Genomic DNA, 144,179 nt, shown 5'->3' on the forward strand with positions numbered 1-144,179 from the left:
CTTTGGCACCCTTGGGCATTTTTAAAATCAATTAATATTCAAATTAGCTTCCGCCACTACGTAAAAAAAATTACTTGTCTTTACGTGTATATCTCAGCAGAATCTTTTGCAAACTTATCAATCGAGGTGTTAAGACCCATTTGTTGAACACCTATTTCATTGAAGCCAGTTATACAATGATAATGTAAATATTTCATACGTAATATGCCAATTATCATCCGCCATTATCGGATATAATACTGCCATCTATATCTTGTATTTGTCCAATCCTATACCAAACAAGGTCGAATACAACTTCGCTTTGATTAACAATGAGAATTTAATGTGTGAAAACGTATGCCTACCTTAGCAAAAGAGGTGCGCAGTGGAATGACCAAGCCCTCCTCAGAATCTCAGTTGTCCCAAAAAGCGATTCCAAAAAACATCCGGTCCGCATGAGCTGTAGTCCGTCCTCGAGTTAAGACTAGCTAAAGTCCAAGCACGCCTAAGTACAAACGAGCTCAAGTCCGAATGTCAAGTGCGCAGTGGGATGACCAAGGCCTCCTCAGAATCCCAGTTGTCCCAAAAGGCGAACTCAAAATGCCATCAGATCCGGACGAGTAGTAGTCCGAATGCCCTCGAGTTTACACTAGCGAAAGTCCAAGCGCGCTCAAGTACAAACGAACTCAAGTCCGAATGGGTTGGATCCAAAAACAAAGGGAGTCCAAAACGTGAGCTTGACGTAACATAACGGCGACACGGCGTCCACTGCTTCAGCACTACAGGTGTGTTCCCTTTTATCACTTTTGGACAGTGCGCGCTCATCGCTGTATAACCTGTCTATGACGTGATCTCCAAGAACAGTATGTTACCTTAAACACCTAATGAAATTACCATTTGGTTGAAAAGTGTAGTTTGTGGGAAAGCCTCAATAAATTTGCTTCCATTCATTATTTTTTAATCTACATGAGCAGCGATCCCGTAGGACTGGGATGACATGATATTGCCACTTAAATTTCTATGTGTTTCCTCTTCGTTCACTTTTTCATACGGGACGCAACTGGCACTATCCCGCACATGCATATAAATTTATGACCATGCCTTACCATCTCGTCCCCAGGGTCTATATCCTTCATTTCAACGTGCCTTGAACGAGACGGTGATAGCTACTGGATGCGCTTGCGAAGTTTGCGTTTCCTTAAAAATTGAAGGTAAAAACAAAATTAAATAGAAGTAAAAGCTGTCATGGTAACAAGAAAGCTCGTATGGCTTTAAAGGCACCTGAATAGGTTTGTATATGTACGAAAAATTCAATATTCCATATAAAAAGAGCCAGCTATATAGTATAATGGTGTCCAGCCCCTGCCTTCCTCCCCAGCAGCGGATTAACACACAGGCCTGGGCTATATAGGCGTACACCTTCCCCCCCCCCCCCCATCTCCCTATACCCTATACCCCAGTGGCACCCACGCCAACCTCGTCCCCAGTGCTTACTTTATTTCCAACCGCGTTTCCAATAGTAAACCCTGGATAGGAAACTTTCTTCCTGTATCCTGATTGGATACCGCAATTGGCTAGTAATGGATTTTTATCGTGTACTTGGTGCTATATATTCACAACGTGCAGTACGTGTTTTCGCGATCATTCGTCCACGCCTTCTCGAAAATACTAATTTCCTTTCCAATTTGCTCATATTAATATGAAATATGATACTGCATGTTGTCTCGATAAGATCGTAACAGTTTGATTTCAAAAATCGTGTTTTCGTAACTCACGCTGTGCTCGCGCTGCTACGAATTGACTCTGTTTTTACCCCAGACACCGCATACAAAAACAAACGCTAATGTGTATAACGCATATCCAGGCACCAGACTGTTCCTCATTTGCATACGTGTGCACAAATCTTGCACATGCAAATTATCCAATACCAGGGTGAGAGAGCAGGTAGTGGTGGGCGCGTACTGCTGGACACCCTGGGGACGAGGTTGCACCCACGCCTCCTCTGTCAGTCACATCGTGCTATACTATGGCCTAGGCTTGCCTCGGGCAAAGACCTCCCACATTGTTGGGGCCTTAACAAAAAAAATCAAAAGAAACATTTTGTACTTCGGTGTAAGGAAACATTTGCTACAGGAATTGAAGCTCCTGTATCTTCAAGTATACGCTTGTACGTCGGGGAGAATTAGAATGTTTTACTTCATTTTTTTCACAAAATAATATGGTGTTCTATATACGACAGATTGCGTCGCCGTCGCTGTCGCCATCGCCATCACCCTCGCCTCTTTAGAAGGTGACGCGATCTAGCTGTCGTATATAGAACACCATAAGATATAGTGTTATTGAAGTACCACGATAAGTTCCATTATTCAACCGCATGATTTTGAGGCTGACCTCTCACATTTATTTGAATCATTGGGTCAGGGGGCTCCCTACATAGAAGGTCCCGCAGGAAGGTGACTATACAAAATGTGACTCTACTAAAACGGAGCTCATTGCACTCATTGGTTCTAACTTCTAGATGGACCCGTCTGTCGAATATGTCTATGTTAGTGGATTACTTCTAGTCTGTGGATTAATCTGCCAAGAAGGTTACGTTTTCATCAGATTTGGTTTGTTTATTTGTTGGTTGGTTTGTCTTTTGACAACATAACTCGAAAAGTTATGGACGGATTTGCATGAAAAAAACGTAGGGGTGGTCCTTGGTACAAGTACAAATCGATTAGATTTTGGAAGTGATCCGGATCTTCGGCTGGATGCAGGATTTTTTTTAAAGGATTCTTCACCATTTATGCCAGTATTTCTTTTGGGTGTACTGACATTATGGCTGGGATTATTGTTTAGCATTGGTGGAGGTTTGCACTCTGTGATTGCTTTGTAGTTTCAAGTGATTTAACACACCTCCAAACTAGCCTCTGATTTGATGCATACAAGTGTTTAAATTGATATAGACGATGTCGTTTCGTAATGTACCATGATCTTGGCGACTCGATGTTTAATCAAGGCAACACCCAGGAAAACAGAGGATATCAAGAAACGAAAAAGTTATGTGGTGTTGACCAGCATTCAGGAGTCGGAGTTAGGAAATCAACGAGCCCATTACCGACTTCCAATCTATAGAAATCTTCCACGAGGTCTCGGGTTTCTCGGCCCACCACACGTCCTTCCCGTCCATCCATATCACCCAAGGGCCATTTACCCTAAGCCTTCGCTGCCGAGATCGGCCAAACGAGCCCCGTACCTTTACGAAGATGCTAACCTCGACTTGCGGAAGGTCCATGTGCTAATGCAAAGTTCGTGTTGGTATATAGACAGTTAACCCCTGAAACTTACTGCTGCCCACGTGCGTTGAAAATAATAAGGAAACCACTGGGATTTAAGTGCACATCGTTGAGCAGTCCCATTCTCCATCTTTTGCCAAAATTCCTGAAACAACTTTTTTTTTCAAATATCGGCACATGGATTCGGACCTTAAATTTTCTTGACACACCAAATCGTACTTAAATTAGGGGGTTCGTCAATATCGAGGTTCGAGCGACACTACGTGTGAAAAGTACTGGTAAAAGTCCATACGTTGCATTGGGCCTCTCATTGGGGCCAGGGCCTGCAAGTAATCTGGTCTTATCTCCCCCGCGCTTTTTAATTTCGCCCCAAACGCTGTCTACGGAGGCTGAAAGTGACCATCCGAGTTTCCGCGTTTCCTTGATCTCGGAAAGATGAAGTACTTAGAAATTTAGGAAAAATTTCCTTAACACTCGTATCTCGGGTATAGTCGTCACCTTATACCGTACGAGTTTCAGGGAATGACGTCTTTTCATGATAAGGGATCTAAGAAAGACTTCATAAAATATTTTTAAAAACAATTTGCGGATGGTCAGTTTAAGCTTCCGTAGTCTACCGACTAAATCGTTGCCGATAACATAAAATACTCGAAAATGGACAATATTCCAATTAATGCAGGTGCAATATATCTCACTGTATTCGTAGTCTTCTGACGTGTGTCGTGTAATATTATCTGCGGCGTGATCTGCAGGAACATCATATTACCCGATAACAATTATAACGTCTGTTTGAAATGTATAATTTGTGGAGTTCGTAAACCCCTCAATGTAGGCCTAATGACTTTCATTCAATGTGTCTGTTGATTGTTTTCACATGGGCAGATTTCCTTACCAAGGGAAGTTGTAACCCCCACTCACAGTAGTTTTTACACCCTCCGCGTGCGTATCAGTTTTATAACCAGAAATTTTTATGGTGTGTGAAATTGGTGCAAGTTTATGAAAACAATTTCACGAACATAGAAGTTGTGAGTATTTTTAATGAGTTTTGGTAGTACGCGTAATTACCATTGGGGTCTGTGGGAGTCGATTTGCAGGTCCGCACCCATATAAAAAAAAACACCTTACGGGACACTTGTACGGGACACTTGTGTGGATAGAGGAAATTAGGCTCGTTCGGTTGGCATAACATATTTTTCTGAAGGGGTAATATGCTGCGTTACTATAGACTGAGCGCATTGTTCCTATATTTGAGTGGTCCCAAACGAAACAGTTGAGTTTTAAATTAACCAGCTTTTTATTGCTCATATATGAAGCCCGGGAAGGGACAGGGTGGATTTTTTTTTGGAGTTTGCTAATTCGTTCGCACGAATTACTAATTCGTTCGCACGAATTACTATTTCGTTCGCACGAGTTACTAATTCGTTCGCACGAATTAGTAATTCGTTCGCACGAATTAGTAATTCGTGGGAACGAATTACTAATTCGTGGGAACGAATTAGTAATTCGTTCGCACGAATTACTAGGCCTAATTCGTTCCCACGAATTACTAATTCGTGCGCACGAATTACTAATTCGTTCCCACGAATTGCTAATTCGTTCGCACGAATTAGTAATTCGAGCGAACGAATTAGGAATTCGTGCGAACGAAATAGCAATTCGTGCGAACGAATTAGCAATTCGTGCGAACGAATTAGTAATTCGTGCGAACGAATTAGCAAATGCCAAAAAAAAATTCCACCCTGTCCCTTCCCGGGCTTCATACTCTTAATAAAAAATAGTCATGATTTTTTTTCCGCGGACCATCAAACACTGTCCTGGTTCTCACCGCTAATCGACCATACCAGTACGGTCCGCTGTGACACGGGCGAAATACAGTTCCAATCCGGCTTTGCACAACGCGGCAACACGGAACATGACTTGTGTACGCGTTACCGCGGCGCTCATAATGTTAATATATCGGGGTTTGTCTCTGTGAAAAGCGCGATAAAACTGTTCGTGTGTTTTTTCATATCAATTAATGCGACTTTCTTAATTAATTTCTTGGATAATAGGAGTCAATATTCCTCTTTATGTCTGGACACTTGTTTTATTTTTGGAGCCATGTTGATACTTATTTTCACTGTTTGAAATTGACTGATTTAACGTGGTTGCAAATACATGGTTCAAACAGTTGGACTCCCTACCGTATTCCTAGCACTCTGGCTTGCCTCTTGCGGCATTGTCAGAGCAAAAACAAAAACATACTCTCCACCACGGGATTCGTTGCTTAATCTACGGATATGACAACAAATTTGCCACCAGACCCTCCGTGCTGGGACTGGGAGTAGTCAGGAACGACAGACGATTTTGTCACACACAAAAAAAGACGGGGAAGGGTGAAACCCCACATCCCTCTTCTAGCGATGCCCGTGTGTTGAGCGCTGGTTCTGTGTTATGATTTAGTGGTTCGTTAGCCTGCTTAGACTCTTACTGCCGCGACTGAGAGAAGGGGTATCGCTACCCCGTGCCGGACGCGAAGTCGCACCAGAGAAAAGCACAAGCCTCGCACGATGGTGTCCAAGCCTACTATACCGCGTCCCAACTTGTTTTATTTCAAGACAACTCGGGTGACAGAAACAAATTCGGACGTCCTTGCACGAAGGTCTGTCGGCAAATTTGCTGCCAACTACCACCTTTGAATCGGTTTTGCTTCGTCCCTGTGTATATATTGCCATGGGTTGTAAGCTCTCGCAAAACCCAAAACCTTGAAAACTTAATGTGAACGGACACCTGGATTCGAACCAGGGACCTTTCGATCTGCGGTCGAACGCTCTACCGCCGAGCTATGTCCCCCATGCTACACCCAGTTTACATAACAAACATTAATACTCAACAGAACTGATGCCTCACTAAGTCCTGAATTTGGCGATAGTTGACAGCATTGGTACTACATTGTATTTAGAAGGATTAGGCAGGACGCTATTTGGTATGAGTATAATAAATTATGCATTATATAATAAATAATGCATTATATAATAAATAATTAAAGTGTGCAAAAATTATATATAAATAATAAGTTACCAAATAAATTATATAATAAATAATTAAAGCGTGCCAAAAATTATATATAAATAATGAGGTACCAAATAAATTATATATAAATAAATAAAGTGGGCAAAAAATTATATATAAATAATGAGGTACCAAATAAATTATATATAAATAAATAAAGTGGGCAAAAATTATATATAAATAATGAGGTACCAAATAAATTATATATAAATAAAAAAAAGTGTGCCAAAATTATATATAAATAAAAAGTTTGCAAATAAATTATATATAAATAAAAAAAGTGTGCAAAAATTATTTATAAATAATAAGTTTGCAAATAAATTATATATAAATAAAAAAGTTTGCAAAAATTATATATATATAATAAGTTTGCAAATAAATTATTTATAAATAATAAGTTTGCAAATAAATTATATATAAATAAAAAAAGTGTGCAAAAATTATATATATATAATAAGTTTGCAAATAAATTATATATAAATAATTCTAGTTTGCCCAAAATTATATGTAAATAATTAGGTTGCAAAAAAAAATATATATAAATAATGCAGTGGCAAATAAATGTATTTACATATAATGCAAACTGCCAAACAATTATTTACATATAATTGTCCGGGAAACTGAATTATATAATAAATAATGAATTATATATAAATAATTTTGTTAAATAATTTATTTACACATGGCACCTCATAATTTGGTGGGGGAATTCTTTTGTATTTTTCAAAACTTGAATTATTGAGTGGTTTTTTTTTTGTTTCGGGGCGGGTAGGGTCTAGCCTAGAGGATATGGGAATACACGGGTGTTTATTGAAGGCGTGTCGAGGGCACGCCCTGCTTGGGGGTCCGACGGCTGCCCTGGGAAATTGTAAAATCTACGATGATTCCTCTTGCACTCTAAGGCAATTTGAGAATAAGCTTGGAACTTTTGCATCCCGATTATTATTAATTGGCCCCATTTAAATAGAATCACAACATTAATAGTCGGGGAGGGGATGCAAGTAAATGGGGACATAGCTCAGTGGCGCAGCAAAGATGAACGAAAGAAAGATGCTTATTTGTAGGGACATGAACAAAATAATTTCAAGGATTCTTAATGGTGAATTGAACTGATTTCAGCAAGGGACAAAAGTTGCAACGGAATCAAAATCGCTTGGAAAAAGTGGGTTCCGGTCCGGACCTAGTTCCCCCCGCGCTTATTAATGTCGCGCGAAACACCGTAGGTCTAGCAGTCTACGGAAGCCTACAGTGACCATCGGATTTTCCGCATTTCCTTGATTGCGGAAAGCTGAAATACTGGACATTTAAGAGTTCTTTCCCTTATACTCGTATCTCGGGTAGACGATTGTACCTGACACTGTACGAGTATCGAGGAAAGACGTCTTTCCATTGTGATATATCCAATAGGAAAGACTTTATAAAATATCCATTTTTGCGGATGGTCACTCTAAGCTCCCGTAGTCTACCGACTAAATCTCTTATCATATATAACAAAATTCAAGAGAATATATTCGACATGGAGAATATTCCAATTAATGCAGGTGCGATATATCTCACTTCATTCGTAGTCTTCCGACGTGTGTCGAGTAACATTATCTGCGGCGTGATCTGCATGAACATCATAATGATCCAAACAATTATTATTATAACGTCCGTTTTAAAAGGTGTAATTTGTGGGGTTTGTAAAAAAAAACCTCAATGTAATGACTTTCATTGGATTTGTCTATTGATTGTTTTTACGTGAGCGGATTTCCTTGGCGAGGGAAGTGGTGAATCCCACAATCTGTGACTTTCCACTCACAGTAGGTTTTACCCCCTCCGCATGAAAGTACATAGCATATTGTGTAGGATATTGTTGCAAGTTTATAAAAACAACTTTATGAACAGTTATGTCTATATTCAATAAAAAGATCACACAATTCAGTTGTCCACCGCTGATCATTTACCGTTGTACGAACTGATGGATACCCATTAAATACAATGACACATGGACGTTTTCCCACCTCCATCAGCGACACCACGAAGTAACACTCATGTACGCCTTCACTAAAAACTAGCAATCGGAAAAAACGGCATCTAAAGTTGAACGCCTTCTAAAACAACACTTTGCGTCGAAACTGCAAAGTATTTTCAGTTGGCCTTGTGGACACTTGGTGTATTGAATTTATTAAATCTGCTGTTTTTTCACCCGTTAGTATATAAAATCTTCAAGAAATAAGAGAAATAAGGTGAGTGTTAGTTCGTGAAACCGAAAAAGCTGCGAAACTATCAATTTTTGTTTTTCACGAAGTATATGTAGTACGCTTCAATGTAGGTGAGTGCTACTTCAGGTCAGCGCGCGCGCGCTCAAACAAGGAGAGTGTTACTTCGTAAAAACGTTTTTGTTCGCATTTGAGCAGAGTGCGCGCGATGCATTGGTAAAATAATGGAACTTGAGTGTTACTTCGTAAAAACGAAAATTGTCACTTTTGCACAAACGTTGCCATGGATAATTAGCGTAATTATTAAAGTAAAGCACTTGAAGCTTTGACTAACTTCGTGCAATGGAAGGCCTTGATAAATAATGTTTACAAATGTAAAAAATTGAAAATCGAAGAAAAAAAATGGTTTAACACGTGGAGTGTTACTTCGTGGGGTCGGTATTTATACCGGAGTCTTATTTAGATTTGAAAACCGTCCTGTGTGTATATCTGTAATTCTTACTCAGTTCAATACTTCATAATAGGTGCAGATCTGTAATAGGCCAAGAATTGCTTACAGGGCCAAATCACAATTTGTAGGCCTTCAAATTCTCAGGTATTAGAACATTTTGAGTGCCGTGAACTTGAGGTTTTGTAAACAGAAGGGTGGAAGCCGTGCAGAGGACTGTCAGCTCGTATTTCTGGGAAATTTGGATGAAATTAGGCCCAAAATGGCCAACTCTATTTTGCAATGGAGCGTAGGCGTCCATTTTCAAAGTGGCGATGGTCTTCAGGACTGCTTTTAGGGGTGATCATCTTTGGATGGAATTTTCTCCCAGATGTTATCAGTTTAAAACCCCCCCCCCCCCAAAAAAAAAATGAACAGAATATGAAAACGGATGAAATAAGCTTTAATTTGATGTGTGTCTCAAACACCTTGGAGAGTTGTGAGTGTTTTTAATATTTTTTAGAAGTATACGCCTAATTACCGTCGGGGTCTTATGGGAGTCGATTTGCAGGTCTGCACCCATATAAAAAAATAACACTTTTGCTTCGGGTCACGAGGATAGAGAAAAGTAGGCTAGGTCGGTCGACATAACATACTTTTGCTTAACTGTAGGGTTATGAACAAAATATTTCAAAAAATTCTTCGTGGTGTGTTAAACTGATTTCAGCAGGGGAAAAAAGTTGCAACGGAAACAAAATCGCTCGGAAAAAGTGGGGTCCGAACCTAGTCCTGTTTCTCCCGCGCTTTTTAATTTCGAGCGAAACACAGTAGGCCTAGCTGTCTACGGAAACCTATTAAAATGACCATCCGATTTTCCGCATTTCCTTGATTTCGGAAAGATAACATACTGGACATTTAAGACGTCTTTCCCTTGCCACCCCCCCCCCCCCCCATTCACCCTTGCGTACGGTATGAACTCCAGGATTCCTCAAGATTCCTGCCAGCTTGCCTTGCGCGGCATTGTCAAAACAAAAATCCAAAGTTATTTCACCATGGGATTCGTTGCTTAATGACACCAAATTTACCGCCAGACTCTCAGTGCTGAATGTGGTCAGGAGCTTTTTTTTCAGGTAATACAAATTTGCCGACAGACGATTTTGTCACACAAAAAGACATCCTCTTTCGGGGCGGGGTCGGGGTGGGGTGGGGTTGAGGGGTGAAGCGTCACACCCCTGTTCTACATACTGGACATTTAAGTACGAGTGTTGACGTGACTTCTGTGTTTTGATTTAGCCGTTCGTTGATAGCCGGCTGATACTCTTAATGCCGGGAACGACGAACGATTTTGTGATTTTTGTCACCAAAAAAAGATTTGGGGAAGGGGGCGGTGGAGGTGTGAAACCCCACATCAGTCTTCTAGCGATTCTCGCGTCTTGAGCCCTTGTTCTGTGTTTTGATTTAGTGGTTTGCTAGCCGGCTGAGACTCTTACTGCCGCGAATGAGTGACCGATAAAAAAAATCTGACTTCCTTCCGGATCCGCGACGGTCTGTCGATAAATTTGCTCCCCAACTCCCACTCTTAAATCAGTCTTGCTACGTCCATGTGTATATTGCCATGGGTTGTAAACTCTCGCACCACCTGGAACAAAACAAAATGTGAACGGACACCTGGATTCGAACCAGGGACCTTTCGATCTGCGGTCGAACGGTCAACCACCGAGCTATGTCCCCCATGCTACACCTGATTTAAACTAAGAAACATAAATACGCAACTGATGCCTCGCTATAAGTCCTGAATTTGGTGATAGTTGACTACAGGATTATGCAGGACGCTATTTGGTGGGGGATTCCTTTGTATTTTTTTCAAAACTTAAATTATTGAGTATTTTGATTTATGCTTCAGGTGCGGTTACGGGTCCAGCCTAGAGGAAACGGGGAATACACAGGGGATGGAGGTTAAGTGAAGGAGTGTCGAGGGCACGCCCTGCTTGTTGGAGGTCCGACGGCAGCCCAGGGAAAATTGTGAAATCTACGATGATTCCTCCTGCACTCTTAATTAGGCAATTTGCAAATAAATTTTGGAACTTTACCATCCCATTATTTAATTATTATTAAATTAATAACAGGTGACTTCACACCTCATTTTTCCTTCTTTTTTTTTTAAATGTATTTTGGCTTTGTTAAAGTGTGGGGGCACCCAACTTCTGTAGCATCCGTGCTGAAAGGTAGACATGGTTTTTCTTTTCACTGGTATCATGATGAAATTGTCGGTGACTTAAGGACGATATGCCCCTTTAATAATGGCCAATATTTTCAAAGGATGTAGGCTCATCCGAAAGTCCATTGAAGCCTGATTTTGGTATTCCTATGCCATTTTATGAAATGGAGCGAGCCCCATATTTTTAACTATTTTCTCTAATTTGGTCACTTTCGTTCAGACTCACCCTGTATTACATAAATGTCAAGAGAATATACTCGACATGGAGAATAGTCCAATGAATGCAGGTGCGATATATCTCACTTCATTCGTAGTCTTCTGACGTGCGTCGTGTAACATTATCTGCGGCGTGATCTGCAGGAACATTATATTACCCAATAACAATTGTAACATCTGTTTGAAAGGTGTAATTTGTGGGTTTAATAAAAGCCTCAATGTAATGACTTTCATTCAATTTGTCTATTGATCGTTATCACGTGGGCGGATTTCCTTGCCGAGGGAAGTTGTGACTCCCCCGATCCGTGACTCCCCACTCACATGTAGTTTTCACCCCTCCGCGTGCGTATCAATTTTATAATAACCAGAAAGTATGGTGTGTAGAAAATTGTTGCAAATTTGAAAGAAAACAATTTTATGAACATAGTTGTGTCTGTTTTAAATATAAAAAAATCCACACAATTCAGTTGTCCACCGCTGATCATTTACCGTTCTACGAACTGATGAATACCCATTCAATACAATGACACACGGACGGAGTTTTCCCACCTCCATGAATCAACAAAAACTTGCAAAGAAAATATGGCATCAATATTTCAGGAAAAAGAAGAGTTGACTTGTAGTTTGTTCGTCATATTCAAAACACAAAATCTGACAGTAAAAGTAATTTTCAGTCCTGACTCAATGTAATCAGAATGTATTTAGATTTGAATGCCTGTGTGTAGGCCCAATCTGTAATTGTTACTCGTTGCAACAGGTCATAAAAAAATAACTTAGCTTTGGGTCACATGGATAGAGGCAATCATTAGGGTCAGTCGGTCGGCGGCATAACATTTTTCTGAAGGGGAGAATATGCTGTCTTGCTAGATGGAGCGCCTTGTTCCTGTGTTTGAGTGGTCCCAAACGAAGTAGTTGACTTTTTAATTTATCAGCTTTTCATCGCTCATATTAATATCATAATGAAAAAGGTCGATTTTTCCGCGGACCATCGCACTGTGTTTTGGCCACACCGCTAATCGACCAGACAATGCCACACGGTCCGCCGTGACACACGGGCAAAATAGAGTTCCAATCCCGCTTCGCACAACGCGGCAACACGGAACATGCGTATACGTAATATCGATGTTACCGCGGCGTCAATACGTTGACATATACCGGGGTTTTTCTGTGGAAAGCGCGAGTTAAACAAGGGCGGATCCAGAACACACTTTTTTGGGGGGGGGGCGAAAAAAAAAATTGTGTCGCCCAAAAAGTGGGTAAAAAAATTACGGCGTGGGGTTCGGGGCCTGCTTAAGGGCCCCGAAATTTTTTTGGATTCTCGATGCTCTGTGGTGCGATCTGAGGCAATTTCTGACCACTTTAGCCAATTTTTTTTAGGAAAAGATGGTGGTGTACACATTGCCCGCCTTTATTGCGACGTCACATAAAAAACAACAACAAATGGTTTCGGTTTTTGGGGGGGGGGGGGGGCCATGGCCCCCTTTGGCCCCCTCCCGATCCGCCCTTGGAGTTAAATGATTTTTCTCCCCATCCCTATGAATGCGAGATTCTTCATTAATATCTTAGATTAAAGGAGTCAATATTTCTTTTAATGTCTAATAGGACACTTGTTTTATTTTAAGAGCCATGCTGATACAAATCACTGTTTGAAATTGACTAATTTTACATGCTTGCAGATCCAAACAGTCAGTGGTCTCCCTACCGTATGATCTTCGGGATTCCCAGCCGTCGTCTTGCCTCTCGCGGCAGTGTCAATTTGCCCTTCGTGCTGGAAGTAGTCAAGAACGACGGACGATTTTGTAATTTTTGTCACCAAAAATAGACTTGGGGAAGGAGCGGTGGAGAGGTGAAAACCCACGTCGCTCTTCTAGCGATGCCCTTGTGCTGAACTCTTGTTCTGTATTTCTATTTGGTGGTTCGCTGCTTAACCTGCTGAGACTCTTAGTGCCGCGACAGAGTGAAAGGGTATCGCTACCCCGTGCCGGACGCGAAGTCGCACCAGAGACAAGCACAAGCCTCGCAACCTGCCTTGAACGATGGTGTTTCACGTCTGCTACCCCATCCCACCTTTTAGGGGGTTTTTTTTCACGACAACTCGGGTGACCGCAAAAAAAAATCTGATTGGCCTCCCATAAGGTCTGTCGGCAAATGTTCTCCCCAACTCCCACCTTTGAATCGGTCATGCTACGTCCCTGTGTATTGCAGGGTTGAAAACTGTGACATAACCCGGAACAAAAACTAAATGTGAACAGACACCTGGATTCGAACCAGGGACCTTTCGATCTGCGGTCGAACGCTCTACCACCGAGCTATGTCCCCCATGCTACAGCCAGTTGAAACTAAGAAACATAAATACTCAACTGATGGCCTAACTAAAAAAAATGTGAATTTGACGATAACGTTTTTAGGCTACATGTATTTCAAATTATAATAATAATAATAATAATAATCTACACACAATAACAATAAATACATAAAATTTGATATTAAAACAAAAGGATATACAAACAATAAGAAACCAAGGAAACACGACACACGAAAGACAGAACGTGGACAGTGTAGGGCTGCCACAATAGGAGTAAGCTATTTTGTGGCGGAATGTTTTGTATTTTCCACAAATTTCCCCCCTAGAAGTGTCATTATTGAGATTGTTTTACTTCTTGGACGGGTCTAGCCTTCGGAGAATGGGGGCTATAACGGGGTGGAGGAAGTAGGGGGAACTCCCTGCTATGGAGTCCGAGGGCTGCCCCCGGAAAATTGGGAAATCTACGATGATTCCTCCTGCACTCTATGGCAATTTGAGAATAAATCTTCGAACTTTAGCATCCAAGTTATTATTTATTGGCTCTATTTAAAATCACAGCATTAGTAGTCAGCGGCTGAACATGCAGGAAGGAGGGGATGCACGTAAATAGGGACATAGCTCAGTGGCGCAGCAAAGATGAAAGAAAGAAAGATGCGTATTGTAGGGACATGAACAAAATAATTTCAAGGATTCTTCATGGTGAGTTGAACTGATTCAGCAAGGGGGAAAAGTTGCAACGGAAACAAAATCGTTCGGAAAAAGGGGGTCCGGACCAAGTGTTTCTCCCGCACTGTTCTGGCCCACATGGCTATGTCAGACGATGCCACACGGCCGGCCGTAACGGACGGGCAAAATACAGTTCCAATCCCGCTCCGCACAGCGCGGCAACACGGAACATGCGTATACGCGTATCGATGATACCGTTGCGCCCATACGTTAACATATTGGGGGGGGGGGTCTGTGGAAAGCGCGAGTAAAATGAATCTTTATTCTTTCCATCCATAATTATGAATGCGAGTTACTTCATTAATTTCTCGGATAATGGGAGTCAAATTCCTTTTTTATGTCTAACAGGACACTTGTTTTATTTTTAAAGTCATGCTGATACTAAATATCACTGTTTGAAATTGACTAATTTAACGAGGTTGCAGATCCAAACAGTCAGTGGTCTCCCTACCGTATGATCTTCGGGATTCCCAGCCGCCGTCTTGCCTCTTGCGGCAGTGTCAATTTGCCCTTCGTGCTGGAAGTAGTCAGGAACGACGGACGGTTTTGTGATTTTTCTCACCAAAAAAAAAGACTTGGGGAAGGAGCGGTGGAAAGGTGAAAACCCACATCACTCTTCTGGCGATGCCCGTGTGCTGAGCTCTTGTTCTGTATTTTTATTTGGTGGTTCGCTACTAAACCAGCTGAGACTCTTAGTGCCGCGACAGAGTGAAAGGGTATCGCTATATACCCCGTGCCGGACGCGAAGTCCCACCAGAGACAAGCACAAGCCTCGCAACGTATCTTGGACGATGGTGTCCAAGCCTACTACCCCATCCTACTTTTTTTTTTATTTCACGACAACCCGGGTGACCGCAAAAAAAAAATCAGATTTCCTCCCAAAAAGGTCTGTCGGCAAAATGTTCTCCCCAACTCCTACCTTTGAGTCGGTCCTGCTACGTCCCTGTGTATTGCAGGTTGAAAACTCTGACACAACCCGAAATAAAAACCTAAATGTGAACGGACACCTGATTCGAACCAGGGACCTTTCGATCTGCGGTCGAACGCTCTACCACCGAGCTATGTCCCCCAGTTTAAACTAAGAAACATAAAACTCAACTGATGCCTCACTATAAGTCATGAATTTGGCGACAGTCGACAGCATTAGACTACATTGTATTTATAGGAGGAGTATGCAGGGCGCCATATATTGTGGGGTATTCTTTTGTATTTTCCAAAAGGTAAATTATTGATTTGTTTCCTTCAGGTGCGGTTACAGGTCTAGCCTATAGAGGAATTGGGGAATATACGGGGGTGGAGGTTAAGTAAAGTCGTTAAGTAAAGGCACGCCCTGCTTGTTGGGGGGTCCGACGGCAGCCAATGGGAAAATTGTGAAATATACGATGATTTCTCCTGCACTCTTAGGCAAGTTGAGAAAACATCCTCGAACTTAAGGGGAATGTACATCATTGGCTTTTGCTGTAATTTTCAGAAATGAACTATTTGAGGGGTTAGTATAATAGATCAAATATTGTTACACTGACATTTTTGAAGTTTGGTGTTCGAAAAGGTTGGAAAAACCAAGAAAAACAAAAATGTTCAAGTAGTTTGGTTCCTTGACTCCACCAAAGATAAAATTGATCAATTTATAGATAATGGAAAATTGTAAGGCAAGGGAACAAGTCTAGCTGGCCTGCACCCGTTCATGAACATGTAACCAATAGCAAACAAAATTTGGACTAAAAAAAAATGGTAAATTTGGAGCAGTAGTTGAAAAATAGTTAGGTTTATCCAACGCTGGTCGGCCGACCACCGTTGGAAATGTTTACAAAAATACCATTTTCTTTAAAATGACTTCACACCAGGTGCCATCATTTTACAAGATGCTTGAGACTGTCATTTACCAACATCTTAGCAAGGTATTTCGTAAAAACTTTGTAGTTTTATTTTTCGATGTTTGCAAATGTTGTATATTCCCTCTAAGCATCCTCATTATTTTTTTATTGGCCCTATTTAAAAATCACAGCATTAGCAGTCAGCGGCTGAACATGCAGGAAGGAGGGGATGCAAGTAAATGGGGACATAGCTCAGTGGCGCAGCAAAGATGAACAAAAGAAAGATGCTGATTGTAGGGACATGAACAAAATAATTTCAAGGATTCTTCATGTTGAGTTGAACTGATTCAGCAAGGGACAAAAGTTGCAACGGAAACAAAATCGCTCGGAATAAAGGGGGTCCGGACCTAGTTCTGTTTCTGCGCTTTTTAATTTCGCGCGAAACATTGTACGCATATCTCTCTATACGGAAGCCTAGCGACCATCCGATTTCCCGCATTTCCTTGATTTCGGGACGATGAAATACTGGACATTTAAGACATCTTTCCCTTATACTCGTATCTCGGGTAGACGATTGTACCTATTACTATACGAGTATCAGGGAAAGGCGTCTTTCCAAAGTGAGGTCCCATCTAATAGGAATTGCTTTATTAAATATCTATCTTTTGCGGATGGTCACTTTAAGCTTCCGTTGTCTACCGACTAAATTGCTGCCGCTGTTGCTTATCATATAGGCCTACACAAAATTCAAGAGACTATACTCAACATGGAGAATAGTCCAATTAATACAGGTGCAATATATCTCACTTCATTCGCGCTCATCTGACGTGTGTCGGGTAACAATATCTGCGGCGTGATCTGCATGAACATCAGATTACGCAAACAATTATTATTATAACGTCTGTTTGAAAAAATGAACAGAAAATGAAAGAAGATGAAATAAGCTTTAATTTGATGTGTGTGTCAAACACCTTTGAGAGTCGTGAGTATTTTTGATAATTTTGGAAGTACGCGTAATTGCCATTGGGGTCCATGCGAGTCGATTTGCAAGGTCTGCCTGCACCCATATTAAAAAACACACCTTTGGTTCCATCCAAATGAATGCGAGTCACTTCATTAATTTCTTGAATAATAAAGAAGTCAATATTCCTCTTTAGGTCTGACAGGACACTTGTTTTATTTTGCAGAGCCATGCTGATGTAGGCTACTAAATATCACTGTTTGAAATTGACTAATTTAACTTGGTTGCAGATAGCCTACATGGTCCAAACAGTCAGTGGACTCCTATGATCTCCGGGATTCCTAGCACTCTGGCTTGCCTCTCGCGGCAGTGTCAAAGCAAAAAACAGCAACTTCACCATGGCATTCGTTGCTTAATCTACGGACATGACAACAAATTTGCTGCCACACCTCCGTGATAAAAGTAGTCAAGAACTAGACGGTTTTGTCACACACAAAATGTTTCGGGGGGAGGGGTGAAACGCCACACCTGCTCTAGTGATGCCCGTGTGTTGAGCGCTGGTTCTGTGTTTTGATTTAGTGGTTCGTTAAAGGGAAGATACAACATTTGTAAACATCAAAGAACGGAATGATCAAATTATCACCTAATACCTTACTGAATTGTTAGGGAATTAGTCTAAAGCATCCTTTAAAACCGTGGCTCCTGGTGTGCTGTCATTTTCAAGAAAAACTGTATTTTTCCAACGCTGGTCGGCCGACCAGCGTTGGAGAAAACTGGCTTTGTCAAAAACTTTTCCTACTTAGTTATTCTGACTTTTCTTTGCAATTGATTACACACCTGTGAAGGGGTTCAAGCTTGCTAGACTTATTCTCTGACCTTCCCCAAATTGTATTAATTGCTCCGTTTCATCTTAAGTGGGGTCAGGGAACCAGACTACAAGAATATGATAGGTTTTCTTGGTTTTTCCAGCATCTACAAGCCCAAAACGTGAATTAAGTCAGTTTAACAATATTTTCTATAACATACTAATCCTCCAAATCCATTTATTTCTGAAAATTGCAGCAAAAGCAAATGTTGTACGTTCCCTTTAACGGGCTGAGATGCTTCATGCCGCGACTGAGTGAAGGGGTATCGCTACCCCGTGCCGGACGCGAAGTCGCACCAGAGACAAGCACAAGCCTCGCAACCTGCCTTGAACGATGGTGTTTCACGTCTACTACCCCATCCCACCTTTCTGTTTATTTCACGACAACCCAGGTGACCCAAAAAAATATCTGATTTCCTCCAACGAAGGTCTGTCAGCAAATGTTCTCCCCAAGTCCCACCTTTGAATTGATCTTGCTATATACGTCCCTATGTGTATATTGTCATGGGTTGCCTGGCACAACTCGGAACAAAACTAAAATGTGAACGGACACCTGGATTCGAACCAGGGACCTTTCGATCTGCGGTCGAACGCTCTACCGCCGAGCTATGTCTCCCATGCTACACCCAGTTTACATAACAAACATAAATACTCAACTGATGCCTCACTAAGTCCTGAATTTGGCGATGGTTGATAGCGTTAGACTACATTGTATTTAGTAGGATCATGCAGGACGCTATTTGGTGGGAGATTCCTTTGTATTTTTCAAAACTTAAATTGTTGAGTATTTTGTTTGCTTCAGGTGCGGGTACGGGTCTGGCTTAAAGAAAATGGGGAATACACGGAGGTGGAGGGTTAAGTGAACTTGGCGTGTCGAGGGCACGTCCTGCTTGTTTGGGGGTCCGACGGATGCCCAGGGAACATTTTGAAATCTACGATGATTCCTCCTGCACTCTAAGGCAATTTGAGAATAAAGCTTGGAACTTTACCATCCCAATTATTATTTTTGGTCCCATTTAACTATAGAATCACAGCGTTAGTAGTCAGCGGCTGAACGGGGAGGAGGGGATGCAAGTAAATGGGGACATAGCTCAGTGGCGCAGCAAAGATGAACGAAAGAAAGATGCTTAATAATTGTAGGGACATGAACAAAATAATTTCAAGGATTCTTCATGGTGAGTTGAACTGATTTCAGCAAGGGAAACAAGTTGCAACGGAAACAAAGTCACTCGGGAAAAAGGGGAACCAGACCTAGTCCTGTTTCTCCCGCGGCTTTAGAATATACTCGACATGGGGAATATTCCATTTAATGCAGGTGCGATATTTCTCACTTAATTCGTAGTCTTCTGACGTGTGTCGTGTAACATTATCTGCGCGTGATGGAACATCAAATTACACAAACAATTAATATAACGTCTGTTTGAAAGGATGTAATTTGTGGAGTTCGTAAAAACCTCAACGGAGGCCTGATAACTTTCATTCAATGTATCTATTGTTTTCACGTGAAAACGCATATGGCGGATTGCCAAGAGAAGTGGTAAAACCTACTCCCAAGTTTTTACCCCTCTGCGTGCGTATCAGGTCAATTTTATTAACAGAAAGTATGGTGTGTACAAAATGTTGCAACTTTACAAAATCTTTATGAACGTATTACAGTTAGGCCTATGTCTATTTCGAATAGATCACAAAATTCAGTTGTCCACCGCTGATCATTTACCGTTCTACGAGCTGATGAATACGTTTTCCCACCTCCATGAATGAACGAAAACTTGGGGGGGGGGAAATGGCATCAATATTTCAGAAAAAAAAGAAGAGTTGACTTTTGTTCGTCATTATTCAAACACAAAATCTGAAGTAATTTTTCAGACAGGACTCAATTAGAATCTCATTCAGATTTGAATGCCTGTGTAATCTTTTATTCTTACTCTTTTCAATACTTCATGGGTGCAGATCTGTATCACTATAATAGGCCAAGAATTGCTTACGATGGCCAAATCACAATGTGCATGCCCTCAAATTCTAAGGTATTTTTGAGTGCCGTGAACTAGTGAGGATTTGTATTGAAAAACAAAAGAGCCATTCGGGCTCTATTTTGCAATGTATACAACATGCATTGTTGGAGAGGGAAAGTCTGTGTCAGACACAGACATTGTCTGCTTTTCCTTTCCCTAGGCCTAGTTCCTTATACTTACAGCTAGCGCGCAAAATTTCTCGAATGCCATTTTGGAAAATGATTGCAAATAGGCATATGCCTATTTGCGATATTCCGTGTATCCTGCAAAACTCAGTACGAGTCGAACAGGGTACGAGTTGACACGTATTCCGCCGCTCACGAATGAACACAATGACAATACGGCATGGAATTTGGGTGCACATTCCATACACACGTGGGAAAACATGTGCACTACTACATGTATATCTATAGGCCTATTCGTTCCATGCAGACAGTTTGGAAACTCGGAAATACCTGTTTGACATTGCTGTCATGCCAACACCTACGGTTCAAAGTGCTGACAAGTGAAGCAATGGCAGTTTTACTCTACGTGTCGGTGCACTGGCATGCCAGACTGTGAAGGTAGTATGTCGCCCGTGTAATCTTCATAACACCAACGTGTGACAGAACCACGGTTGGGTAAAAAATTACGAGGCGGTTCTACCGTGGTCAGACAATCAATGCACCGCCATAATGGCACGCGTTGGCTGGTCAGGCCAACCCAACAAACGAAACACAGACAACGCAATGATCACAGCAGGTTTTTTTCTTCGGTCGCACGAACAAGCCTACAGAAACTAGCTGAAAACTGTAGAGTTTGTGGGCTTTTGAAAAGCGACGGATAGGTTAGGGTTAGAGCGAGCTACCGCGCTCGCGTGTGGCTTGGTTGGTTGCACTGTGTCGTCTGATTCGCTTTAAAAAAAAATTCAGAATGCTGTACGTGACGTGTACGCGCATGCTTGGCCAGCTTGACGTGCTTAAAAAAATCATTTGGAACGTGTAGATGGAATGTGGAGTTCTCTGCGCTGAGTTCTCGTTTACACAAGTATACATGTACGTGTATAGAACTGAACCCGTTTTGTTGCTTTTTGAAAATGAACAAGTCTTTACACTGATTATTTAGGAATAAGTGTGTTCAGTGGCGTAGCCACCGGGGGGGGGGGGGGGGGGGGGCGTGGGGGTGACTGCCCCTCCCCCCCCCCATGAAACCTTGTCGCCCCCCCAGTCGCCCCCCACTGAGATTTTGAGTTTCTAAAAAATTATCATTGATCTACATGACGCCATGGGCCCTATTATGTACTACAATGTATCTTTTGCTTAGAAAATATTGGTAAAAGTGGTCAGAAATTGCCTCAGATAGCACCACGTACAGAGCATTTAGAATCCAAAAATTTTCGGGGCCCTTAAGCGGGCCCCGAACCCCACGCCAATAGCTCAGAATACCGATAGCTGATTCAATGTCTCCAACCTCGAAAACGATGTTCAAATAATTATCTTTTGCCAAGAAAATATTAGTTAAAGCATGGAGGAAAGTCGTAAGAAATTGCTTCAAATCACACCACAGAACATCTAGAATCCATTTTTTTTCGGGGCCCTTAAGCGGGCCCCCAACCCCACGCCGCTTCGGGCTTCGCGCTTCGGGCTTCGCGCTTCGGGCTTCGCGCTTCGGGCTTCGGGCTTCGGGCTTCGGGCTTCGCGCTTCGGGCTTCGCGCTTCGGGCTTCGGGCTTCGCGCTTCGGGCTTCGCGCTTCGGGCTTCGCGCTTCGGGCTTCGGGCTTCGCGCTTCGCGCTTCGGGCTTCGCGCTTCGGGCTTCGCGCTTCGGGCTTCGCGCTTCGGGCTTCGCGCTTCGGGCTTCGGGCTTCGGGCTTCGCACTTCACGCTTCGGGCTTCGCGCTTCGGGCTTCGCGCTTCGGGCTTCGCGCTTCGGGCTTTGCGCTTCGGGCTTCGGGCTTCGCGCTTAGGGCTTCGGGCTTCGGGCTTCGCGCTTCGCGCTTTGCGCTTCGCGCTTTGCGCTTCGGGCTTCGCGCTTCGGGCTTCGCGCTTCGGGCTTTGCGCTTCGGGCTTCGGGCTTCGCGCTTAGGGCTTCGGGCTTCGGGCTTCGCGCTTCGCGCTTTGCGCTTCGGGCTTCGGGCTTCGGGCTTCGGGCTTCGGGCTTCGGGCTTCGGGCTTCGCACTTCACGCTTCGGGCTTCGCGCTTCGGGCTTCGCGCTTCGGGCTTCGCGCTTCGGGCTTTGCGCTTCGGGCTTCGGGCTTCGCGCTTAGGGCTTCGGGCTTCGGGCTTCGCGCTTCGCGCTTTGCGCTTCGGGCTTCGGGCTTCGGGCTTCGGGCTTCGGGCTTCGGGCTTCGGGCTTCGGGCTTCGGGCTTCGGGCTTCGGGCTTCGGGCTTCGGGCTTCGGGCTTCGGGCTTCGGGCTTCGGGCTTCGGGCTTCGCGCTTCGCGCTTGCATCAGTTATGATCAAGGTATGTCCCCCCCCCCCACTTTGGAGAAGCGATTGACGCCCCTGCTTGACCCCCCCCCCCCCCCCCCCCACTGAAAAATTCCTGGCTACGCCACTGAGTGTGTTAAATACAAACCTGTACAAACGTAATGTTGCCGCCAGGATGACGTCACATTTTGCTCATGATTATGTATAATTAACTATCATATTCATAAGATGGAATTTGCGTCGCGGGGTAACGTAAACGCAATATTGGATAAGAAAGTATTGTGCTGTTCTCTACCGTGCCGTTTTCCCCAAACATAATTTAAAATATATTTTACATCAATCGGCCATAATGACGTCATACATTAATGTGCTTACAACCCCTGGGATGCGAATGTTGTAGTCAAGTTTTTGAACGAGGTTTCTTGCTTACCATATTGCAGTGAGCCCATTTATATATTAATAATATAAAAGGTTGGGTAATCATGCAAGAAATTCGAATTGCGCCCTCTGTGGACGACAATACCAGAATGCCAGCGCTCAAAACTAAAAAAAAATACCAGTCTCGGATCAACACTATATAGCAGATGCCCCCAACGCTAGGCCACCCATTCGAAATCTTGAATCGAAAAAAAAGATAACTGCACTGTCAAAACGAAACTTTCATTTGCCTTCAGTGTCCTCTTGCAGTGCACCCCAGGCGCCCTCGACCCCCCCCCCCCCCCAGTACAAAATGCTGCTTTACACTAGTTTGTAAGCGCTGCTTTATGATTAATAATATTATAATGCCCTTGTCTAGTGTACTTTCATGGACCGTCCGAAATTAGCGCGCATTGTAAGTTTGTAACAGTAAGTTGAGACGAGGCAGAGCAAATTGAAAACACAGGACCTCTAATATACGTTTTAAAAAAACATGTCCTACTTTTGATCCTAAATAACTCTCTTGTTTTTCAATGGAACTAAACCAAAATTTCACATCATGTAAACAAGGCTTGACAAATTTTATGGAGCAAGCCTCATCAGCTTTGTGCAATAGGGTCAGATTTAAGTGACATACGAAACAAAATCATGACTCACAGTTTCAGAATGTCGATACAGCGCTGGAGACGATGGTGGAAGGCGCATGCTGCAGCCCAAGGGCGGATCCAGGGGGGGGGGCCAAAGGGGGCCATGATCCCCCCCCAAAAAAAAAACGAAACCATTTTTTTTTTTTATGTGACATCGCAATAAAGGCAGGCAATGAGTACACCACCATCTTTTCCTCAAAAAAACATTGGTTAAAGTGGTCAGAAATTGCCTCAGATCGCACCACAGAGCATCTAGAATCCAAACAATTTTCGGGGCCCTTAAGCGGGCCGCGAACCCCACGCCGTAATTTTTTTGACCCACTTTTTTGGCAAAATTTTTTTTGACAAAATTATTTTTGGCCCCCCAAAAAATTGTGTTCTGGATCCGACCTTGCTGCAGCCAAAAGCTTCTGAAGGAATGCAGGATCACCCCTGGTGTCATTGCACACCTCCTCAATCGTGTGTTGTGCCAAATGATTGAGGTGTACAAAACAACAGGGGTGATCTGCATTCCTTCGGGAGTTTTCGGCCGCATCACGCGTCTTCTGCAACCGTCTTCAGCGCGCGCTACATCGTCCTTGGAGGACGCGAAGTCGAAAGTGGCAGATTCTGAAAGTGACTTTTTTTCCGTGTGACGTTTAAATTTCACCCTCTTGCACGAAGCTGATGAAACTCGCCCCATAAAATTTGTTTGTTTACATGATCTCAAATTTTGGTTTAATTCCATTGGTGAACAACAGAGTTATTAAAACACTTAGTACATACCTGTATTAAACAACAAAATGTCATCAAACGCACTTTTCAAATTCTTGTCGTGATTTTTATTAGAATGTACAAAGCATCATCATCTTCTCGGAACAATAGAAATTTTGTCATAAAGAAATTATAATTAAAAGTAAATTAGTTTACAATAAATGTCCGACCTGTACTTAAAAGGTTCGGAAATTCTCCCAAATTAAAAATTTTATAATCTACAACGAAAACGAACCAGCCGCTCCAAACAAAAATGAAATAGAACAAATTTCGAATTAAAACAAAAATCGAATGTAAGAAACAGGCTCCGCTGTCAAAATAGGCAAAAAGACAAACTTTTAAGATTTAATATCTTCCTTTCTTAGCGTTAGTTGTATATCTTTTGAAAATCGCGAGAGAAATAAATACACATTTCACTTAGGAAAACATGATTTGTGAAAAATGATGTAACTTGATTTGTTAAAGTTGGTAAATAGATACGTGCTTTTTCAAAATTTCAATTTTCAATTCCGAACGAAATTTAAACGAATATAATGTCCTGTTACAAATAAATTTGTGTGTGTTTTGCAGGATTAATACAAGCCTTATTCAAAAGTTGAACTTAATAAATTGATTAATTGTCGTAAGCCGCTTTTTTTTCGTGCGATGTCTCATTGGAAAGCTCTTTACTAATGTAATGCTAGAAATTTATTTGAAAACCTATTTGTCAAGGTGCCACACCCAAAAAGCACGCATACACCAAATGTAACCACTGTATTCTGAAGGCACTTACGGGCTTTCAACTTATACCGTACCAGTGTGCATAAAATATCTGTTTCCTAATCGTAAAAAAACATGCATAGTTTTGCCTTACCGCCTGCAGAAAACAAAACAAACTAAAAAATCTAACTCTCTGTACACATCTCTTGCACGGACTCTCACGATCTTTTTCTCTTTTTTTTATTAAAAAAAGAAGCTACTTTTCTCTGTTATCAAGCTACTAAACTCTGCATGCAGGCTATAGTTAACCACTACTGGTGGCGACACGAACATTTACAACATATAAGGCTAAGAATGTCCCAGGCAATGATACAGGCTATACGAATCTGTCACTACTGCTACTATTTTGTACACGCACATCAAAATATGAACACAGAAATATTTAAGGCACTTATTGGTCGTGTGTCCTATGTTTTTTTTTCTTCTATCGTGGACCAACCAACAATATTTACAATGAAAGCTGCACAAAAACATTGTCAAAGACAGGAAACGTCACAAAGACCTTTCTCGTATCCCTGCAATTAATACGGTTTGTCTCCAATTTTCACGAATGAATTATTGTGAACGGGGGAAGATAGAGCAAACGAAGTTTTATTGATCGAACAGTGGATCGTTCCTCCCCAAAAGTTATTTTCTTGTTTAAAAAAAGAGTATGGGGTGTTAATCCCACATCGGTTGAATGTGCTTTCATTTTTCACTGCTTCGTGCAACGAACCCCATTATTCACTCGTTGCAGCATAATATAATCATATTTCTCATTTTAAAGTTGAACAAAGAAATGGACTAGAGGGGGTTTGAACCTGCGACCTCTGGATTACTATAATGCACCTAGTCAGTACCCCTTAGGGGTTTACCGGGAAATCGTTTCAGTCAGAAAAGCAAACATCGCTTTCCTCTATTTTTGAATCTGACATGTGAACTTGCCATTTCGAAAACAAATCTCTGTCTGTACTCGTGTGATTTTTGTTTATACAAATCGAAACGCATTTTCTTTTTGAGTTGTGATAAAACTTTCCAGTGTGTGAACTCCCAAAGTAAAGTTTGGAACACAATCATACCGGATATTGTATGGAAATGCTCTTTAGAATATTGGCAAGAGTTTTTTAAGAAACCTGAATCTAGAATATTGCTTTGAAACTTTATGTCTCTTTTCTCTTTAAATTTTGTTTTTTAATTGCCCACTCTTAGCCACTCAAATTAAAACACTATCTGTGGCAACCTTCCTTCACGAATATTCAGCATAATTATTTACTACAATTGTAGTTACAAATAAAGATTTAGATGACCACATCAAACAAGATTGAAGTATTTCATTTTGTTTCTCCGCACTGACTTTACTTTGATCAATCCTCGAATTGGGTACCAAAATAGGTCTTGTTTAATGGTTATCAACTACGGCCCTATAGCGGAGTACACACTGAAATTACACTTAAAAGCTTTGTACGAAGCACCTAGATGACTCAGTTCATAACAACTAACCAGTTGCAGTTTCAGTTTAGTGGATGCTTTAAATTTTGAGAAAACAGAGAAAATGTATGCACCATTCTTGGGTCTCTGCCTGGATTCCGTAGGTAACGCACGTCCAAAAGTGTGCCAGCCGGCAGCTTGTTTGAAAACCATCCAATGATAGTGTTCTTCCAAACGATACCATTTCAGGCTGAGGCAGAATAATTTCATAGGGTAATTCATACCAGTTCTATCTTCACTTTGAACATGGTTTCTGTCAGTTACATCGGTAGGTACTTTTCATTACTTTAAGTGTAATTTTGACCAACTGCAAAATATCAATGCAGTTCTCACAGTACTAAAGGTTGAAGTAAAAGTTAATAAAAGATACCTTTTTGGGATTTGAGTTACAGAGCTCGTAACAGGAGCTTGCGACACCATCACGGTGTCTTTATCAACTGGCGTTGAAGTAATGGTTGAAGTCATTAACATGCTGGTTTATGAAGTTGGTTGAGGTTTTATCAATTGAATAATATTGGCTAAAATGAAAAAAAAAGGTTAGACAAAACTTGCCATGGAAAACCAGCCTGATACAAAAACAGGCCTGATTGCACATTCCCCATAATAAACTTTATTTTTTTGTTGGAATGGAAAGAAATAAGAAGGGTTACATTACATTTATTATACATTACTACATGAAATGTATGGATAGGGAACAGGTACCGGTATATCCTATAAGAAAACAAACATTGGTCTATTATAAACACCGCAAAAAAGAAAGTCCACACTCATTGGAGGGTCGTAAGTTTGAATCTGATCGTCTTATGATGACGTCATTCATATAGACCTTTGGGGAATGTTGTTAGCTACATTTTGATACCCTGTTTGCTACCAAAGACTGTAAATTGTTCAACACTGACAACAGTTTATAAAAAATGATGCAGTTTGAAAAGTAGCAAATTTAAAGAGTACGCGAGTGGAAATTGCTGCGTGACAATGTCACACTGCCCGAAACGAACGGCAGGGATTAACGATCACATAGTGCTTTGCATGCATGGGAGCATGCGAATTGAATTACCCGCGCTTTGTTCGGGCACTGTGCCGCCAATAGGGGCCAATTACGGGCATGTGAGCTTGTCTTACATACGCAGTGTGGACTTCCGAACAAAAGACGTCCACATAATGTAGGTAGCAGCGACGAAGTGTGGACTTGCCCACGTCCACACAGTGTTTCCCCATTTCTGGAAAACAGGTTTAGAGGCATTTTTGGGTTAGGTTTATCTGTAGCAGAATGAAGAGAAACACTAAAGGGAATCATTGAAAAAAAATTGGGTTGTAAGAGTTTTCACAGTTTGAGAAAATGAGTTTTTCCACTGGTGTTCCTTAACTACACGAAAAGAAAGGAAAGTCCACACTAGGTATGTGAAACAAGTCTGTGTGTGGTTACGCTTGGTAATTTCTCCTCACCTAATCTTAACATTTGCTACTTTTCAAACTGCATCATCTTTCATGAACTGTTGTCAATCAGTCTTTATTGGCAAACAGGGTATCAAAATGTAGCTAACGAGATTCCCCAAATTTTTATATAAATGAAGTCATCATAAGACGATCAGATTCAAAATTGTGACCAATCCACTGAGCGTGGACTGTTTTTGGCAGTGTTTAATTAGATTAATACAGACTGAAACTTTTGTTCAAACTAAATACTGTGCAGGACATTTGCACTCTGGGATAATTTGTATAGAAAAAAGTACTAACTGTACTAAACAGAATAACTAATGCAAATTGTTATTACCTAAAATAATAACGATGACACAGAACTGATATGATGTACACTTCACAATTATTATTTAAAGGTATTATTGCTACTTTGCATTCTAGGCTTATCCTGGCTTATTCATTTGACACTGAAACGACTATGAAAGATTAGTCGGATATTTTATGAGTGTCGCAAACTACAATTTGGCAATATTGCATAATAAAAAAATACACCTTCTTTTAATGGCAAGGGGTTACATGTACGCGATCTAAAGAAATCTACTGCAAAGGCAAAGTTGGGCAGTAACAGTTAATACAACTTACAAGTGTACATGTATATAAAAATATAACGTCTGACATATTTGTTGCAAGATTATTTCGTTATTTCTCTTAATGATTTGTAAGTATAATATAATCTGTTTTCAGTTTCTCCCGTTGACCATGTTTTTGGCAACTAAAATTGTTGAGAAGAATAAGATAATATTTAAAGAGTTACACTTTTTTTTTTTTTTTTTTTTACAAACTTGGGGGTCAATAATAATTTCCACATCAAAAATTTCCAATCTAAATAGTGTAACAGTAAAATGGCAGTGTTAAGGCTGTTATTGAGGTAGCATTCCTGTACTTAAAAAATATACTCTTTTTTAGCATGATTTTGTTGAGATGAAAAAAAGTCAGCTTTAAAAAGATCTGGATGACCTAAACCTCACAAGGAATCACCACCGAAATCGGCCAAATTTGAAACAAAAAATTACTTTGAATTCTTTAGCTTTTAATTCTATAGTTGTGACTTAAGGGTGGAAATGACACCTTGAATTCTTTTTAATTATTACTTGATTGTACAAAGTAATAACATACGCAGCTTTAAGGCTTAACGATCAGTTTTCTCTCAATTTACATACTGAACAAAACTGCATTTGCATGAAATTTGACTTGTGATTACTTTGTGATTGACTTGTGATTAACTTGTGATTGACTTGAGATTGACTTGAGATTGACTTGTGATTGACTAGTGATTGACTTGTGATGACTCTTGATTGACTTGTGATTGACTCTTGATTGAATTGTGATTGACTTGTGATTGACTTGTGATTGACTTGCGATTGACTTGTGATTGACTTTTGATGACTTGTGATTGACTTGTGATGACTTGTGATTGACTTGTGATTGACTTGCAATTGACTTGCGATTGACTTGTGATTGACTTGTGATTGACTTGTGATTGACTTAGGACTGACTTGTGATTGACTTGTGATTGACTAGTGATCGACTTGTGCTTGACTCTTGATTGAATTGTGATTGAATAGTGATTGACTTGTGAATGAATTGTGATCGACTTGTAATTCACAAACTTACAACTCTACAGAAAAATAATTCACTGAGCAAAATTCTAAACAGCTTTGCTGTGTCAGCAATGAATATCATTTTTTTTTTTTGGTTAAGAAATAATTGAATACTCAGAAGTGAACAGTGACCACTTGCATGACCTTGTTGTACTCCGGCGGCGGTTCGTCCTCGTTGGCGTCCGAGATGTAACCACCGGAGCGGAAGCCGCTGGACGAGTCCGACGAGACCGACTCCTCGCTTTTACTGTTTCCCCGGCTCCGGGCACGGTGGTGATTGTGGTGGTGATGATGGTGGTGGTGGTGGTGGAATGACGCGTCCCGTCCAGACTCCAGCCCCTCCAGTTCCGCCTTCTCCAAGGAGCTGAGCGAGTCCCGGCCTTCTTCGGACAACTGCGTCTCCTCGCTCGCCGGGCTGTCGCTCAGGTGGTGAGCTTCACCGCTCGACCCCGCGACCTCGCCTGCGGGATGAGTTCCTTCCCTGATGTTATCCTCCCCACCCGCTTCCTGTTCTTCCCGAATGTGTAAGACAAAGTCCTTGGGTGCATCCTGGGAGAGTCCGGCGGGTCTGTTCCGCCCATCCAGGCTTGGACACACAGGTCTGGGATCCTGAATCTCCTCCACCATCTCATCGTCTCCTCCCACTGCTCCTATGTCCTCCTCCGTTCCCTCCTCGTCCAATTGGCTCACTGACTGTGGACTCTCTTCGTCGTTGCCAGCCTTCTCCGATGCCATCTCGGGAGGGAGCAACACCACCGGTTCCAGGCCCTTCTCAATGTACTGGGTGGAGGGCCGGCTGGCGTTCTCAATTTCGAAGGGGATGTTCAGGTCCAAATATTCCTGTGATGGAATTATCAGGTGATGTGTCATTTCAAACTCCAATTCTCTCAAGAAATGGGTAAGGGATTGATACAGCCATTGGAATTCTTGTCGACAGATATTAGCACTATTACTCGGGGTATAGTATCATATTCAACGGAGACAGTAAGCCAAAAACACACCAAACAGCAGGCTAACCTCAAAGGCAGAGGTAGAACTCACCAGGTACTTGCAAGCATTACCACATCTTCGAGGTGAAATATATAACGATTAACACAAATTTCGGATAGACTTTAACACCACAACTGTTTTGCTAATCGTTAAGCATCGCTGTGAAGTTGGCCCCTGTAGGTATTGCGAGATGGAAATCTTGCTCATAGATACTTACCTGAATGACGTTTGCCTCCAGTTGGTCCCCTAACTTGATGACCAGGTCACTGAAGTCTGGTCTCTCCTTAGCCTCTGTGTTCCAACACTCCAGCATAATGTGATATCTGCATGACAGGGATGCAGTATAAAAAAACACATCCATTTTAAAGAAATTCCCTTTGCTTATTTGACTTTGTATCCCTGGTAGTAATTGAAAGATATTTTAGAAGGAGGAAGATTTTTCTAAACCAAAGATTTGGTTAAACTAATACAAAGTGTTAACCACTTCGCATCTAAGGACGTGATAACAAGCACTGTTTTTATACACAGGCAGCTGACGGATTAAAACGTTAAGATTGCCTCGACTCGTCTCTGGGTGACATCTAAACACGCTTTATCCCTCGTGTCTTTTGTACACACACACAAAGTCCACGAAGTCTGTAGAGACGGACCGTGTGTTGGATTGGCTGTTGTGCACAGCCTTTTGTTGTACAGTTTACACTCCAGTGCACACCCCGGAGTATTGAAACATATGAGGAGTAACCTGCGATGGACTGGCATCCCATCCAGGGGGAATAGGAATATTCTGTGTCGTTTCATGCAAAGGAAACTAGAGCTAAACGCTGGCCTGATGGGTCACATTTGCTTGTGATAGACTTTGTTTTGCTGAAGCAGTGAAGCCCTAGGTGATATTAATTGAAAGTGGTCCAGTGATGCCTCCCCCCCCCCCCCCCCTAACAATAAGAAACCGAACCACACTTGCTTACATTTCCTGAGGAGCATGATCAGGCGCACACATGCGGTAGCCATTCTTTAACCGGTTGTAGAACTCTTCGTCGACAGGCACGCCCGGGTATGGGGTTCCACCAAGCTGGAATAGCTCCCACATGAACACTCCAAACGACCACCTAGAAAAAAAGAACAGCAAAGTTTACATCAACAGTTGGTAAATGAGTATTGCAATACTACACACATTGTTAATACTGATGTAAACAAATATCAGGCCTATATTTCCATTATGAAATGATAATGGTATATTCCAATAAGCATTCAAATGAAGTAGTCCAGGTAAAGGGTAATTTGGGATAAAATCACTGACGAGATGTTACGCGAACGGCCATTCTGATCATTCGATAATCCCGAATGGTCCATGACCCATCAATGCCATTGTGCACATGCGCAGTTGAAATACTGAACTAGCTGACATTGATTAGGAACGACTTTTCTTTACATGTCTTTTCATGCATCAGTCTATACACAATTATCCCATGCTTTGGCGTTGGGGGTTATCCTATACAATAGCACTGCCCAGCTAAGTCGCAAGTGAAAGCGAGTCGGGTAGATAGGTACAAAGAGACATACACTAGGCTGAGACTCTCGGACCAGCAAAATGAGAGCAAAGATAAACATATAGAGTTCGCATGGGAAATAAAGTTACTTACACATCACTATATGACGTGTAGACTTTGTCAAAGATCGACTCTGGTGCCATCCACTTGATCGGCAGCCGACCCTACAATGACAGGAAGAAAAGAGAGTGCATGAAACAATGAAAAGGACGGTCACTTGTCCTGTGGACTCCGTGCATCAACAGTAGATTGCACATTGTGAGCACTTATGAGAAGTTTCAGTTTGTGAGACTTACTGTGTAGCATTGGTTTACACACACTTGGTGCGAGTTCTGGTTGTGGACAAAACCTGTAGTGTCCTCGCATGAGCTTAGGATGGGCCTACAATTATACAATTCAGTGATCTCCAACATGTATAACCATCCTGGTAGCTAAGCTCGGTCACCAAGCTTAGCGCCACTGCTGCCAAGCTTAGAAAGTTGCCGGTGAGCTTGAAAAATCAAGCCGCCACATTTAAATTTCTAGACTTCAGTTATGATGCATTTGAGGAAGGTTTCAAAGATCCTAAGTTTGCTGCGCAGCTGTGCATCAAATCCTACGCGATTTGCATTAGGCCAAAAAAAAGTCTCTGGTTTCTGGTATGCGCGCGCGTTGCCGTAGCCATGCGCGTCAGCAAAATGAAAAAGTTTTTTTTTCAGTGAAAGATGATGTCTCAAAACCGCCAAACTCACTGGTTTGATTGGAATTCTGCTGCTGCACAATTTTAACGTGTTTTTAGGTGGGGTTATGGTCGAGAATAAGCTTTATGTGGCCTCTCTGGACTCCCAATCCCATATAGGCCTATTTGTACTAAGTTTAGTCGGGCACCATTTGCAGTCATCAGCCGACATTTGAAGCAAAAAAATCAGGTAAAAAAAAAAAAAAAGCCGCGTCGCCGCACCACTTTTTGGGCAAGCTCCATACCAGAAACCGGACACTTTTTTTTTTTGGCCTTATTATTGTTAGAGTTTTTTTTTATTATGTTGGTAATGAAACCAAGGAATCCTCAAAAGCACCCTAGGCACCGTAAGCTCGCAAGCCTGAAGAAACCTATAGAGAAGAGACAATGAAAAGAAATTACAGTTTTAGAGGTGGGAGGAAAACCCCAGAATGATGTTCTCGAGGAAAACCCACGGAATCAAGTAGGAACTGAAAACCCAATCCACATACTGGCCGAGGTAGGAATTGAACCCGGGTCACAGTGGTGGAAGGCGAGAAAAAAACTACTACACCACCGTGACTTCCCCCCAGTTTCGTGAATGTTACTCACCCCTCCTCGAGTCACATAGTCGGGATCGTGGTAGATGTCTCGAGACAGACCAAAATCACAGATTTTCACGATGTTATCGTCGGCCAGGAGGACGTTGCGTGCTGCCAGATCCCTGTGTATGCACTGTTGGATAGGAGGGGAGGGGAGAAATTTGGAAAAGGTTTGAAGAATTGGTACAGGAAGGATGACCCTCTTGCAATCATATAATTATTAATATTAAAATTACTCCAAAAATATATTTTATATGATCTTTTGAGCCAAGATGCATGTCGAGTCTGTTGTAAATCTGTGTAGGGGAATTAACTTGCGGTCTTCTACAAATCAATTCTGAATTAATGTAACCAATTAGCACTTGTACTCCAATGTAAAATATTGCATTTGTTCACCGAAGAATCAATAAAACCATAGAGTGCTCAGGCAGTTTGGGCGCTACAGGGAGTAAAAGGCGGGGCGGTTTCATGAGCTACAGTGAGGGTTAAAAACGTCTCTTTTATTAGATGTAATAACTTTTTGAATAGAGACTTACAGTACACCCACCCTCTCCATTTTTTTTTTTAATAAAGTATACAGATTTTCTTAGTTGTTGTAATAGGATAGCTTCATGTTTGTAAACTTTAAAGCTTTTGTTGGTGTATATGGACTGTTTGATATAAACTACCAACCTTCTTGGATGCCAAGAACTCCATGCCCCGAGCCACTTGGAAGGCAAAGCACAGCAGGTCCTTGAGCGTCAGCGGCTCCTTCTTCTCAACAAACGTAAAGACGTCGTCATCTTCGTCCTCGTCTTCAGCGTCCAGCGGCAGGCCGGGGCTGTCCGGCTCGGCCGAGGCCCCCGTGCTGAGCAGGCTGGCGGCGATCAGCCGCTGCTGGTGGGGGAGGGGCTGGTGGGTGTCCTTGGACTCCACCACGAAGTCCTGGCGCCGGCCGCGCAGGTAGTCTGACACGTTGCCGTGGGTGCAGAACTCCACGATGATCAGGAGGTCTGGAGAAGGAATATTGGGATCATTGTCTCAAAAGCCGAGCAAGGAATGACATCTGGAGGTTTTTATAACATTGACTTTATCTCCTTCTTAGGCCCCTGATTGGAGGAATCTCAACTCAACATAGATCTGTGCCTTGCTCATGGAATATCAAATCTCATTTTGTGAGGCCAAATTTAGATTTCTCCATTTTCAGCAGACCTCAAATCAGTCAAAAAGATCCTGGTGACAGAGTCAAAACCGAAGCTGGAGACTAAAGCCAAAGTTTGGAAAGCTAAACTCTTCATTTTCAATTGAAAGGTAGACGTAAAAAAAATTACAATTGCGATTAAAAAAAACTTCAGAAGAGTTATAAATGTTGTCAAGTATATAATGCTCAAAGGATTAAGCCTAATAAGATGATCTGCACTTGCAAGCGGGTGATTGTGGGTTTGAAGTGTTTAGTCATGCATTTGTGTTGTCGCAGCAAGTACGGTACATGCATCATCGTTGCAAATTCACAATAGCTGAAAATGTTTCAATGCCAGACAAATGTGAATTAGCATGAAGTATTAACCAGCATGAATTCTGTCGTTTTTATTGGGACAGTACTATGTTTTAACCACTTCGAAACTTTCGATTTTCGCATAAGGCAAATTTTTCCCGCCAACTTCTGATATACAGCCAATCGCCACAAATACTGATTCGCAAGAGTCATTTCAACAGTATTTGTACGATATTTCTTGCTGAAACTCATATGTTTCAATACTCTGGGGTGTGCACTGGAGCGTAAATTGTACAACAATAGGCCGTGCACAATGACCAATTCAAGACCAACACACGGTCCGCCTCCACAGACTTCACGGACTTTGTGTGTGTGTACAAAAGGCACAAGGGATTAGCGTGTTAAGACATCACCTGGAGGCCAGTCAACGCAATCTTGACGTCTTAACCCGTCAGCCGTGCCTGTGCTCAAAAACAGCCAGTGCGTGTTATCACGGCCTCCGACGCGAACTGGTTAATAAGTGCTCATAGCAATTACTTAGCGGAGTGAGGAAAAAAATCCAATATCAAAAGTTCCATGATGCTTACCTATCTTTGTGCATGCTCCCATCAGGTTGACAACATTCAAATGAGGACCGATGTGAATCAACATCTTGAGTTCAGTCATCAGTGCTTTCCTCTCCACGTCAGAAGCATTTTCTTCAGAAAAGTAAACAGAAAGAGTTTAGGATTTGCATGTAAAAACTACAATATTACGAATCTCCAAACATCAACTCCAATAAGAGGGGAAAATAACTTCCGTCAATTGAGGTAGTAAAAATGCCCATGCAACATCAATGTCAGTGTTGAAAAATACGCAGAGTTTTTAGGCGAACCTACTGCGTCCTTTCGGTCTTTAATAATTTTTCCTAAAACAAAAGTTTTAAACAGCCACAAGTAAGAAGGAGGCGGGAACAAAAGTTGTTACCTTTCAGCATCTTGACGGCGACTGTGGTACACGTCTGTGTCTTATCGATGCCAAAGGCAGCTGCCTTGACTACCCTGCCGAATGCCCCCTGCCCAAGGATGGAGCCTGAGGATCAAAAAATGCATTATTGCTATCTTTAAAAGATGATTTCCTTGGATACAATGAGTGTGAATATGAACACGGTGACTGGTCATCAGCACCTATTTTGATGCCACTGCTCATCAACAGTTTGAAGTAACCTGTAGCACATTTCACTACAAAGTTAAGCTAAGACATCTACACAAATGTAGCTCACTATATTGTGCATCAATTTACACAAATTCTCCCTCTGAAGTTAGCGTACTCTGGTGTGATAATGCTTGAATGGTCTTCAACGACGCTCAGTTAGCAGTAAAGTGTGTGCTTAACAGTGACATGAACTTGGGCCCTGTACATTTTTGACTATCAAGAAAAGTTATAATGAAGTCATAGTACATTATTGTACATTCATAAATACCTAAGACAGTTTACGCATTCCTATTGGTCGAGAGCCCGTCACGTGGCCGGTCTTAAATGGATGATAAAGACATGGCTAGCTGGTCTTAAACACTCAAGTGTCACAATAAAATGTGGACTCCTAAAACTCCAGTGCCTCTTATCGTTTCATTGGTTGAACGTTCACAATCCTCACGTAGGCATGCGCAACACTACCAAGGAGTCAGAATTTTATAGTTCTAAATTCAAAACGCAACGCGCCAGGTGCGTTCTGCGCGACATCGCGCAGAACATGATACGCGCGCGTCAATCTCCATAAAAGGGTTGTTTACATCTTACTCGCCAGCTGAACACTCCATTATTTTGCAAGAGGGATGTTTCAAAAAGCATAAAGTGAATTTGTTGAACAAAATCGGGATGTTTTGAACGAATTATATCATTTTTTCTTACCGAAAAGGTATTTATGAATGGGAATAAATATGTGCTCCGTCGGTATTTATCACTCTGTTTAAGACCACTTAGAGTCTGGGTGCTGATAATTACCCTCGCCTCCGGCTCGGGTAATTATCAGCACCCAGACTCTAAGTGGTCTTAATCAGAGTGATAAAAACCTCCGATGCACACATTTATTCCCTTATCAATAACAAGTCATCCAGTTTCAGTCATTGTCACACGCTATTTACTTGAAACTGTGACAAAGGCATTCCCCCTTATCATTGTTCATGCCCTATATAACTGACTTCCAACTCGACTTCTGATTACAGCTGGGATTGACTTGTGATTGCCTAGTGATTGCGCTTTAATCGCCTTGCGGTTAAGTTGCGGTTGACTTGTGATTGACTTGCAATTCAGTTGTGACTGACTTGTAACTGACTTCTGAACGACTTGTGATTAACTTGTAATTGAATTGTGATTTGACTTGTGATTGACTTGTGATTGGCTTGTGATTGACTTGTTATTAACTTGTGATTTCCTTGTGATTTCCTTGTGATTGACTTGTGATTTGACTTGTGATTGACTTGTGATTGCTTTGTGATTGCCAGTGATCAACTTGTGATTGACTTGTGATTTCCTTGTGATTGACTTGTGATTTGACTTGTGATTGACTTGTGATTGCTTTGTGATTGCCAGTGATCAACTTGTGATTGACTTGTGACTGCCAGTAATTGACTTGTGATCGACTTGTGACCTTCTGATTGACTTGTGATTGCATTGTGACTGATGCGTGATTGCCTTGTAATTGCCTTGTGATTGCTTTGTGGTTGACTCACCCAGCTTGAGTCGCTCCCTAGGGAACTCCCACTTAGGATCATAGGGCAGGTGGTCACATATATCTTCCAGGTCAGCCACCTGACCCAGGGATATAGGCAGCAGCATGTCGTCACCTCCTGCTATGTACTTCTGCTGCATGGTCAGAGGGGCAAAACACATTTATAAAAATTGTTATTCAAACACTTCAATAATGAACTACATGAAGTGGTTATTAAGGTATGGCCCTCACAGATATCAAGATGCCACTGCACAGAGCCCACACCTACAGATTACCTGATCAGATGTACATCAAGTTTGCAGACACGGCACTTTCAATGAAAAGTCTAAATTAGGGTTGGAGAAACCGACTTGCTAACAAAGAAGTTCTCTTCTTACTAGAGAACATGGAGAAAGTTGAAGAAAAAGTCCAAGACAAGTGCATCATTCAATCAAACAACGTCTCCACGAGAAACCTACTTGCTACCAAAGAAATTCTCTTCTTACTTGGGAACATGGAGAAAGTTGAAGAAAAAGTTCAAGACATGTGCATCATTCAATCAAACAACGTCTCCACGAGAAACAGACTTGCTACCAAAGAAATTCTCTTCTTACTTGGGAACATGGAGAAAGTTGAAGAAAAAGTTCAAGACATGTGCATCATTCAATCAAACAACGTCTCCACGAGAAACAGACTTGCTAACAAAGAAATTCTCTTCTTACTTGAGAACATGGAGAAAGTTGAAGAAAAAGTCCAAGACAAGTGCATCATTCAATCAAACAACGTCTCCACGAGAAACAGACTTGCTAACAAAGAAATTCTCTTCTTACTAGAGAACATGGCGAAAGTTGAAGAAAAAGTTCAAGACAAGTGCATCATTCAATCAAACAACGTCTCCACTACAGAAACTGTATACTCTCTTCACCTTCCTCAAGATCATCATTGTGATTTTTAAAGCATTGGGTTTTGTGCAACTAAATCTCAAACCTCTGAAAATCGCGCAACATAAGGATTTGACTATCAGTCATGGTAGTCAAACTCCACGTCCAGCCTTGAAGCACTTGTACAAATTCTGTCATAGGTTGCTGCTTAAAAAACTCATTTCCAGCCATTAACTACTCCAATCCAGACTTACTTATGTGCGTCTACCACACAATCTGTGCACTGACGACTGGTAGAACAGATTAAAATTGCGCTCGCAGTACAAATGTCGCGGTGCCGTCTTCATCCAAATCATTAAAATTTAAAGCTATAGTCCATCATTTGCAGCTATCCGAAAAGTAGCTGGCGTAATTATTGTTGAAAAACATACTTGGTTGAAAGATAGTAAGAGGACTAAACTCCCTGTGAAATTATTCTTTCTGGCAAGCTGTCATTTTGAAGTAATCAACGAAAGAAGGCCTTTCCAACGGTGCTTCTTAAGACGCACCGTGGGAAAATTTAAATTAGTAGTTCGTTTTGTTATTCGGCGAAGCGCGCGCAAGCATTGGCACGACGCACACGCACCCCGGTTGCTATAATTCATCAGATCAGTGCGCGACATCGCGTATCTGCATTCGGCTCAGCGAGAACGTGTCTCGGACGCTGAATTCAGGCGCAATTCAAAACATGATTCAGCAACTTTTGAAATTGAGATCCTAGAATGCTGTTTTTCTAGGAATATACAGCTGAAGCTGATCTGAAACTTTATCAGGTTAGTTGTTCAGTACCCTTCTTTAGATTTTGAGCACTTTTGTTACTTCAAATGAACAAAATGCACAAATTACAAATGATGGACTATAACTTTAATTTTGCAAGATAAGAGTTTGCTGAGAGAAGATCATCAGAAAAATGGGACTTTTCAAAATCAATTTGAAAAAGTCGGATTTCTGATCCAAACTGGAAAAGTTTCATCTCTGACAAATGATAAAATCAACAAACCAAACCGGCTAATCCACCAACTAACAAATTGGACAATCAACAAGATGCCTACATGTAAGACATAAACCACTTCCCTCACCTTCTTCCTCCTGATTCTGAAGATGATGAGTATCAGGATGAGGAAGATGAAACAGGAGCCCACGGCTATGATGGCGATGTCGCGGGGCGAGGACGCCATGTCGTACGGGGCCTGCAGGGATTTGTCTGAAGAAGAAAATGTAGGAGAGTTTTCAAAACTCGATCACCAACTGTTAAAAAATGGTACTCATGAATACATGTGTCTTGGACAATTTTTAAGTATTCCTATTTTTAAGTATTCCTATTTTTAAGTATTCCTATTGAACAAGACCCTGTCATCACGCCCACAAATTATAAGCAAATCATATGTGATGCGATCAAGCTAAATGAGTCGTTTGTTGACCTCTGTCAAATTTGGGTTTTTTTACAGATTTGAAAAGAGCACAATCTGAGCATTACAGCTGTGAAAACTGCATGCTGATACCATCTTCAGTTCAAAATTATGGAAGTCAGAACTTCTAGAAATGTGATGAAGTGATGTGATGAAGTGGCCCTATTTTGGCCTGGATCTCCAAATAAAAATTCTCGACAAACGACTCATGTAGCTTGATCGCATCACATATGAGATGGGCAAACCTCAACAAGTATTCAAAGATAGGGCCGTTCTGGGAAGAAAGACATTGTGTAGCGCCTTTTAAACAACCAGCGGAACTACTACCTTTGAAACAGAAAACTGTGACATCAGGGGAAAAAAGCAGTTTGTAAAACAATCACGTGTTTAGGGAAATAATAAAGGCCGGTTCATACTTAATGCGAATGCGATGCGAATATGACGTCACAAAGCAATTGCTGCGAAATTCACAGGAGTTGAAATGTGTTCAACTTTTGTGAATTCACAGTGCATTCACGTGCCCTGACATCACAAATTCGCGTTTGCATTCGCGCCGTGTATGAACATGCCTTAACACCTCTCAATTATGACTTTGCATACATGCTTTTTGAGTTCTTTTTGGCTTACACTTGAATGGAAAAAAATAGGGAAAACACAATACAAAACAACTTTCATTTTAAGTGATTCATTACAACAGCTCATTCAGTGGATTTATATTAAAGTGTATCCCCGTTATTTTTATCTGGAAAATTCTGGGCGTTCCTGACATTATCACAATGTGATTCCTGGACGGAATTAGAATTGATCCTATAAGAACAAAAAAAGGGATGGAGTTGCCAATCTTCATAACAACCTCACCTAGTTGGAGGGTTATCTTCCTAGTAGCCACACCCAGTTTGTTCTCAGCCGTGCACAGGTACATCCCAGCGTCGGCCTCCTTGACTCCCACCATCCTCAGCTCCTCCTCCTTGTTGCTGTACATCCTCTTGGGCATGGGCTTGACCGCGCCGCTGACGTTGCGCGACCAGACCACGGCGGGCTTGGGCGTGCCTCGCACCTGACAGGAGAGAGTCATGTTGCTGCCGGGCTTGGCTTTGATAACGGCGGGGAGGTTCTTGTCAAACTTAGGCTTCTCTGTGGGGGGAGGGGATGGAAGATCAATTTGAAAATCTATGAAATACTATATTTGGAAAGAAAATTGCAAATCGTTAGGGATGTAGCCGAGTCTATCACAAGTTGCAGCAAGTCTGTCACAAGTCCTCCAGACCCAATTCAGATAACAAGCTACTCAAATGAGCTGTGACAAAGGCATTCCTATATTATTGTTCATCCACTGTTTCTAATGACTGTACATACATACGGCGATCATTAATCGCGAGGTGAAAACTGAACAATCTTGACATTCACATGCACAGTTGGAACTGGCTTGTTAGCAGGCAATCACGTGTTCATTTCACATAAAACAAGAATCTGCTGAAGAAAATTAGTCTAACCTCTTGTAATCTCCCACATGCAAGTTCTCCAAATAGTTTACAAACTTGGTGTTTTCCTTATTTATAGGAGAAAAGTGATTTCGCCCTGCCTGGGTCACTGTCTCGTGATAAGGATGAAGTTGATGATTCGTCATCTTCATCATGCCAGACTGATACGGTTAATGATTCAGCCCGGCCCGAGGAAGCACAAATTTATTTTTGTCACCTTCAGGAAAATTGGCCGAAATTAATTTGACCATGATGATGTAACGTTTGTTATATGGACTATTTGTCAGAGGAAAAACAAACGATGAATGCAACAGTTTTGTTCACAAATAATTGATACTCTAACATAATTACAATAATAATAATGAAACTATAAAGCGCTGGTTTCTAGGAAAACCTACCGGCAGTTCACTGCGCTGGGGCAATTAATGATAAGCTTGAATGAAAAGGTAACTTTTGAGACAAGATTTGAAAGAGTCAATGTCAGGTTGTGATCATACAACATTTGATAAACTCCAATGAAGAATGGTACTCAATTTAACACCTAGCAAGGAATTACTCGGTAACGGAAACAGAGCAAAACATTTGTGACAAGTCTCTCAAAATGTTGAAATGTTTCCGTCACTTTTGTTGTCAGCACTTCGGGAAGTTTGATTCCGAGGGAGTAACGATGGATGAAAACATACAGGGTCGTAGACAGCCTGATGGAAGGGGAGGGTCATTTTTATCATGAAGTGGACCTTTTCATTGTGAGTGGACCTTTTGTTGAGTAATAAATCAGATGAGTGAGCATGGAAATGCACAACCGCAAGGAAACGGCCGACCCCTGGGCTACGGGCCTGACGTAGGCCTACTGCACTCCTCCCAAGGACAGAGCCTGAAAGTTTACCCCCTGGTGTCGTGCTTCTGGGACCCCTGCAATGTCTGTGTCGCATCAGGCTCGGTAACAACAAAAACTTCTTTTTAAGACTACTTCAATAAACAACGCAACATTGTGCCGTACGTGCACCTAAGTACTAAACTCGAGAGCACTAACGAGGTAAAAATCAACACATTTCCACAGTACTCCTCTCTTTTCCCATTTTATTTTGATGACCGGAAATACCTGAATTTTGTGAGATTTAAAAAAAAAATTAATTCCGGCTAAAACCGGAAAAGCGGCATCTCTAAACTCACCCTGAACTAAGACCTCAACGGTGATATTTCGACTCCCCGAGGGGTTGCTAGCCACACAGACGTAGGAGCCGCTGTCGTCGATGATGATGCGCCCTCTGTTCAGCTGGAGGATGCGACTCTGGCCGCTCTCCACCAGCTGGAGGTCCGTGGTCAGATTCCGGCCGTCCTTGAGCCAGCTGAGGGTGGGCAGCGGGGCGCCGGTGGCTCGGCACTGCAGGGAGATCTTGCCCTCGTCCTTGTCCACTTCCAGGCTGGTGGGTTCGGTCAGGATCTCGGGAGCCCGGTGCTCTGTGGTGGAACAGAGATTTACTACAAGTTGAGCAAAGCAACGGACTTGAGCGGGATTGGAACCTGCGACCTCTAGAATGCTGCATCGGTGCCTTAGCCCACTGAGCCATTCGGCCCCGTGGGCCTGGTCAAAATCGCAGGACTTGGTGCACTGTTTTTGACAATTGAGATCACTATAAAGTAGACTGCACTGGATGAGAACCTGTGACCACTGTAATGCCGTACTGGTGCCTCGCCAACTGAACTATCCGGCCCTGTGTTAGTGATCTGCCAAACAATGCCTTTTCTCATTGTACATAAATGGCTGAATATCTCCTGTCAATCCATTTCTCTGTGTGGTTATTTGACAAGTTATTAAATAAAGGGGATGAATTCTAATTCATCTAAGTGTATTAAAACACACTTAATATAAGGCATGAGATTGGTAGAAGCCGAAAAATTCCACAAAATCATCGACAGAGTGTTTTAGGGTCATTGGAATTCCAGATTTCAAAAGGGATTCTTTGAAAAAATATCCTGAAATAAAAAAAAAAAAAAAAAAAATTCCTGAAATCAGGAAAAAATCTCACCCCTGTTAATACTATGAATTGAACAACCATATATTTAACAACTATATGTTTCTTGCGTCACTTTTGCAAGAACACTGGATCTGATACACTGTGCCCTCTGGAGACATGCACACAATAGGGAACAAAAGATTGTATACGTCTCCACAGGGCAATTTCTATAGATGAATACGTCTCCACAAGGTTTTCACGAAATAGATATATGGATTTTACTCAAAAACCAAGGAATTACTAAGGTATGTTGATGTGGCGCAAATGGTAGAGTATTAGAAAAGGGATATAAGTCTGAATTTCAGCCAAGGAAATTAATTCTGGTTAAAATAAGAGCATTTTGAGACTGTACTTTCAAACTCAAAACTTTAGTACACAAGAACAAAGAAATATCTCAATAAGGATACAAATTTCAGTATGTGTGTGTTCGCTTACTGTGTCCGACAAACTGAGGCGCTCATGGCAGGGCCATGGAGTGCCACGTTCCCTATGTTCCCCAAAATATGAAGTCTGCAAATACACAAGAACCCATCTTACCCTGAACCTCGATGTCAACCTCGGCCACCCTCTTGGCGTGTCCCCTCCGCTTCAGCGCCCGGCACTGGTAACTCCCGGTCTCCGCAAAGCCGACGTCGCTCAGCGTCAGCACGGACAGCTTCGTGAAGCCGTCCAGCCTGGTGCTGATCTGCCGGTTGTCGAGAGACTGCGCGATGCGATGCGTGACGTTCTCAGGCCCCACATAGTGCCACTCGATGGACTTGAATACATAGGTGCTCCATTGGCAGGTCAGGCTGATGTTGCTGCCTTGGTAGGGAGACTGGTTGTCCGCCGTGACCTTCAGGCCTACTGGTAAGTCTGGAGAGTCAAAGAGAAAAGTAACCAAGAAATGTGAAGAGAGTTCTGGCCTCTGACTTGGAAGGACTCCTGCTCAGTATGGTTCAGTCTGTGCTGCAGAAACATCACATCCAACAAGAACACAATTTAGAGTATTGTCAACCGGGATATTTATTAAAACCCTAACTCCCTAGCATGATTAATTAGGAACCACACCCATCCTGGCAAATTCCAACACCGTATGGGAAACTGCACACATATTTCTGACTTTGCGTCTGGAGGTGTGCAAACCCAATGTAAAAGACTGTCAGTTTAGGGGTACTGTACCCATCCTGACAGATTCCAACAAAACAAGCCGTTGGGGTTTGATGGGTTGAGCTTGGGTTAATTAATCTAGAAGTGATGAAACTGACAAGAAGCCCAGTATCGAGTCGGCCGCAGAGTCACCAGAACACATAACAAGTCCATCACCAGTTATCAAATCTAAAGACAAGTCACAAGCTATTCAAATGAACTGTTACTGTCTCCTTAGCCCAGGTTGGACAACGTCTTTATTGCATAACGACTGACGTCCAGGGTATAAATTGTACCACCATAGCAAAAAAATTACAACACATTTTTTTTCATATTTTTACCCGACGGAGGAAGCTGAAATTTTGCTTACATATTCCTTGTGTCCAGAATTGTGCCTGCGCTGGGTTTAGGAAAGGCAAATATGTCAGCGGGCGGCGTGTTTGCCGAAAATAAACCGCAAGTTCTACGCTTTCGTTGAAAACATTTTCAGTACAAACTCCCCACGTGAAGACGTACACGCACGTGCCGTTTGCTGCCGCTTGCTGCCATGGCGGCAGCGTGCTAGGTGTGCATGCATGCGCGCGCGTAATCTTCACACGGGGAGTTCGTACTGAACATGTTTTCAACGAAAGCGTGGGATTGCGGTTTATTATTCGGTAAACACACCGCCTGCGGACATATTTGCCTTTCCTAAACCCAGCACTGGCACAATTCTGGACACAAGGAATATGTAAGTGAAATTTCAGCTTCCTCCGTCAGGTAACAATATGCAAAAAATGTGTTATCATTTTTGTTCGCTATGGCAGGAGAGATTCATACCCTGGACTCCGTTGCGTGTACACAACGGAGTCCAACCTGGGCTACAGTCTCCTGTGACTTACATTTATGATTCAACTATCAATTTTACTTAATATGATTCGATAACAACTTTTAACATTTAATGAAGTGTTGCAGGTGAGGTACTCGTGATGGCTCTGGTCACAAGTAAATCACAAGTCCAGTCATAAGTTAAACAGAGATGAACAGAAACAAAGAACATGCCTTTGTCACAGTGCCTTCGCATAGCTTGAGAGTTGACTTGGGACTCAACGACTTCAGTCTGTTGCGTGACAGCTTAATAATAATAATAATGGGTATTTATACTGCACACGTAGTATCTACAATTATTGGTGCTCAAGGCGATACATCATTATGACCCTTCTCATTAGGCCAATGAAACATTCCAAATACTATCTCAGTTCCCTGGGTAGTATGAGCTCCGTGCGCTACCAAAAGAGGGCGCCCTTTTACCTAGCAACGACGTCCCATGGGCGGTACATTTCGCTGGTTGACGCACACCGTTCCTTGTGTGTGACGCGCGTACACCAAGAGATTTGTTCTATGTACACGCAGTGGCCGCGCACCCCAACTGTACTTCCTTTGCCGGTGAGGGGGTACTTGTGAACGGAGTGGATACAGCTCGATGCTGCCATTTCGGCGCAAAGCAGCTAAAATCAACCACAATAACCACCTCTGCCCTCACAGGTACCCATCTACTCCTGGGTGGGTAGAAGCAGAGAGTGACAAAGTACCTTGCCCAAGGGCACACACACCATAGCCGTACGCCGGACTCAAACCCACAACCTGCAGAATTACCGGCAGACCACAAATTCAATGCGACCGATCATAAGTATCTTGGACTACAACACTGTTTGTTTGGTCTTTTTTCAGCCTCTTTTACCTGTCATCTTAAAGTGGATATCCTGGCAGGAGTCCAGTCCGGGGAATTTCGGGGAGTCGGCGCAGCATCGGTAGATCCGGGCCTGCGGGGAGGTCACCTGAAGCAGGGCCGGCCGTCCCGGCTCCTGCTGCACGCCACTGTGGCCACCGCTGACACCGTCCAGCGGGGTGCCGTGGTTGCGCCGGTTGTGCCGCCTGCCAGCATTGCAGTTGATGGAGTTGTTCGGGCAGTTGATGTACATCCATCGGACGGTGGGGACGGGGTTGCCCGTGGCGCTGCAGTTGAAGAGGTAGTCCTCCCCGGCCATGTACAGGGGCGGGTCGGTGTTGGTGGGCAGGGGCCAGGAGGTGATGGTCACGACTGGTTTGACTATGGGATGAAAACAAAAAGAGTTCATTGACGTGTTGACACTGGACTTGCTCTGATAAAACATTTGAAGTTTCCTGTCGTTTTTAACTAAAGCGAGTCACATGGAACAGCCGTAGAGCTGAGACTGTCAAATTAAAAACAAAACAGTCTGAAAATTAGATGAAAGCTGTGAAAGATGCAATTCTCTCTATACTTATAGTTTCTTTCTTCCAACTGCAAAAGGTTTGATTTCAGTCAAAAGTCAGTAGAATCACATGCCTGCAGCCAGTTACGATGTTTCTTCCCAAAATGTCTTCTTTTTTTTTAACAACTGCAGATATACCTTTAAGGGTACCCAAGGCATGACAAAGTTACATTGTTAGTTTAAATCAAAGGATACTCTGATGCGAATCCCATCAATGTAAAGCTTACATTGTGATCACATGACTCTCATGTGGATGATAATGAGGATAAACATCATGGACATATTCTTGGATTTTTTTTTAGTGTACATGTACATGGTCAAGATCAGGTTGACAATCATTCTGTACAGCTAAGCATCATGTGACTTAGCGTTTTGTTTGTTTCCCACCCCCACGTTTGGTATCGATTAAACAGTTAAGAGAAAGGCAACCTTACAAAGATCTTAGAGACAAAACAACGGTAAAGCTCGGTTGTGAATATCCACAGACAAAAATGCCCCTTTGAGACAAAGCCTCGGCCTTTCAAACATGAAGTAACAAAATAATGAAAAAAACTTGATTGATTGAAAATGGTTGATTCTTCTCCTAAGGCCTCGTCAAGGGAGTTTTAACAGGAGGCCAGAAACACCTGGGCAAACCCCTTCCTTTAGCGACAAGTGTCACTGGGTTCTTTTACGTGCATTGCAGTACACAACACACGGGACCTACGGCTTTACGTCCCATCTGAAGGACGAAGCAATAATGGTTGAGTGCCTTGCTTACCTGTGACAGTGACAATAACGCTCTTGCTGACAGTCACGTCCTCGTTCGTCGCGACCAGCGTGTAGTTGCCAGCGTGCGCATCAGTGACGTGCCTGAACACGGCGCGCACGATGTCCCCCCGGACCTGCAAGTTGTAGTCCGTCAGGTTGCTCTTTGGAAGACTCTGGCCGTCCTTTAACCAGCGAAACCGGGCCTTGGGATAATCCTGCACCATGTAGCCGATGCGAAACTTGTCCTCCCCCCGGAGTACATCCATGTTGTTGCTGTTGGGCTTGCTCGGTATGAGCTCCATATTGATGTAGCCTCGCTCTTTATCACAGGAACAAGCGGAAGAAAATGTTACTTTTTCATTTTCATTTGTATTAGTTTATTATATCAAGCCTTTAGAGTCAATAGAATTTTTGTGAAGTTCCCAGGAAATCTTAAAATGAAATTCAACGACTTTGCCATGACTTTTCCAGGACAAATTAACGGCCTTACACGACCAAGTCCTACGCTGTTTTGGCACTGTACGAGCCTGCTTACATGTACAATAGCCTTCCGGTTTGACACCAGGCCACTGACTGCACCACAAAATCATCACAATGGTGCACTGAACATGCAACAAGTAAAGAACATACATGTACGTGCATAAAGGGGAAAACTGGCATGCCAACTGGAAGACTGCCATTATTTGACCCATCATTACGCATGGGTTGTGCAGGATTCCATGACTTTCCATGACTTCTTTGGGTGGAATATAAACTGTCCATGACTCCCTCCAGTGACAGCTTTAAATTCCAGGATTTTTCCAGGATTTTTCCATGACTTTGAAAACCCTGCTTGTCTTGTCGCCAATATTTTGGCATAGCTCCTTTAATTTCCTTTTCATGCATTTTGGTTGTTCCAATAACACCACTCAAAATCTAAAGACTCCTCTTCAAAACCTAACCTGTTGAAATTTCCGTTCAGCAGATATTATACTTTTCGAGAAAACATTGAAAAGCCACGTACAACCTTTTGATCACGAAACATAAATTCATCAATAGTACTCTTTATTTCCAAAAAGTCAGTCAATTGACTGATCGTTGGAAATCACCTACCTTGATTTCTTCAAAAAGACAGCTAGCCAGACGGAATAATTTTATGTAGTGTTTAGTACCAGTAAGATCTTTTTATTCCAAGTGAGCATTTTGACAATAACTTGGTAGGTTACTTTTGGGGTAGTGTGTGGCCTAGTGGTTAGGGTTCGTGACTCATGATCAGAGGGTCCGGGTTCGAATCCAGCTGCTGGTCATATATTGTGTCCTTGGGCAAGCCATTTCACCCACACTTGCCCTCTCCACCCAGGACTATAAATGGGTACCGGCATTAACTGGGGAGTAACCTGCGATGGACTAGCATCCCATCCAGAGGGGGGTAGAAATATTCTCAGTTGTTTCATGCTGCTGGAACCGGAGATAAACGCCGGCCTGATGAGCCACATTGGCTCGCGACAGACTTTACTTTACTTTTACTTTTTGGGGTAAATACAAAGATCCTATATGCCTTTAAAAATGTGCAACCAATGAGAAGCACAGATACTATTGCATTACCTAGTACGTTGATGTCGATGGAGGCTGAGGCGGGGCCCTTCGTGTTGGTAGCTGTGCAGATGTACGTCCCGTTGTTGTACCGCGTGGCCCGCTCCACGTGCAGCACCACGGTGTACAGCCGGTAACGGCGCGTCTGCCTGTTGGATTTGATCTCCTCCTCATGGGAGTCCCTCTCTATGCGGCAGTTGGATTCTGGCTGACAGCTCTGAGGAGGCGGAATGGAATAAATATGATTGTAGGTTAGTGAAATGGGGGCTCTGTTAAGGAGAATACACGAGAAAGTGTGGATTCGTAATTTAAGAATTCACGAGGCGCGAAGCGCCGAGTGAATTCGTAAATTACGAATCCACACTTGAGAGTGTATTCTTCGACTTAAACCATTGCGTCAAAAGAAGTATTGGCATTAACAGTGAGTGGAGATGAAAAGTCTTGGGATAAATGTTGCAACCTGACGCCACTTCCGCGATTGTGTACAAAGTCTATGGAGAGTCAAGAATTTTTTTTAAGTATTTCCTAACAAAATTAGAAATATTTCTCAGTCCCAGATTCATGTCTTATCATCATTTTTGCAATGAATGCCCTTCATTGAGATGATATATGGAGAAAAAAGGTTTCAGGTTGCAACATTTGTCCCAGCTCCTTCCGTTGACAAATTGATAGGTCAGACGATGATTTCTTTCCCACTCGAAGTAGGTTTTGCAGTGACGGTGGAAAATCTGACAGGGAAGATGCATTGGTAATTTCGGAAGGAAATTTTCACGCAGACGGTCCTATTAATGCTCATTATAGAGAACAATTGTCTGACATGTTCAAAGTGTGGATTCGTAATTCCGAATCCACACTTTAATAAAGATTCTTCGTTCCGAATCCACACTTTGTGACCAGCGTAACAGACTCGTAGTTCCGAATCCACACTTTTAACAATAGTGTGACGTCATAGCAATGGTTTAAATCCTAGGGAAGTCACAGTCAAACCTCAGGGGAATTGGCTCAAATTTTGAGTGAATCAGAATTTTGAATTATACAAAGCATTTTCCCTTCGACAACAATTGACAGGAATAATTTTTTTTACTTTTGAGTTAATGTTTTTTTTGAGATATCAGAGTTTGACTTTATATCAAGATTTCACTGTACTTTGATTACCAGAAGTTAATACTTATTATTATGAGAATACGCTACTCTATTTAAAAAAAGTGACAATTAAATATAGAGTTGGCCTTGGCACATTTATCTTGTGGCTTGAAGAACCAGTTTTTGGGGAGGTGACCAATGTGTATTTGGGGTAAAGTTGGACATTAAAGGGAAAATACAACATTTGCAAACATCAAAAAATAAAACTACCAAATCATTTTGAAATACCTTGCTGGACTGTTAGTGAATGACAGTGTTAAGCATCCTGTAAAATCATGGCACCTGGTATACTGCGATTTTCAAAAAAAGTGGTATTTTTGTATCAATTTCCAACGCTGATCGGCCGATCAGCGTTGGAAAAAAACTGGCTTTTTTTTCAAATACTGGCCCCAGTTGACCATCGCACTTGTTTGCAATCGATTACACACCTATGAACGGGTACAAGCCAGCTAGACTGGTTCCCTGACCTTACAATTCCCCAATATATGTAAACTGCTCTGTTTCTTCTTAAATGGAGTCAGGGAACCAGACTACAGGAAAATGATTGTTTTTCTTGGTTTTTATAGCATTTTCGAACCCAAAACCTCAAAAAAGTCAGTGTAACTATATTTGCTATATATTTCCAACCCCCAATTCCATCCATTTCTGAAAATTACAGCAAAAGCAAATGATGTATATTCCCTTTAAGAAGCAGTCAGAATAATACGATGGACTCATTTCATTATCTACCACCCGTGGTTCGCCACATTTCATCATATTCTATCCGTGGTTCGCCGTGGGGAAACAAAGGCATGAACTAGGGTGGAGAATGACGGAAGGGATTTATACCTCTTGTCCCGGGTAGGACCACATGATGTCCATGGACGTGCTGAGAGGCGCGTCGACGGTGCACGTCACGTTGAAGCCCTCCCGGCCTTGGCGAACTTGCAGCTTGCTGGCGGTCACTTTGGGATTGGGCTTGCTGTACGATTTAGCTGCAGAGATCAATGGAGTCATCCCGTATTAACCACATAGAATGGCTGAGTAAAATTATGCCAGGCCAGATATACCAGCCTATAAAATAAGGCTCTCCCATTCTTCGCAATCAATTTACCATGCTGTCTGAACAAACGCTGCACTAGAATTTTCTTAAAACCAAACACTCAAAAACTGAAGAAAAAAAACAAACAGATTCTGCCAACTGACAATATTCATGATAGCCTTCACTTCTGACTTGTCATAACTAAGATGTAAGTAGTTTATCCGAAACAGTCTGTAACTTAATACTGCCCAAAACAAAAAAAAGCACTGTATACTCAGTGCTTTCCAAAACTTTGTGGGTACAAATCCCCAAAGCTTGCTCTCGGTAGTGCTTTAACGGGATACCTGCCCAGACTTGTAATCGAGTCAATCGCAAGTCCATTAATTCATTCACAATTCAATTCACAAGTCAGGTCAGTATAGTGACAGGAGATGAACACTGACATAGGAGCCCCTCTGCCACAGTTCATTTAAATAGCTTGTGAATTTAGTGGGGACTGCAGGACTTGTGTTTGACTTGCATATGACTTGTGGTTGACTTGTGATTGACTTGTGATGGACTTGCGAGGACTTGTGATGACTTGTGATGAGATGTGATGATTCGTGGTGACTCGTGACCGACTCGTGGTTGACTTGTGATGACTTGTTATATGACTTGTGACAAACTTGTTATTGACTTGTGACTGACTTGTGATTGACTTGTGATGACTTGTGATTGACTTGTGGTGGACTCATGGTGACTTGTGAGGACTTGTGATGATTCATGGTGACTCGTGACTGACTCGTGATTGACTTGTGATGACTTAGTGATGACTTGTGGTTGACTTGCATGTGATTGACTTGTGGTTGACTTGTGGTTGACTTGCGATGACTTGTGATTGACTTGCATGTGATTGACTTGTGGTTGACTTGTGGTTGACTTGCGATGACTTGTGATTGACTTGCATGTGATTGACTTGTGGTTGACTTGTGGTTGACTTGAGATGACTTGTGATTGACTTGCATGTGACTGACTTGTGATTGACTTGTGGTTGACTTGCGGTGACTTGTGGTGACTTGTGACAGACTCGATCACAATTCTGTTCCTACTTGACCGGGAAACTCTTACTGCTTACCAGTTTTCTGTACTTTTTTTTTGTAAATTTAGAGCTTTTGGCTTTGTTTTTCAAAATCTTTGATATTTGCATTACTTAAGGAATCAGTACGGCACCATTTGAACAAACTACATGTAGAACACGGAAGGCTTTTTAAGGTGTAGGACATGCAGCACAGAAGTATGACCTGACAGCCGAAGGATTAACTCTCATTTCTTGCAAGGGCGGATCCAGAACACAATTTTGGGGGGGGGGGGGGCCAAAAAAAATTTTGGTCCTAAAAAAAGTGGGCCGCTTAAGGGCCCCGAAAATTTTTTGGATTCTAGATGCTCTGTGGTGCGATCTGAGGCAATTTCTGACCACTTTAACCAATGTTTTTTTTGAGGAAAAGATGGTGGTGTACTCATTGCCTGCCTTTATTGCGATGTCACATAAAAAATAAAAAAAATTGGTTTCGTTTTGGAGGGGCCATGGCCCCCTTTGGCCCCCCCCCCCCCCCTGGATCCGCCCTTGATTTCTTGCTGCACACTGTCTGTCAGAAAAAAATATAGCCTACCCTCAAAAGTGGCAATGAAATACTGCTGGGTGTATTTGGCCCCTTGGTAGGCCGTGCAGTACAGCAGGCCACTCCACTGGCTGGACTGGACCTTGAAGCCCACTTTGGGGTCGTAGACGTCCCCCACGGTCCTGTCCACCTCCGTCTGGTCCTGGAAGAGCTTGACGGGGGCCGCGGGGTTGCTGACGCGGCAGGGGATGACAAAGGGCTCGTCCTCGTAGATGACGAGGTGGTGAGCAGCGGTGTCCGGCTTGAGCAGGAACAGTTTGGATGGATCTGTTGGAGGCAATAAAAACGAGACATCAACATGAACTTTACGGACTCTGTGCGAGACAACGGACGGCACACTTTGACCCCTTACAAGAGCTCGTTTGGGAAGGACAAACCGCAATTGGTTTGCAACATATGGCGCCCATTTTGCACAAATAATTTTTCAATGGGAGACTTTTGAAACGTTGGTGGCAGCAAATACACCGGTCCTTTTCAATGGTTTACGTCATGTTTAAGCTAAAGCGCGCATGCTCGATATGACAAAAACCAATGGAAAAAGGACCAGCGTGTTAGCTGCCACCAATGTCTCAAAAGTCTCCCATTAAATGTGCACAACTGACGCGAGTGGTTGCGTGATGGTTTTCCATCATTACCGGGATGCTCCAAGCTCACTTTCGGAGCTTTCGCACAATGAACTTTTAGTGACGTGATCAGCGTATTACAGGTTGCAGGTGTTCATCGACGCACAAGCACGAAAAGCGTTCCAGTTATGCCAAACAATCTGTTACTGTCATTTCAGAATGGGATGAGCGTATACGAAGCCCGCAGAGTGGCAAAATTATACAACTGTAACTTGAACGACTGGGGGATATAGATACATATTCGACACTTTTGGCACTCAGAAATAAAATCACTCATAACTTTTTTGCGCAGCTTCATGACATATTTCTTATGTAAATCCTACACATACGTAAGTTATGCACTATTCACAAAATCCACTGCTGGTGCACAATATACTAATGCGGATATGTAATCCACATCTGAAACCGTGTTGTTTACGGTTAATGACCTACCATTGCTGCGCACAAAAATGTACACCTCCGCCGACGTGTTGGCATTGTAGTTCTCCGAGAAGCGACTGTATACGCACTTGTAGGCATTGGTGTCCATGAATGTCAAATCTTCGATTCTCAGGACGCTCTGGTGGCGCAATGCTGGAGGGCAGGTCGGGCAGGCTGTGGAAGTCGGCGTGACTTTACGGGCCACGGATTGCGGATAGAGCCACTCTAAGGTGTAGGCGCCCGTGCAGGTTATCTCAATGCTGGAGTTTTCGCTGGTTAATAGATCCGAGCCGTCAATGTGGATGACGGGAGGTCCAACCAGATGCAGACTGGTATCTGATGGAGTAGTGAACGCGGATTTGAAACACAATGCACAAATATAGCAAAGTTTGAGGGTGGATAGTTGATATATTAGCTCCGCGAGGCATTGGAAGTTGACAGACTAGTTCCCAAGGCAAAGCCAAGGGAATACCCATCACATTGTTACACTGAAATACGAAGTAATTAAAATGAATACCGATTTCCCGGTCAGAAATTCTCACCATTGCTTGTCACCGTCACAACGGCCTGGGTGGCCGTGCCGCCATTGATGTGGTTCATGTAGCGGCTGTAGACGCACTGGTAGTTGCCCGAGTCGCCGTAGCCGATGTTCTCCACGCGGAGGACGCTGGTGTGCCGGGCGTGGGGTGCGCAGGTCGGGCAGGCCCTGGAGGACAGCGCGACGTTAGACTGAATACTCGCGGGATAGTCCCACTCCAGAGTGTAGGCTCCCTCGCAGGTCAGCTGCAGGGTTTCCCCGTCGATGACCGTCAGGTGGGAGGGCGTGTTCTGCAGGCGGGGCGGGCCCATCTCTTTGAGCTGCGCACCAGCTTTTAATGAAAAAAAAAACATGTATTGATTAGCGCACACATTGCGTAACAAAATGACCCATTCATAAGTGCGGTTGTCACGGGTGGTATGGGTGGCGCAGTGCATTAAGTGCTTGCCGCTCACCGCTGTGGCCCGGGTTCGATTCCCAGCTTGGGTAATATGTGAGTAGAGTTGTTCATTGATTCTCTCTTGTGCTGGTTTATCTCTGGTTCCGCTGGTTCTCCTCCCTCCACAAAAATCAACACTGTCAATCTTGCTGTGCTTGTCAGTCTCACAACTGACGTTGTAAGACAGGGGTGCCTTTACATGCCTTTTGCTCGACCAAGTTGTAGCCGCAATTGACCTATCGTCGTTTGTGAGTTAGCCACGCCCCTTAAACAACCTTATGGAGTTTTTGTACACTTTTTGTTTGTCTCAGATTTTGCGCGTTCCGCATCCATTCGTATATCATGTAATTGGACAATATTTCACAAGCTACGTTGACGCGATTCTAACGCGACTCTACCCAGATAGTTCAATTCAGCTTAAGCACTTTCGTTGCCTCAAACGAAAACAAAATGACAAATGATGTACTCTACCTTCAAGTCCATGCACAACGTCATATACCGTACTTACGGATTGTGTTGATGCGAATCTGGGAGGAGATTCTCTCCAGGTTCTTCTGCGCCGTGCAGACGTACAGCCCGGCGTCGTGCTCGGTGGCGTTCTGAACCATCAGCCGGTTGACAAACTTCTGGTAGCTGCGGGCAGGCTCGGTGATGTGACGGGACGTCCTCTCCTCTTGGTAATTGGACTGCCACTCCGCAATCTGGCAATGGAGACAGTATTTCTGTAACATTGGCCCAGTAATAATAACATAATAATGACAGGCATTTATATAGCGCGCTTAAAACCGAGTATCAAAGCGCTTTACAATTATTATTACCCCTGTTTAACAGGCAAACAGTCCTGAAACCTTCTCAACTCCCTGAGGAGCATACACGGCTGGTAGGCAGCCATTTCGGCGCCCTTTGCCATAATCAACCTCTCACAGTAACCATCTCTGCCCCCACATGTACCCATTTTCTCCTGGGTGGAGAGCAGCAATGAGTGGCAAATTGCCTTGCTCAAGGGCAAACGCGCCATAACCCAGGCAGGACTCGAACCCACAACCTGCAGAATTACACACAGACCACAAATTCAATGCCCCAGACCACGAGGCCACGGCGCTCCATTGGGCAATTTTGCAGCTACAGGCAACTCTTTCATTTTAGTCTTTATACTTTTGTTTTTTTATATCATTCGAAAATGACTTCTGCAACCTTAAGCAGTTTTCTTTTATTATGACCCTATTTTGAATGGTATGTTTTGGTAGAAAATGCGATTGTCTTACACATTTTGCAGTTGATGCAATTTGAATCAATGCAGTTTTGCGCATTTGAAAATATGTTGGAGTCTACTTCCAGGTGCTGTGAATGTGCCTTAATTGGAAATCTCTTCAATTTCACCAGCAGTTAAACCTTTAAAAAAGATGTTGGAAAATATGGGGTTTTTTTTAAGTGCATCATGGTGATGTGCACAACAAATTCCATTGCCTAGTGGGGGAGACGAACGTTGCGAGCGTACTGGTTTTGCGCACGTATGGCTCGCAGTAATTTTAGTCTGAATCGGCACAAACCACTACCGTTTTTGCATGAGCAACAGGTAATGTGTTGGAATGTCCCTCCCAGTGGTCTCCCCAAACTCTCCCATTGTCACTCTTGAGGGGGTACTTGTGCACGGAGTCTATTCCCAAGTGCTGTGAATGTTCCTTAAATTGGAAATTTCTTCAATTTTACCAGCATGGGAAAAGTTTAGGAAAGATGTTGGAAACATGTGTTTTTTTAAGTGATGTTTTTAATGCAAAAACAAAATATGAGATTATTATTACCAATGCATGAATTCTCACAAACCAATTTGGAATAAAAATAACATTAAATTAGTCAGTTTGTTCAGTTTCTTTCAGTTTCCTGAAAATTGGCCATTTACAAAAAAAAAAATAGGATGATTCGTGCCTTTGGCTGATATATATTCAATGTTATTCCCAAGGAGAATTCCGAAGTTCTAATGTCAATCGTTTCCTGTATTTCCTTTTTCATGAAATTCAACACCCACTCAAAACTGAATCATCTCTTCTGTCCACCTACGCAGCCTATTATAGCCTCTCGGATCCCTTGTGCACCTTTGCGAATTGGGATCTGAACTCAGCTGATCCTTCACAGGGGGAAATATAGGAAATCAAATGAAATGAACCACGTCTAGGCCTGAACTCATCCTCTTCTGGGATGATTTGTAGTCAAAATGCCAGTCTGGCCATGTGGGAAAAGAAAAGCCACACCATTAACATTTTCCAGATACAAAAAAAAACTGTCTACAAGCATACCGGTACAATTGGGAAGTAATGATATAAAGAGAGGAGATTCCAACATTTACAAGTTTTATACAGTACTTTTTCCACAATTTCTAACAGTATAAGTGTGAAGTGAAAAACGAGAAATCAGCTTATACGAGGAAATGTTGCATGTCTTTGTCTAAAAGCCAGTTCATACGCAATGGCAAAATTTATAACGTGGGGCGCTGTGGTCCAATGGTTATGGTGTTCGACTCATGTGCCATGGTACGTGGGTTCGAACTTTGACGGGGAACATTTGGCTTGTAGAGTTCTAAGGCAAGGCAATCTTCCACGATTGCCTCTTTCCACTCAGAAGTATAAATGGGTACCAGCCAAACCGACCCGAAACATTATAGATATAAACCAAATCCGAACCGAAACTGATCCGGACTCCCAAAAACCGACCCGACCCGACCCGACAAACATTCAAGGAAAACAGTCCTGAACCGACCCGAAGAAGAAAAGTAATATCTGGCATGTCTGCTTTTTGTGCCCAAACTTACCCACGTCACGTGAAGATTGTCATCTCTCAGTAATTGAATCATACGGTACTCACAACATGACCTACTGGTTGGCCTACATAATTATATAGACCGTGTGTGATAGACCGCATACCACATTTGGTCGTACCGGGCACAGTCACTCTGCAATAAATATTGCACTGTGTGAATTTCTGAACTGTTTCGGTTTATTTTGGTTTATTTCGGGTTTTTCCAAAATGGCTTAACCGACCCGACCCAACCCGAAAAATCGCAAATGCAAAACCGAAGCCGACCTGTCCCGACTGAAACGCTGGACAGACCCGATTCAAAGTCGGTTTCAGGTCTGGTCGATTTCGATTTCGGGTCACGACAACACGAGAATACGCATGTCAGACATTTGTTCACACCTGTCTGACATTAATCATGGCTGTGATTGGTCAAAGTATATCATGGGGTTAGGCTTCGTGGATTGGTCTCACTACCAGACAACACAACTGAAAACAAATTCTCTTCGCCTTACCCCTTTTCCTGGGTAGTCCCACGTGAGCTCCAGGCTGCTTCTGTGTGGCATATCCACCTCGCATGTCACCTCAAACCCATCCCAGCCCTGGATGACTTCTGTCTTGCTGGCGTGTATCTTGGGCTCAACGAGGGGGCTGTTCACTGTGATGATACAATATCGATGCCAAATACAACATTTATGATATTTCTTTTAATTAAGCACATTAGACATAATAACTAATTTTAGCTATCTACAGATCAAGACAGTGATTGCCTTTTTAATTATATTTTATAATTAAATAACAAATTCAAATCTATGTCTTGTATGTTATAATAATACACCTTCAAGGATTGTAAGTATATCGCGTATGAGACCAGGACACATATCAATGTGATACAAACAAATGCACACCCACACAAATCCAAGAAATATTGTTTTTAAACTTTGAAAGGGACAAGTTTAGCGGATATTCAAAGGATGGAATTTGCATCAGAGAGATGTAAAACAAAATACAGGGTGGAGCAAAAAAAGGAAACCCACTTTTGACAGCAATGTTCACCTACTCGTTGAGCATATTTCAAAAATTCCATTCAATGGTATTAAAATATTGATCTTGAAACATAAGTGACGAAAAAATGATTGCAAATACATGTTTTGTCTCTGAGATATGGTAGTTTAAAAAGTTCCAAACAGACGGCTTTATTCCATCCGCTTGACTGAGCTCCGGAGCTTGATTTGAAGACCAAAAAAAACACTATAATTGACTTACACAACAGCGATTTTGGTGACTTGTATTCAAATTAACCTAATAATACTCTTCTTGCGATTTTGTTAAAATGTTTTCACCACGTATGGTTGAAGAGCTATACATCACTACATAAAAATAACCAGTTCAAATAAGTTAAGCAAGTAGGTTAAAATTCCTGTCAAAAGTGGGTTTCCTTTTTGCACCACCCTGTATATCAGTGAAGGGCAAAGCCCAATATTGAAGTTTAGAGATATTTTTTTTCTCTGCGGGAATGGCTCAAATGCGCAATGATCATTCATTTCAGTGCAAATGTGCTATGCTCCCACTCGAATAGGTCGGTCCAAACTAATTAAACCGCACATGTGTATGTACAGACCGTGTTCTGATTTAGTAGGCCGTACAGGATTTAGCGAAAGTAGAATATTCCGATATGAGCAGACTGTGTTCCTGGTGGATCATTTCACAGACAGTCTTGCACCTGTTTCGACTGATGTTTCAGAGTTGCATTTAAGTCAAAGTTTTAGGAGTGACTCTGTTGACCCAAATAGCTTTAGGTTCAGACTTGTGACCTTTTTGCATTAATCTTTCCCACTGGCTAGACTCTATAGAGTTATTACAAACTGCTGCGATAGTCAACCTTTCGATGTACACACTCTTCACAGTTTCAGGGGTAAAACTTTTCACGAACTTAATTCAAATCTTAGGTGTGACCAAGGGCGTCAATCACTTCTCAAAAGTGGAGGGGGGGGGGGGGACCGACACACCGTGATCAGAAGTAATGCGATCATGAAGCACGAAGTCCTAACGGTGTGGGATACGGGCCAGCCCCGAAAATGTTGGATTCTAGACATTCAGTGGTGCGATCTGAGGCAATTTCTGACCATTTTAACCAATTTTTGTTTAGCAAACGATCATCATTTCAACATCATTTTCAAGTTTGGACTCCTTAAATCAGCTATCCTGAGTTATAGAATCAAATGTAGGCTACAATTTTTATTCGGGGAAGAAAAAAGTCGGGGGGAGGACAAACGACATGATACCCCCTCACTATTCAAAGTGGGGGGACATGTCCCCCCCCCCCCCCCACACACAATTGGCACCCATGGGGGTGACTCTAGAACACCATTCTGAAACGGATGCTTAGAGACTTTTGAAATGTATGCAGAGAAGGGCTTTGATTGCGAAATGTACCTTCATAGTTGACTGTGTAGATCTGCTGCTGCTGGATGTTTCCCAGCTGCGCCTGGCAGCGCACCAGCCCGTCAAACATCTCCTGGTTGGCTGTCACGTTGAACCCGACCCTGGGGTCATAGGTGACGGTGGGGTCATCCTGATGGCTGACCTGCGACTGGTAGCCGACGACCAGCGAGACCTGGATGTCCGGGTTGGTGGTGCGGCAGGGAATCACAAAGGGGGAGGAGTTGTCGGCTATGAGGACGTGCTCACTGGCTGGCAGGAACAGCATGTCTGGATCTGGTAGGGTAGTAAGAATTGCACAGAATGAAATAGAGAACCCTGGCCCAAACACTAAGATGTCCAGAAAACAACCAAGGAAAAAACAATCTACCACTGAAGCTCTGTTGATGATTGTGAATTAAGCTGATATTGCATTGAACATCTGAAACCTAACTTCCCTACGAAAGCATCGACGTCATCGTGAATTGATTAAGATATGTTTATTTTTATATCTTCTACTTCTACTTCTACGTTGATACTTAGCAAAGTCCCCACATCGGGATATCACACCAAGGTTGCGCGTAAGACCGAACCTTTATCTGGAGCTGACGGGGAATCTTCTAGTAAGGCATTCTTCACATATTTTGAATGATCCAAGCCCCACTGAAGTTGTTAAACAAAACAGTAATCCACCAAGAAAACGAAGAAGCATACATACTGGTTACGCATGAAACTTTTTTAAAATTGATTTTTAAACTTCGGAAAAACAACTCTGAAATCAGATTGTGTAAGCGCTGGACTTTTTTTGTGGATTTCATAACGATCTGACAGTTTTTGAATGGGCAATTTACAGGATTTCCTGCTCTTCGACGAATCTGTGAAAATGTTGGCTCGTAGTGAACTTGGTTTCAAATGGTACACTAACTTACTTGCAAGAGTTCAAGATAAATTGTGATCGATCAAGCTAAATGAGTCGTTTGTCGGGGATTTTCATTTGGAAATTCAGGCCAAAATAGGGCCACTTCATCACATCTCTTGGTGTTCCAACTTCAATAATTTGTAATAACCAAAGGTGGTACCAGCATGCGGTTTTCACAGAAGTAATGCTAAAATTGTGCTCTTTGCAAATCTGTAATAAAGCAAAAATTGACCAGGGACGACAAACGACTCATTTAGCTTGATCGCATCACAAGTATCTTCGTATAAGTATTACCTAGTACGTGTACAGGTATTGCGGCCGATTGCTGATGGTTGAAGCTGGACGCAGTGCACGTGTACAGGCCGTCGTCTTGTTTGGTCGCATTCTCCACAGTCAGGGAGCTGGAGTAATGCACAAGGGCGCGTCCTATCTCCTCAGAGGTGGTAGTCTCCTGGTAGCGAGAACTCAGCTCACTGGTCTGTTGGTTGTACAAAATAATAGATAGGTTTCGAGTGAGGATGGTTGTTGCACCGGATATGTCATGAGTTTGCTGAACATTTCCATGGATATATTGGGCAGATCCAGCTATGGCTCAAGGGGGGGGGGGGGGATAGGGGTTAGCTGTCCAGGGAAGGGGAGGGGTTTAGCTGTCATGTGCTACATTTTTTTTGCATGATTTTTGTAAATTTTTTACACGGGGGGGGGGGGGGATTTAGTTTAGACCCCCCTCAATTTCCTTTGAAAGTTGATCTCCCGGCCTTGCTATTTTACCCAGTTTCACCCAGAACAATCAAGTTTTTGCTATATTTCTATACAAAACTTATTCACCTCTGACTGAGACAAAACTTATTCACCTCTGACTGAGACAACAGAAAAAACAATCTGTCCATATCAGTTGAGTTGCACAATATTTAAAAAAGAAATGTCAAAGTATTTTTTTGCATTATGGGCGCAAAAAGAACCCACAAATGAAAGCGTATTTTCAGAAGGTTAAAAACTTTCCAAATAGCCAAAAAAGGAGCTTTTTCCAATTTTAATAAAACATACAAACTGAGATTCCATTGAGAAAAAAAAATGGGGTATGTCGAAGCGCACATGTATACCGGTAGGGCAACTTTGAAAAATAATAAGAAATTAAAGTTGTTACCAGTTTGGCTGGATAGTCCCAGGTGAGCGACACCAGGACACCAAGAGGAGCCTCCACCTCACAGGTCACATTGAGCCCTTCTTTGCCCTCCAGAACCTCCACAGTGCTTGCGTAGACAATCGGATCTGGTGTGTACGCTTGAGCTATGGGCATAAAATGAAATGTCAAGATATTTGAGTTCCGTTTCGCACTGACACAATATTTTTAGCTGCGGACATCATCATCATCCTAAGTCTACGGAGCAGGAGACTACAAGATTCTTCCATTTACTGCGATCTTGGGCAAGTGTCACGATTTGGTCTGGTCGCAGCAGCAGCGCAACAAATCATCTTGTCTCTGCGTTAGTCCATACGTTAGTTAGTTCGTTAGTTAGTTAGTAGCAACATTCTGCACAGACGCAGCAAAATGAAACGAGAAAATCCGGGGGACAATAGCCGCATACCCGCTGCATAGCAGCTCTCGAGATCTCATGCATAGACAACGGCCGTACACATTCCACGCAAAGAGCAACACAAATTCGTTGGGAGACCGCAGCTTCCGAGATCATATCGAGCTTGTTTGTGCACGTACAAACCTGCAAAGCCACAAAGTTGATAAGCAAAAGGTCCTGGGTTCGAGTCCCTCCCGAGTTAGCTTGTGAATTTTTCGTCACAAACCCTCGGACAGCACTGAGTAATTTGCTTTTGAATTTAGGTTGGGGCAATGGAAAAACCCAGAACCATATTTAAATCTTCTTAATGCAAAATTTCTATCACGCAAAACAATAAAGCACTGCGCTATCAAATAGTATGACAGTCCTCACCTTCCAGGATGAGTATGAAGGATTGCTCCTCCTGGACGTTTTCCGTTTGGGCGTGGCACACCGCCTTCCTGCTCCATCCGATGGGCGATACCGTGAACCCCACCTGGGGGTCGTACCACATCCCAGTCTCCCCGGCAAGAGGCTGCTGCTGGTCGTTGAGGGTCAGGGTGACACCGGCCTGGGGGTCCGTCACCCGGCAGGGGACGACGAAGGGGCGGTCTTCCAGAATCTCCAGGAAGGTCTGATTGGGTTGCGGGAGGAACAACTTGGTAGCACCTGTGAGAGATATATTATCCAGTGTTTAAAGAAACGCTTTGAGAAGCTGAAGTTCTATTATAGATCTTTAAGTTCCAATGAGCACGGTTTTGGTCGAGTCCCAAAAAAGTCATCACAACTCATTAACATGCCAATGATAAAGTCATCCAGTCCCATCCATTCAAATAAAAATCTAGTCAAAGACATTACACTGTTACTGTTTACCTCGCTTGTGATTCGATCTATGATTAAACATGTGACTGGACTTGTGACGGACTCGACTCCAATGAGTAAGTTCGGTTGGGTGACTGGAGTCGACTAGACTTAATTATAACACCTCACCCACAGATTCTGTGTCTTGATTGGCCGAGAGAGAGTCACATGTTACTTTCTAATTTTGCTATCTTTCTGTGCACGGCCAAAAGTACTATACCATTGGCAACCAAAGTACTATTTCCACGGCGCGGTATTTGTGTGCAAATGGATGCTTGTGTGCACGTTGCGCGTAGCACGTATTGTTCCAAAGAGAGCGCGCCACAGACTTGGGTTCAAACATTTCGTGAAGGGGTAGTTTGGAAGAGAGAAATACATTTTCCACCAATTTTGTATTGAAATTGAAGTTTATTTCAACTGTGTTCAGATTTAAATAGTTTAAAATATTAAAATCAAGCAGAATCTGTAGGTGAAGTGTTATAAAACAATTATTGAATGCTTTATCTCGTGGTGAAGTAAAACTAGCCTCCCTTGATGATCCATGGAGCATTCTATTTTCCCTCAGCTTCGCCTCGGGAAAATAGAATGTCCATGGATCACCTCGGGAGGCTAGTTTTACTACACCACTCGAAGCATTCAATATTTGTATACTATAGGTGATCTAGATGTCACTCGAACGCTGTGTTGTTTGACTAGTTAGTCCAACTGGATCAACCTATTCCTGGAGCACTGTTTTTCTTCGATTTACGTCACAGTTTCAAGATGGCGGAAAGGTAAACTGGGGCATTTTTTGTTAACACAGTTAACATTAACAATAAATTGAAGGTTTTGTTCAACAGTGTTCAATAATAATAAACTTTGCAATAAGATAATTAATTATTTATTGCACTTAAGTTAAGTAGAAAAAATAATAGAAAATAAACATGATGTGCCAACGAAGTTTCATTTGCAATGTGAAGGCCTGCTGTTGCTACGCACTAACTAGATTTGACTAGTGGTCTGTTCGAGTGACAAACAGACAACGTACGCGCGATTGAAATCGCAATTTGACTAGTCTAGTTTAAAAGGTCAGTGCCCGAACTTACTCAACACTGATAATTGGTTTGGGCCAGGAGTTTGAGCAAGTTTGGGCAAGGACCATTAGTCGACTGGTGGTTCATTCTTGATGTAACTTAGGACTACGCACTAATAGCAACTTGCGAACGTCAAATGCTGGTCATCACAGGCCTTGATCTAGGCTTCTTGCTCTGCATTATGATGCCAGTGGGTATTGGTATCCAGCAACCATGCCCTGGGCTCCAGTTCTAAATAGTCGACTAGAGTAGCCCAACTGCGTTGGTGCCAAATTGGCAGAACTATGGTTAACCGTAGTCTTCGCTCAACTTGCTCTTTCATGTCAATTATTGTGCACTTGATACTTACTCTTGACAAATATATAAATCCCTGAGGAAGTCTCATTGGTGATGCTGTCCAGGTGTCGGCTGTACACGCACCGATACAACCCCGTGTCGCCGTACTCCATCTGATCAATTCGCAGCACGCTGCGGTACCGCAGCGACTGGGGGCAGGTCGGGCAGGCCACCGATGTCAGGACAACCCGGGGTGCCACGCTGGTCGGGTACAGCCATTCCAGGGTGTAGGCACCGGTGCAGGTCAACTCGGTGGTGGTATTCTCAGAGACAACCAGCTCGGAGGAGTTGGAGTGGATGTGGGGCGGGCCGACTTGCAGAAGACGGGAATCTTAGAAAAACAAATGATTCTATTTGTTAACCATGACCATAATACATCCTTTGGACTTTGGACTTGGATGCTTCGTTCCTGCAAAAGTCCTTTTCTACGTTTAAGATGTTGACGCGGTGCGGATGATATCCAGAGGCAGTGCAGATGATGCCCAGCATAATGTAGGCCTACAATTATGCATGGCTAAGCATAAACAATACAAGGTACAGCTTAAGACCTTGACAACAATGCATCCGCCAAAGTAAACAGGCGCTTTACAGGCACACAGCCTCCATCCTCCAAAATCAGGCAAAAGCACCCGGTTGATTTTGGAGAATTGAGGAGGGTTAGGGCTAATGTGAAGCTTTTACTGGTGGTCAATTAGGAAGAATACAATTCCATAAGTAACAGGTTCTATTTTACAGGTTTACACCTACATGTATAAGAGAAAGGCTTTTGGGCCATCGATACCGGTACAGCTAAAAGAACTGACATTTTACATGACACATCTATGAAATTGGTGTCAAAAAATATTTTATAAAACATTAGTTCTCAAAACCACTAAATAAGCGATGTCATGCACTGAACTGACGAATAATGGCAACCGCGAGCACGTGTGCGTCGTGTGAATGCTTGCACGTGCCCAGTTCAGGGATTCGCCAAATCACAAACCAACTACTAACGGACATTACTAGACGCATTTTTGGAAATGACCTTCTTGTATTGTTTTCTTCAAAAATGCCAGCATGCCAGAAAGAATAATTTCACAGGGAGGTTAGTGCCATTACTATCTTTAAACCAAGTATGATTTTCAACAATTATTTTGTCAGTTACTTTTTGGATAGCTGCAAAATGATTTACTCTACCTTTAACACTCACATTTGCATACGATAAGAACCAAACTTTTTCAAGAGCAGCTGGTGTACTAATTGTTTTTTATATTTTTTTTGTGTGAATAAAAAGGTGCAAGACAGAAAGGGGTTATTACCCTTTTTCACTACGCAAACTCTCTGAGTCACAGCCCTGGACTGGCCTCTAAGCCTAGGTCAAGGTGACTCTGACGTCTTTTTGCTAATTTTGTAAATCCCATGCCCGCGGCACTATTATGATTAGGTGTATAATTATGGTGTACATTGATTCCATTTCTCCTCAAATCAATCGTCAAATGTACGAAATGCAAGCCGGCAGGTGGACATCAATACATATCTTGAGATAAAGCTCACCATTTCCGGTGACTTGCACATCGACTTGGACAGCCGTGCCGCCGTTGATGTGATTCATGTAGCGGCTGTAGACGCACTGGTAGTTGCCCGAGTCGCCGTAGCCGATGTCCGCCACGCGCAGGACGCTGGTGTGCCGGGTGCGTGTGGAGCAGACCGGGCAGGCCCGGGAGGACAGCATGACGTGGGACTGGATGCTCTGGGGGTAGTTCCACTCCAAGGTGTAAGCGCCGGAGCAGGACAGTTCCAGTGCCATGCCTTTGGTGACGGTCAGTGGCGACGAGGCGGCGTCGAGATGCGGCGGACCGACTTCGTACAGATGCGTCCCAGCTAGATTAAACGAATAGTGTCAAAAATGAATGCCATGTGCACTTCGCATAATGGAGAGTACAACTGTTTGCAATCACAAGACATGGTGTTTAAAGGGACCATAACATGATTTTTTTTCTTAGGAAAATGGTTTGTGCAACTTTCTACTCCCCTTAAATGCATGAAAGCTTAAATGTATGAAAGCTGTTTGACATCCCGTTTTGGTTAATCTTATCGAAAAGTGCACTTCTTTAAATGAGGGCGCTGTTGCTGTGATGTCATTTCAGGAAGACACTGTTCAGTTTGGGGGTTTTCCGTTCAAATTGTGAACCCAACATTTGCTTTTTTAAAACATACGTGAGAAAACCTTGCTCGCTGGCTTTTTACTGTCATGTACTGACACAACAACAAATCACCAAAGAAAAGAAAATCTACAGCAGCGAAATATCCAAAATTCTGGTGCTGAAATAGCTGTAACATTGAGGTTTCTACCTGAAATGACATCACACTTTTGCTCATGAATACGCAAATTTTCTTCAGCATAAAAACCAAAATGGCACCAAAATGCCTTTTTAAATGGCAAAGTGCAAATTGAAAATAGGGTTAAATGGACGCATAGCTAGGTGCATTAACAAGGACTGCATTAAAACAAATAATACATTATGTGGGCCCTTTAAAGGTTGTTTTTAGACTAATCAGTTCTGAACAAATTCAGAATAAACCACCAAGGGAAACTGACAAGGTACAGTCTGATAATTTTTAAAAGTTGAACAAAGAACTTGACTGGAGCGGGTTATGAACCTGCAACCTCTGCAGTGCCATTCAGGTGGTCGTACCCAGAAAATGGCATTACAGCAATTCTCTCTCTCAAAAAACAAACAAACATTGATTTAAATATTTATCTCCATTCAAGAAAGCAAACAACAACTTACATAAGACGTAGATATTAATGTCCGACGTGACGGTCTCGTCACTGGCCCGGACCGTGCAGAAGTACGTGCCGTTATCGTACTGGGTGGTGTTGAGCACAAAGAGCGTGCTGCTGAACCTGCGGGAGACGCTGGACGGCTCCGTGATCAGAAGGGAGGTCCTCTCCTCCCGGTAGTTGGACTCCAACTCATGAATCTAGGGTTTAAAGAAGTAAGACGTTACCTTAGGCTGTTAAAATGCAGGAGCTTATTTCATGAAACTTGTATTAAAGTTACGATGCATCGCAGCACTTTAACGTATCTTATTCTTATCCCTATTATATATCACTACCGTGATGCGTCCTGCCAACCATTTACTTGTTGGGAGTCCATTCAGATATGTGAAAAACATTACTGGAATTGTAATTAAACTCCAACCAGAATGACAAATGAGAAACTCAGATTAGGGGTCAACAATAGCTGCGCCTACTATCTGAAATAATACCAAAGCATTTATGTATATTCTGAACAGGCTGGATAGGAACAGCTGTGGCCATGTGCTCACAATTCATCATCGTTGCAGGGATCGGAATCTTGGAACTGAAATAAAAAGTTTCGAACGCCTGTTTTTCAAAGGGATACCCTTTTGGCAACGGAATAGGTACGTGTAAGCTGAAGTAAAAAAAAACTGTACTTTCATATCAAATTTTTCATCACAAACTGGACGCTTTATTGTCTTGAGTTATTCTTCACCTGGAAATTCATTCGTTTCTACCATGCAAAAGTGACTTTTGGTATAGGTCACACTATGTGCATTTCATGTATTTCATGTACTAGTCATGGAAACTCCAGATCATTACTACACAATAGGCATTTCCTGTTAAGAATTTGTGCCCACAGAGACAATGTGTTCATTTCGGCTGTGTTTGATCAATGACAATTGCGAGTTACAAAGCACAAAATGTTACAGTAATTAATCAAACAACCTGAATTAAAGCATTACTGAAGTGATAATCAAAGATGGATGGAGGGGAGATGGGGAACCAACGAGGCCAAGCCTCCCCCCCCCCCACCCCTCAAAAAATGAGTGCCAATTTAAAACAAAAAATGTTTTAAGTAATTAAACCAGAAGAGGCCTGTGAAGGTACATGTAGCTGTTGTATTAAAATTGATGCTACCGGTACATGCATCTATGGGTTAGCAGGAAAAAAAAGGAAAATACGAAAACAGGGGAGAAAACGGTCACCCTATGTCACATAGTGTTGTAGTCGGGCCCCTGTCCATCACAAGTCCATCACAAGTCCATCACAAGTCCATCACAAGTCCCTCACAAGTCCATCACAAGTCCCTCACAAGTCCCTCACAACTCCCTCACAAGTCCATCACAAGTCCCTCACAAGTCCAGCACAAGTCCATCACAAGTCCATCACAAGTCCATCACAAGTCCAGCACAAGTCCATCACAAGTCCATCACAAGTCCATCACAAGTCCGTCACAAGTCCGTCACAAGTCCGTCACAAGTCCGTCACAAGTCCGTCACAAGTCCGTCACAAGTCCGTCACAAGTCCGTCACAAGTCCATTACAAGTCCATCACAAGTCCATCACAAGTCCATCACAAGTCCTTCAGTCTCAAGTCAAGTCACTAGCTATTCAAATGAACTGTTACATAAGCAATTGTTACAACAGGGGAGTCAGGTTGGCGTAGCGGTACTTTCCTCGCCTTCCACCGCTGTGACCCGGGTTCGAATCCCACCCGGGCCAATATGTGGATTGGGTTTTCAGTCCCTACCTGATTCCGTAGGTTTCCCTCAGAATATTCCTCTGGGTTTTTCCTCACACCTCAAAAACTGTAATTTCTTCTCATTGTCTTCTCTCTACAGGTTTCTTCAGGCTTTCGAGCTACAGTGCTTAGGGTACTTTTAAGGAATCCTTGGTTTCATTACCAGAAAGAAATAAAATATTCCTTTGTCATTGTTCATCCCGTTACTTGTGACTGGACTTATGAAAGGACTTGTGATGGACTCAACTACAACATTAAAATCGTAGCAACCCAAGTCCAGCCCCAGCTCCCCCCCCCCCCCCCCCCCCACTTCCCCTCTCCCTAAAAAAAAAATCTGTTTCTGGATCCGCCCTTGGTGATATCATGTACATCATTACAAGAAACGTACACACTGTGCTCGACTCTATACCACACAGTTGTGACCGATTCTGTGTATTAAGCATGAGTCATCAAGAAATAAATCCAACCCGTTGCGGAACTCGGTCCTGGCTTACCCCTTTTCCTGGATGGTCCCATGTGAGTTCCAGTGCACTCCTCGATGGCATATCCACCTCGCATGTCACCTCAAACCCCTCCCAGCCCTGGATGACTTCTGTCTTGCTGGCGAAGATCTCCGGCTTGGCCAGCGGGCCGCTGACTGTAGCCAGGAAGGAGAGAGATAGAGATAGAGGGAACATTATAGGGTGCATTTAGTTATGCAGGGTGAGTCAAAATAAAAGGACACCCAAATGGCCCCCCTATTGCTTGAAGAAGTTCTGCATGTAGTGGGTTCAATATCTAGGATGTGAAAGTCCAAGTAATAAGCTTTGTTTTGGTAAAAGAATCACTCAAATCGCTCATGTTCTTTTCCGGTTACGGACTTTTAAACACAAACACAGTCTTATAATTTTGTCCACGGATCACAAAAGGGCCCATGAAATGTTATTTTTTTTAGCGCAGTCCTTGAAATGCACCTTGGTATCCCATTTAACCTTATTTTCCATTTTCATTTTGCTGTTTTTCAAGGGTATTTTGGTGCCTTTTTGGTGTATATGCTAATGCAAATTTCCATATTCATGAGCAAAAGTGTGATGTCATATATCAGGCAGAAACCTCAATGTTGCAATTGGTTTGTGCACAAAAAGTTGCCAGAATTTTGGATACTTTGCAGTCGTAAACTTTCTTTTCTTTAGTGATTCGTTGTTGTGTCAGTTCACGGCAGTAAGCCAAATAGCAAACTTGAACTTTTCGCACAAATGTTTTCAATTAGCAATTTTGGGGTACACAATTTCAACAGAAAACACCTTATATGAAGAGTGTCTTACTGAAATGACATCACAGCAACAGTGCCCTCATTTGTCAGAAAAAGCATGGACAATTTTAAATGTTTAAAGAAGTGCACTTCTCAGTAAAATTAACCAAAAAGGGATTTCAAATAGTTTCCATACACTTAAGAGGATCAGAAAGGAGCAAAAAATAAGTTCCTAAGAAATATTCACTTCATGGGCCCTTTAAACAAAATAGTTAGAAATTTATAATTTTTGACTTGTTTTATTGACTTTTTGCAGAAAGGTTTTATGAATCCAGTCCCAGTCCAGTTATTTAAACATTGAACAAAGATTTGACCAAATCCGCGACCTCAGGAAGACCATACCAGCATTCTACCAACTGAGCTATCCAGTCCTATGTTAAAATGTGTCCAACTTTTATGCACTTGTTGTGCCCAAAACATGCCAGAACGCCACAAAGCAAGAAGCCACCTGTCTGTAGTAATGCTTTGGAAAACCAAACAAGTACATTTTGCAATGCCATTTCCTATCCAGACATTGCTAGACCCACTGCATGGTACATCCTCACTATACATTAGTAACAGTAGAAAATTTAACCATTGGTACATGCACTACATTGTATCACATTGTGTATATTCCCTAAAGAATACATTTATAAACCACACTGCTCTAGTGCAGTTTTGGGCGGTACGGTTAGAAAAAGGTAGGGCAGTGTCAGGCAGTACCGGGAGTAATAGATCAAACACGTTGACAAGCAAACCGATATCCAAAACTTTAGAACCTTTTATTTCCCATTGACACATCTTAGAACGATGAAAATGTCGTCAGGAAGTCGTAATCCCAAAATTGGAGTGGACTCGGTGGCAACACTATGACACCAGTGACCTGCGATTATTGCCTGACACATGCCTGCACCGAATGTTTACTGTTACACTGCGGTCTTTGGATGGGATATGGAACAAAGCAGACTCCAGGAATTTAATTCTCTTCCGGGCAGGATCTGCAGATATAGATCCAACCGGCCGTAATTACCTCCTTCCTTTTCCCTTTGTTCCTATCGCTGACCTTTGGGGGTTTTTTTTATTAATGGTTAGCAATGCTACTGCACTTCCTAACACTTTGAAGTGCGTGTACACAGATTTCTATTCCTTTGGGTTTCAGTATATGCATGTACTTGTGTCACAGATAGACACTACTTTCCCTTTTGACCTTTTTATTAATGGTTAGCTATGCTACTGCACTTCCTAACAATGTGAAGTGCATGTACTTGTTGTGTAAAGTGGTGAGATCTCTCTACTCTTTGGGGATTCTCTATACTTGTGTCAGGGATGAAGTCACTAATTATGAATGAGTGATTGACATTTGGGAGTGCGAAGAGTGACAGTGCACAAAAGTACAAGACATGTACATTGTAACAGTTTCCAAATGGTATACAAGTACTATTCCAAACCTAAAAACCTTCAAATGATGAATGAAAAACATGAAATTAAATTCTGCAGTTTGTTTTTTTTGGACACCCATAGGAAGTTACTCGATAACCAGCATTTCCACATTTAAAAAAGATTTGAGCTGGTTTCCAAACATATGACACATGGTCAGAGAAATGACGATGTATCTGCATCTGCATCAATACTGCTCAACACTCCTTGTTGCGTTGCAGTTGGAGTAAACCGGGAAGGGTTGTGAGTGCACATGGATGTTTCGAGTTTCTTAAAGCCCGAGTCCATCATTTGCAGCTATCCAAAAAAGTAACCGGCGTAATTATTGTTGAAAAACATACTGGTTGAAAGATAGTAAGGGGACTAAACTCCCTGCGAAATTATCCTTTCTGGCAAGCTCTCATTTTGAAGAAATCAACGAAAGAAGGTATTTCCAACCGTGCTTCTTAAGAAGCACCGTAGGAAAATTTAAATTAGTTGTTCGTTTTGTTATTCGGCGCAGCGCGCACAAGCATTGGAACGACGCACATGCGCGCGCGGTTGCTATAATTCGTTGGATCAGTGCGCAACATCGCATAAAGCTGCAATTCAAAACAATTCGAAACATGATTTAGCAACTTTTGATTTTAAATTGAGATCCTAGAATGCTGTTTTTCTCGGAATATGAAGCTGAAGCTAAGCTGAAACTTCATCAAGTAAGTTGTTCAGTATCCTTCATTAGATTTTGAACACTTTTGTTGCTTCAAACGAACAAAATGCACTAATTACAAATGATGGACTATAGCTTTAAGTGCTTGTACATGTATCACTCAAAGAAATTGTCACAAATGTGCCCACATCACTACATCAAACAAAGTCATGAAAATATGGTTGTTTTAGAAAAAAAACCAACAGCAATAAATTGGGGTACAAAGACTGCATAAAGTCTAATATCCAAGTTACCAGTAAATTTCAATCATGTATTTGACTAAAGCAAAGTGTTGTTTTGGTAGAAATTCTTTCTAGTCTAATGGGAGTTGCTCTTTATTAGAAATAGCCTAGAATACTGTAGTTCCCTGAACTAACTGAACTATATGAAAATTGAAACTGTTTGATTTAGAAATTTCACAACACTGTCAAACGTCCAAACAAACAATACCAAATTGTCCATTCTACATATCTCTGCACTGTACATTTTTTTCAAAACTAAGCACTTTTTCAGCTTGTGAGCATTTTTGTAATGCTGTTGAATATTTTCAGATACAGCCAAGCTGATGAAGTAATATGAGTTGAGTGCTGATACTGTGTGCATTACAACACTCTACACTAGTAAACAGAGTTTCGTGGGTTCGAATCCAATCCGAGTAAGTTCATGATTTTTTTTTTGCTAGCTCTTGGACAGTTCTGAATCTACGAAAAAATATGACTACAAACCTTCGTAAGTCACGATGAACATCTGCTGCTGCTGGACCTTCCCCAGCTGGCCCTCGCAGAACACATATCCGTGGAACAGCTCCTGGTTGGCCGTGATGTTAAATCCCACGTCCGGGTCGTAGGTCACCGTGACGCCGTCGACGTTGACCAAGGTGTTGTATTCCACCATCAGGGAGACCTCGGTCCTCACGTTGGTGGCGCGGCAAGGGATGACGAGGGGCTCCGTGTTGCTGGCGACGAGGTTCTGGTCGCGGGCGGGGAAGAACAGCTGTTTGGTGTCTGCATGGGATGGATAAATTAAGATGTGAACATTTTGAAGTTGCACTCCCCGTGCTATTTTTCCCGTTTCATTCTGAAAACAGATTACTTTTCTAAATCATTATTTTTCTAGCTATACAAAAGTTTTCCACTTTTGAATGAGACATCAACCGATTGTTAGGTACTTAATTGTTACTTTTCAATTTTTGAATTATTGGCTGCCAGACAACAATTCCTTTCTCCAGGGGTTGACTGGTTCCAGCCCCACAATCAGTATTGATAATTTACGGACCAGGAGCCAGTCTACTCGCAAAGCGATCCATTTCTGCCCAAAACAACTTTCAGAGGGTTGCAGACGACCAAAAAAAAAAAAAACCAAGAAAATACAACAATTCCACTTTTCTTGGAAATGAGAGCACACCAGGTGCCAAGATTTCACAGGCTGCTTGAGACTATTTTATACACTTACAATCAAGTAAGGCATTTCATAATCATTTGGTAGTTATGTTTTTTGATGTATGCAATGTTGTATATTACCTTTAACTGGATTCCGTAGCTAACACACGTATGAAAGATTCACTTTTCAGTAGTTTGTCTACAATCCTTTCAATTTTAAAAGTTGCAACTATAGCCTACCTGCCAAGTGGACTTCAAATAGCTGTATCTGCCACTGGTCGTCGACGTTCCCTTCACAAGCCACTACGCCGTCCCAGTCCCTGCTGGTCACTGAGAACCCACCCTGGGGGTTGTACACCACCCCGTTCCCCACCCCTACTCTCACCGCGTCTTGCTCATAGGTTAGCATGACAGTGGTTTCGGGATCCGTGACGCGGCACGGTATGACAAAAGGCTCCTCTCTGAAGATGACGACGGTGTTTTCATCGTTGGGCAGTGGTAGAAAAATATTACCTGAATGTGGAACAAAATATTATGTAATGACCAGCATTGTTGAATACACTGTAAATTTCATACGGCATATACCGGTAGGATCATTTGCATTTATCCCAAAAGTAACCTACCGAAATATTATCAAAAAGCTTACTAGCATTAAAGATCGTACTGGTACTAAACACCCCGTGAAATTATCTCATCTGGCTTGCTGTCATTTAGAAGATATCAAGAAATGTAGGTAACTTCCAACGATCAGTCAATTGACTGATTTTTGGAATAAAGGAGTGATATTGACAAAATCGTATTGCGTGATCAAAAGATGGTTCATGGTTTTTCACTGTTTTCTTGACGGAAAAGTGTAATATCCACCGAGGTAAAAATTCAACAGGTTAGGTTTTGAGCATTCTTCTTTGGGTTTTGAGTGGTGTTATTATTGAAAATGAACAAAATACATGAAAAGCTTATGATCCCATACGCCTTGAATGAAGACAAAGATATACTAAATACAATGATTTGATAACCTTTATTTAGCATGTATAAACACTTCTCAATTATTGCCATTTTGTGTATGTACAAAAATGTATTGCTCATCATTGCGCGATCGGACTGTCAATAATGTTTGCCTCAACAGCCAAAATTTGCAAGTAAAGAATATTTCTGCGTATAGGAAGGAAATGTGTGCCAGATTTGTTGGGAAAAGGCCAAATTAGTCACCGCTATTCGGGCTGGAAACCAAAGCCTCATGTTTGACCTTGGTGGGACATGAATTCTGCATTAAAAGAACTTGATGGCATTTCATGTGCCTTAAAAAAAAGTGCACATTTCGCAAGATTTTTACAGATATACACGTATATTTCATGTTTAAGCTTGTTCACCGACCTATTTCAAATATCTCGGGCACAGGAAATCCACATAATGTCTGACATTTACGGAGAAAATTTGCAAAACCCGGTTTGTTTACATCATTTGCAGTGGCGTTTTTTTTTTCTTTTTTGGCCTTGTCTTTCGTACTTCAAGCAACAAATTTTGAGCCAAGCTGTCAACAAAAGACTGGTCCTGCATAAAAGGCCAAGTTCGGGCAAGGACCATTAGTCGACTAGTAGTTGATTTGTGACGTACCTTACGCCTGCGCACTAATAGCAAAGTGCGAACGTCTCTAGTCGAACGCTGGTCAAAATGTCATTGCAAAATGTCTGGATCCTGGCTCCCTGCTGTATATGAACGCGTGCGGCTATGGTTGCCAGCGAAGCAACCAGCCCCAGTAGGTTGGTTCCAAATAGTCGACTAGCGTAGTTAACCATCGTCGACTAGACAGAGTTCGGGCAAGCGTTAGTCGACCAATGGTTAACTTTAGTCCTTGCGCGAACTTGCCCTAAGATGTATCCGATTCACTGTGAGATTCACTGTTAGATAACAGGTCCTGCATTACATGTAGCTTGCGCAAGCGATTGCAGAATGTTTTGAAAGGAAGCGTGTGTGACTGGACGGACGACTGGCACTCCAACAGCTTGAGTTTTGAGGACCAACATTTTGTCCCCTGAATCGACTAGGGGTGCGCACTTACGGGTAGTGCGGGGACCAGGCACCCGATTGAAAACGACACAGGTACTCGGGTACCCGTGAAAGAAACCCAACCCGAAATTCAAATCTCGGAAGTTGCTGTTCAGATTGTTCATAAAGGTCATCAGCATGATAATACTGCCACATCAGTGCGCCAATACAGCAAGAAACAAGTGTGCACAGTAAGCTTTACAACTGTACGGTGTAAATTGCAACTTTCACGAGTGTCCTAAAATTCGAAATATGTTTTGTTTTCCCATGTAGCCTGGTTTTCATTAGTAAAATCCTCCACAGATGACATTCAAAACCTATCTTTTTTTATTGCCTGAGAAGTCACTTAGTAATTTGTAAAGTTGGTTGCTGGTACCCAATTCCATAATCTGGAACCGGTTCCTGACATCAGCAGTCGGGTACTCCGGTACCGGGTTCCACTGCACAGCCCTAGAGACTACACAGAACCCGAGCTTTAGTCCAATCCATCACAAGTCAACCCCAAGTCAAATCAAGAGTCAACCACATTTGCAAGCACGAGTAAGGTCCAAGTAATGAGGGATAAATACTGACAATGGAGTGCCAAAGTGTGACGTCATTTAGGACCAGAAAGTGTAGTGCAAACGAATGGAGTAAGCGCGCGTGTTGGTTCACGGGCTGAATCACGACGCTAATGTCTTTCACACACATTTTGTGCACGTGACATATTCACTTCGGTACTCCATAGAACGCCAGTTTCGGAAAAGCTTGTAAACTGACTTGAGACTGGATAACTTGTGCTTTACTTCAGAAACGATGCCTGCATCTTCAGTAATATAACATTAGTTGTCCAAACTTGACTTGATTTTGGAAAAAACTGGGCATCAAAGTTCCTAAACTTTTATACTTTTACACTCATTTTCGTAACAAAATGGGGCATCCAAAATAACCTACAGGACTTGCAACATCAGTAGGCCCTGAAGCAGAAATTACAAGGAAATCTTTTTTATAACACAAGCTCAAATGTTGAGGGGGAAAAAAAATTGAAAACAGAAGTAAAAGGGTGACTCACTCGGGCTTTTCACGTAAATGTAAACATCTGATGCAGTCTCGTTGCTGATGCTGTCCGAGTGCCGCCCATACACGCACCGGTAGAGACTCGTATCGGTGTACACCACGTTCTCGATTCTCAGGACGCTCCTGTGCCGCATCGCCCTCGGGCAGGTGAGACACGCGACAGAGGTGGGCTTGACGCGGCTCGCCACCGCGTCCGGGTACAGCCACTCCAGGGTGAAGGCCCCCGTGCAGCTGACCTCGACGGTGGCGTTCTCGGCCGCGACGATGGCGGGGGAGTCGGTGTGGATGAGAGGGGGTCCATCTTGGAGAAGACTGGCATCTGCTTGGAAAAAAATATATATATTTATCATTTGGGAGTCGCGTTAACAACAGGGAGTCAGGTTGGCACAGTCAGGGTTTATTTTTTGTCATTTTCTCTCCTATTTATAAGACAGATTTGCATCAGAGTAATGTAAATGCAATACTGGGTTTTGCCCTTCAATACTGGGTTTTGCTTGTTGGCTGAGTGGTATGAAGTCTGCACTACTAAGCAGGAGGTCCTGAGTTCGAGTCCCACCCTAGTAAGCTTGTGAATTTGCAAGCCTTCAGACCACACCGAGTATACAGAGTTTATCAAATACGTACATCGTACGTCAGTGAAGGATTTTCCCTCTCCTTCACCTCTGTGACCCGGGGTTCGAATCCCGTCCAGGCCTAAGTGGATTTGGTTTTCAGTCCCTACCTGATTCCATGGGTTTCCCTGAAAAAAGTATGGAAGCTTCCTTTCACTTCTGAAAGTGAACATAGCTTTGTTGCCTTCTCTCCACACATTTCTTTTTGGGGTGGGGGTGGGGGAGGGGGTAATGATGTGTTTGGACTCACCTGTCCCCGTAACAGCCACATCTACCTGGGTCGCCGTGCCGCTGTTTATATGATCCATGTACCGACTGTAGATGCACTGGTAGCTCCCCGCATCACTGTAACCGACGTCCTCAACCCTCAAAATGCTGGTGTGCCGTGAGTCCGGCGGGCACATCGGGCAGGCCCAGGAGCTCAGGACCACGTGGGACTGGATGCTCTGGGGGTAGCTCCATTCCAAGGTGTAAGCGCCCGAGCAGTTCAGCTCTAGCAGCTCCCCCTCGCTGAGGTTCAGATAACGGGGGACTTCCAAGAGGTGGGGCGGCCCGTTCTTGAACAAGTGGTCTCCCGCTGGGTATCAAGATGGTGAAATTATTTTTTTAAATGCATTGGAATCTTTTTTGTTATTAAGAAATACTTCCACCTATTTCATTACCATATTCTCAAAAGATTTGTAGATTTTTTATAGCTTTTCTAAATGTTTGGAAAATGGAACTCTCTCTTTTTAAGTAAAATTTCTTGACAAACGCAATCCAATTTCAAATGAACCATCAAATGTCAAAAGGCAATTGTCATTGGTTGTCACTTAGCCATCTTTTTTGGCCTCGTTCTAAACTGTGTGTTGCCAGTATGTGTAATACATGTATTTGCATACATGCGTCATTTTTAGGGTCCAAAGTGTGACATTTTTCCTGTCCCTGTTACCCGGCACCTCTGAACTTTGTAATTTGCCAATCAAGTATCATTAAGAATGACTCCAAATGATTTTTGTATTTGTTGGGCAGGTAGTTTACTTTTCATATCACTCTTGGAGGATGACTACATTCAGGAATGTACGTAGAATCTTAAAATCATAAATGTCAGGCATAACAGGGACAGGGAGAAAAGTGGACCCCAAATTTATTGAATGGCCAACACATACTTTGTTGTTTCTTGCTCATACCGTAAAAAGTGACAATTTTTAAACTTTGAAATACCGCTGCAGAAAAGTTTGGGTTGAGCTACAAGTTTATAAATTCAATGTTGAGTCGCAGCCCTAATTTGAAGCATGCTGAAAAACTTTTGACGAGTAAAAACAGGAAGCCTGACCAACTTACGTAAAACAGTGATGTTCACTTCTGCAGATGACTTGGCTATGTGACTGCTGGCCACACAGACGAATGTCCCATTGTCAAAAACGGTCGCGTTCGCAACCAGTAGCTTGGTGCTCAATTTGCGGTGGTTTCTGTGCGGCTCACTGATCTGATGTGAGGTCTCCTCTTTGTAGTTTGACTCCAAGCTGGCAATCTATAGGGGGAAAGAACCATACACCATCAACACAGGCCATTAGGCCAGCCTCTATACTTGCTTTTCACTAAAAACACCCTTCGGAAAATATTCGACTGAAAAAAAGGACAATTCCATGAGAAAGTGGACATGTTGAAAACGGAAAATGTATGCAATCTTCAAAACTACCAGCATCACAACCGCAAATGTGGTATCAAATTAAAGGTGACAACAAGACCATTCATTTGAGTGATGTGGCAATGAGATGGGATATGGTTAAGTGTGTTGTTTTGTCTAAACCTTTCTTTTTTTTTGAGAGGGCTAAAATGATACATTTAGCTAGTCATTTTGGGCACCTTGTGTGTACATGCGAAATTCAAGTGTTATTGTGAGTTTTTTTAATTTTGGCAAAGAGAAACGTTCATATATAATAGGAAAAGAGTTTTTTGTTTGATTATTAGTTTCTTATATGTTTCAAGTAGATTTGCGGGCAAACTGTAATGTAACTAACAGTAATGCAACTTACAAAAATATATCCCCCTAAAGATTTTATGACTGATTTTTTTTAAATAAAAACTTATATGATTTTAAAATTTATTGAAAAAAGATTTTTTTCATCAGTGTACAGTATGAGGAAATTTTCAAATGCTGTGTATTTAAAATTTTGCAACATCCTTTTCTTGTAATGTGAGTTATAATACACACGTTAGTGGCTGTGTATTTTGAAATAATATAGTATTTGATTATTCAATATTGGATTCGATCAAAAATTTGAATATTCACAGCAAGGCTGATTAAAATTTTACATTTGCCGTGTGCCCATCTAAATCGAATGCGACAGTAAGAAATCAAAATGGGATTTTGTGTCCACTTGCCTGTCAAAAATTGACAATGAGTTTATTAAAATATTAAGAACAGTATGCATCGATATAGTTTTTGTGAAACATTTGAAGGATTTTTAATGATGTACCGGTAGATAGAGCAAATAGTCCTCACAGAAGCTCTAAAGTCGTGCCTGTTGACAAACAATAAACCACACAACTTATACAATAAAAATAACAAGGATGTTTTTCTTCACTTTCTGGGGATCACTCACATTTTCAAATTTCCAAAAACGGAAAGACGCCATTCGGATCTTCGGTGTATCATTGAGTATTTGAATATTAGGAATATTCGATATATTTGGCATATCCCTTGCATATGCCAAATTAGAACCAACTGCACACATGATTTCTTGAGCAAACATTTCCATTTTCTTTTTCATCACGAACAAACAAAAAAATGCCGTGACAAACCTTGTGTAAAGGTCAACATGAAGGTGAAGGATGGTATTCATCTTCATACATTCGGTTCCCCTTGGAACATTTTTATAGTCTTAGCTTATTACCGACATCCTTAGGGTCCAATGGCACTTCCTTCATTTGAGTGTGTATCAGATGTATGGAAACAAGACATGGGAGGGGGAGTGAAGGTGATACATTACAGGAACAGGATGAAGATCATGAAGGGGATTTTGGTTCTAAGTCAAGGCAACCGTAAGTCAAGGTAAAATGAAGGTAGGACCGTACTTGCTTACAGAGAGGAACAATTATCAAAGTGCACTTTCAAACTTGTAATGGCATTCAACTCTTTACAAACCATTGAGAGCTAGTACACAGTTCTGGCAGTGAACTTATAAAATACATGTTGTACCCATGGATGGCGCTCCTTGTTGTACCAATCTATCCATTATACAAGACTACCTGTATATGCCATGGTCATTTTGCTGGTCATACAACACTTGCTCACAGGAAGTGTCCAGTCACTGTGAGTAACACACGCAGTGGAGGGGGATGGGGGGATGGGGGATGGGCGGGGATTGGGGGTGGGGCATGGCCCCCTGCTCAAGCTGTATAGTAAAACTTAGAGTAAACCTAGGCCTGCCTCTGTAATCCAGGGAGCATTTTATTTTTTCCCTTAGCCTGACATCAGGAAGACAGAATATTCCACACATCGCCTCTGGAAACTAGTTTTAATTCCACACCACTCACTGGTAGTATATTAGTTCGCCTGGTTCACTGTGCATGTGAGCAACAATATTTTATTGCACATTCATAAATACCTCAGACAGTTTAGCTATTCCTATTGGTCGAGAGCCCGTCACGTGGCCGGTCTTAAACGGATGATAAAGACATGGCTAGCTGGTCTTAAACACTTTTCCAGTGTCACAATAAAATGTGGACTCCTAAAATTCCAGTGCCTTTTGTCGTTCCATTGGTTGAACGTTCACAATCCTCACGTAGGCATGCGCAACACTACCAGGGAGTCCGAATTTTATAGTTCTAAATTCAAAACGCAACGCGCCAGGTGCGTTCTGCGCGACATCGCGCAGAACATGATACGCGCGCGTCAATCTCCATAAAAGGGTTGTTTACATCTTACTCGCCAACTGAACACTCCATTATTTTGCAAGAGGGATGTTTCAAAAAGCATAAAGTGAATTTGTTGAACAAAATCGGGATGTTTTGAACGAATTATATGATTTTTTCTAACCGAAAAGGTATTTATGAATGGGAATAAATATGTGCTCCGTCGGTATTTATCACTCTGTTTAAGACCACTTAGAGTCTGGGTGCTGATAATTACCCTCGCCTCCGGCTCGGGTAATTATCAGCACCCAGACTCTAAGTGGTCTTAAACAGAGTGATAAAAACCTCCAGAGCACACATTTATTCCCTTATTTAAGGCTACATTGTTGGAAAAGGATTTGTGCAGTATACATGTGTAGGCCCAACCATAATCCTCAAGCTCTATAGCCAAGACATCAGATCAGTCCTTTAGGTAACGGTGCGTTGCTCCCTAGGCAGAATACTGGCAGCTTGAGGAAACTATATGCATGAAGGTGGTTAACGACACAAGATGAATGTTTTAACCCTTCCGGTAAACTCCCTAGGCCCTTTTTGCTAGGAACCATCATCAATCCTCCAAAATCCTCCAAAATGTTGCACTTATGTTCAAATGCAGGAAACCCAGCACCTCAATCCTTCAAAACCATCAGACAGTCCTGCCTCAAAAAATGCAATCATCCTCAATCCTCCAAAATCCTCCTCCTTTTCGAACACGATTCATCCTCAATCCTCCAAAATCCTCCAAAACGGCCATGAGGATACTGGACACGGACCTACTGATTGAACATTGAGAACTTTGCTCAAAATTCACACTTCTTTCACCAATTAGCAATGGAATCCAGTTACAAGACGAAAAAGAATTGTGCAATTACATTTTTTTCCGCTCAAAATGTACAGTAACCACTGGGCTAAAACTTCCACAATTAAGTTTCACAATTGTGTTGCTGCAAATGAATAAAAAAAATTGCAAAACAAGCAAATGATCCCATACACCTTGAATACTGCTACTGAAATTCCAATGTCAAGAATTTCCACTGATTTCAGACACTCTTTCAGGGCACAACCTAAGTTTGATAAGCATGCACGTCATACAGGGAAACTAACAAAAACACACATATGCATTGTTGGTGTTTGGCTACTGTTCGCTGAAGTAATCAGAATCCACAAAATATTTTGTAATAAAAGACGGCGATGAGATAACATTTAATTCATGAATGAATCATGAGAATCGTCCAATGTTCTGTCTTCATGTCAAAAAATTCAAAAATATAGCGTGTTTGCAATTCTGAAGGAATGTATTGAATGTTAAACAAATATTTCAGACCCTGTATTGACATTTTACAAATGCTGAGCATTTTAGAGATTTTCAAAACCAGTGGCGGACACAGGGGGCTTGCTGTGAGTGGAAGAAAAAATATATAAAGGGAAAAGAAAAAGCAAAAATCCCCTCCAAACAAATAACTGATCATGACGCCTCTCTAGCTCTGTCTGGCAGGGCCGTAGGCATCAGGGCGTAGACATCATGTGATACCTGCCTCCTTTTGTTGTTGTTGGTTTTTTTTGGCAAAACTGCTGTCCCGTCGGCACAATCGTGTGTCTGTTGGCAAATATTCCATAATGAATAGTCCACCTATTTTTGGTAAGTGCCCAAGATCGTCTGCTTTGAACAACGCCTTCTGCAACCATATAGAATCTAAGGGTGCATTCCAGTAGCTCACCCGGATTGACTCGGGTAAAGCAGAGTTGTAATGACTCGAGTCAATGACTCGACTCGAGTCCGACTCGAGTCGCAATTTTTGGTGACTCGACTCGACTCGAGTCCCTAAGGGCAAATGACTTGACTCGACTCGAGTCACTGCGAGCAAATGACTCGACTCGACTCGAGTCCCTCATCAGAATGACTCGACTCGACTTGAGGAAGGCTAATCAGACTCGAGTCCCAAAAATAAAAGCAAAACTTTGCGAAAATATTTGCAATGACTTACACCGGTGCCGGTTTTTGTTCACGTCACATTAGAATGTACACGAATCATGTATACATATACGCACGTGGTTTGATCAGTGTCCCCATTAGTTGAATGACGATCAGCTGGCACCCCCTTTTTTCATTTTCATCAAGAGTCAAAATGGTGTCACCACATGTAGTAGCCCGAATGTAAAATTAAAACAGCCAAAAAAAAATGACTTTCTCTCTTGAGTTTATCAATTGTATAGTGTTCAAATATTTGTGACTCGAATTGACTCGAGCTAAATACTTGACTCGACTCGACTCGACTACACACTGTGACTCGACTCGGCTCGACCTTCTCGACCTAATGACTCGACTCGACTCGAATCACTTCTTCAAAATGACTCGACTTGACTTGAGTCACAAAAATCAGTGACTCATTACAACTCTGGGGTAAAGGCAGACGGGTTAGCCACGACAGCGGGGCTAATCGAACACTCAATCGCAGGCCATCATGATCCTCACGTGATGTCCGTAGCAACGGTTGTAGCCACTGCACTGACCAAACGCCCGTTTCGCACTGGGTCTTAGTTTGAAATTTACTGCTTTTCCATCAATTGAAAAAAAAAAAATAACAAAGTTGGGCTGGAATTATAGCCTCTAAAGTCGCAATGAATTCAATAAATAATGACCTTTAGACTTCAATAAAGTTTATTTTTGAGTCCACTTCAGATTTCCACTGTGCGGCCGCCATATCTGTCCGTTTCTTGGAATAAACAACTCATGTGTGTGAGGTACGGTATCCACCACTGACCAAGCTGCAAGAGCAGGGTCTGGGGTGGCTGACCTAAAATCCCCTGAAGCCTTAGCTGCTGACAAAGCCAATATTATCAGAAAACCCAGAAACCCAGGAAATATATATTTCAGTTGAGATATAAAATAATCAATAAGAATGTGGTGTTTACATGTAGCAATTTATACCAAGGGTCTCACCATGCTTCATAATTATTTCCCCTGTTCATCAGGCCACTGGACCATTTTTTTCAGGCAGCAACTCGAGATCAGTGCAATCTGGTCTCTACCTTCACAGGTACCCGGTACCAATTTATACTCCTTGGTGGAGAGAGCCAATAGTTGTCAATTTGTTTGCCCAAGAAGGCAAGTGCCATGTTCCCAATCAGGGTTCGAACCCACGTACACCATGGCAAGTGAGTCGAGCAACGTAACCACTGGACCCATGGGCGTCGCAAGGGGGCGGGCAAAGGAAGAAAAAAAAAGAAAAAAAAAGAAAAGAAAAAGAGGCGCGAAGACAAAGTGGTGTAAATTTAATGAGTGGGGGGGGGGGAAATGTCCCTGCCCCCCTCTAAAACTGATAAATCGAGAATGTGTTGAGAAATAGAATCATTTTTTGGCCAAAAATCTTTTTTGCCCCCTCTAGAAAAAATCCTGGCGACGCCCATGACTGGACCACGCCACTCCATAAATAAGTCTGCAGATTACAAGGCTCCATAAATAAGTCAATTTAAAAACTGATGAACTAAACCTCGGGAGCTTTGCATGCAAAAAATATATACACCTCTCATCTTTGTATAGGTGGGCAGGATCAACTCTTTATGACTAACTACTCAACCCGACTGGTCCTGCGCTAGAAATAACATGGTGAGTCTTACCCCCTTTCCTGGGTATTCCCAGCTGAGTGTCAGATGGCTTCTGGACGGCACGTCCGCCTCGCATGTCACTTCAAAACCTTCCCAGCCCTGGATGACTTCCCTCTTGCTGGCAGTGATCTCTGGCTTGATCAGGGGGCTTTGAGCTGCATCAAATGTAGAAGAGATTATAAAGCGTGGACAATTTCACTCAATCTTTTCACAAGTCAAGTAATATTTCACATCCGAAAGGATACGTGTTTGCATATTTTTAGCTATCCATAATTGTATTGACCATTCCGTTAGTTCGCATCATGTATGCTCAGCAAATATATGCTCAGTTAACCGGAACAGCAAAATGGTAGCCTCCAATAAAAGCCTCGTATCATCAGCTAATCTTACTTTGGCACACAGACAATTGACACATGTCCAGCGATTCATCCTCTTTGGCCTATCCATTCGCTTGGGAAACCTCTCTAGTGGCTTCACACTCCCTTCAAGTCTGGATCATGACTCACTAAACAAACTTGACTTCCACCTTTGGAAGTTGACTCAGATTGACTGCAACTGTGATTTTTTTTTTTTTTTTTACTTATTATGGACTCAGTTTGAAGTGAAGCCATTTAGTAAATAAACCACAATGTTGTCTGAGATATGGAACTCAAAAAGGCAGTGTTCACTGTGCACACTCAAACATTTGACCTGTTTTCACCTTTGACCTGGAAACAAATGGTTTGGCTGTTTGTTTCAAGAGCAACACTACTTGAACAGCAAAATAAACTTAATACTTCATAAATTGGGTTGTGTTCCTTTTTTTAAAAAAGTTATCCTCATATTTCACGAAGCGCTTTGACGCTTCGCAACCAGCGCAACCCAATTTATGACGTGTAACACCTCGCAACTCGCGACACGCCGTATTATCCATTTCACGAAACTTGCTTAAACTAAACAGGCTTAAAACACGTCGCAAGTGGTTGCAAAATAAGAAGCGTTCTTTTCTTAAAACTTTCATAAACAAGTCTATAATACCGAGACAATGTGTGTGAAATTGTAAATGGAAAATGCATTGAAATAATTATGAATTAGCCTGGAATAGTGCAGTTGAAATTTCAAAGTAGCTATACGGTCCACCGTAAGCTTGTTTTCTTTATGAGTTTCATGAAATCGGGTGTAGGCCTGCGCTTCACTTGTACATTTTGTCACATTAGTACGGAAGATTCTACATCTATTTGTGTGAACACAAAGAAAACGATCAAATTCAAGTGCTTTATTGAACTATTAAATGATAAACTTTCAAACAAAGACATTGACTGGAGAAGGGTTTGAACTAGTCCGAGTATCACCCATTCTCCACGGAGCCCTGTCGAACGTCTGATCTAGAAATGCAAATATATGCGACATCGCACACCAGCCAATCGGAGTCGATTACTTGTTCATGACGTCATTTCATTTCCAAATCAGGACTAAAACTGTGATTGGTCGATTCAGATGCAGTGTTTTTCAAATACAACAACGGCGAGTGCGCATACATGTACATGTAGATCTACAAAACCTAGACACGACCGTGGCCGGCTCTATTATTGCCGGCATATTGCATTACATATCATTACAGAGCACGCGTTAACGCAGACTTTTTTGTTCAATTCACAGCAGGTCTAGGTTTTATTCATCCATGATGAGACCCGATATAGAAAGCACCCACTGATCGGTCCAAACCTAGAGGTCAAGAGGCGGTTGTCTTGCATAACTAATCAGCTCACATTCGCAAGGCTCTATTGCATAGACTAGGTTTGAACCTGCGACATATCCGGAATATCATTCCAGTGCTCTATCAACTTAACTGTCAAACTACATGTTGGCGGTTCCCCAGTTTGTCAATCTTTAGGACCTAGTCAGTTTCCCTTTGTCGTTTATTTGATGATTTATCAAACTCAAAACTGGTATTTTTAAAACCCTTCCCACGCCCTTCTCCACAAGTCTATATTCTCTTTTTCGATAAAACACAATGTACTTTTTGCTTAACCTTCTGACCAAATCATGTGACTACCGCAATATGGTAGAGCCATTATTTGTTTCGCCCTGCCCTCTGACGAGCTCAGCAACAACAACATACCTTCGTACTGCACCGTGTAGACCTGCTGCTGCTGCATATTCCCCAGCTGCGCCTGGCAGGTGACGAACCCTTCGTATAACTCCTGGTTGGCGGTCACGTTAAATCCGACCTTGGGATCGTACACCAGTGTTCGGTCCTGGTTCATCAGGGTATTATATCCATGGAATAAGGAGACCTGGGCCCGGGCATTGGTGATGCGGCAGGGGATGGTGAAGGGCGTGGCACCGTTGATGTAGATGGTGTGCTCTGTCACTGGCAAGAACAGCTTTTCACGATCTGGTGACCAACAAAACAAATTGAATTGTTTACATTATTCTGTACAGTTATGGACTAGCTGGGCATGAGCAGCAGATGCCACTTGTATGACCACTTTCAAGAGCCCCAATGGGAGGGACACATTGGGTATGCGTTCTGGTTCGTGTGCGTATGGCGCGAAGTGTGCACAACTTATTTTATTCAAAATGTGCACAACCATTTTAGCGTTTTAAAGGTAGAGTACATCATTTGTCATTTGTGCCTTCTTTTTTTTCGTTTGAAGCAACACTAAAAATCTAAAGAAGGGTGCTTAACAACTAACCTGATTTCAATTCAAAAGTTGCCTAGTCAGTTTTGAATTGCGGCCGAAATCAGCTACACGATGTCACGCACTGAACCAACAAATTAAAGCAACCAAGCGTGCCTGTGCGCCGTGTTAACGCTTGCGCTTACCCATTCACAACGCTTGCGCTCACCCATTCACGGAAACTTCCAAAAATGCGTCTTTAGACGCATATTTGAAAAAGACCTTCTTTTGTTTTCTTCAAAATGACAGCATGCCAGAAAGAACAATTTCACAGGGAGTTTAGTGCCATTACTATCTTTAAATTATGTATGTTTTTCAACAATAATTTTTTCAGTTACTTTTGGATATCTGCAAATGATATACTCTACCTTTAACTGGAAATAAGAGATGATACATTGGGCTTTTTTTAGGCTAAAGACACGGGTAAAGTTGTTATTGAAAAGAAATATCACTGTGTACTCACCATTGCTTGCAACATACACATAAACTTCTGTGGCAGTTTTGTTATTGAGGCTGTCCATATATTTTAGGTAGGCACACACATATTGTCCGGTGTCCTCATAATGCGACACGTCGATTCTCAGAATACTTGAGTGCTTGAGGTCGGGCTCACAATTTCTACATGCGGTTGGTGTAATTCTCACTCGGTCCGCTACACTATTTGGATAGATCCATTCCAGACCGAAAGCACCACGGCACGTAATTTCCAACGTTCTGTTTTCGACAAACGTGAGTTCTGAGCCCTGTGGTGTTATGGAGGGGGGACCAACGTTGTTGAGCTTGCCAGCTGAAAAAAAGGAAGAGAAAGTGAGTGATAGCGAATGCGTTCACAAGAAATGAATTTGCAAGATGGATCGATCCTGTAGGAAATCTCAAACTTTATAGTTCACTTTCAAAAAACAATCCTCCAGAGCCATGAATTAGAAAGAAAAGGTGATAGGTGGTGCGAGCGATTGGTGGTAGTGGGATCAAAAGATAGTGCCCAACAGATACATCTTCATTTGCACCATCCATCCAGTAAGTATGACGGGAATAACTTCGACTCAAAATTTTAGCGGTGTACAATGTACCTGTATTTGACAAAATACCATCTTTAAATTTGAACGTGAAATTTATACACAAATGTTCCATATATTACAATTCTTGCCAGCACAAACTTTAGTTTTGCCCACATTCAACACAAAGGGACTTTTTGCACAAAGGCAGCTAGAATTCCATCTAGAGAGGGTTAGAAATTAATCAACAAGAATCCCGCAGTCATGAGCAGGTATGGCTATTCTATTCTTTTACCTGCTTTCTGAAAGTATTACAATGTACAGAAAGAATTCAAAATTGACCTAATAAACACACTTCAATATTTTGCATTATTATATGCATACAAATTTTACAAACATGAATAACTCAAAAAATTTGTTTTCCACTCTGGCCTGTTCACAAATACACAAAAATTAGGGCTGTGCAATCCAATTAGGCCTATTCCCACTTGGACTTGATCAAAATATTTGAAACTATTTCAAAATGCACTGATCAAGTTAACTATGGACCAGCCTAAAATTGGCTGCCAATTAGGATTTGCGTGTACCAGCACTTGTTGAAAATTGACGAAGACCTTGTTAAAATAATAAAAAGAACAGGTTGCGGAATGACTGATATTTAAGAAGAAATTTTAGCTATTATTCCTTTGGAAGCTTTCAAATCATGTGTGGAAAATAGCATTCAACAAAAGTGTGGCATTTGACAAACAATGGAAACTGCACAACTCCTTTTGCATCATCTGAGACCGCTCACAGTTTGCGGGTATTCCGTTGATGACTGAAGAATTAGTTTATTCAACACAGCTCTACAACTACAAGCAATTAACAAAATTCTGATTTAACTCACAATAGATCTACCCATAAGTTTTAAGTGACCAAAACTTATCTTTGGTTTGAGGAACACAAGATTCAACGAATGTGATAAAGGTATATTGGTGGGAAGTTAAAATACTCTTACTCTTCTTTTACTTTTACTTCAAATACGTCTGACATTTTTCATTATTATTATTGCTGCACGGCTAAATTTGTCCGAAGCTAAATTTAAGTGTCTCATTCTTAGAACACCTTATGATTTATTGGTAGTTGTGCCTATCTCTCAGAAAAAGGAAGTATACGTCTACTAGATTCCTAAGAACTAGTGAAAGACACCTGCAATGAACAAGAAAATTTATAGCCGGAAGGTCAACTTGCCCAGAGCTTTTCCATTCATTTTTTTTTTTTTTTTTTTTAAATCTTAGTTGATTTATCGGTAGCCTGTGGAAACCAAACTAGATCAAATTGTCTGCAGTCATGGTCTAGCCTATATACTATAGGGTCTGGGCTTACAGGAAGCCAAACAGGAGAACGCATAATTGGCAAGTAAGGATGATGTCATCATTCATCCTGAAGACTCTTAACTGCACACGCACGATGACGCTTAACTATTCACCCAATGACACCTCCCCGTTTCAGTGACACCCACTCCCCTACATTTTTTTTTTTTAAGTCAGTTCCGATGACCCGATGAAAAGCGGCATCCAGGTGGAGATATTCATTGGGTGAGATGCTCTGGAGGGTTGCCCATGGATCAACTGCCCGGAAATTGATTTGGACAGATAGACCTCATGAAACTAGTTACGTGTCACGCACTGCGTGTCAGGACGCTGAAAACTCTATTCACTTTTTATGTGTGACACACTTTATGTAAGGATGCGTTCAAAAAAGTTAGGTCCAACACTAGATTTGTTTTTTTATTTCCCTAACAGCTTGTCCTTGACAAGTGTGATAAAGCTGCCACGATGGTCAAGAAGGATACAATCCAGCCTTGGGAACTTCGGCAGTGCTACCCAGTACACACTAAGCATTACCTTGAGCACATACAATAACGTGAATTCCTATTTTTCCAGTCCTGTCATTTACAGTTTCATCTGTAATCTTTCCTATTACTTTAAGCTTTAATATATACGTGTAAAGGTACCCTAAGGAGACACGTTATCGTAATTTCTTCGCACGATGGGAGACATCGGTCATTAGGGAGACATTTTCATGTCTCCCTAATGTCACAGCCCCCCTTTAGAGGCACAATTTTACTGTCACAATTAGGTTATATTTGTTGCTCATGGTCTAATTAGTAAACACGAAATTCATGGAAAGAGGACAAGGGAATATTGGGTTAGGGCACATTGAAGTTTGAAAATTTTTGTGCACAAGTCTATGGGGATGTCTCCCAAATGTCCAATCCAGCGTAATTATTATAACAATAATAATAATAACGGCAATTTATAACGCGCTTATCCGCCAAAAATGATGCTCACGGCGCAATACAATTACATCAAATCACAAATATCAAAGCAACTAAACAAAAATATTGTGGGTGATCTGGAACAAAAAGGTCTTCAGGGCAACTTTAAATTCATAAACTAAAGAGATATTGTGAATGGCGAGAGGCAGCTTGTTCTAAATATGAGGACCTGTGTAAGAAAAGGATCAATCTCCCCAAGATTTGTGAGTGTGAGGAACATGAACAAACAAAGAAGCATCAGAAGATCTCAATCGCCTGGATGGACTGTATGGAGCTAATAGGTCAATGTTGTATTCAGGAGCTGAAGCATGCAGACAATGAAAACAAGCAGTAACAATATCAACTGCATTCAATTGTGGATTTGTTTATTTATTTTTGGAATTGTAGGATTTTTAGACTGTTTTCCTCTATTACGTCTAATTTAATTTGATTGATAATCTCTTTATTGTTAATTATTTATATTGGTATCTATGTTTTGTTTTGTTTTAATTCAATTTCTTATGCTGTTTTTAAATTAATATTTAGTACCCGTAATATGAACCAGGGCCCTCATTGAAAGCAGTTTTTTAACTGATAAGGGCCCTGAATTAAATTAGACAGCAAACAAATAAATAGAAAAAAGTTATAAACATTTAGTAAACATGTGGAGTGTTTAAACACGTGAAGTGTCATGGCCTAGCGGTTAAGAGCACCGCACTCATGCTCTGGTGTTTCAGAGGCAACAGTGGCGTGGGTTCGAGCCCGGGCCCGGACACTTGTGCCCTTAAGCAAGGTACTAAAACCATTATTGCTTCGTCCTTCGGATGGGACGTTAAGCCAGAGGTCCCGTGTGTTGTATAAGGCCTAACGCACGTAAAAGAACCCAGTAACACTTATCATTAAGAGAAGGGGTTTGCCCCTGTGTTTCTGGCCTCCTAGTTATAATCCCTTGTAGAAGTCCTTAGGAGAAGAAACAACCAAGAACCAACCAAAAACTTAAGTCCCACTGCAGGAAATGGGTGTGTCTAAGTGTTGTTTCCTGAAATCCAGACATTATTCTATAGATTACACATAGATCTATATGCACAAATTAGACAAAATACACAGGGTATCATAATCGGTCCTACTTACATACATGTACTTATGATACACATAGTATCCTTTTGCCCTTATACATGTAACTTTTATTTATGGTATTTAAAATGTCAGGAAATTTCACTTTGCCCTGTGTGATCTCATGGGAGCTATATGCAGCAAACTGTTAAGGAAAAAAAAAGAGCAGGCCATATCCTGTATGCAGCCTGTACACAGTCTTCCCTTCTTCCTATGTGCGCTTACAAAACAAGTGACTAGAAGGAAAACAAGTCAGTCTATGGGCAATGGTGTATTGGTTTATATTGACTGTGGGAAGTATTACATATCAATTCTGCAAATATCATTTTTGAGAAATAGAACATTTTGTAGGTTTTAATTTCATCTACAACAACTAGAAGTGGACATACTGTAAGTATCAACTATAAAATACTTATAACAGGTGCTTATAGAACAAGTTATTAAAATTAAAATGTCATTCCACTTTGTAGTTTTTGGTTAGAGTATGGGAAGTTATCAATACTTCAAAGAACTTTTTAAGAGAAATAAAATGTTAGGAGTTTTACATTGCATTAAAGGGACACTAGGTCCTGGAACAGCCCAATTGGGCTACAAAACGTGCTTTGAACGAGATTATGTTAACTGGAAAGAACATTTAAAACTAGGATAGAAACATCCACACAACTATCCTTTAAAAACTGGGCGTTTTTGTGTTATTCCTGTATTATGCGTGCGAGAACGAATTTCGGGGTCCACTTTTGCGACCCCATAAATTTGAGCCGTTTGGATGCTAGTTGTGATTTCATTCGTACACGTAAAATGTTTTTTTTGCTTTGGTGATTGGTCACCGCTGTTCCCGAGACACACAACGTACATATCATACACTGTATGAGAACGACACGAAAAACGTATTCGTACTCCGTCGTGTCCGATGTAAACAACCGGGGTTTTTTTTCGTCTTTTCTCGGGAACGGCATAGACATTAAGTTGGTTTCCTTTCATCCACATGTTTGAAATAGGATAAGTAAACAATCCAAAACATGAAATTTTCGGGGATTTCAGGACCAAGTGCCCCTTTAACAATCATAATATTACGTGACTACAAAACTAGTTTTTAGAATGAAAAAAAGATGCTTAATTTGTAGGCAACATTGGTTTTGTTTTTAAGTTCAAATAATGTTATAGTATGAAATAATGTAAATATACTGCAAATAACATTGTTATAGAGAACTAGCAAAATCGTGTCATTTGCAAAACCAGAACTTATATGTCACATATTAATATGTCTCACTTTCTCAGCACAAAAGATCTTTACTTGAATTGAGGTCTAAAACCTTCACATATCAGTTAGTGGTATACATTATGCCCACTATACATGAGCAGGTTTATATGGTGTAAATTGAGAACACACACTCGCAACATCATCAAATTAGGTTTTGCCCTTCACCGACGTTTAAACACTGTATACTCAGTGTGTTACCTCCCGAGTGAAAGTTGGAAAAATATGTAAGCGGAGTAATTTCTTCTAGTAAATTTCTCGGGAGGTAACACACTGAGTATACAGTGTTTAAACATCGGTGAAGGGCAAAACCTAATTTGATTTATATAACTCCGATGCAAAATTCCATCTTATAATCGCAACATCATCGATGAATTGAGGACAGGAACCAAATCGAGGACGACCTCAATTAGAAAACATGTACAAAACCAAAGCGAGAGCTGTTGCAAAGCAGTTAGAAAAATCCTTGATTTACACCATAAACAAACACGTATCATGTACATACATTATGAAATCTGTACCCCCTCAATGGTAAAGAGTTGGGCGACCACTGAGACGTATTGCTGTCGCATGCCTGGTGCTCACGCAAAGATGCTACGGGTTTGTGCACATTGGGATTAGCTCGTCATACGTACTTCGTGCAATAATGCGCGTGAATTGGTATACATGTACACACAAAAGTGGTGTTGACTGGGCCCTTAAAAGTGGTCACAAAAAGCACCATATATGCACAGATGTGCAACACCTGTAATTTCCCCCATAGTCGAGACACACTAGTGCACTCAGGTTATGATGTCCTTAATTATATGCCATCATTTTCCAACCGTGAAGACTCCCATCAATTACTGTTTCTTAATTAGAGTAAATTCTTTGAAATAAATATAATCTGATAAATGGAGTATGGCATTCTGTCTGAGCTGTTTACACCAGGGTCCCCTTTTTCTCAGCAAACCACAAAAGTTAATTTTCTGATTCAGCCAGGGGTGAAAGGGACCTTGACCCAATGATGACAACTTCAGATGTGCAGCTGAGTGTCTTGGGTAGGACTAAACCATACACATGTACCGGTAGCTCCTCTACAGCCACAACATATTTCCGTCATTCTTTCAATATCTTGAATTGCTGCAGTCTGAACTGCTCTTAATAAAAACATGTCAACTTATTTTCGAGGTCGGCCCCCAATTGAACCTTGATACATGTGTGCACTTTCAAATTGAATTTCCACGAAAAGAACAAATTGCTATATTTACAGTCCAGCATGAATTTTTACCAATTTCAGAAATAACTGTTCCAACCTGAGAAGTCCAGAATTGGCTCAGTTATTTCCTAAATTAACTCACCAAATATAATTCAATTGATTGTTCGTTCGGAGTTAAATGGAATTCAGTTTTTAAGAATTAAGAAATTTGTATTTTTTCCATTTCAAAATTTGATGTAACCTATTTGATCTAACCTGCATTTTGTTCGTTTCCATGAATACCACCACTCGATATCCAAAGGAAAATGCTCAAAACCTAAATTGTTGAACTTTCAGCTCAGTAGTCCACATTTTTTCAAGAAAACAGTGAAAACCTATTCACAACATTTTGATCATTCATGAACCATAATTTCATGAAAGCACTCTCTAAATTCCAAAAATCAGTAAATTGACTGATCACTGAAAATCACCTACATTTCTTGATTTCTTCGAAAGGACAACAAGCCAGACAGATTGTTCTGTCGATTGCAGCGTGTGCGTCATGTCAACACTTGCGTGCACTCATTCACAGCTTCGCCAAATAAAAAATGAACTACTAATGGAAATTACCAAAACACATCTTTAGACGCATCATTAGAAAAGCCTTCATTTATTGTTTTCTTCAAAATAACGGCATGCCAGATGGAGTTTCGTACCATAACCATCTTTAAACCAAATATGCTTTTCAACAATAATTTTGTCAGTTACTTTTTGGATAGCTGCAAATGATGTACTCTACCTTTAAAGTGATCCAGCAGTTTAGCTGAATCTGGTTCATATTGATTTATAACTTGCCCTCCCCGAGCCCTTACAAGTCTTTCTTGTTTCAGAGTCTCTGAAGGTCATCCTGAAACTTCAGTAGGCCTATCATTTCTATTACAATGTGTGTAGTTTGGGAAACAAGTTACAGTTCTTCACAGCATGAACAAAATATTCTGGTATTATTTAGCATTTATTAAGAGTGGCATTCATGTTGCTCTACCCCTGCTGCATGTTTCAATTTTGGACTTTTTCAACCTTCTGAAAATACGCTTTTATTTTAGGGTTGCTTTTGTGCACATAATCAACAAAAGAATCACCTGAATTATTGTCAAGCCGCGAATTTGTAACAGTAATTTTGTATGGTAAATATACTTACAAAGGACAAATGTTATTTGTTCAATGACTCATTCAAAAAGGGAATAACTTTGATATTGCTAGAAAAACTTTTTAAAAACAAAATGTATGTTTCAGAGTGAAATGCAAAAATAGCACAGTGAGAGCAGCTTTAATTAATAAAGCTTTTATCAATAAATATTCCGCTTCTGTGGTTAAAGGGGCACTAGGTCCTGAAATCCCCGAAAATGTTATGTTTTGGATTGTTTACTTAGCCTATTTCAAACATCTGGTTGAAAGGAAACCAACCTAATGTCTTACCGTTCCCGCTTGTTTACATCAGACATGACGGAGTACGAATACGTTTTTCGTGTCGTTCTCATGTACGCTACACACGTTGTGTGTCTCGGGAACAGCGCGCGATGACCAATCACCAATGCAAAAAATTGTGGTTTCTTCAACGTCCGCAAAAGGCGAACACTTTAAGCGTACGAATGAAATCACAACTAGCATCCAAACGGCTCGAATTTATGGGGTCGCAAAAGTGGACCCCGAAATTCGTTCTTGCACGCATAATACAGGAACAACACAAAAACCCCCAGTTTTGAAAGGATAGTTGTGTGGATGTTTATATCCTACTTTTAAAAGTTATTTCCGATTATCATCATCTCGTTCAAAGCGCGTTTTGTAGCCCAATTGGGCTGTTCCAGGACCAAGTGTCCCTTTAAAGTCACAAGTATTTTGTTATTAATTGAAGATTATAAATTGGCAAAGTGATCTGTAATTAATCTCGTCTGTATACACTTTCAACACTTGCAACACATATCGGCTTTTTGCCTGGTACATAATTGAATTATACCTAATTTCTCCATCAGATTTCCTGCATGATAGGGTCTGCCTACCATTATCAAAACAGAAGGGATCAATATCAGAAGTATGTAAGTTAAACTGCCCATGAACTACAGGTAGGAAGTGATGGTGATCCGTATTTATTTAGGTTTATATTGCGGATATTCGTCTCCGGCCAATTTGGGCAACTTCCTGCCCATGTGGTCAAGATCATAATCTATCTTATCAAAACTGGAGGGCTCCAAACCAGTCTCAGACTCAAAAACAAGTCTCCAGTCCCATTTTTCAAAAAAGGTAAATTATTTCACTCAAACCATTCAGAGCAACATGTATCTGGATAAAGGATAATATCTTCTTTGGGTTTTTAAGTCTTGAAATATACTCCAGGTCCAGGACTACAGACCAATTTCAACAGATTTAAGGAATAGTTTCAAAAATTCATGGAAGAGTTTATTTCTAAAACACCACACACACATTTGAAAAAAAGGTGAAAATGTTGCCGCACGGTTATGAAACTTTAAAGAAAAAAAATACAGTTTACAGGGTGTCTCAAAACACAAAACCTGAACCCTTAGAGCGTCCTCTTTTTCACAGCTTATAAAAAAAATACATTGCAAATATCTATGCATACAGTCCATTAGCTTTTCAGAAACGAAAAAATCTTTTCAATCGGCTAAAAATTTATTGAGATATGGCCAATTCAAAATAAGTGTCAATTTTCAAACTGTCCAGGGTCTCAATTGTCATTTGTTAGGAATGTAATGGATTTCGGTTGCCCTTTTAGACACCCTGTATAGATCTAACAGCTGTTTCTAAACTTCATTGTTCACCTTATTGTGTTCTTAAGTTGTGTTTAAGTAAATTAGAATTGCTTTTGGGCAGCCAGGAGGAAAGAGCAGGATTCTAAAAGGGAACAGAATGGTATATTTTGGAAATAAACTCTTCAATAACTACTGTGTGCATTTGCTTTTCATAACAAAGTCCAAGACTTCTTTGAAGTATACAAATGTACAAAAATGTACTTCCTATATTTCCAAAGAGTGCCAATTCACTTTATTCTCAGAAATGAAAATTCACTCCCATCATCTGAAACTAGGGACCAGACATTATACATTGAATTTCTTCGAATGGACACGTCGACTTTTTACTGATTTTCCACTGGATTGATCCTTTATCAGAGTATTTTAATCTCAATTTAGAATGATTTGCACTCTACATCATCTAGTCCCTAGTTTCCCTCTTTGGATATTACCAGCGTGTACTCTCAATGGAATCACTCAATATGTTTCAAATTTAACACCAATTTCAATGTGGGTTTACAATACACGATTAATATACCATTATTTTCCACTACAACCATAACAAAATGTTGGCCACACACATAGAAAGGGCATTCTGGAGTCATTTCATCCCAGGAGAAGGAAACTCTTGAACTCAAGTGTTAAAAGCCCTCGGCTGAAATGTAACTGTGGCCCCCTGGTGCATCAAGGGGCAGAGTTAACATTTCATCTGCATCACGGTATTTTTTTCTGATTGAAAGTAATCTAGATTTTTTTAAGAGCGAAGTTTTTGATCATGACAGAAAGTCTTCTTAATATAGATGACTGAATTTATATACAAAAAAGAAACTATTTTGAACGCTAACTATATAATCTTGGAGATTAATTAACATACAATTGAATATATGCATCATTTCAGACTCTCTATGGGTACAATCCCTACAGAATACAAGACAATTCATGTTGCAACATGTTGTGAATGTAATTGTATGTAAATGTGAATGTAATTGTTTGTACCTTTTATGTAAACACGTTTCTCAACAAAATAAAGTTTTTACAATATGAGAAACTGCCATAACTTTGCATGCTTTTGTGTAGTGTTTTGTCTTTGTGTCCTTCAACATGTATGTATTACCAATTGACAAATTTGTTTTTAAAAAATATATAAAAAAAAAGATTTAATGTTGTCAATTGCCACATTTCTCAGAAATCACATGGCACAAATGCAAGTTTTTTAGTGACCCCGTAAGGTCCCTAGACATAAATTTCTGCTTTTTTTAGTTGGGTTTGATGGTATAGTGTGTGGCCCTAGCGCACTTGAGTGGTTTAAATAAACACTTTAATGCCTTGGGATTTACAATAACAGATGCACTGCTATGATAAGGCAGTATCTATTTTGAAGGAGGTATTGGGACTAACAAACAGACAGCAGCTTCTTCACTAGACTGCTGAGGATGAATATCGTGTAAAGGAAGTATTTATTAATTTTTTCCCTGAAACGATGTAAGTTAATAGCTTGCTGCAGCAAAAAGAAGTGCACGTATGCACACAAATGAACATGTACAGCGTGTGTCAATAAAAACGCAGGATTAGAAACAAAATATTAAGAATATAAACCACCCCTTTTCATCATAATGTTAACCCTCTTTTTAAAGTACCTTTCCTTCTCTTCACTATGCTTTTTATCCCATCTCATTTGGACAATCCTGTCCAGAGATAGAGTAGGCTACATTGAAGAAGGGTTATAAATTCCAAGCTGGTCTGATTTGTGAAATCACACATACCTAATGAAAGGTTTGAATTCAGTACAGGTGAAAGTATTTGTGGATCACAAAGAAGGACATGTGTGGCAGGATTAGGCTTACATAATCCTTTAGTCCACAATCAATGTTATTTGATATGTCAGAGACGACATTCATGATGCTTTGAAACAATGATAGTCCAGTTATTAAATTTAAGTGATACTTATCATCAGTTGTTTCAAAGAAAGTTTTGTTCTGGTTTAATTGTCTTCAATGCATACCTGCATTGTACATAACTGGTCGTTGTGTTAAGGTCATTGAATCAGACCAACCTGCTTCAGAAGGGCTTCACACAACTTGTCATAACTTTTGAACCAAAAGTCCAAATTCCACCAAACAAAAATCTTGTCAAAGATGAAATTATGGACAATCAAATCCTTATCAAATTAGGCACACCAGTAGCATAATTTTCTCAGATAAAAAATCGCTTTGACTCCTGCGTTTTTATTGACACACGCTGTATATGAACACCTGTCAGGCCCTATTTCAAAGTTTCTAGAAGTATAATAAGGCCGAAAAAATCAATGTGTAGTGCGCACTGCATGATGCATAAACGTCACTTGTTCGAAAAGCAACGTGAAAAAGCGTCCCTCCATTTTGCGCACTGTGTTAACAGTTGAAGCTTTGTAGCGAATGAAATGTAGGACGCATGTATGTGTACAATATTCAAAGTTTTTATGTGAAACTAAAAGAAACAATTTTTATGGTGGGGAAAAAGATAGATATTAATGATTGGCTTTAAAAGGGAGCAGTTTATGAAACAAACTAACTATGCCTGTCTTGATTTTCATTTTCAGATTCTCCATAATTAATAAAACATTGACTATTAAATAACGTTAAATGCTTTAATCTTAGTTAAAAGCACAATATACATGCTGTTATGATTATTAATATTATTATTATAATATTCATAGCCTGTACGCTTCATTGAGAAGTAACATCTTGTCTTGAAATGTTTATTTTGTAAAATGTGTACTTTGCTATTTAAAGCTTATCCGAATTTTATTAAGACTGGATTTTTCTACTCGCAAAACTGCTGCGTGATCATTTTTTCAGCTTTTACATCCGTCAGTGTGCACACATGACTTTTCAGAGTACGCATCACAGTTTCATACGCTGTAAAATGGTAAACGCACAATGAAATGCGCACATTGAAAATAGATGTTTATTTTCGGCCTAAAGTAAAATGAATTCCAACGCATGCACACACTTTAAATTAAAGTTTATTTTTGATCTTATCAATATTCTTTTTTTTTTAAGGAAAAATAGATGTTTCACAAGTACATAATTAAATTTAACAGCACAGTCTTTGAAAAACATGACCTACTTTGCTCTCAATGGAAAGTTAGAAGTCTTTCAACAACAAAAAATTATAATATTTATAGAATTACATAAATTACTAAAAGTGCTGTTTCTAACAGGCCTGAATAAAGACCTGTGCAATTCTTTAATTTAGTAGTGCAATATTTCAATTACAAAGCCGGGCCTAAAATGCTGTTTATAAATGTGAGATATTTTGGTGAAGTAAAAAAAAAACCTTTAAAAAGCTGGTCTTTATATTTTAAGAGGTGTGCTAATAATGATAATAAATATAGTGAAAACAAAATAGAATGATTTGCTCATGTGTCCAGATTTTCTATGTGAACAAATTAAAAATTGACACCATTGATTTAGAGAAATTTAATTCATCAGTTCCATGTCATACACATTTATAACATTTATACCATTTATATATACATTGTAAAAATAAAAGGTAGGCGTATGTATACATTGTAACAATTATTAGTTTCTGTCGACTTTAATTGTTTTGCTATTCCAGAAAGTTGGGATGACTTTCTATGGCACATCTAAAAGTACACAGATTAGGATTCAACCAAACACCGAGTGCAATTTTGTAGCATTGGCGTCTCACAGTTACAAATTAGTATTTGAGAATTCCGCATATTCCTCCAAAAAGCGTCTGAAGTCCGTAGATCTATGCTTAGGCCTATTTGTACCAATTTGGCCGGCCCCACACTACACGAAAAATTAAGCATTCGAAGCACGAGATCTGTGGGGAAAAACACTCCATATTTCCATGTCGTGGGACTACTGGGAGTTTGTTGATAAACCACAGTGGATAAATAAGCTTACAAAATTCACAATCCCTGGACCACTCTCTACCACGGCATTAATACGATGCAAAAGGACACACAAAACTGTTGAAAAACAAACTGCTTTTCCCGTCTTTACGGCAATAGCCAGGCCAGCGAGAACTTACCAAAAGCTGGCGCCGCGAAAAGTAGACATGTGCACTGCAGGAAAAGGAGCAGCGTGGGCATTCGCACGGCGCAAAGGACACAACTGGCCCTCAAAAACCTCGCGTAAAATCCTGGCATTTTTCGGGAAGTAGGGTATTCCAATCCAAGCGAAACGTCAGCAAACAAATATTATTCCATTTGAGAACGGTTTGGTGTCGGTTATTTCCCGTTTTGGATGGCAAACACAGAAGAAAACATCAGAGATGTGTAACTTTCCTTTGCGGATCCATGCTCGTTAGTAGTTCACGTACAATATACAACGTAGCCAGCGGGTCGTCTGAAACTTGCAGCGGAAATCATGGCAGGTTGGCAAACAAGCTGCAAACTCAAACACTTTTCTTGCTCATTAGCATAGTGCTGTGCTTTCCATAGTAGTTCCTCCCTCTGGGTAAGGATTACTGTACTCTCCACTGCACAGACAGATATTGTTAAAACACGTTTTGACGACAATTTGTCGAAGAAATTATATTAAATTGTGCGAAACTGCTAAAATCTGATCCCGAATTGGGGATGCTTTCCAACTGTGGGCCAATTTTTTGGTATTTCGGATATGCAACCGTTGTAACAGTAATTGCGTAAAGTGGGCGGAGTTTATCGTCTTGCCAAAAAGTAAGCGCGTCACGCACGCGTAGGACGTGTGCGGTGGGCTGCCAAACTTTTTCCTGACAAATAAACTGACAAAGGCAACCTATCAATCACAGCCCAAATTTTGGACGCTGTCAGAATTTGCATACAACAGTCCCTCCCAAGAAAAAGTGACACGTGCCAGGCGTACACGCTGAGATAAGCAAATCGACTTGAGACGATGACTGAAGAAAATAAAATCTAGCGTGTGGATATATGGGGGAAGCAGTAGCAATCACGACAAACTCGAATGAACGTGTAGTTTACTAAATAAAATCAACGGCAAATTTGTATTTTTCACCGCTGTATTAAAAGGCACATAGGAACATTACCGGGAAAGTTTAAAGCATCTAGCAATTTAACGAGAACATCCTTGCAGACCTTACTCAAACTCAAAGTGAAGATAGGAGTGATACCAAATACCTTGTAAAATTAGTCCGCCTGAAATTGTGTCGTAGTCTAAGGTGGTGGGGAGAAAATGTGCCCACGGGTATATAAGTTTTTACGTGCGTTTCGAAAATATGAGGCCCCAAAAAGGGGGCTTAAGTTTTCCCCAAAAAATGTACATTATCCATTGATTTGAAACTTCAACATGGTTAGTTTGTTAAGCACCCTTCTTAAGATTTTGAGCAATTTGGTGCTTCATACGAAAAACGAATGCACAAAAAAGGAAAATTTTACCATATACCTTTAAAGGAGTCTTTTCGTTTGACTCATTTAAAACGCGTCACGGGAATAATAGTTGGAGTCATTTTAAAGTAAGAATATAATAGTCCACATAACTACTTGAACATTTTGCGGTTTTCAGGTATCCAGCTTGGAACCAAGTTGGCAACTTGCCCACCATAATGCATGCAAGTCGTGGTCCGCGTCTTCAAGTTCATTTCTTCGAACTGCGGAACAGAACTCTTGATGCTCTCAACTTCAAGACTTGAATCTTCCCATCGGATGCATTCAATTTGGATAAATTAAGGTCGAGGGGATTGAGAACAGCTGCCTACGTGCAGAGTGTGGTCACGGCATTTTTTGTGGCACTTTCGCAAGTTCATTAACCGCTCACCGTATAGCAGGCCTGAATTGAAAAGGAGGCAGCATCTAGGAGCTGCTGTTACAACTTATCCGTACAATCGGATAACGTATCACCAACCGATATTAGGGAGGTTTCGCAAGCGAACGGATACGCGTACAAATACGTTTAGCTATCCGTATCCGTTTTTCACTTACGTGTAGCGAGCGAGATATGCGTGTCGTCTGCACGTATGACGTCATACGCTACTCACTAGCCGCTAAACGTGCAGACACTGATCTCTATATAAAGACTGGATAGCTAATACAGAGCCGCACGATGTACGAATTTGACGCCATATTGGTGAGACCGGCTGGTGATCTACAAAGGACAAGTTGCCGTTTTTATAGACAGCATGATTTCTTTTGTAACGTCGCGGTTCACTTGACTTATATTTTGACCACCATCACTGAACAAAATTAACTACAATTTTTCTAACGTCGTGGTTACTAAAATGCCGCAAATATAACTTTTTCGGCGTTTTGAAATAATAATCACTACGGAAATGTGTCCCTTTTAGAACATCATAATATGTGTACGTGACCAAAATGCGCGTCAGCTGTTGATACAACGCGCGCGTATTTACGCGTAGAACGTTCGTATTATACGCGGCCATCTTCGTGAGACCGGGGGCGAATTGGTCAATGTGCGAAGTCTACTGTGTGAATGTTGTATGCATATCCGCTATCCAGTCTTTATATAGAGATCAGTGCGTGCAGACGACACGCATATCTCGCTCGCTACACGTAAGTGAAAAACGGATACGGATAGCTAAACGTATTTGTACGCGTATCCGTTCGCTTGCGAAACCTCCCTAATGTAACAACATTGACTGATAGTGTAGTACATTTTACTTCAGTGCACTATCGGTCGATTTTGTGTTACATTATCGGTTAGTGATACACTATCGGTCAATTTTGTGCCATGATCGGTTGGTGATACGTTATCCGTTAGTTACTAAATTATCCGTTGTAACAAGCTGCATGCAAAGCATGATCTGCTCAACACAGAAAGTTTTCCAGCCAAAATGACATGTCGCAGTCGGCATAATTGCTCGTGACCGGAACCAATAGACTGTTTCCCGCTCCCCCCCTTAATATTTGAAGTCCAAAGGACAATGCCTGGATTGGGGACAGGGATCAGGCTACGGAACCAACATTTGCTAAGAGAACGTGAAAGTAAGCGAGTTGATCTTGCAAGTGCAAAAACATCGTTCAGAGATTGAATCAAATCGTGCACATCGATTTTATAACTGTAGGCCTAAACTTGAATGCCGGATGGCCCTATTTTTATAAGATGGATGTTGTTGTGTTGAGGAAATATTAATTTAATACTTGGTTTTGCCCTTATGCCCGACCTAATTTTATAAGCAATGTACACTCAGTGTTGTACGAGGGTTTGCGAGAAGAAAAAAGAATAATAACTTCACAAGCTTATACTCGGGTGGGACTCGAACGCATGAGTCTCAACCGATTCAGGGTTCTATTTGGATTGGTGCAGGGCTAAACTCAATATTGATTATTTGGCACCATTATATTGCGGTTTAACTTTGAACAAAACTGGCCAAATAAATACAACCCTATATAGTACGGCAGAGAGGGATTGTTCATTTTGCTAATACAAGTATGGCATTTGGCACACAGTGAGAGTAGGTCATGTATGAGAAAGATACTTGGCTATTGGGCCATGATCGTAGATTTGTCCTTTGAAACAAATATACGTAAAATAACAAGCAATGGCAGCCATTTTTAAAATTTTGAAAATTGCTTGTTATTCTATACCTATCTTTTTTCAAAGGACAAATCTGCGATGGCCCTTAGCCAAAATATCTTACTTAAGACATGAAACTCGGTGTGCCAAATGCCATGCTTGTATCATCAAAGTGAGCACCCCTCCCCCCCCCCTCATATATTTCCCCTATCTGCCCCACTAATATACTAGCACGCGATCTCCCTCTCCTTCCCCCACTAGGCCCTCCCCGTCGCGTTTGAGTAATGACGTCGGTTTACTTTTATGCAGGGTTCATTTACTTTGCCAAATGTCATTTGTGGTTTCACTGAAAACAATATTCTTCCCTGCCGACATTAGCCACATCCAGACATCCAAACTTCAGTTTCCCGTTAAGCGGGATAAGGTGGTGCGTGTTATTGCCATGTTATCGAAATGTCCGTTACGCGAAAGAGGTGCACTATTGTGCAATGGCCGCGCATGGCACAAATATTGTTCTTAAAAATGTTGCCGGAGTATCAACCACACTTCATTAACGTGTCCATATTGCCATATGCCTATACGAAGTATTCTTATAGCTTTACAAAATCTGTATCGACTCTCTGATTCCAAAAATAAATCGAGAAATAGGATTTTGTCGAACAGCAACGTGAGAATTGTATTTCAAATGTTAAAAGACGAAAAACTGGACTAGTATATGAACTTGACATTTAGTTTGATTGATACCTCTTGAATAATGTATTTTTTCCTCGGGCTTTTATTCAAAGTTAATTTCAGGTTATCGACAAAATGTTCATCTTAATATTGGTGAGAACTTGTGTATCTCATGTTAACCCTAACTCCCTAGGGGGTGTGCAAAATTCGTATTAAAACTGGAGGATTCAGGACTGTTAGGGATCTTCGACGTGATTTCTAAGGCCGATGCATGATGAAAACTGGAATTTGATCTAGTAGGTCAAGACCTCGCGCCAAAAAAAGGTAGACCGTTATTTGAGATTTAAAGGGAATATACATCATTTGCTTTTACTGTAATTTTCAGAAATGGATGGAATTGGGGGGTTGGAAATATATAGCAAATATAGTTACACTGACTTTTTTGAGGTTTTGGGTTCGAAAATGCTATAAAAACCAAGAAAAACAATCATTTTCCTGTAGTCTGGTTCCCTGACTCCATATAAGAAGAAACAGAGCAGTTTACATACATTTGGGAATTGTAAGGTCGGGGAACCAGTCTAGCTGGCTCGTACCCGTTCATAGGTTTGTAATCGATTGCAAACAAGTGCGATGGTCAATTGGGGCCAGTATTTGAAAACAAGCCAGTTTTTTTCCAACGGTGATCGGCCGATCAGCGTTGGAAATTGATACAAAAATTCCACTTTTTTTGAAAATGACAGTATACCAGGTGCCATGATTTTACAGGATGCTTTACACTGTCATTCACTAACAGTCCAGCAAGGTATTTCAAAATGATTTGGTAGTTTTATTTTTTGATGTTTGCAAATGTTGTATTTTCCCTTTAACTGAAATTGAAGTCTGTAATTAAAAAGCTGATTTCAAAGTTTCCAACGTTAATTATCTTGAATCGTAAAAGGCTTTCAATCAATTATTATAAAAATCACTCCGACTCTCTATGTCGCAGGTGCTGAAGTGAGAACAGTTGTTTCATTTTCAAAGTGTGATACTGTGAAGGGTATTTATTTATGATATTGTTTTCGCGTACAGGTTAATAAGTTCTTGTATTACAGATTAAAAGTTTAGCCGTGACAACCTGCGGTGGAGGGGGGGGGGCTATACCGACCACGCCCTAAGAGTATGTGAAGAGGGGCAACGTGTATCTATCCAGGTCGTGGCCCGTTGGGAGGGTCATTCTCAGGTCAATAAAGGGGGCCAGAACTAATTACTCAGAATCACATTTTAATGAGGGAAAAGAGAGGATGATTTCCTACTTGTTGTCACTCATCGTACATGGGTTAAAAATAATTGTCGGGAAATCTCGGTGGTTTTCCATCAAGTAAACTGCACTAACGACGGGTAATTTAGGCGCGCGACATGTGCGCGCGTGAGTGGCACGTGTGGTGTCACACAAGAAAATGTCGGCACGTGGGTATAGGTAACCCGGTCGGTATGTGATTAGTTGATGTTGCTGTTTACATGCTGGTGGAAAATTGAAGGTTGTTGTGCGGACCTTTTCAAAGGCACGTACAAATGTACATGTATACAGGAACACTTTGCAATTACCTATTAAAGAAACTCTTTGCTCAAAGCGAAGATAGGATTGGTACCAAAATCCCCTGTGAAATTACTCCGCCTGAAATGGTATCATTTTGGAAGAAAACAATCATTGAAGGTAGTTTATGCAATTTTTCCCGCGGGCACATGTGAGCACGTTAGCAACGGAATTTAGTAACGAGACCCTTTTTTCTGTATTCTCAAAATGTGTGTATTATCCACTGAGCTGAAACTTCAGCAAGTTAGTTTTTACGCACCATCGTAAGATTTGTAGGAATTTTGTTGCTTCAAACCAAATAAAAAAAAAACTCACAAGAATTAAGCAAAGCTGCCATGTACCGCTAAGGATGTACTGTCCGTGTTATCGTTCGCACAGACAAACTAGATTTGTATTTTGCTAACTTTTTAGCAATACAAAGGTTATTCACTTTTTTTGTAGGAGACATGTAATAACAGAACGAAACAAAATCGGCCCATGATAATTATGGAATAATAATCGCTTTAAAAATTATGAATTATTTCCGGCCCAGCAAAAATTCAGTTCTCGGAGGATAGACTGGTTCCCTCCCACATCAAAATTGATAATGTAGGCCCCAGAGACCGGGAACAAGTCTACTTGCAGGACGGGTTTGTTAAGTGCCAAAGGCAATACGATTTTGTATATTTTCAGAGACACCCAAAATAAAAAGTACTTCTATTCGTTAGAAAAGAACATAAAAGATGAAGACTAGTGCATAATCTGCCTTTACTCCGAGGGACGTACTGCAGCATTATACAGGGTGTCCCAAAAAAATGCTCCGCTCTCCTTTTTTTTTTTTTTTTACAAATTCAAGCAAACCTGAATGCATAAAGTACAGTCTTTATCCTTGATATATATATATATATATTTTTTTGGGGGGGGGGGGCATTCGAAACTTTTAACGGAGTGTGAAGTAGCGCAATATACTATCCCGCGTTCTTTTTGTCCTTTTCAAAATAATTAGTGTGCCATTGAAATTCTACCAGCAGTTCGATTTCACAAGCAAGTAAGCACCAATTGTGATTTGAATGAAACTTTGACACGAGTGTGCTCCATTCCATGATAGCTTCCTCGCGATTTACTTCTAATATTTGATTGGCCTGCGAGACATCACGACACATCGACATTTTAATAGGCATAAGGGAAAGAATTTAGCATCCTGCATCCATCTCCCGCCTTCAAAGGTCACTGAACTTAGCATCCATACTAAAACAACACCAGCAACAGTCCGGCAGTCATCCTGATGACGAACAGAGCATATTGTTCGAAACGTCGAGTTAAAACAACTGCCTCTTCTCAGAACAAACAACTCAAACAAGATATCAATTATCATTCACATGCGGTGTTTCTGCAAGCCTGTTCATAATCACGGAGTTCACATGCACCATGCAAAACTTTATAAGTCTCACCTAATGGAAACATTCCAAATTTCCAAACAATCTTTTTTTGTTTTAGGCTTGTTGCTTATAGTGACATTTTATTAAAAAATTAAGGTAGAACACAATGGTGCAATAGATTAATGTGTGGACTCCCAAGTTTCAAAAGATTACAGGAAATGTTTATTTATCTAAAACGATCTCTATAAACTAAACATGGTAAGACCTTTACCTTGCGCGCCACGGTACTGGACAAAAACACAATCATAAATTATCATTTGAGATTTTTTTATTTTTTTTATTTGATACTATAAAGATGGTTTACAAATTGGCCACGTGTTGATCCATTCATGAGGACTGCAAATCGACAGGTTGCTACGATTTTTTTTCTACTCTCTAAAAATGATGAAAGTATTTCCGGCAACATTTCGGGTTATGTAAACATATCTAAGCCGCGGGAGACCATTCTGAACGGATGGCACGCGCGTAAAGCTTGACTTGTTGACTTGCCACGTGCGAAGCTAGTATATTACGTCTGAGTCCACCCGGCCAGGCGTACTAGGATCGTGTGCTTTTCGTGCATGTTCGTTTCCAATAATAACACCACACAAATCCAAAGAAGGATGTTCAAAACCTAACCCGTCAATAGCTAATTAGAATATATACAACCTCGTCCCCAGGGTGTCGAGCAGTACGCGCCCACCACTAGCTGCTCTCTCACCCTGGTATTGGATCATTTGCATACATGTGCAAGATTTTTGAACACGTATGCAAATGAGACTAGTCTGGTGCCTGCCTGCGCATTACATTTGCGTTTGTTTTTGTATGCGGTGCCTGGGGTAAAAAAAAATCAATTCGTCGCAGCGCGAGCATGGCGTGAGCTACAAATACACGATTTTATTTTAATTAAACTGTTACGATCTTATCGAGACAACATGCAGTATCGCATTTCATATTAATATGAACAAATTGGAAAGAAAATGAATATTTTGGAGAAGGCATGGACGAATGATTGCGATTGGAAACGATGTTGGAAATAAAGTAAGCGCTGGGGACGAGGATGGTACATATAATACTTGTGTTGGGAGTGTGGCGCTGGACTAAATAAGGTTCGTGACTCATGATCAGAGGGTCAGAGGTTCAAATTCAGCTGCTGGTCATAATATTGTGTCCTTGGGCAAGCCACTTAACCCCCACTTGCCTCTCTCTACCCAGGAGTATAAATGGGTACCGGCATTAGTAACCTATCTAGTGATGGACTAGCGTCCCATCCAGGGGGGTGGAAATATTCTCAGTCGTTTCATGCTACAGTACAGAAACCGCTGGAGATAAACGCCGGCCTGATTGGCCACATTGGCTCGTGACAGACTTTGCTTACTTACACATTACACTTTTCGAGCAGACAGTGAAAAACCATGCACGACTTTTTGATCACAAAACACGGTTTCGTCAAAAGCATGCACTCATTACCCCCCCCCCCCACCCCAAGAAGAACCACACAAAAGTCAATTGACTTTGGAAATCATTTGCATTTATTGATTTCTTCAAAGTGAAAGCAAGACAGACGGCATAATTTCACGGGGTGTTTAGTCACCATGTACCAGTACGATCTTTAAAATCCAAGCAAGATTTTTGACAGTAAAAAATTGGGTAGATTACTTTTTGCATAAATGCAAATGATCCTATAGGCCTTATTCACATGGGCGTCGCGAGGGGGGGGCAAGGGGGGGCACTTGCCCCCCCCTGGAAAAGCAAAAAAAAAAAAAAAAAAAAAAGGAAGAAAAAGGAAGAAAAAAAAAGAAAAGAAAAAGAGGCGCGAAGACAAAGTGGTGTAAATTTAATGAGTTGGGGGGGGGGGCAAAATGTCCCTGCCCCCCTCTAAAACTGATAAATCGAGAATGTGTTGAGAAATACAAGCATTTTTTGGCAAAAAAATTTTTTGCCCCCCTCTACAAAAAATCCTGGCGACGCCCATGCTTATTCACGAGTCGGCCATATTGGATTGAGAGTGAGGTCATCTTCATTTTTAGAACTCGAGTAGAGAAATTAAAGCAATGACGTTACAAATTCATACCAGTCTGCTCTGAAGAATAATTTAAAATGTGTGATTAAACATACTCTAATGATTTAAGCCACAAAATGAAAGTGAGGCTATAGTGAATAAATAGTCTGGCACCATCCCATTCGACAGTTCACAATTTATGAAATACATTCAGGGAACACGATAAAACATGGCCAACTTGTGCATAAGGCCCGTGGGTCTATGCCTTTAAAAAGTGCAAAGCCTCAAATGAGGCACGCACGGTCAGTTTGATGCACCTATACTTTTTCTTATTTCCACCAGCCTACAGCAGGCTTTCATTGAAGAAGAAGAAGCGTAGGCGAAAACAAAAACATCGTGACTGATGTTCTATCACTCTTTTTTTCTCACCAATCCAAAGTATAGACCATGCTGTCTGTGACGTCATACCAACGGGCAGCCGACAGGCAAGCCAAACACTTTAAGCATTTTTGCGTGTTATTTTGCCCACCGTCTATAGTATAAACAGTTTATTTCATTACACATTTCAAGAAATACACATGCAGTGCAGTAGAGAACAGTTTGCTGAAACACGGAATCATGTGACCACAACATCCAATTTGTAAACAAATGTAACATGGTCTATAAACAAACAATATTGGTTTTGTTCAAAACCTTAATTTGTTGCGCTATACGTTCCCCTTTAAGCCAAGACTCAGAACAAGTGTGCGCATGCGCAGTGAAGTGTCAACAGCGGAGGTGAGTGCTCGTGTTCTTTTCTGTACAAAAATCTGTCTTTTCACCTTCATACAATCATTTCTTTTCTGAACCTTGACAGTGAGATATTTTAACACGATACTAGATAACAAAGGAATTGTTAGTTATTACCGATGACCTTAAAGTAGCCTGTTCTTTCCTTAAAATAAAATTGGTGTGATCAGTTTTGTCGTCATGGGCGCCGCCATATTGGTTTTGTGTATTTTTGCATGTCATCCCGCATTGCGTTGCCCGCGTTGTATTTGTGTAGCAATGTACACACTTACGCTTACAATTACACTTACGGTTTAATGGGTAAATTAATTAGGCACAGCCTTTGTGACCCCATATGCATACATGTATCAATAATTGGAATAATTCTGTATTGAAAAAGGATTTGGAAAAAAATATTGCAACCTGATGCCACTTCATTCTTATTCCTTCACTTAACATGCTTAAGCGGTTGTGTATTGTCAGACCCCCTAAAACGACAAAGTCCTATTTTGACACACTCGCATTAAATTCCGTTGGACAAAGCCCGCGCGCGCATCGCAAGCGTTACCTGCGCCACATATGATAACTTAAAGTAAGCCTGCATCACGAAAATCAACATTTTTACCAAGGATTTAGTGGTGGTAATCGTGTAAAGTAGGACACCTATTTTTTTACAAGTTCAGTTCAAAAATTACTTTATAAATGTGCCCAATTTACTGGACTACCTCCGTAAATAAAGGCCTCTCTTGGAACATGCACCCAAAAATGTAGAACTTTGTCCAATTTTGATTTTCACATTTTGACTTTATTTGTAGTTTATACACTTTTACAAACATACTCGCACTCTGTATAGTGATAGAAAAGTAGTCCTGCATTTTTCTAGACTGGATGACAAGTTGTTAGTCGTATTTTGTCCCTGAACTTCAGTCAAACTCCATTGGCACGGCTGGTATAAGACTAGTAGTACGTAATCGACCGGGTTGCGTTTATTATGTCTAGCTGTGGGTTCAATACAAGTTGCGGTTGCGACATATCTAACGACTTGACGATTACATTCTTGCACCGTTATTCATATGTATGCGTGCAGCGCAATACATATGCAGTGACATTTTGCGGTGAGATCCAAACGCGCACCGCTATGCAAATGAGGATTCATTCATTCCGTTACATGGGGAGTTCTTCTCAATTTGTCAGGGGCATGTTTGCAGATCTGGCAACATTTTAACGACTAATACACTCAGCTAGGTCAATTGTGTATTGAAATGAAATGTATCATTGTGATATACTTGATTTATTTGAATCGTGCATGTCCTACAATGATTTTGTAATGTTAAACAACACAAAGTGCAAACCCGTAAAGTAATTAGAATTTTATTCCGTGAATCCGTGGCGGCCTAGAATACGCTCTGGAATCAGAACCAATCAAAGTGCTCGCATAGAATTCGCTAGCAATTCAAAATACTCACATAGGTTGTGTACAAAATTGAAAACGTATTCGCCAAGTCGGTAATTGAACATCAATAGTCAGCATCATTTGGTCTGGGATCCAGACTACGCGCATTGCATGCAGCGATATATATTTTGCGTGCGTGGAGCCAGTAACCGGTTACCGTACGCAAAACAATAACCGACTTGGCACCAAGTCTAGCATTTTTCAGACGTCTAGTTTTTGTGTAATTTCGTGTTGGAATTTACCGTAGATACGCAAACGTGTGCAAACGAACCTGGAAATTACACTAAAAATAGGTCATGAACTGTAAGTGCATATTCATAACCTTGCTCAAGCGCGCTGCATATTCATAACCTTGCTCAAGCATGCCTGAATAAATGCATAAATATACAACATGCAACCCAGTTAAAATAAGAATGAAATATGAAATAAACCATAAATGGATGTAAATTGTACATTATACACATTTAGAGTGTTCATATAAGATGCTATTACAAACAGCTCCACATAATTTCAGATGTTGCCCATAGTACTCACCCCGACACACTCCCCACCACCCCCCCCCCCCACCACCCAGACCCCTCTGCTAAATTGTCTTTTCAGTCAGAACGAGTCAAGTGCTTGTATTCAACAGTTAAGAGATCCCAGCCTACTTAAAGGGAATATACAACACTTGCAACCATCAAAAAACAAAACTACCAAATTTTTACGAAATACCTTACTAGGATGCTGGTAAATGACAGTTTAAAGCATCCTGTAAAATTATGGCACCTGTGAAGTCATTTTTGAGAAAAGTGGTATTTTTGTATAAATTTCCAACAATGGTCGGCTGACCACCGTTGGAAAAACCTACTATTTTTCAATTACTGCTCCAAATTTACCATTTTTGTTCAGTCGAAGTTTGTTTGCTATTGGTTACATGTTCGTGAATGGGTGCAGGCCAGCTAGACTGGTTCCCTTACCTTACAATTTTCTGGCGTCTATAAATTGATCCATTTCATCTTTAAACTTCAATGTCAGTGTAACAATATTTGATCTATTATACTAACCCCTCAAATAGTTCATTTCTGAAATTACAGCAAAAGCCAATGATGTACATTCCCTTTAAAGCAGGATTGACTGGCTGTGACTGTTTATGTAACTTGATACAGCTATGCTTTGACTGTAGGTGATTGATAAGACAGCTGTGCCTACCAGTTGCCTGCTCTTGTCTGTTGACTGTTGACTAGTCAAAGTGCCTGCCCAAAGTATGATCTGACTGTTGCCGACTATCCTGTGTAAAAAGTATAGCAGAGGAAGTGGATGGAAATTTGGACTGTCCGTGACTGTTTAAAGCTATAGTCCATCATTTGCAGCCATCCGAAAAAGTAACTGGCGTATTATTGTTGAAAAACAAACTTAGTTGAAAGATAGTAAGTGGACTAAACTCCCTGTGAAATTAATCTTCCTGGCAAGCTATCATTTTGAAGTAATCAACGAAAGAAGGCCTTTCCAACGGTGCGTCTTAAGACGCACCGTAGGAAAATTTAAATTAGTAGTTCGTTTTGTTATTCGGCGCAGCGCGCGCAAGCATTGGCACGACTCACAGGCTAGGCGCGCGCGGTTGCTATAATTCGTCGGATCAGTGCACGACATTGCGTTTAGCTGCAATTCAAAACAATTCAAAACATGATTCAGCAACTTTTGATTTGAAATTGAGATCCTAGAATGCTGTTTTTCTTGGAATACATTGTATACAGCTGAAGCTGAGCTGAAACTTCATCAGGTTAGTTGTTCAGTATCCTTCATTAGATTCTGAACACTTTTGTTGCTTCAAACGAACAAAATGCACAAATTACAAATGATGGACTATATCTTTAAATAATAGGAGGGTTGCATGTACATGTACACATGTAATGTCTGAAGCAAAAGTTCAGAATGAGTAACTTCTCTGGTTTCCATCAGTGTTCTCTGCCAATTTGCAGCCACCTGTTGCAGATCTGTGTGCAATTTTATACACTTTTTGTTTTACTACATAATATCTTACCTGTGGGTTGGATGACCTTGCAAGTTTCCTTATTTGTCCCACTGATCCCTGAGACGTTTTTGATGGATAGTCTGCGCAGGAAATTGGCTGGGCAGACTCCTAAGAGTGTTTTCTCCTGTGTGGCTTTGTGCAGGGCTCAACCCATTTGCTTCAAGAGTGTTATTGGGCAGCAGTAGTTGTCGATTGGCGAAGCCATTTTGAGGCATGTAACATTAGCCATGGGTGTGTATTTTTCACATCACGAAAAAACAAATCAAAGACGGGACCATTTGTTTAGCATGCTCATTCATTACTCCACTGTCTTTCAGACCACTAGGCACTATAGTCAGGTGCGTGGATTGTTCATACCTTCAAGGTACATTGTATCAGTGTTTTAATTTCCAAGAGTACGAGTACTTTGCCACAAGTATGAGTAAAAAAGAACACATTTCAATTGTCACTTTTTTCTTCAAATTTTGGCATCTGCAGCCCTCTGAAAATAAAAAGCTTTCATTTTGGATTGCTCTCGCACAGAGTGGTTCTCGGTTCCCTACAATTTCGATTTCAATTTTTTTTTGGGGGGGGGGGGAGGGGGAGGGGGTGTGCACAGGAAGTAGGCTGCCTTGCTAGAACTGCATTATTATCACTAATATCAGGCTGACAATAATTTGAAATTTGTACATTAACCCTAACCCCCTAGGCCCTTGTTGCTTACAACCATCCTCAATCCTCCAAAATCCTCCAAAATTTTGCAACTCCGCCTAAATTTTTCAAAATTGTCAGACAGTCCTGCCTCAAAATGCATTCATCCTCAATCCTCCAAAATCCTCCTCATCCCAAAACTTTGCACTCGTGTTTAAATGAAGGATAACCAACGCCAAATCCTTCAAAATCATCAGACAGTCCTGCCTCAAAATGCATTCATCCTCAATCCTCCAAAATCCTCTTGTGCTTCAATCACCATTCATCCTCAATCCTCCAAAATCCTCATGTGCTTCAATCACCATTCATCCTCAATCCTCCAGAATCCTCATTTGATTCAATCACCATTCATCCTCAATCCTCTAGAATCCTCCAAAACCGCCAGGAGGATTTTGGAGGAGTGAGGTGGGTTAGGGTTAACTATTCCACAAATTCAAACGCGAGTGAATTTTTTTGTTGTATGTCTGATTCCAAAAGTGAATTGATTGTATTTCAGTTTCACGGTGTAAGGACGTACATTTTGAACAATTCAAAAGTATGCTTAATTATACTACAATTATAATCATAAAGTGTTATCCTGATAAAACTTATCAGTTAGTTTGAGTAGCGGATCTAGAGGGGGGTGGGGGCCTTCAGCCGCTGACTAATGTTATGCAACTAGTAAAATGGGGCCAAAAATAGTGAATTGAACGTTGAAGTTCCTAAGTTTATTCTCAAATTGCCTTAGAATGCAGGAGAAAGCATTGTAGATTTCAACATTCTCCTGGGGGCAAGCCAACGGACTCCCCCTAGGAAGTTTGTCACGTCTTCGCTCAACCCCCCCCCCTTCATATTATACCCCCCCCCCCCCTGTTTCCTGAAAGCTAGATCCGCCCCTGCTACAATGACTTAAGAATGATTTAAGAGTACACGTACTCAGACACATTGATTTTGTGTGTGATATGTTAATGAATTTGAATCTATTTTCAGAATGAAAATTGGAAACTAAGGCCAAAAAAAAAATATGTCGGTCTCTGGTCAGCGCGCGCGTCAATTTTAATCATGCGCGTTAATCTTTTTTTTTTCCAAAATGTTCCGCGGTAGCTCCAACAAGAGCACCAAAGAGCACCAAGGAATGGGAAATTGCACCAAGGCAAATGATTGAGAGCACCAAGGCAAATTTTGGAGGACACCAATGTACACGAGGACACCAAAAAAGCAAAATAGTACTCCACCTTGTCTGTACAATCCAAGCTTGAAGAAAAAAAAAAAAAAAAAAAAAAAAAAAAAAGCCGTGTCGCCGCGTCAATTCCGGAACTTTGGTCTGACCAGAGACCGAATATTTATTTTTTTTGGCCTAATGTGGGAGAGTATTCAGAGTAACTTTAAAATCGTGTTGCGGCAAATGTGTATTTTGTGCAGGAGGCATGGAGTGATGGTCCATCAGCTTCAGGTTGGGCTGATTTGTCATGGGACTATAGGAAGGATGTGGGTGGAGTGGGAGAGTGGGGCGAGGGGTGAGAGATGTCAGGAGAATGAGAGTGAGGATCTGTACAAGACAGACGTTAAAGAGGCGGGGTGGATCTATGCTGGCAGTCGGGAAGGGTGGATGGGGTCGTCAGCTTTGTAAATCTGATTAGAAAACAACTAGAGAAGAGAAGGTTTTAAATAGGCCTGCATGTAGGTTCCATTTGTATTGTAATGAAACTGAGAATCCTGCTTACAGGCATGAAACTTTTCCTCGGATCCGCTGATTTCCTCGTTTTTTACTTCTCATGAATACCATTACAAATTGAAAAACACTGTACAGAGTCTTGTGTGATTCGGAATTTCCTCGTTTTTTCCTAAGTTCCCAGTTGCATGCCTGTGGTTAGGTTTCAACTAAGTTTAACTCTAACTCCCTTGGCTTTTTTGCTAGTTGCAACCTCTATCCTGCAAAATCCTCCAACTGCCTCCATGTAAAAAATTGCATACAGCCTCAATCCTGCATAATCATCCTTTACTTCTTGAATGTGGTCCTTGGAGGGGTGACCTCTGCTTCAATCCTGCAAAATCCTCTGGCAATCACTGTCAGTATGTTGAGGCAGGGCCAGTGACATCCTGGAGCAGTGTGGAGGATTTCAAGTGTAATCTAGGCCTAAATTTATGCACGGCTGAGCATAAACAACGCAAGGCCCAGCCCAAGACTTTGAAACAGTTCATCTTCCAAAATCAGCCACACATTTTTTTACCGTATACACATGTACAAGGGTTACATGTACATGTATATATAAGCATATTATTGGATCAAAAGACTCTGATGTTACAATTTGAAGATCTCAGTTAAAGGACTGGTACAAGTCTAGTTTATTAACTTGCTCTAAAAATAGCTAAATTGATTTGATTTGGAACGTTATTATTCAGATGAGTGAAAAGGACCAATCAGAGTGCTGGAAAGGATGGTGTTTTTTGAGACGCCATACCTGTTTGTTCCTTGCGCGCACAGTGAATGCTGTAAAAGGCGAGCAGACGTACGGCTCGGTGTTCAGATTGTGACAGATTCTAACCAGGGACCTGGCGTTCCCCTTTATCGCTATAATGAAAAAAAAATCAGTTAATGTTTCAACGTGCACCTGGGGATTTTGAACTTGAATGAAACTGACTTACTGAAGAAAACTGAAGAACATACATGTACTTGCTGTCTCCCAAACCCACTTGTTAGTGTACATATTTCTGGAGGAGGAATTTCCCATCTACAGGAAAGTTGTCGACCGTTCACAGTATGTATCATAATTGAACAGTTGCTTACTCTGTTGTGAATACCTACAATGTGTTTACCCTGACGGCCCGACCACACGTACACAGCGCCAATCAGAGTTGTAACGAGTCACTGATTTTTGTGACTCGAGTCGAGTCGAGTCATTTTAAAGAAGTGACTCGAGTCGAGTCATTAGGTCAAGAAGGTCGAGGTAAGTTGAGTCACAGAGTGTAGTCGAGTCGAGTCGAGTCGAGTCAAGTCAAGTATTTAGCTCGAGGCGATTTGAGTCACAATATTATACAATAAATAAACACAAGAGAGAAAGGCATTTTTGGGGGGCTTTTTTAATTTTACATTCGGGCTACTACATGTGGCTACACCACATTTGACTCTTAATGAAAATAAAAAAGGGGTGCCAGCTGATGATCCCTGTCGTGTCTGCATGTGACAGGTAGCCAGTCTATTAGAGTGTGTCAAAGGTCAACTCGTGTAAGAGTTTCTGTGCGCGGAGCCATGTTGAATAAACGTGTGTTACGAAGTTGTAAGCCAAACCGAGCTGGAGTTGTTGTGCTATTTGCGTCCCAAGTTGTTTAAATACGAATCCGTTCCAAAGGATATAACAATCCCCATTCAACTAATGGGACACCGATCAAACCACGTACATGTATGTATGTATCATACATTATTCGCGAACATCCTAATGTGACGTGAACAAATATCGGCACCGGCGTAAGTCATTGCAACTATTTTTTCCCAAAGTTTTGCCTTTATTTTTGGGACTCGAGTCTTATTAGCCTTCCTCGAGTCGAGTCGAGTCATTCTGATGAGGGACTCGAGGTGAGTCGAGTCATCTGCTCGCAGTGACTCAAGTCGAGTCGAGTCATTTGCCCTTGGGGACTCGAGTCGAGTCGAGTCACCAAAACTTGTGACTCGAGTCGGACTTGAGGCAAGTCATTGACTCGAGTCATTACAACTCTGGCACCAATACACATGTTGTTTCTTGCACGTCCGCAGCGTGCGATGCACTGGTGGAACATGTGCAATCGGAATCACGACTAGCACCCAAACAGTTATATTTTGAGAGTCAAAAGTTTGTTCCCGCAAGAATGACACAAAAACATCCTATTCTTAAAGGATGGTTGTGTGGGCATTAATACCCTACTTTTAAATGCTCTTTGCAATTACCAGCATTTCATTCAAAACGCGTTTTGCAGCCCAATTTGGCACTTTCCAGGACGCAGTGTCCCTTTAATTAATAATCATTGGAATTGGTTTCATTTTCGTTTTGAAAAGTCAAAAACCAAGAAGTAAGAAAAAAAAAACATGTCTTCCTTCTATGTTGAGTGGTTACCGACATTGATGATCAATTAGTTTCAATGTCATAATCATTTGTTGGTGACCTTGTCCCTATTCTCCTCTTGGTAAGCCAACACTGTAGGGTATCCTTTTAAACATGCAGCTTAACATTCCGCAAATTAAATTATTTTTTAAAGAATTATTTGTTGGGGGGGGGGGAGGGGTAGTGGAAGGTTGGAGTTGGCTTTTATTCTAGGCTCCATATTTTCGTAAACATCAGTAAACAAAACTTGCGATTGAAATGGCGGTTTCTCAAAGTGTTTAAAGAATGTTCGATTTGATGCCAAAATGTTCTCAATTTTGACCACTGAAGCCGTCCATATAATCGGTGTCTCTCAAACTCCCATTAAAATTCCATTCATTCAGGATCTTAGAAACCCCTTCAAATAGGGCAAATCATGCCATGTCTCTTAGTTTCCCTAGGCCTACCGGTACATGCCAGTTTGCCCATGTCACAGTTAAAGTTGTATTCAACAAATTCATTTTTTTTCTATTAAAGCTACAGGCCATCATTTGCAACTATCCAAAAAGTAAGTGATGTAATTATTTTTGAAAATCATACTTGGTTTCAAGATAATATTGGGACTAAGCTGTGAAATTATTCTTTCCGGCAAGCTGTCATTTTGAAGAAAACAATGAAAGAAGGCCTTCCCAACGATGTGTCTAAAGACTCATCGTTGCAAATTTTTGTTATTAGTTCGTTTTTATTATTCGGCGAAGCAGGCACAAGTGTTGACACGATGCACACGCGTGCACGGTTGCTATAATTTGTCGTTTCACTGGGGGATATTGTGTAGCTGCAATCTGCTGATGAGAACGTTGATGAGAATGCTGATGCCGGACGCTCAATTCAGGCCCAATTCAAAACACGAATCACTCAACTTTTGAATTGAAACTGAGATCCTAGAATATTGTTTTCTCGGAATATAGAGCATTCATTGAGCTAAAACTTCATTGGGTTAGATGTTGAGCACCCTTCCTTAGATTTTGAGCACTTTTGTCCCTTCAAACAAACATAAAGCACAAATTACAAATGATGGACTGTACCTTTAATACAATTTCAACTTGTTTGTTTTATTCCAACCAAAAATCCTCAATTTTTTCCTTTTTCCTCATCTTCAACCCTCTGAAAAAAAAGAAAGGTTTTTGTTTTGGGCACAAACAGATCTGCTTTTCGAGTAGACTGGCTGCCAGGCCATACATTATCAATACTAATTGTGGTGTGGGAACCAGTCTTCCCTACAAGAACAAAATTATAGTCTGGAAGCCAGTAATTCAACATTTTAAAGTAAAACTTCAATAACAAAACATGGGCTGATTTTCCTATTGATGTCTCATTCAAAAAGTGAGTAACTTTTATATTGCTGGGAAAAATAGTGCTCAGTTTAAGAAAAGGAATCTATTTTTTGGGATGAAACTCAAAATAGTACAGGGAAAGCATCTTTAATATTTCAAGAATTTGCAAGTGGCCTCCTTCAATTCCTTCCTATGTTGATCACGTTTGTCGTCAACTGACATCATTTTTACACCAGGAAGTATAGAATACCACAATGATATGGCATTCTTCCTTGAAGTGTCCGCCATTAACATTCTTACTCCATCCTGTTAGTCAAGTCCTTGACTTGACATGTTGAGGTAGTGCAGAGTATTGTTTTGAAGTTTGATCGGAGATAAAGATGTCAGAATGTGTGTTTTGAAGAAGAGAATGAAGAGTTTTGCACTTGGCGAATTTACCATTTCCCTATGAAAATATGTAAATTTTGTTTTTTCTTTTTCTGTAGCTAAACTAGCCAAACACTTATTCGTAAGATGGAATTTTGCGTCGGGGTGATGTAAATCAAATTAGGTTTTGCCCTTCACCGACGTATAAACACTGTATACTCAGTGTGTTTAACCTCCCGAGTGAAAGTTGGAAAAAAAATCCATCGGGTGGGACTCGAACCCACGACCTCCTGCTTTTTAGTGCAGATGTCTTACCACTCGACCACCAAGCTAACGGAATCGGTTGGCTGGTTCGACTCTGATGTACATAGCAGCGGGTTGGAGTCCCACCCAAGTGATTTTTTTTCTTCAACTTTCACTCGGGAGGTAACACACTGAGCATACAGTGTTTATACATTGGTGAAGGGCAAAACCTAATTTGATTTAGCCAAACGCTTGTTGTTGTGCATCAAAACATTGGGCAGGGCCACAGGCATTCAACAGTATCTCACTGTACATTTTTCATAGATACCGGTACTTTCAAATTCATTAGATTTGCAAAACCTGAGTTATGAGTATCTGCTGCATGGATTCTGCTTATAGATACCCTCAATATATGTCAAGCATTACATTAAAAAGAAAATTTTGTACATTTTGTACTCTGCAACAAAATACTATACCGGTACATGTACATACATGCACATTTATTTTATGCCAGGTCTTTTTCCCAAGTTTATTTGTCCGATTTTCTTGATTTTCATCGTTAGGCCTACCTTTCAAAACTTATGATACCGGTACATGATTAGTTTATTTATTGATTTATTTATAACATTTGTTTACCCAGGGTATGCCCAAACAGTTAAAAACTGGTTTCCATTGGGCCGTTACAATACATACCAGTACATGTACACGTACAAATACAATAATTACATGGAATTAGTGCATATACGGTACATTGTAAATTAAACAATAGGCCCCTAACTATACCGGTAGTTACTATTGAAAAACTGCTACAAGTAATAGACAACATCGCTAAGCAGGCTCTACTAAGGTGAAGTGAATACAAAGAATGTGATACATTTGTGCAATTAAAAAAAAATTTAGGCTAAGGCCAAAAAAAAAAGTCTCCGGTTTCTGGTATGCGCGCGCGTCGCCGTAGCCATGCGTGTCGGCAAAATGAAAAAGTTTTTTTTTTCAATGAAAGATGATGTCTCAAAACCGCCAAACTCACTGGTTTGACTGGAATCCTGCTGCTGCACAATTTTAACGTGTTTTTAGATTGGGTTATGGTCAAGAATAAGCTTTATATGGCCTCTCTGGACTCCCATATATTTGCACTAAGTTTAGTCGGGCACCATTTGCAGTCATCAGCCGACTTTTGAAGCAAAAAAAATCAGGTAAAAAAAAAAAAAGCCGCGTCGTCACACCACTTTTTGAGCAAGCTCCATACCAGAAACAGGAGACTTTTTTTTTTGGCCTAATGATTCGCTGATTATAGCAAGGGCAAAAACGCAGCGAAAACCCTTTTGGAAGAAAATATGGGGACATTTCCGTCTAGCTCGTTAGTTTTTGATATCTGCAGGATTCCTCAAGCACGAAAGTTTGTTTCCAGTCCCATTATAAAAGGTACTTTTTTTGGACTTTTGAGTTACAGAGCTCGCATCAGGAGCTTGCGACACCATTACGGTGTCTTTATCAACTGGCGTTGTTGAGGTCAAGTGACCAAGCTTGGTCAGGTGATGGGTCGCGTGAGGGCCTCAACAACGCCAGTTGACCGTGATAGTGTCGCATGCTCCTGATAACGAGCTCTGTAACTCAAGTCTCAAAAATGTACCTTCTTTTTACTTGCATGATTCCTGTCAAGCAATCATGTCATACATTTCATGTTGAGCATTTGAACACGGTGAGACTACAATGAACATGCTTCGAGTGCACATTTATGCAATTTACAAAGCGAATGAATTTTCTGTCACATTCCTTTTTTTTTTGGCAGTGAAATTATGTGCCAGAGTTGAAATAAGTTCAAATTGTACAAATTCAAACTGTGAATTGTACATAATTGTCTCAAATTTGCTTCAATTGTCTCCAAGCCATTCAGTTCGTGTACCAACCCTTTGTTCCTGTGTGTTATACCTACCTAAACCTGACGAGAATATACCCCATAATTTCTTTGGTCACGCCGTTATCAAATTATCAATACTTAATGTCAAAGAAAGGACATTTTTTTTGTGTATTGCAAATTTTTTATTTTCAAATCCTCCAAAAAAAAAAATCCAACAAGACTTATCTCATCAGGCAGACATTAATTTGGTTTCGATCTGCTCAGAAAACCCAAGGATACCGAGTCTTTAAACAAAATTAGATGAAGAAGAGCCAAATTTTGTCAAAACAACTTTTATCTCAACTCAGTAATTATCCCACGGCCCTTGAGAGCGTCAATCTGGAGAAATGGCCCTAATGCCCCTCGCTTTGTTGCTTGAGATAAGAGGAAGTGGTGGGCTCTCTTCTAACCACACGTTAATTTGACGTCAAGGACACTGTGACCGATAGTGGTAGTCAAGTGCACTCAGAGACTGTTTGAAAGATAGGGTACTGTTTGTTTTTGAAGTTGGATTCATTTTTGTCCACTTTAAAAGCAAGAATATTCTAGAAACAATAGAGTCATAAAATCAAGGCTTTGGACTCAAAAGACTGTATGAAAGATAGGGTACTGTTCGTTTTTGAAGTTGGCTACATTTTTATCCACTTCAAAAGAAGTATTATATTCTAGAAACAATAGAGTCATAAAATCAAGGCTGTTAAAAATTGAACTTGTATAAATGCCATTTAACCAAACCTTCCCAAATCCTCCAAAATCCTCTTTGCAAAATGGAGGATTTGCAGGATTGAGGCTATTTGCAAAAGTGTGTGGCTGATTTTGGAGGATGCACTGTGCAAAGGTCTTGGGCTGGAGCTTGTGTTGATTATGCTCAGCCGTGCATAGATTTAGGCCTAGATTATATTTGAAATCCTCCGCACTGCTCCAGGATGTCGCTGGCTATGCCTCAACATATTGACAGTGGTTCCTGGAGGATTTTGCTGGATTGAGGCAGTGGTCACCCCTCCAAGGACCACATTCAAGAAATAACGGAGGATGTTGGAGTATTTAGGATGTATGCAATTATTACATGGAGGCAGTTAGGGGCTTTTGCAGGATGAGGTTGCATCCTAGCAAAAATGTTTCCACAAGAAGTATCACTTTGAAGTACTTGTGTGGATGTGACATGTACATGTACATGTACACGTTTAAACCTTTACTTTAAAAAAAAAAGATCAAAATCTGCTGACAATTTATGCCAAATGTTATAACCAGTATCCAAATTTAAAAATGGACCTCATATTTAAGGGTCTACATTGGATTCACTGTACTACTTGACCACTTCCCAATAAGAATTTGTTGTGCCACGAAAAGGATTTGTGCTGGGGAAAAAAGACCATCCCTATTAGGATGCCACCCCAATTGGGATACTACCCTGTTCAGGATATCACCCCAGTGAAGATAATACTACACATGGGATGCTATCTCAATTTGAATGCAAGCCCAATTTGGAGACAACCCCAATTTGTAAAACTATATAGCCCAATTGGGATACCCCCTCACTGCCTGCTTCACAACACTCGATTTGTCTCAATGTGAAAGTGACATGTGCCCACTATCATGTGTAGAAACTGTACAGCAAACTGAAATTTGAAACATTATCTCCATATTTTGATAGTGGGGAGGATTTTACAATTCAGTAACGTCATCAACTTCCACAATAAGGACAGTCACTTTTTTTTATCAGAAGTTGATTTTTTTTTAGACCAGTTAGCAGAAATGGATTACTGCTTGGGGGGATGAGGATTATTGATGAAGCTATGAACGTAAAATAGAAAAAAAAATAATAATACGCATTTCAGGATGCATTAACTTGAGAACAACAAGCCTGTTTCGTGTTAGCGTTTGTCAGTTTGTGTACCAGATAGCCCGAGTTGACAGGTTGGCGTGGGGTCAAAGGTCGAACCCCGGGGAGATCTTGTATCCAGCTCTGGGGTCTTTACAACAACACTCTTTAAGGCACTAGAGATGAGACTTGCAGATGTGTAGAGTCCCCCTGCTGAACTTGGCCAGTGACAGCTAGACGAGGTTGATATGACACCATTTTTTGTTAGATATTAAATTGGCTGTCTTGTGGTTGATTGATCTGCATGTGTGTAAATCATAAGGACCTTGAAAACTTTGATCTGTTTCTAAAGCTGGCATGCTAGCACATTTTTTCAAGGTTTTCTTAAATAAGTGCAGTATCCACTGAGCTAAACCTTCAACAGGTTAGGTTTTGAACGTTCTTCTTTGGATTTTGAGTGGTGTTTTTATTGGAAAGAAGCAAAATGCATCAAAAGCAGTACATGATCATAAAGGCTTTTAAAGGTAGAGTACATCGTTTGTAATTTATTTGTGCATTATGTCCATTTGAAGCAACAGAAGTGCTCAAAATCTAAAGAAAGGTGCTTAACAACTAACCTGATGAAGTTTCAGCTCAGTGAATGCTGTATATTCCGAGAAAAACAATATTCCGGGATCTCAATTTCAAATCAAGAGTTGCTGAGTCATGTTTTGAATTGCGCCCAAATTCAGCGTCCGTGACACGTTCTCATATAGCCAATTGCAGCTACGCGATGTCGTGCACTGAACCAACGAATTATAGCAAACGCGCCCATGTGTGCATTGTGTTAAAAATGAACTACTAACGGAAACTTCCAAAATGTGTCTTAAGATGTATCGTTGAAAATGGCCTTCTTTCATTGTTTTCTTCAAAATAACAGCTTGTCAGAAAGAATAATTTCACAGGGAGTCTAGTCCCACTACTATCTTTAAACCAAGTATGCATTGCAACAATAACCTCGTCAGTTACTTTTTGGATAGCTGCAAATGATGGACTGTACCTTTAAGCATGTTTGTGGAAATTGCTTTCCTGTTTTTTTTTATGGTGCTTTTTAACAAAGTCTGCTGAGGAAAGGAATTTTTTTTTTGTATAAAACAAAAGGTTGCTGTCCACTAGGGCTGTGCATCGGAACTGGGTACCCGATTACCCGACCGCTGATGTCAGGACCCGATTCCAGATTATGGGATCGAGTGCTTGTAACCAACTTTAGTGGCTTCTCAGACAATGAAAAAGAAAGGTTTATAAATTGCCATTTTGGGAGATTTTCAAAATGAAAACCATGCTACATGGAAAACCAAAACAGATTTCACGTATACATGTACATGCATTTTAGTGCGCGACAGATGACACTCGCAAAAGTTGAATTTTACACCATAAAGCTATAAAGCCTTCAGAGACAACCTTCGGGAATTGAATTTTGGGGTTGGGCTTCCTTTACGTGTGCCTGGGTTTCAGTGTTTTCCTTCAATACATGTAGGGTACCTGACTACCCGTTCTCAGGGTGACGGCTAGCTCTATGTTCCAACACGCCTATTTTCTGACACCCCTATGTTCGGGTTAGGGTTACAGTTAGTGTTAGGGCTAGGGTGTGTGTTGTAATATAGATGTGTCGGAACATAGGTGCCTTGGAACATACATGTATGTGTGTAACCGTTCCCACTGTTACCCGTATCACATGTAATGCACACCAGTATTGTCTACAGTATGTTAGAAGTTCGGCAGGCGCGGATCCAGGGAGGGGGGGGGGTGTTTTGGGGGTCCCCCCAAAAAAAACCTGGCACTGTCAAAAAATTTGTTTTCCATAGAATTTCATGAAAAAAAAATGTTAAAAACCCCCCTGCTCTGACACCCAAAATGTTTTTACTGGTAATAATGTCCAGCTTTGCACAAAAATACCGACAGAGCCAGCTTGGTTAGGGGGTATTGAAAAGCGCCCCCATTAAAAGTATGTTACGCGCCCCACCCCTGCCCACCCCCCACCTATTGATTATCGGAGGCCAAGTGTGTGGAGAAAAAAACCTGTCTACATTTCCAATTTGTTTGGCCGATGAAAACCACCCCCTGCGAAAATTCCTGGATCCGCCCCTGTTGGACTTGTGACATATTTTCGTTTTCAATTTCGATTTTTTTTACCATGTATTGTGCTCTACATCTTCAATAAAATCAGTGTCCTATCGTATCCCATGTTTGAACTCCCAATCAAAACACTCAATCCTAAACAAAAAATCCGAGCGTCCTTGAAAATCGTTGCAAAACAGTTGTCCCAATGAAACCAACATTTCAGAAAAAGAAAAAAAAAATGATTGATGTCGCCAAGAAGACAGCCAGGAAAAAGTAATAAACAGAATGCTCATCAATTTTAGGTCGTAAAATGATATATTTTTTTTGTATCAGAACTTCACAAGACACCTTGAAACAATAAACTTGCAAGCCTTGAAGGGGGGGGGGGGGGGAGGGAGGAGGAAAAATGGCACTTGCGTGGCCATAAATTATCAAGTTATAACGAATGTAACAGTTGTCACTGAGTTGATGGCTAATTTGTTCAGCTGTGGCTGCGTCGCATGGTTTCATGTTTCGGAGCGGGTTTGCGTTGCTATGAAAACAACTTAAAAGGAAATTTATACTAATGGAATAACTGGTTCCTGTAGGTGGCTTTTGTGAATACTGTCTGGGCACGTACGCACTGTGAACTCTTAACAGACGCCCCCTAGTAATGGTGGACGTATTGCACCGGCTAAAATGGCTATTGTTGAGGTAGCAGACCAGTAAATAAACTTCCATAGACCCCAATGGTAAATGCTCCCACTTCAAAAATTCGGGAAAAATACTCACAACTCTCCAAGGTGTTCGAGACGCACATCAAATTAAAGCTTATTTCAAATTTCCATCTGAAGATGATCACCCCTGAAAATAGTCCTGAAGCCCATCGCCATTTTGAAAAACAATGCCTACACTCCATTGCAAAATAGAGCGCTTTTAGGGTCCAAATTACATCAAAATTACACAGAACTGCAAGCTCCCAGTCCTGTGCACGGCTTCCACCCATATTTTTTACAAACCCTCAAGTTCATGGCCCACAGCATGCCCAAATACCGAAGATTTTGAGGGCATGCAAATCGTGATTTGGCCGGCGCAGGCAATTTCGGACCGATTTACTGGTCTGCACCCTATAGAGAAGCGAGGTTTTGAAAAATTTCCCCAAACCACTTGTACGGCACAAGGAAGGATGGATGACTCATATTTCATCAAAAAATTGCAAGAAAAAAAATCTCTGACTGCGATTTCTGGCCTGAAAACAAGCCCTCTGTTTGCGGCTATCTTACTGTAGGGCGCCCCCAACGGGCGTTAATTGAGTTTTTGCTCCTTCCGACCCCAAATTAGCCCCCCCCCCTTGTTCGCTCGAAATTGCTGTGATCGGACGACGGTCCATCGGCCCTATTCAGATTTTGGGCGCATTTGTTGCGGAACCGCCATTGGTGACCCCTTTTGAAACGCTGCCCCCCCCCCCCAGGTTCCGCCCCCCTGAAAAAAAACACTCCGCAAACATTTGACAACAAACGATGGAAGGCGCCATTTTGAAACTACAGGTAGCAGACCAGTAAATAAACTTCCATAGACCCCAATGGTAAATGCTCCCACTTCAAAAATTCGGGAAAAATACTCACAACTCTCCAAGGTGTTCGAGACGCACATCAAATTAAAGCTTATTTCATCATCTTTCATTTTCTTTTCAATTTTCGGGGGATCAACTGATGACTTTTAAGAGAAATTTCCATCTGAAGATGATCACCCCTGAAAATAGTCCTGAAGCCCATCGCCATTTTGAAAAACGATGCCTACACTCCATTGCAAAATAGAGCGCTTTTAGGGTCCAAATTACATCAAAATTACACAGAACTGCAAGCTCCCAGTCCTGTGCACGGCTTCCACCCATATTTTTTACAAACCCTCAAGTTCATGGCCCACAGCATGCCCAAATACCGAAGATTTTGAGGGCATGCAAATCGTGATTTGGCCGGCGCAGGCAATTTCGGACCGATTTACTGGTCTGCACCCTTGAGAGTCAGCAGTTGCCTTTGTGCAATAGCTAGCAAAATACATTGCCATTGCTGGGGGCCTCAGTGAAGGCAGAATTGTATCACATTCACTTGCCTACATAGATGTTTACATGTTGCAGTCAGAGAATTTCATTAACAGATTTCATGTACATGTACTTGTTTATAAGTTATAGTTGATGTACATGTACACACTTGAATGGTGGTATTTTTGGTATCTTGTAAAAGAAACCAAAATTCATTTGTGTAAATTTCATACAAGTTTGCGTGTAATTTGATTTGCAAAAAAAAATGTGAAACTGCATTTTTGTGCATATATACATGTATGTCTTTGTTTTTTTTTAAAAACAAAATCCTCTTGGAAACATGTAGTGTGTTCTGGCAAAATGAGATGGAACTGGGCACAGGCCATAGTGAAGAAAAATGCAAATCAGATTTATTCATATAAAAGTATATTTGATATGTCTACTACACATACATACACATGTACCGTATGTTGAAGATAAACTGTGTGGAATAGAGGTGTATTGAACATAATTGGCATCTTCTTATTTTTCCTAGTACAAAACTCGAAAACTTTTCCTCAGTACCGACATGTTGATATATTTATGCAAACTTTAAGCAGCCATAACCTGTCAACGGAATGTTTTCGATTGAAGTGCAACAAACGGTGCTGTCTGGAGAATTGTTTACTCTTTTCTTATACCTGCTCAGTGTGTCTCAGGATGACAGAATGCCTCACATTTGTGGCAAAATAAAGTTACGCTACTTTTACTAGTTAACCCAAACTTTGGTTAATTAAGGGAAGATACAGTACAAGATTTGCAAACGTTATCACAAAATACCTTACTGGATTGTTAGGGAATGACAATTTAAAGCATCCTGTAAAATCGTGGCTCTTGGTGTGCTGAAATTTTCAAGAAAAATGGTATTTTTGTATCAATTTCCAACGCTGGTTGGCCGACCAGCAATGGAGAAAACGTGCTTTTAAAAAAAAACTGCTCCTAATTTTTCATAATTAGATATTCCGCATTGTCTTTGCAATTGATTACACATCTGTGAAGGGGTACAAAACCTGCTAGACTGATTCTCTGACCTTACAATTCCCCAAAGTCTATAAATTGCTCCGTTTCATCTTAAGTGGGGTCAGGGAACCAGACTAAAAGAACATGATTAGTTTTCTTGGTTTTTCCAGCATCTACCGGTACAAGCCCAGAACGTGAAATAAGTCAGTTTAACAATATTTGCTATAACATACTAATCTTCTAAATCTATTGTTGCAGCAAAAGCAAATGCTGTACATTCCCTTTAAAAATTTAAAATCATAGAAAGCTACATGTACTTCGTGTTTCACACAGATCATGCGAGTGAAATTGACGAAACATAACAGTCATAGTGAAATACACCGTAGTTTTGCAAACTTGTAGTGCGAATTGTTGTCATGATTGGTAGCATTGAGTAGGATCTGCACATACATACACGTGTGTTGTGCATGAATAATGTGAGTGTACACAAAGTGATCCGCCCATGTTGAACCATGCCAAGGTACTCGTGTTTGTCTCCCAAAAAAAGCTTCAACTTTGTCTGGCATTTGTCGACATAATTCTTGCTTCCTGGGCTGGGGGAAAAAAAAAAAAAAAAAAAAAAAAAAAAAAACCTCAGTAACCACCAGCAACGTGACCAACTAACTATCAACACAAGAAACTGATATCCCCATAACTACTATTGTAATTACTTTATAGGATTACTACCGGCCATTCTGTTAATTGCCCCGGATCCCCCCCCCCTCCCCCCCAAAAAAATTGCTGCACACTTCAGCAATAAAATAGAAATCATTGGAGGATCTGATAGCTTCTACAGGTGGGGTACCCCGTGACCTCTGCTCTCCCCTGGGTCTCACCCTCAACAACTGCAGACATAAATCTGTCTGTCAGGAGCCTGACTATTATAGTCCTGGTGTACTTCCAATAATAACACGCACAGGTGGAACTGCAGTTTCCTTTCCCTGCGACTGGATTTTTTTTTCTGCCCAGTTTTTTTTTTCTTCTTTCCCCCTTGGAGCAAAAAAGGATGGGGGAGGGGAATCAGGACTCAATCTCTGTCACTTTATAGTTTCTTATTAAAAGTATTAGGCCTATTGATGATTAAGGATGCATTGGACTTAAAGGGAGAGTTGGGAAAAAATAGACCTAATGATGTACGTGTAACAACATTTGTCTGGTTACGACTTGTAGGATTTTTAAATCACAATACCTACAGGCGTAGAAGCCTGACTAAAACACTGAGTATGAAAGTTGGGGGGAAAAAAGAAAATTAGGAGTATATTCAGTAATTGGTCTGCATATCTTGGGATCTTTAGATCCTCAAACCTACAGACCCACAGTGTTGTAGTAGGGTACTTTTCCACGAGTACGAGTACTTTGCCATGAGTACGAGTACAAGTACTTTGCCATGAGTACGAGTATGAATACGAGTTCTACAACACTGCAGACCCATATATCTGATTTTTAAAGTACATGTACTAATGCAAAAAATGGCTGCTGTACTTTAAAATGTCGAAGCACTTTAATAAAAAGAAGAGAGTGTAAATGAATATTTGTAAATACCTCGGACAGTTTACCGATTCGTATTGGTCGAGAGCCCGTCACTTGGCTGGTTTTAAATGGTTGATAAAACACTGGCTGGCTGGTTTTAAAGACTTTTCCAGTGTCACATGAAATTTGGACTCTATGAAGTCTGGTCCCTTTTGCCCTTGTATCAATTGGTTGATGGTTGAACGTTCACAATTCTCACTTCAAGAGGCATGTGCAATACTACTACTGAGTCCATGTTTCATAGTCCTAAATTCACACTACACCAGCACCACTGCGTTCTGCCCCACATCACGCAGTACATACCACATGCGCGCCAATCTCCATATAAGAAGGATGTTTACGTTTACTTGCGACAGGCACATACATTGTACCATAACATAGCTAGAGGGGCGTTTAAAAAAACATGAAGTAAAATTGTTTATGGTCGGCCGACCATTGTTGGAAGTTGATACAAAAATTATAATTTTCTTGAAAATTGCAGCACACCAGGTGCCATGATTTCATAAGATATAGACTATTATTCACTTACAGTCAAGTAAGGTGCAGTTTTTCATAATAATTTGGTAATTTTTTTTTATCCGGTATATAACCTTTAATACATCATTGATTCTTTATAAAATAAAACAGGAAGGCAGATCATGTAGGCCTACTAAATACAATGTCCTGTTCTAACATTTTGATTTGGTTTAAATGTTGTAAATGTTTAGCATAGCAAGAATTAAGCCAACATTTTATAAAACAAAGCAAAGGCTTACTAAAAAATCAACAGTACACCACCTAGTAACCTAGTGACAAAAAAGTAGAGTGCAAAACTTTGGTCACTTTTTTCAGCTGTGATTTTCGTACCTGGCGTCACCCTCGATGATGATACATTGCACGTGTATACACAAGACTTTTTACAATGACTCACATATTAATTTTACTATAAGCCTCTCTCAGTTTGCTGATTTTGCCTTAAGTAATGCCACACCTGTACCGATGCAAATTCATCAATGGGTAACAAACGCTGATCCCTCCGGACTACCAAGCTGTCTCCAGTTGCAAAGTATAGGAAATGACTCAGAATACTACATGTATATGACTGGGGAAAGTTACGATAGAAACAAAAAACTAAAGTCAATGGAAAAATTCTTTGAGAAATTTCATAGTCATCCTAAGTTTAACAAAAGCTTACTTGGTTTAACCCTAACCCCCTAGGCCCTTGTTGCTTACAACCATCCTCAATCCTCCAAAATCCTCCAAAATTTTCCAAAATTTTGCAACTCCGCCTAATTTTTTCAAATTTATCAGACAGTCCTGCCTCAAAATGCATTCATCCTCAATCCTCCAAAATCCTCCTCATCCCAAAACTTTGCACTCGTGTTTAAATGAAGGATAACCAACGCCAAATCCTTCAAAATCATCAGACAGTCCTGCCTCAAAATGCATTCATCCTCAATCCTCCAAAATCCTCTTGTGCTTCAATCACCATTCATCCTCAATCCTCCAAAATCCTCATGTGCTTCAATCACCATTCATCCTCAATCCTCCAGAATCCTCATTTGATTCAATCACCATTCATCCTCAATCCTCTAGAATCCTCCAAAACCGCCAGGAGGATTTTGGAGGAGTGAGGTGGGTTAGGGTTAAAGATAGTAATGGCAATAAACTCCCTGTGAAATTATTCTTACTGGCAGAAGACAGTTTCTAAAGACGCGTCAAGTGACACATTTTTGGAAAATTCCATTAGTAGTTGATTTGTAATTCGGCGAATCTGTGAACAGGTGCGCGCAAGCATTGACACAATGCACACGTGCAATCGCGGTTGCTATGATTCGTCGGTTCTGTGCGTGACATCGCGTATCTGTAATCCGCTGAATGAGAACGTGTCCCGGACGATGATTTCGGGCACTATTCAAAACATGTCTCTTGAAGTTTTGAATTCAATTTGAGATTCTATAAATATCTCTTTCTTGGAACACATGTACAGCATTCACTGAGCTAAAACTTGTAAAGCACCCTTCTTTAGATTGTGAGCACTTTCTTTGTTTCAAAAGAAAAACTGCACAAATGACAAATGATCTGCCCCATCTTTAAATCGGTAGTTTCTTTTCCGGGTAATCGCAAACAATTCTATGTGGCTTTATACTTAAAAATACTACTCGTCTCTTCAACAAGACCTAGTTTTTGTCTTTATCAGTAGTAATATCTACATGTGAGTCAACCCTTTCCCTCATATAGTTCAAAACATGTTTTCAGTCAAAAGTAAAAAAAAAAAAAGTAAAAGTAAAAGAATACAAGTACCTGCGTCATGCCGTTGCCATTAGCAACCAAGCAAGCGAGCTCTTTATATAACTTTCCCACCTGTTGCCAAGGTTGCTTGGGCTCTGGTTTTACATGTCTATGGGCACACTAGTGGTAAATCCATTACCCCTCTTTCGCCCAGCTCCAAAATAATTAGCGATCAAATATGTTTTACAGAAGATTACTGACGTAAAAGGGGAGCCTGGTGATGGGTATAGCAGAGGGAGAAACAGGTTGTGACTTGCAGGGGGGTGGGGGGGGGGGGAGATGGTGAAAGAGAGTTGGTGGGGAGGGGGATAGTTGTTTCCATCTGTGGAAAAACGAGGGTTGCTGTTGTTTGTTGGTTGTAGTTGTTACAATTGATAATGTAGTAACCAACGCATAATGTATCACCAACCGATAATGTCACACAAATTGACCGATACTGTATCACTAACCGATAATGTAACAGAAATTGACCGATAGTGTAGTAAAAGTGTACTTCACTATCAGTGATACAGTATCGGTCAATTTGTGTGACATTATCGGTTGGTGATACATTATGCGTTGGTTACTACATTTATCAGTTGTAACAGTAGTTTTGTGCTGTAGATTTTTTTTGAAACTACAGGGTGGTGCAAAAAGAAGGAAACACACTTTTGACAGGAATTATTAACTTATTTGAACTGTTTTCTGTTTGTTTATAATGTAGTGAAGTGTAGCTCTTCATCCATACGTGGTGAAAAAATCTTTTAAAAAATCTCAATGACTGACTGCCATTTGTGAGCCGGGCAGTGCTATTGTATAGGATTACCCTGTAACGCCAAATGAATGGGCTGAATCCGGTCCATTGTGTAGACCAGATGCATGAACAGGTGTTTAGTGAATAACCATTCTGAATCAATTGAGCACTCTTGGGCCATCTTTACAAGGTTTGCGTACATGTAGTCTTTTGTTTTTGTTTTTTCAAGGGTTGGGGATTGGGGTGTTTCTTTTGTTTTGTTTTTGATGGGAGGTGGTGCAAATTCACCTTCAGATTGCTTCAGCTAAAAATAAACGTTTAGAGTTCACAGAGAGTGTTCCTCTGGAGACCTATTTGCAGTACAGCGGCGCTCAGGCAACCGGATATTGTCATTGGCTTGTAGCATGCCTCACGCCTGTAGTGATAGACTGGAGGTGATTCAGATTGAAACAAGCCACCCTCTCTTTCTCCCCTCTCAGGGGCGTCGCCAGACCATTTTGAAAGGGGGTGGCGACAAATTTGCCGACAGACCTTCAGTGGTCTTCCGGCCGCCGCAAATTCAAGGGGGAGGGGGGGGGGGGTGGACACATTCTTAAATAGGTGGATTATTTGTTGCGGCATATTTACCCAAGATGTTGCCGAGATGTTGCTAAGATGTTACCAAGATATTGCCCACATGATGATATATCGGTAATTATTAACCCTAACTCCCTAGGCATTTGTGCTTGCATGTTCTAGTAACCTCAATCCTGCAAACTCCTCCAGCAATTACAAATACCACTGCAAATTCAAGAGGGGGGGGGGGGGCTGAACACTTTCTTAAATAGGTGGATTATTTGTTGCGGCATATTTGCCCATGATGTTGTCGAGATGTTGCCAAGATGTTACCAAGATCTTACCCACTAGGCATTTTTGCTTGCATGTTCTGGTAACCTCAATCCTGCAAAATCCTCCAGCAATTACTGTCAATGTGTTGAGGCAGAGCCAGTGACATCCTGGAGCAGTGCGGAGAATCTCAAGTATAATCTGGACCTAAATTGATGCACGGCTGAGCAAAAACAACACAAGGTCCGGCCCAAGACCTCGACACAGTGCATTCTCCAAAATCAGCCACACATTTTTGCCATATACACGTAGCCTCGATCCTACGAAATCCTCCATTTTGCAAAGAGGATTTTGCAGGAATTGGGAAGGTTAGGGTTAATGGTGGGGGAGGGTGTTACATGCACACCCCTCCTCAGCCTCTAGCGACACATGCCCCTCTGCCTAATGTAACGATCAAGGACATGGCCATTTTAGCACCCAGTTGTCGTCATAAAAAAAACAGTTAATGTATAGTGTCATAGAGAACAGACATTGTGTAAATGGGGTGTGTCGTTAATGTAATTTACGAACGGAGATAATTCACACAGATTATGTGAGTAGTGAGACTGTTCTTCATTAGAAACAGGGTGGAGGGACATGAATAGATGGATGTATATGTGGGAGGCAGGAAGTTGAAATCATCACCTAATTTGTAATTTAGTCCAGCAGATGCATCTGTACTATTTTTTTTTTTTAAGTTTTGGAGTTGTCGCTGTGGTAAATGGAGTTTGGACCATTAAAGTTTCAGACCCCCCAATGCATGTATGTCCATGTTAAAGTTCTATCAGTGTTCTTCACCAGATTCATCTTTCTTTTTACTCATCAAAAATTTTCATTTGGTATGCTTGAGCATGGAGCATTTTTAAAGAAGTGCATGTTTCAATAAGATCAACCAAAAAGGATGTCATTTTTTTTGTTACATTGAAGAGGAGTAGAAAGTTGCACAAAATAATGTTCCTGAGAAAAATTCATTTCGCTGACCCTTTAAGGTTACAGGCCAGTAAATAGGCCCAAAATTACCTACGCCAGCCAAATCACGATTTAAAATTCTCTGCTATTAGAGCATTTTGGTGGGCCACAAAATTGAGGGTTTGTAAAAAAGATGAGTGGAAACTGTGCACAGGACTGCAAGCTATATTTCTGTGAAATTTGGCTAAAATTGGGCTCTAAAACTGCTCTATTTTGCATTTAATTGGAGTGTAGGCATCATTTTTGTCAAGATGCTGATGGTCTTCAGGACTACTTTTAGGGTGGTCGTCTTTGGATGGAAATTTGTCTTAAAAGTCATCGGATCCCCCCCCCCCAAAAAAAACCCCACCCCATAATTGAACAGAAAATGAAAAATAATGAAATACCGGTAGCTCTAATTTCATGTGTGTCTCAAACACCTTGGAGAGTTGTGAGTACCGGTACATGTATTTTTCTAGGTTATTGGAAGTGGGGTATTTATCTTGAGTCTATGGTAGTTTATGTACTGGGGCCAATTTCACGGCGCTGCGAAGCACAAAAATTTGCTAAGCACAAAAATGTCTGGCTTATAAAACCAGGTTACCAGCCAAAACTCATTGTGATGTATATTGCTCGTGATTGAATTCGGCTTTTGTTTGCTTAGCATGAAAATCACATTGACTTTTGGCTGGTAACCTGCTTTTATAAATCAGACTTTTTTGGTGCTAAGCAAATTTTGTGCTTAACAGCGCCGTGAAATTGGGCCCTGGTCTGCAACTGTAGTCTGGGGAGATTCGTTGAGGTACTGGTACATGTAACTGACAGCAAGGGAGCAGACTTGCTGGTGCCGAAGCGTTCACATGGTTTAGTGATCACTTCGGTATCATCACTCTTGTCTTGTACTTGTAAGTTGTATCATCACTTGTAATACTTATATTTTGAGGTGAATTGTGCAGGTGAAATCCAGGGTTATTTCTGGTATTTCAGCACGGCTCAAGTAAAGGTATTTGTTGTTAAAATATAGTTTTTCCATAAAATTTTTTTGTCCCTCTGTCTGTCCTGTCTCCCTTTGAGGTACGTTTCTTGTAAACCTTAATTCTAACTCCCCAATGTAGTGTGGCCCTGGCAGCCTGAATGCTAAGTAAGGTGACTCTGTAGGGAAGCAGCTGTCAGAGTTCATAAATTGATTTCTCAAATACACTCCTCTGATATACACCTGTAAAAAGGGGGGGGGGCTCCCCTTGGCTACGCCCATGCTTACAATCCTTTAATGTACAAGTCTTGCTTCATATGACCTCAATAATCTATAAAAAAACAAACTGTATGTTACCAGACAACATGAGTTAATTTATATTTCCTGTGCGGACGAAAAAATCCAAGCCACCCGATGGTGAAATGTTTTTCTTTGAATGACCGACTTCAGTGACCCAGTTTAAAAGAAGTGTTGAAAGCAGTCTCGGGATTAACCTCCCCGCCCCCCCCCTCTCCAGTTCACCAAAGCTTGGCAGCGCTGAGTGATCTTCTAATTTGATCAACTGTTGATTATATTCTTGATTATTCCATATAAATGGGGCCATTCGGACACAGCTGTTGTTGATGAGGATGTGCCGACCCACTAGTCACTATGAAGTGTGACGTGATTGGTTCCATTTTTTTGAATTTTTTTTTATTATGGGGCACTTCTTTGTAAATGCACACCGTTTTTTTTTTAAAAAGGTATTGTAGATGTGAGGAGGACTAAGTTCTTGGTCTTTTCATGTCTCATTTGTAAACATTTCAGGTTCCGATATATTAACCACGTAAAAGGCAAAATTTTCCAGCCAACTTCTGATATACACATTGACATCCAAACGCCACAAATACTGATTCGCAAGAGTCATTTCAACAGTATTTTTTGTCTGATATTTCTTGCCGAACCCTCATAGGAATCAGTACTCCAAGGTGTGCACTGGCATGTAAATTGTACAACAATAGGCCGTGCACAACGGCCAATTCAAGATCAACACACTTTCCGCCTCCACAGACTTCACGGACTTTGTGTGTGTGTGTGTGTGTCTACGAAAGGCACAAGGGATTAGCGTGTTTTAGACGTCACCCGGAGGCGAGTCGAGGCAATCTTGACGTTTGAACGTGCATGTTATCACGTCCTCCGACGTGAACTGAACCCGGGAGGGGGGGGGGGCACACAATCACTTTAAAACTTCTTGTAGAGCACCAGAAACACCTCTGCCAATCAGCATGACATTTGGTGAATTTTGTGAATTTAATCGAGGGGAAAGGGCAAAGGGGTTCAATGATATGCTATCATGGTTACCACGGCAACCAATTTAAAAACCACTAGTGATCATACAATCAAAAACCTAAAAAGGGGCTTTTTTGAAAGTCAAAATCTCCTAGACCTACATGTATACGGTCTTGAAACTCGATGGTTCTTGAGTCGGGAGTGCTGAGTAATAACGCACGTATAGCAACTGATAAAAACTGGTGTGCAGATGAATAAATGTTTTCATTGGATGACGTCAGTCCGTCCCCACCGATTGTCACGTAATCAATTGCAATGCATGCTGGCAATCCAATATAGCTGCTGTTTTAGTGTTGGTCATTTTATATTTGTGATAGGGTGATAGGCCTTTTCATGAAAAATTGAAATACCGGGGTATGTGTAGTAAAACTATTTGGTTTTAAAGATTACCCCTTCAAAAGGACTGGCTTAAAGGGAATGTACAACATTTGCTTTTGCTGCAATTTTCAGAAATAAATGGATTTGGAGGATAAGTATGTTATAGAAAATATTGTTAAACTGACTTAATTCACGTTTTGGGCTTGTAGATGCTGGAAAAACCAAGAAAACCTATCATATTCTTGTAGTCTGGTTCCCTGACCCCACTTAAGATGAAACGGAGCAATTAATACACTTTGGGGAACTGTAAGGTCAGAGAATCAGTCTAGCAAGCTTGAACCCCTTCACAGGTGTGTAATCAATTGCAAAGAAAAGTCAGAATAACTAAATATGAAAAAGTAGGAACAGTTTTTGAAAAAAGCCAGTTTTCTCCAACGCTGGTCGGCCGACCAGCGTTGGAAAAATACACTTTTTCTTGAAAATGACAGCACACCAGGAGCCATGGTTTTAAAGGATGCCTTAGACTGTCATTCCCTAACAATTCAGTAAGGTATTTCGTGATAATTTGATCATTCTGTTCTTTGATGTTTGCAAATGTTGTATCTTCCCTTTAACACACTCATGCAACTCTCTGTATTTTTTTAAAATTTAATAAGGAACATCTTTTCTTTTCTTTTTTGCTGATGTGTCTTATCATGAAAAAGTGTCTGCAAATAAATCTGGTTTGCATTTTCAGGCAATGCAAGTCATTCAGTTCAAGGCTCGAGGAATCACCCTCTTAATTTCCTGGTTTCGGCGGCGAGCGAGGGCCACCGTCTTAGCACTGCCCCTAGAGGGAGCCCTAGCCACGTGGCCCGTGAAATGAGACATGTGTACAAAAGTACAGCCTAGATCTTGTGTCGGCTTATATGTCAATATGTCATGGTTGTTCACTAGTGCCAGGTTCCAAGCCACTCTGAAAATCAGGGGAAACCTTGAAAAAAAATAGCTTCCATTTTTTCCAGTCGTGGAAAACTCAGGAAATTTGGGGAAAGCAACAAAACTCAGAGAAAACACAGGGAATTTCACAGTGGTCCGGAAGGCAAAGGCTGGCCCCATTTTGGCGTATAGGCGTCTTCTTGTGTCACGTGTCCAAGTTGTGTCCATTGACTGACCGGCTTCGCTGGCTTTTTAGTGTTTGTGCAGTGTGAATATTACTGCAACCGTTTTTGACTTCCCAGCAACCTCGTCAAAATTGAAAGTATATCTCATGGAATGTTGGATATTTCTCGGGGAAATATCAGGGAAAACTCGGGGAAAGTGGCTTTCATAAAAAGCTGGGAAACCCTGTAGTGCTGTATAGTCGAGTCTGCCACAAGTTCTCACAAGCCCATCAAAAGTCCTCTTCAGTCTCAACTTCTCAAGTCAAGGCTCACGCTATTCACTGTGACAAAAGCTTTCTTTTTTGTTGTTCATCCCTGGTACTTGTGAATGGATTTGTTTATTTGGCGCAGTAAGCACAGAATGGTGATCATCAGTGCAGACAGAATTCCGTGGTTAGTAGAGCCATGAAATTCGTCCTTTATCTGCATCAGGGTGGAGTGGGAAGCAGTGTGTTATAATGATAGGATTTGCATTTAGGTAGTAAACAAGTACCAAGTGGTACAACCCACGGCGGCCGGGTAACGTGTGAAGACGGCTTACAGCACCTTCCGTGCAGCTGGACCGTACCGGTACCTTGAGAGTACAGAAAACGAAAACAAATGAGGTGTGATCTAATGTGCAAAAATATGTAAATTAGACGCATGCGCATCAGTGTTTGCGAAACCAGTCTTCAAATGCAACACTGTAATACACGAGTTGCATGAATACAATAATAAACAAACAAACACACAAACAACTGTACGGTGTTAAACCCCCCTCCCCCCTCAAAAAACAAAAACAACTTAGGTTCAATTTTTATTCCAGTTGGTTGAAATGACCAAACCATCAGAAATACGCATGGATGTATAAATTGCCAAAATAGCAAATGGCAAATTGCAAAGTTTGGATGTCAAGTTTAAAGAAATTAGTTCTGTTGGTTTGATGCCCAACCGCCACGACCAGATCTTGGATACGCGCCAGAGTTGTTGGCAAAGTTTCACCTGCTGCCAGCTGGGTTGTAGTCACATGCGAGGTCGCCGGCCTCTGATAACAACATGTATACATACCTTTTACTAATTACTACACGCAATAAACGAGCATCAACGGTAACCAGCAGTGACAGGCTACGGCAGTTTTCATTGAGATTGCAAGATAGCTGAGTCACGTTAGGTACAGGTAGGAAACCCCATCCAGGGTAGATAGACAAATCCAGGCAGGTGATCCGTGTTGATGTACACTCATGTGGCCCCCTTCAATGGAGAAACCATTGTGCGTGCTCTTGTACAAAGCAACTGCCACGTCACAGATTATCTGAACAATAGAAACAAAGATCATATCTTTTCTGTCTGCGCAAAAACGAAACACTTGCTATGGCGTTACGAACATGACGAAAGTCACAAGATTGTCCCTGTTCCTATCAGCAAGGTGACACGAAAAAACTTGCATACATATACATGTATGTGAACATGTAGCTACAATTTTGTTTGAAATAAATAACAAGACAAAATATATTGCAAATGTATGATTAAAAAGAAGAGGAGACGGGCTTCAAAAAGAAAAAGCGGATGGGGACAAGAAACTGGTTCATTTTTTTTTACTTGGCCTTAGATTGTGACATAAAATTTCACAATCTATTACCATTGTACGTGTATCAATATTGCTTGGATCCAGCCTGGCCAACCACCCACAACTTTCACAACTCATCTCGGCAGCTTCCTTCAAGACGCTGCCCAAGATGCTCACCCTTACACCCGGAGAGTGAGTCAATTCAGGCCGCCGCCCAGCATGGCCCACACGCTGTCTCATTTCCTCTGCTGGTTATGTATGATGTGTGCTGGTCCCGTATAAGTGATGCATCCTAAGGGAGGCTGAGAGAAGAATACAGCTTGTGTAACTGGTACCAGGTTGGGGTGGCGGGAAGAACTCAAGGGGACCTAAGTGATGATTTCAGGTGTGACAATTTATGTTGAAACACGTGAAGCCGATTTTTGAACACCGGTAATTAAGCCAGTGTTGTAGTACTCGTACTTGGTACTCGTACTCGAGTACTACTCGAGAACCTTTTTTGGAGTCGAAGTACTCGTACTCGAAATGATGGTACTCGTACTCGGGCAGCAAAGTACTCGTACTCGACATTTCAAACTTGTACTCAATCATCAAAGTACTCGTACTCGAATAGCAGTTCTCTTGGGAAAAATGGTATAGCTTGTCTTACCACTGCCTTATTTTATCGATACTTTCAGTTTGAAATGGTTGATTGGCTCATACTCGGAGACCTGTACTTGTACTCGGAGGTACAAGTAAGAGTTCGTACTCGTACTCGGCAACCTGTAGTACACGGTACTCGGAAAAAAGTACTCGACTCCAACACTGAATTATCCAATAACCAAAAGTGGCACATTTAGTAGAGATCTGAAGCAAGATGAAAGCTGCATGCTGTTAGTCTTGTCTTAAATTGTTGGGAAAAACATCCCTAATAAGTAGAAAACAACATTGAAAAGATAATAGGCCAAATATTTTTCACTGCAAGGGAGATTATATTGGTATTTTCGGACAGTAAATGTAAGTTACGTGGTGTCCACTTTCCACTTGTGCATTCTTTTGCAAGTATCCAACAAGGCAATTGTGGGCTTCTTGTAGACTTGTCAAGGTATCCATTTCTTACTAAAATCAAATTGCGGAAAAAAGCTTGAGGAGAAGTAGGTATTAGTGGACGCCGTTACTAACGCTACACTGGTGTACTGTGATGTTTAAAAGAGTAAAAAAAAATAGCAAAAGCATTTGGCAATAGAAACATCTAAATTAATTGTCCTTGTCAAGTAATGTTATTGATATTATCAAGCTGCCTGCAAATTTGGAGAAAATTAGATTAACTTGAACGTTGGTTACGGTGTCCACTTAACGTTAATGAGAGGCAAGTACTTTATGCACTAACCACCCATGCCACCCGATGAGCATACATGTTTGTTATACCCCAGTAATAGATCGTGATGTTTCATTGGTCGAGAACCGAGCACGTGATGTGCCACAAATATGCATGTATGGTGTCAGGGTACCCCGTGGTACATGAGTGATGTTCCCCACGGGGTACATTACCTTGAACGCCCCCACTGTCGAAATTGTTGTTTCTATCACCTTGCATAATAGAAATAGCCTGGGTAAGAGGCTTCAGACAAGCACGCACACGTAGGTTCGCATGTCGGATGGACACGCGCATAGAACAAGGTCGCAGCTGTGATTGGCTGGTAATGGGGCAGGGATTAATGGATTGGTCTATTCAGTGTAAAGGTAAATTTGTGTCCTGTGCAATGAAAAAAAAAATTGTGCGAACATTCAGGGAGCAGTAATTGCAGATCTTTTCAAGATAATACTTTCGCTATTACTGCACGGCAACTGGAGGAAATCCACAATTTCAGATGCTTTGAATATTACCATGGTATAACACA

At 41.2% G+C, this 144,179-nt stretch overlaps 1 protein-coding gene and 3 non-coding genes across 5 annotated transcripts; all 4 read right to left on the reverse strand.

Annotated features, from left to right (window-relative positions):
- Positions 1-6,015: 6,015 nt before the first annotated feature.
- On the reverse strand, positions 6,016-6,089 carry Trnac-gca. Its single transcript has one exon. It is a non-coding gene; the product is annotated as a tRNA-Cys (tRNA).
- A 7,526-nt stretch (positions 6,090-13,615) lies between these two features.
- Positions 13,616-13,689, reverse strand: Trnac-gca. Its single transcript has one exon. It is a non-coding gene; the product is annotated as a tRNA-Cys (tRNA).
- Positions 13,690-18,583: 4,894 nt separating this feature from the next.
- Trnac-gca lies at positions 18,584-18,657 on the reverse strand. The gene has a single exon. It is a non-coding gene; the product is annotated as a tRNA-Cys (tRNA).
- Positions 18,658-29,490: 10,833 nt separating this feature from the next.
- On the reverse strand, positions 29,491-102,130 carry LOC119733977. Of its 2 annotated transcripts, none has more exons than XM_038207357.1 (39): positions 101,783-102,130; positions 88,559-88,882; positions 87,534-87,809; positions 85,445-85,587; positions 79,271-79,460; positions 78,198-78,524; positions 77,332-77,655; positions 74,475-74,747; positions 73,581-73,859; positions 69,955-70,097; positions 67,704-67,896; positions 66,466-66,792; positions 64,946-65,263; positions 63,056-63,331; positions 62,254-62,396; positions 61,401-61,584; positions 60,203-60,484; positions 58,282-58,424; positions 55,485-55,677; positions 54,542-54,868; positions 54,012-54,335; positions 52,948-53,223; positions 51,106-51,251; positions 49,147-49,351; positions 47,573-47,881; positions 46,260-46,628; positions 43,949-44,266; positions 42,567-42,854; positions 40,771-41,046; positions 39,583-39,707; positions 37,606-37,735; positions 35,861-35,965; positions 35,482-35,592; positions 34,093-34,412; positions 33,431-33,553; positions 32,215-32,285; positions 31,540-31,680; positions 30,792-30,897; positions 29,491-30,424 (listed from the first exon to the last, which is right to left on the reverse strand). In XM_038207357.1, exons 1-39 carry the CDS (start codon positions 101,898-101,900, stop codon positions 29,699-29,701), a joined length of 9,252 nt encoding a protein of 3,083 aa, XP_038063285.1. In that variant the 5' UTR covers positions 101,901-102,130; the 3' UTR covers positions 29,491-29,698. The 2 variants fall into 2 exon arrangements, with proteins under 2 accessions (XP_038063285.1, XP_038063284.1); XM_038207356.1 differs by having other exon boundaries at positions 37,606-37,738.
- Positions 102,131-144,179: the final 42,049 nt, after the last annotated feature.

The sequence above is a fragment of the Patiria miniata genome, unplaced genomic scaffold (genome assembly GCF_015706575.1).
Source record: "Patiria miniata isolate m_02_andy unplaced genomic scaffold, ASM1570657v1 HiC_scaffold_26, whole genome shotgun sequence".
Lineage (NCBI taxonomy): Eukaryota > Metazoa > Echinodermata > Asteroidea > Valvatida > Asterinidae > Patiria > Patiria miniata.

Excerpts from the sequence above, each read along its gene's own strand:
- LOC119733977 (XM_038207356.1), bottom strand. The coding sequence starts at position 101,900 with ATGCCAGGATTTTACGCGAGGTTTTTGAGGGCCAGTTGTGTCCTTTGC. Across the intron at positions 70,098-73,580 it reads GTTCATCGTGACTTACGAAG|TCAGCGGCCCGCTGGCCAAG; the intron begins GTTTGTAGTCAT and ends TCCTGGCTACAG. Across the intron at positions 55,678-58,281 it reads GGGACTACCCAGGAAAAGGG|ATTGCGGAGTGGCAGTCCAA; the intron begins GTAAGGCGAAGA and ends CTCCATTGCCAG.